Source organism: Phyllobates terribilis, unplaced genomic scaffold (genome assembly GCF_046119375.1).
Source record: "Phyllobates terribilis strain yellow unplaced genomic scaffold, ASM4611937v1 Scaffold_10__3_contigs__length_209671492, whole genome shotgun sequence".
Taxonomy (NCBI): domain Eukaryota; kingdom Metazoa; phylum Chordata; class Amphibia; order Anura; family Dendrobatidae; genus Phyllobates; species Phyllobates terribilis.
The window spans coordinates 133,714,985-133,859,163 of NW_027362770.1; the positions used below are offsets into that span (position 1 = coordinate 133,714,985).

The window sequence follows — 144,179 nt, forward strand, 5'->3', positions numbered from 1 at the left end:
CCTCTTGGTTTGGTCACCCGATACAATAACTCCCCCTGAATTGCGAAGTGTGGGTACCTGGTGTCTGCCCCCGGCTCTTTAGTAACCCCTTTACAGACAGAAACATTGTCCCATGCCCCCTTCAAGGTCAAGTCCCAAACTTGAGCAGACCCAAAGTTTTCTCCTGTCACCTCTAACTCATGGAGGTCGGCCTCCTCTGTCACAGTCTCGTCCTCGTCTCCGGCAAGGACACACAATGGGAAATCATCTATTTCAGATGTCGACTGGGGTATTTCCCTAGGGACCTGGATTTTGTCCACGCGTCTCAGTCCGGCTCCTTTCTCCCATGAGTCCCAGAACAACGGGAAATTGCGCCCCAATATGACAGGATGTATCAGGTCCTTAACCAACCGACCTCATGGGATTGGGCACCACAGTCTGTTCCCACTGTCACTCTGACCACAGGGTAGTCCTTGGCGTCCCCATGCATGCAGCGAACGCCCACAGTCTTGGCAGAGATCAGCTGGTGGGGAAGGTTGGCACTGATTAGGGTCACTAGACTCCCTGAATCCAACAGTCCAAACACCATCACCCCATTAACGGACACGGAACAAGTCTGCGACCCCTCACCAGGTTGACCATCCATGCTACAGGCCAGATAGGCATAATAGGAACAACGCCATCCTAGGCTGCAGTCCATTGGTTCAGGAGACATAGGACACCGGGTGGCTATGTGTTCAGGATTATGACACCGCCAACATACCACATCCCTCACAGCAGTCTGTGCAGGGTCCTCCGTGACCCCATTTGTGACTCTAAACCCCTTATGTGGTGAACCCACCCCTCTTTGGGTACTCCAGTACGGGAAATTGACTATGTCCAGTTTCTTAAGAGATTTTTCGACCACTTGGTAGCTCTCTACCAGGCCCACGAGGTCATCCGCGTTCTGAGAGTCGCCCTGGGCAACAAAGGTCTGCACTGGCCTAAGTAGGGAATGGATGAACCTGTCCATCACTACTCATTCAACCATCTGGGCAGGAAAGGAAGACTGTGGCTGCAGCCATTTCTGGACTAGATGTAACAAGTCAAACATCAGCGAGCGAGGGGGTTTGTAGCTAGCATACCCCCAGTGGTGGACCCTTTGTGCTATGACAGACATAGTCACTCCCGAGCATGCCAGTATCTCTGTTTTTGACTTGGCATACTCCTGTGCATCCTGTAGGGTCAGGTCATAGTAGACCTTTTGGGGTTAACTCGTTAAATGGGGGGCCAGCACCTCCACCCACAGCTCCAGCGACCGTTTTTCCCGCTCTGCTACCCTTTCGAACACAGTCAGAAATGCCTCAACATCATCCCCTGGAGTCATCTTTGCAACACATGCCTTACCGCCTACCGAACGAATGAGGCATCACCTGGAGTTGGGGGAGGGGCGGCCTCTCTGCTGCGAACTTCCCCCGCTTGAAGTTCCATCTGCCTTTGTTGCTGCTGAACCTGCTGCATCAGGAGTTTATTGGTCTCTTGCTGTGCTTGCTGGCTCTGCAACTGCAGCTCTCATTGCTGCTGTAGAAGCTCCCGGTGCTGCTGTTGTAGGCTCTGCTGGCTCTGCAAGTGCAGTTGATGTTGCTGTTGTTTGCTCTGAAGCAAGTGCTTGGGGAGCTCCTCCATGCTGCCAGACCCCACTGGCTGGCTGGCGGCCTTTACCCAGGACATCCACCGATCTCTGTTGCAGGTACAAGTGTTCCTGGAATCGTGCTCGCACTCTCACACCAACTTGGTAAGATGACTCACTCGGCCGCTTCCGGAAGTAGACTCGGGTTTTCTCTGCAGGTTTTATTATATGGCATAAAGCCCTGCAATTCTAGCAAAAATAAACTGGCAAAAACGACAAAACAAAATGTAAACTGTAGCACAGTCCATTTGAGTGTGGAATTCGCCCACACAGGTTGTAGTCCCAGCCCTCAGCTCCGTCCTGAGCTGAAGCTTTCCCTGTCAGGAGACCTTGCCTCTCTTGACCACAACACAGAAAAAAAACAGGACTGAACATTTAAACCATGCTCAGCCACACCCTGAGGGGAGGTATGGTGAATGACGTCCCTCCCGTCTCTATGTCATTCACATAAAACCACACCCTTTACAAGAGGTAACCCCCAGCATATAACATGCTGGCAGAAATTCAGTAGGTCTCAGTTCACACAGGAGAGCAACCTGTGTGACACATACCTCCCCTCGTATATCACACCAGTGACTCTGTCACAATATACAGTACAGACCAAAAGTTTGGACACACCTTCTCATTTAAAGATTTTTCTGTATTTTCATGACTATGAAAATTGTACATTCACACTGAAGGCAGCAAAACTATGAATTAACACATGTGGAATTATATAGTTAACAAAAAAATGTGAAACAACTGAAAATATGTCTTATAATCTAGGTTCTTCAAAGTAGCCACCTTTTGCTTTGATGACTGCTTTGCACACTCTTGGCATTCTCTTGATGAGCTTCAAGAGGTAGTCACCGGAAATGGTCTTCCAACAATCTTGAAGGAGTTCCCAGAGATGCTTCGCACTTGTTGGCCCTTTTGCCTTCACTCTGAGGTCCAGCTCACCCCAAACCATCTCAATTGGGTTCAGGTCTGGTGACTGTGGAGGCCAGGTCATTTGGCGTAGCACCCCATCACTCTCCTTCTTGGTCAAATAGCCCTTACACAGCCTGGAGGTGTGTTTGGGGTCATTGTCCTGTTGAAAAATAAATGATGGTCCAACTAAATGCAAACCGGATGGAATAGCATGCCTCTGCAAGATGCTGTGGTAGCCATGCTGGTTCAGTATGCCTTCAATTTTGAATAAATCCCCAACAGTGTCACCAGCAAAGCACCCCCACACCATCACACCTCCTCCTCCATGCTTCACGGTGGAAACCAGGCATGTAGAGTCCATCCGTTCACCTTTTCTGCGTCGCACAAAGACATGGTGGTTGAAACCAAAGATCTCAAATTTGGACTCATCAGACCAAAGCACAGATTTCCACTGGTCTAATGTCCATTCCTTGTGTTCTTTAGCCCAAACAAGTCTCTTCTGCTTGTTGCCTGTCCTTAGCAGTGGTTTCCTAGCAGCTATTTTACCATGAAGGCCTGCTGCACAAAGTCTCCTCTTGACAGTTGTTGAAGAGATGTGTCTGCTGCTAGAACTCAGTGTGACATTGACCTGGTCTCTAATCTGAGCTGCGCTTAACCTGTGATTTCTGAGGCTGGTGACTTGGATAATCTTATCCTCAGAAGCAGAGGTGACTCTTGGTCCTCTTTTCCTGGGGCGGTCCTCAAGTGAGCCAGTTTCTTTGTAGCGATTTATGGTTTTTGCAACTGCACTTGGGGACACTTTCAAAGTTTTTCCAATTTTTCGCATTGACTGACCATCATTTCTTAAAGTAATGATGGCCTCTCCTTTTTCTTTACTTAGCTGCTTTTATCTTGCCATAATACAAATTCTAACAGTCTATTCAGGAGGACTATCAGCTGTGTATCCACCAGACTTCTGCACAACACAACTGATGGTCCCAACCCCATTTATAAGGCAAGAAATCCTACTTATTAAACCTGACAGGGTACACCTGTGAAGTGAAGACCATTTCCGGTGACTACCTCTTGAAGCTCATCAAGAGAATGCAAAGAGTGTGCAAAGCAGTCATCAAAGAAAAAGGTGGCTACTTTGAAGAACCTAGAATATAAGACATATTTTCAGTTGTTTCACACTTTTTTGTTAAGTATATAATTCCACATGTGTTAATTCATAGTTTTGATGCATTCAGTGTGAATGTACAATTTTCAAAGTCATGAAAATACAGAAAAATCTTTAAATGAGAAGGTGTGTCCAAACTTTTGGTCTGTACTGTATATACTCTGTGTGCCGAATTATTAGGCAAATGAGTATTTTGATCACATGATACTTTTTATACATGTTGTCCTACTCCAAGCTGCATTGGCTCCCAATTAAGTTAATCTGGTGATGTGCATCTCTGTAATGAGGAGGGGTGTTGACTAATGACATCAAAACCCTAAATAAGGTGTGCTTAATTATTACGCAACTTCCTTTCCTTTGGCAAAATGGGTCAGAAGAGAGATTTGACGGGCTCTGAAAAGTCCAAAATTGTGAGATGTCTTGCAGAGGGATGCAGCAGTCTTGAAATGTCCAAACTTTTGAAGCGTGATCACCGAAGAATCAAGCGTTTCATGGCAAATAGTCAGCAGGGTCGCAAGAAGCGTGTTGGCCAAAAAAGGCGCAAAATAACAGCCCATGAATTGAGGAAAATCAGGCGTGAAGCTGCCAAGATGCCATTCGCCACCAGTTTTGCTATATTTCAGAGCTGCAACGCTACTGGAGTATCAAAAAGCACAAGGTGTGCGATACTCAGGGACATGGCCAAGGTAAGGAAGGTTGAAAAACGACCACCTTTGAACAAGAAACATAAGATAAAACGTCAAGAATGGGCCAAGAAATGTCTTAAGACTGATTTTTCAAAGGTTTTATGGACTGATGAAATGAGAGTGACTCTTGGTGGGCCAGATGGATGGGCCAGAGGCTGGATCAGTAAAGGGCAGAGAGCTCCACTCCGACTCAGACGCCAGCAAGGTGGAGGTGGGGTACTGGTATGGGCTGGTATCATCAAAGATAAACTTGTGGGACGTTTTCGGGTTGAGGATGGAGTGACGCTCAACTCCCAGACCTACTGCCAGTTTCTGGAAGACAACTTCTTCATGCAGTGGTACAGGAAAAAGTCGGTATCGTTCAAGAAAAACATGATTTTCATGCAGGACAATGCTCCATCACATGCATCCAACTACTCCACAGCATGGCTGGCCAGTAAAGGTCTAAAAGAAGAAAAAATAATGACATGGCCCCCTTGTTCACCTAATCTGAACCCCATAGAGAACCTGTGGTCCATCATAAAATGTGAGATCTACAGGGAGGGAAAACAGTACACCTCTCGGAACAGTGTCTGTGACGCTGTGGTGGCTGCTGCACGTAACGTTGATCGAAAACAGATCAAGCAACTGACAGAATCTATGGATGGAAGGCTGTTGAGTGTCATCATATAGAAAGGTGGCTATATTCATCACAAATTTTTTTGGTTTTGGTTTTTGCATGTCAGAAATGTTTATTTCTAAATTTTGTGCACTGATATTGGTTTACCTGGTGAAAATAAACAAGTGAGATGGGATTATATTTGGTTTTTTATTAAGTTGCCTAATAATTCGGCACAGTAATAGTTACCTGCACAAGCAGATATCCTCCTAAGATAGCCAAATCTAAAATACCCACTCCAACTTCCAAAAATATTAAGCTTGGATATTTATGAGTCTTTTGGGTTGATTGAGAACATAGTTGTTGATCAATAATAAAAATAATCCTCTAAAATACAACTTGCCTAATAATTCTGCACACAGTGTATATAGATATATATATATTTATATATTTACGTATACAGTTGAAACCAGAAGTTTAAATACACTATATAAAAAGACACATATGCATGTGTTTCTCAATATCTGACATGAAAGCAGAATAAACCTTTCCCATTTTAGGTCAATTACTATTACCATCATTTTTAATATTTGCCGAATGCCTGAATAATGAGAGAGAGAGAATGTTTTAAGGCATTTTTATTACTTACTGCAAAGTCAAAAGTTTACATACATTTCATGAGTATTTGGTACCATTGCCCTTTAACTGAATGAATTGGGTCAAACGTTTGAGATATCCTTCCACAAGCTTCTCACTTTAGTTCGTCGGAATTTGGGCCCATTCCGCCTGACAAAACTGGTGTAACTGATCCAGGTTTGTAGGTCGCCTTGATCGCACCGGCCTTTTCAGCTTTGTCCATAAATTTTCAATAGGATTGAGATCAGGGCTTTGTGATGGCCACTCCAAAACATGGACTTTTGTTATCCTTAAGCCACTTTGTTACCATTTTGGCAGACCCATTTCCGCCCAAGCTTTAACTTCCTGGCTGATGTCTTGAGATGTTGCTTCAGTATTGCCACATAATCTTCTTTTCTCATGATGCCATCTATTTTGTGAAGTGCACCAGTCTCTCCTGCAGTAAAACAACCCCACAACATGATTATGCCACCTCCATGTTTCACAGTTGGGATGGCGTTCTTAGGCTTCCAAGCTTCTCCCTTTTTCCTCCAAACATGCCGATGGTCATTATGTCCAAAAAGTTCTATTTTAGTTTCTTCAGACCAAAAATTAAGGTCTTTGTTCCTGTGTGCATTTGCAAACATTAATCTTTTTTTTTTTATGTTTCTTTTGGAGCAATGGTTTCTTCCTGGTTTCACTGTGAATATTGACACAATCTTACCAGCTTCCACCATTATCTTCACAAGGTCTTTTGCTTTTGTCCTTGGGTTGATATGCACATGTCGGACCAAAGCACGTTCATCTCTGGAACACAGAACCCATCTCCTTCCTGAGCGGTATGATGGCTGGACATTCCCATCTTGTTTGTACTTGCGTATAATTGTTTGTACAGATGAATGAGGCACTTTCAGGTATCTTGAAATTGTACCCAAGGATGAGCCAGACTTGTGCAAGTCCACAATTCTCTTCCTGATATCTTGGCTGATTTCTTTAGACTTTCCCATGATGTTACAAAAGAATCAGTGTGTTTCAGGCGTGCATTAAAATACATTCAGAGATGTGTCTCTAATTAACACAGATGTTTCCAAAAAACAGAAGCTTCCAAACACATGACATCATCATCAGGGGAGTCCAGAATTGTTTAAAGCGCACCTGTGAGCAGGATTGTGCTCAGTAAACTACATACACTGCCAGGTGGGCGACATTACACTGATTACAATGATTGGTTGATGAAATCCGTCCTATGGTTCTTGTGTAATCTTTACTTTTATATATATATATATATATATATATATATATATATATATATATATATATATATATATGCACTCTCACATACACACACTCATATGATGTGTGTGTGTATATAGATATGTGCGTGTGTGACTGAGTGCATATATAGACAAGCACACAGGCACTCATATATACATATATAAACATATCTATGTACACACTTGAGTCTATGCGTATATGAGTGTTTGTATGAGTGTGTATATGGGACTGTGTGTATATGTATGTATGTGTATATATATATAATGTGTGTGAGTTTTTATATGTGTATATGATACTGTGTATTTGTGTATATATATATATATATATGTGTGTATGTGTGAGTCGATGAATATGAGTGTGTGCATGCGTATATGAGTGTTTGTATATGTGTGTATGTATATATATATATATATATATGTGTTTTTGAGTCTATGCGTATATGAGTGTGTATATGGGACTGTGTGTATATGTATGTATGTGTATATATATATATGTGTGTGAGTTTTTATATGTGTATATGAGACTGTGTGTTTGTGTATGTGTGTGTATATATATATATATATATATATATATATATATATATATGTGTTTTTGAGTCTATGCGTATATGAATGTGTATATATGTGTATGGTATGTGTATTTGTGCACATCTGTAACGATCATTCATGTAGATGTAGAGTATTTCTGCCTGTGACATCGCAGGGTTAACAGGTTCTCCGTCCCTTCTTCCTGCCCTCCTATTGGCTGCCACTAGCTCAGCCTTGAGTGTTATATTGTGTGATCCCTGGAATGTGTCATTAGTCCTGAGTGCAGAGAAGAGCTCTGCTGCCAGCTGTGACCACAGACAAACACCTCTGCTGCTGGGGCCGCTGCGCTCCCCCAAGATGGGGGCGAAATTTGGCTTGTCGTGGCTTCTGCCATGCGTCCTGGCCGCTCTCGTCCAGGCACATAAGGACAGCGATCAGTCGGTAAGGATTTCCAATTCTCTTTATTTTATTATTGAACGACCATTGTATGTAATGATGTAGGAGAGCTGGGTTTGTCACTTAGTTTCATTAATTGTTTTACTGTTGTGCTGTTCTCACACATCTGACATTCCCGGTCCAATTACTGCTCGTGATTTTTGGACCGACCGAAACTCAACAGCCTCATACCCTGTGAATGTCGGCCTTGTATGTGGTTTACCATAGGACTTATGTCACGTTCACATGTTCAGTATTTGGTCAGTATTTTACATCAGTATTTGTAAGCCAAAACATGGAGTGGAACAATCAGAGGAAAAGTATAATAGAAACACATCACCATTTCTGTATTTATCACCCTCTCTACTGTTATTAGCTTACAAATACTGATGTAAAATACTGACCAAATACTGAACGTGTGAACGTGGCCTAATACATAATCTTACATCACGAGTATCAGGTAAATGGCATATTCATCTCTGCTATATCTGCAGTTGGTACCGTCTGAAGAAGGCAGCTCTCCTTTGTGCAGTAGTACATACATGATACTATAGACATTAGCTTTTAACGTTAATTTTGTTGCTATAGTTCACAAATATTATCAATAGAGATTTAAAGGGGTTGTCTAGTCAAACACCATCTCTTTAAGAATAGGCCCGATGGTGCAGCCAAAACTCCGCCTACCGCAATGGTCAAAATCCCCCCACAGGTTATTAACGGTTGTCTGAGGAATTTTCTGCCATGCTGAATGCACTTGGGCAAATCATCAAGATCCACTGCTGGCAGCGGCCTTTACAATTTCCATCCAATGACGTCCCATATGTGCTTGAGACCAATACGGAGACGTTGCAGACCTTGGTAGTACATTTAGGCCACTCATACTGTTCACTGTAGCACGAGCAATGAGTGACCTAGTGTTGTCGTGTTAAGAAATGGCTCCTGGTGGCCATTGGAATGTATGACTGTCCATGGATGGACGAGGTCTGCGACGATCAGAGGGGGTTCCAAATGGGACTACATGGTATCTACATGCCCGAATGGGACATAAGTAAAGGAACTGTCGAAATGTGACATCTCACAGAGGTTGCGTATAGTCAGCCATCATGGAGAAGATACACGTGGCACCGCCAGAGAGATCCACAAATCGTTCCAATCTACCGATCCTTCTATTTACACCCCCCCCCCCACTTCGTACACCATGTAATAAGTTTGATAAAGTTATGAATCACTGTTGTGCGGAAACTGATGACAGAGCCATTCTGAGGAAACGACAGAGACTGGACGATCTTACTGTAATTTGTAGATGAGTAAAGTATCAATGGAAAATGCTAGTGACATCACATTCCATCACTCAATGATGACTCTCGGGTCTCATCTCGGGTTTGAAACATGCAAAATGCATTCAACAAAGACATTAAAGGGGATCTGTCACCAGATTTCACAATGCAGAGAGTACACATTATTAAACATATAGTTTAGACCTGATGAGGTTGGTGTACTTACTTCAATAAAAAAAAAAAACACAATTTAGAATAGTTGAATATTAACATTTATCTCCCTGATATTAAAACGAGAGCTAGGACTCGGCGCGCAAAAATGCTCATTTTAACATCAGGATTATGAAGCAATTCTGTCAAGGGATTTTCAAAGTAAGTACATAGGCCTCATCAGGTCTAAGATCTATTTAATAAGGTATATGGTTTGGTGACGATACGCTTTAGATCTTTACCAACCCTTCATGTTGAAAAGGCTGGAATACAGAGCGTGAACAAGAGCTGGACCTTTACGCGCCAGGAATATGATGTGAACCAGGATTGCCATATTGCTAAAAACCGGCCTAGCAGTGTACCAAGGACTGTATGGCAGCTCATTGGAAATAGATGTCTGGTGGCTTAATCAGAGCAGGGTAATTTTTGCATGGGACTGCCCTCCTACATTAAAGGGGTTGTCCAGGACTTTAACATTGAAGGCCTATGTGGCACCCCAGGGGTCTGGTTTCCACAGTAATGCAATGTTATGTCTGAGAGCAGGTGGGAGGTCTCTTGGTCAGGAATCCTATGCATGCCACACCTCCTGCCCAGTCCTGGGAGGGGAAGGACTTCCCCTATATAAACCTGGGGCTGAGGCAGGGTTAGGGAGTTAAGAGGGAGAGTTCAGCCAGGAGGGCTGACAGGGAGCTGTGGCTCCGGCTGGGCCCAGCTCCTGGGCCATGCCAGAAGTAGAGACAGAGAAGAGAAGCAGTTATGGGAAAAGAACAACAGGAGCTCTGTGGGAGCAGTGTTACAAGGAGTCAGGGGCTGGCAGCTGCAGAGCTCGCCCTGACTGAGAAGTTATCACCGGACCCGGCGTCCGAGGCTGTGGGGACTAAATCTTACCCAGCAGCAGAAACCGACCGGCAGGGGATTTCAGGTCCTCTGGCCCAGAAACCCGAAGGCACGGTCACACGCGTGGGACCAGCACCGCCGTCGTGGAGCGGAAGCTACTAGAAGGCCCCGAGTCACCGGCCATACGGGTGAGCACCACACGGTACACTCAGGGACGTGGGCTACTTTTACCCGCCTCTAGCAAGGTAGCCAGAAGAGTACAGTTAGTTGGGGAGGCCTACAACTCCGCCTGGCCAGGGGAGATCCCATCTGCTCAAGGACTGACCAGGCCCCGATTGCTAGCAAGTACTCCGGGAGGGTCTATCTTTGTCACCAGTAAAGACCCTGAACTACACCGCATCGTCTGAGTGGTTCCTGCTACCCCCATCATCCACGTCGGCTGCCCTGAGGCCATACCCCTCCCGTTGGGGGTTATACCATCCACGCTGCACCATCCTTCCACCGGCCTCAGCGGTCTGCCCTGCAGCGGCAGCTCCATAGCTGCATTCAACGGGTGGCGTAGTCATCCACCATCCACTGCTAATAGACTGCCACTTAGTCTGACTCCCTGGGCACGGACCGGGTCACCGCCACGAGACTACTACCCCCCATCTGATCCGGCTCCGGGTAGGCTCCCGCGTGCGCAACGCTGCGCGACTCAGGCCCAGGGGCGCGTCACCTATCCTTAGGAAAGGTCATCACTGTCTGATCAGTGGGGGAGCGACACTGGACACCTCGCCGATCAGCTGTTCCTGGTGTCGGCAGCGGCTGGAAATGCACAGCTCCATCAACGGAATGGTGGCCGCGGCCAGGTAGTGCACATCCACCCCCTAATGTCACCCAATTAATTCATATTCAACACACATGCGGCTTTTTCCATGCGCCCTGAATGTTTGGTAATATGTTCTTCTGTGCGCAAAGGCTGTTAGATTTCTCGGCAGCACATGTGCTATTGATGTGCTGCCGAGGATCATGATTTTTTTTTCAACCAAGCTTCACCTGACAAAGGAGCATTTTGCTCGTTCACTGGGTGAGTGGCCGCCTGTTTACATTGCACAATTATTTGGAAATGAGCGTCCAGATGATTAACCGCAGAGAGTTGGCATGTGCTTGACATGAGGCGCTGTATTATTTGCACATTGTGCATCAACACTGAGACCAGAAAAACATGGCCTCGCTGTCTCTGTCTATTTTTATGCTTAAAAAAAAAATCACCCTCTGTAACTGGTTAAATCTGGAAAAACAGGACGACCCGATGACCACAGGCCACTTGTCTTGACACAGCGGTCTCTGGAGCTTTCTGCTAGGATCAGCACGTCGTTCTCTGTAGCATTTGTCTCCTCCGCACAAGGCCGGGGGTGGCTCTTTCTGTTCACAAATCCCTCAATACATTTTTTCCAGTTAATTGCTTTTTCCCGGGTGTTCTAATCATTATTATTATCGTTCTCTGAAAGGGTGCTGCCTCAATTCTTCACGCCGTCGCTAGTTATAATTTACTGTTGGCAGTCAGCATTCATTTTCCACGCTGCTTAAAAGGAACCAGCCCTTGTTTTGGTCCCACCTATCCGATGATATTCCTGCACCCAGGGCCGAGTGTACAGTGTCGGATAAGACATAGTTTAAGGATAGAGTTAATGTTTGGGACTAGCCCATAGTGGGAGGGGATTAGTGTTAGGGCAAGTGACTCCTTTCTGTAGATCAGGGGTGGGGAAACCTTTTTCTGTCAGGGGTAATTTGGATATTTATTCCATCATTTGGGGGCAGCATGAAATTATCAACTTGATATTTACCCTGCTATATTTGGTCAAACAATTAGCTCGCTGCTAATGTGATGACTGGAGCTGCTTTTCTTTGGTGCAGCTGTGATGTTAGATGGTAAATACTATTCAAAACTGATTTTCCAGATTTGGGTCGGTCTGGAGCGCAGGCGACTCTTTGGCGATAAATTTTGAAAAGAACTTGCAGCATTACATGTACATCACAGGAGGGGCTGGTGGCATATACATCACAGGAGGAGATGGTGGCATATATACATCATAGGAGGGGCTGGTGGCATATACATCACAGGAGGGGCTGGTGGCATATACATCACAGGAGGAGCTGGTGGCATATATACATCATAGGAGGGGCTGGTGGCATATACATCACAGGAGGGGCTGGTGGCATATACATCACAGGAGGGGCTGGTGGCATATATACATCATAGGAGGGGCTGGTGGCATATACATCACAGGAGGGGCTGGTGGCATATACATCACAGGAGGAGCTGGTGGCATATATAGATCATAGGAGGGGCTGGTGGCATATACATCACAGGAGGGGCTGGTGGCATATACATCACAGGAGGGGCTGGTGGCATATACATCACAGGAGGAGCTGGTGGCATATACATCACAGGAGGGGCTGGTGGCATATACATCACAGGAGGAGCTGGTGGCATATATACATCATAGGAGGGGCTGGTGGCATATATACATCACAGGAGGGGCTGGTGGCATATACATCACAGGAGGAGCTGGTGGCATATACATCACAGGAGGGGCTGGTGGCATATACATCACAGGAGGAGCTGGTGGCATATACATCACAGGAGGGGCTGGTGGCATATACATCACAGGAGGAGCTGGTGGCATATATATGTAGCACCCTGAGGATTCGGCTGCTACAGGGGTATTACACCTCAAGCCAGAGGTGTGGTATTCCACTCCCGGGTAAGGATGGAGTGTGGAACTGAGCTTAGTAGGCTGCATGCACTACATACATCCCATTTCCGGGGGACAGAACTACGGTACTCCCACCAGTATATGTGCAGGTACGACAGCGTCTGTCCCTGGCTGGAGTGGGAGGGGGGTGGAACATCCCAGTAGTGTAGGGGCAGATAGGGGGAGTAGTCTGGGTAAAGCTAGGAGCCCATTGGGTGCTGGTCACCTGGGTTCACACATAGAGGGAGTATATAAGGTGGGCACCATCTTAGAATAGGGTCTTTGGTAGAGTTCAGCCTGAGGAGGAGCAGAGCAGAGGAGCTCAGCCAGGAGGGCTGACAGGGAGCTGTGGCTCCGGCTGGGCCCAGCTCCAGGGCCAGGCCTGAAGTGAAGAGAGAGGAGGAAGAAAGGCCCAGAGAAGCAGAGACAGAGGGAACCCTAAGATCCCAGAATTAAGCCAAAAGGGTGAAGGGTTGGCAGAAAAGGGCACCGGATCCCAAGCTGGCAGAGGCAGAAGTAACCCTTAACCAGGAACCGGAGGTCGTGGTCAAGTTTTGCCACGACCCTCACCATATCCACCAGGAAGGCACACCACGAGTAGGGCCAGGGAAGCCAGAGAAGGTTCAACCACTAAGAGGCCCGAGGGAGCCGGACAAAGGTGGATCCCTGGTGGGGACGGCCAGGAGAAAGAGAGTGAGAGGGAAGCTCAGGACCACGCTCCGGACTGCTTGGGGGTTGGCCGAGTCCAGGACCTGGTGGACGCAGCACGGCTCGGGTGGTCACTCAAGGCCAGAGTGACTAAAGCAACATCAGTGAGTAAAAACCCCGAAACTGCATCTCACGTCTCTGACTCTCCTTCCTGCATCATCACAACCCCCATCATCCACACCTGCTGCCCTGAGGCCATACCCCTCCCGTTGGGGGTTATACCATCACTGCTGCACATATACCACCGGCCTCAGCGGACTGCTCTGCAGCGGCGGCTTCAAAGCCGCACTCAACGGGTGGCGTAGTCGACACTTAACAACATCTACAAAGACTGCCACACACCTAGTTTGACACCCTGGGCACGGACCGGGTCACCGCCACAAGGACTACTACCCCCATCGAGATCCGGCTCCGGGTATCCCTTGAACATGGCCCAGGGGGTGCGTCAACTTTTGGCGTAGTCGGCAGGATAACGTGCCCGCAACCACCGGGTACTGCGTGCCTGAAGAAAAGTTCGCATTTACCTCAAAAAGAAGTCTCCCGCCAATTCCGGAGGGTCCCCGCAATCGGACGCCATCTCGGATCGGTTCCCGCCATTTGCCCGTCATCTGCAGTCTTTTCCCGCCATCTGCAGTGTTTCCCGCCACTGGGAAGCGATTCCCGCCATCTAAGAAGATTTCCCGCCCTGGCAGAGCGGACGCCATTATGGGCGTGCCAGAGGGTGACAAGAGACCACCTCCCATCGTGGGCCAGGACCAAGAATGGCGCCAAAAACGAAGACCGCCCCCACCTGCAGAGACTGCAATGATTGAGATGTCCGTCAGCGTGGGGGTCTGCCCCTGGAACTGACGATCACCAAGTTACCCCAGGACCGCCCTCAGTATGGGCGTATACAGAACAAAAGAGAGAAGATGGGAGCAGCTTGGAGGAGTCTAGAGAGAACACACCCGGAGATGGAGGGAGAGTCAGGCAGCACCGACCCTGTGGTCAGGAGCCTGTTGCAGGCCGCCACTCCAGAAGGCCTGCTGGAGATCCTGGCGCAGCTCCCCGGAGATCGGGAGCGTGCACAGACCGCGCTGGAGGGCCTCGCACGGAAGATGGCCCGGGTACAGCAGGAAGCGCTGGCGGAGTGGAGCAAGGAGATGGCCCAGCAAGCTGGAACCCGCCAGCGAAGCACGCCACCCACGACAAGGAGCATGTCCGCCTCTGAGGAAGGTGCAGGAGGGACGACGGCCGGAGACGACGCCGCGGAGGGAGTTGAAGAAAAGGGAGCAGGTAATGGGGACGACAACACCCCGTGCCCGATGGTCGCAAGCCTGCCCCAGCTCCCCGTCGCAGAGCCCGAGACCCCACTCACCACTCACGTTGCACCGTCACCGCTCCCGACTAGGCCTCAAACAGAAGCCGCGGCCACGCCCCCTGTGACGTCACGCGCCTCAACCCTGAGCGCGGCCAAGCAGGAGACGCCACCGGCCTGGTCGCAAGGCCGAGTGCCCCCGGGCGCCGCAGTACCAACAGCGCCCTCTACCTCCACTGAGCCACCGGCCTGGTCGCAAGGCCAAGTACCCCCGGGCGCCGCCGTCTTCACAGCGCCCTCTACCTCCATCATGCCACCGGCCTGGTCGCAAGGCCTGGTAGACCCGGGCGCCGCAGCCTTTAAAGCGCCCTTTGTATTCAGACTACCTTCGGCCTGGACGCAAGGCCAGGAGCCCCTGGGCGCCGCAAACACCACAGCGCCCTCTGCCTCCACAGCACCCCGTCTGGGCGAAGACCGCTCCGCACAAAACACCACCCAGGACGGGCTGCTCTTCGTGTGGCCACCTGAATATATTCACCCTCGATTCCGGAGGGAACGGCCTCTGGATGAGCCTCTAATTCCGGCTCCTGCGCCCGCCAAACTCGATCCGCTTCCGTTGGAGGACGCCCAATTTGAGTGGGACCCTACCGGTGAGGACCTGATGGGATTCACCGAGGAGACCCGGGCAGCCGCAGCCCAGCGTACAGAGTGCTGCCGGCAACAATTGGAGGTTTTTGCTAAGGAGCGACGAGAGAGGCGGGTCCGCGAGGAGCAGCTCCAAGTCCAGAGCGCCGAGCAAAAGCGCCGGGCCCGCAGAAACCCCCGTACTGCCCACGGTCCCCGTGCCAGCGGGACTGTAATAAAATTCCAAATGGAGCACGGGTGGGGTTTTATACGGGACCACAGAACCCCCGGCGACGTCTTTGTCACCCGCAGAGACGTAGAAAGCCATCTGCCGGAGGGACACAGAGGTCGTGACCTTTACCTGGGAGATGAGGTCACCTTCACCCGGCACCAGTGTGCCAAAGGACCCTATGCCCTTCATGTACATCGCCTGACTGAGGAGGAGCTGCGGTGTGAGGAGGAACAAGAGGACCCGGACGGGTCTGAAGATTACCCTCAGGCAGGAGCAGGAGGACGTCGCCACTGATGTACAGTAGGATCACTGTAAATAGTTACCCGTGAAGGTACAATAACTGTTGCCAGTAAGATATAGTCCCTGTTGGGACCAGTGAACTGTTCCAGTGTGTCCCATCTCCCCACAGGCTGAGGACTGTGAGCAGCCATCCCTTTTCCCCACTGGCCGAGGACTGAGAGCGGCCATATCCCTTGTAAATAGTTGCGCTTTCTAAGGCGCCCCCTACTGGTTTTATAGGAAACTGTTTTTTCCAGAAGAGACTGTTGCACTTTACCCGGTCACAAGTTGCACCATGGCCGGAGGAACAAGAATGTTTATAATGAAAAGTTTTATATGAAGAGTTTATTGCTGCTGATAATATATATAGTGTTTTATATGTTTATGATGTTTTAAAAAAAATTGTATGTTTTTGGAATGTTTATTCTTTTACAGCCCGAGGACGTGCTGTGATTTACCAGGGGGGAATGTAGCACCCTGAGGATTCGGCTGCTACAGGGGTATTACACCTCAAGCCAGAGGTGTGGTATTCCACTCCCGGGTAAGGATGGAGTGTGGAACTGAGCTTAGTAGGCTGCATGCACTACATACATCCCATTTCCGGGGGACAGAACTACGGTACTCCCACCAGTATATGTGCAGGTACGACAGCGTCTGTCCCTGGCTGGAGTGGGAGGGGGGTGGAACATCCCAGTAGTGTAGGGGCAGATAGGGGGAGTAGTCTGGGTAAAGCTAGGAGCCCATTGGGTGCTGGTCACCTGGGTTCACACATAGAGGGAGTATATAAGGTGGGCACCATCTTAGAATAGGGTCTTTGGTAGAGTTCAGCCTGAGGAGGAGCAGAGCAGAGGAGCTCAGCCAGGAGGGCTGACAGGGAGCTGTGGCTCCGGCTGGGCCCAGCTCCAGGGCCAGGCCTGAAGTGAAGAGAGAGGAGGAAGAAAGGCCCAGAGAAGCAGAGACAGAGGGAACCCTAAGATCCCAGAATTAAGCCAAAAGGGTGAAGGGTTGGCAGAAAAGGGCACCGGATCCCAAGCTGGCAGAGGCAAAAGTAACCCTTAACCAGGAACCGGAGGTCGTGGTCAAGTTTTGCCACGACCCTCACCATATCCACCAGGAAGGCACACCACGAGTAGGGCCAGGGAAGCCAGAGAAGGTTCAACCACTAAGAGGCCCGAGGGAGCCGGACAAAGGTGGATCCCTGGTGGGGACGGCCAGGAGAAAGAGAGTGAGAGGGAAGCTCAGGACCACGCTCCGGACTGCTTGGGGGTTGGCCGAGTCCAGGACCTGGTGGACGCAGCACGGCTCGGGTGGTCACTCAAGGCCAGAGTGACTAAAGCAACATCAGTGAGTAAAAACCCCGAAACTGCATCTCACGTCTCTGACTCTCCTTCCTGCATCATCCCAACCCCCATCATCCACACCTGCTGCCCTGAGGCCATACCCCTCCCGTTGGGGGTTATACCATCACTGCTGCACATATACCACCGGCCTCAGCGGACTGCTCTGCAGCGGCGGCTTCAAAGCCGCACTCAACGGGTGGCGTAGTCGACACTTAACAACATCTACAAAGACTGCCACACACCTAGTTTGACACCCTGGGCACGGACCAGGTCACCGCCACAAGGACTACTACCCCCATCGAGATCCGGCTCCGGGTATCCCTTGAACATGGCCCAGGGGGTGCGTCATATACATCATAGGAGGGGCTGGTGGCATATACATCACAGGAGGGGCTGGTGGCATATATACATCATAGGAGGGGCTGGTGGCATATACATCACAGGAGGGGCTGGTGGCATATATACATCACAGGAGGAGCTGGTGGCATATACATCACAGGAGGGGCTGGGGGCATACATACATCACAGGAGGGGCTGGTGGCATATACATCACAGGACGGGCTGGTGGCATATACATCACAGGAGGGGCTGGTGGCATATACATTACAGGAGGGGCTGGTGGCATATATACATCACAGGAGGGGCTGGTGGCATATACATCACAGGAGGGGCTGGTGGCATATATACATCACAGGAGGAGCTGGTGGCATATATACATCACTGGAGGGGCTGGTGGCATATATACATCACAGGAGGGGCTCGGGCATATATACATCACAGGAGGGGCTGGTGGCATATATACATCATAGGAGGGGCTGGTGGCATATATACATCACAGGAGGAGCTGGTGGCATATATACATCACTGGAGGGGCTGGGGCATATATACATCACAGGAGGGGCTAGTGGCATTTATACATCACAGGAGGAGCTGGGGCATATATATATCACAGGAGGAGCTGGTGGCATATATACATCACTGGAGGGGCTGGGGCATACAGTGCCTACAAGTAGTATTCAACCCCCTGCAGATTTAGCTGGTTGACACATGCGGAATTAACTTGGCATTGTGACATTTGTACTGTAGATCAGCCTGGAAGTGGGAAATGCACTGCAGCAAATTTTTTTTTTAAATTTTTTAATTTTTTTTTTAAAAACGTTAAAAGTTAATTCAGAGTGTCATTTATTATTCAACCCCTCAAACCACAAGAATTCTGTTTGGTCCCCCTAAAGTATTAAGAAGTAGTTCAGGCACCAAGAATAATGAGCTTCACATGTGTGGATTAAAGATCTCTTTTGCCAGCCTTTTCTGACTATTTAAGACCCTCCCCAAACTTGTGAACAGCACTCAGACATGGTCAACATGGGAAAGACAAAGGAGCATTCCAAGGCCATCAGAGACAAGATCGTGGAGGGTCACAAGGCTGGCAAGGGGTACAAAACCCTTTCCAAGGAGTTGGGCCTACCTGTCTCCACTGTTGGGAGCATCATCCGTAAGTGGAAGGCTTATGGAACTACTGTTAGCCTTCCATGGCCTGGACAGCCTTTGAAAGTGTCCTCCCGTGCCAAGGCCAGGCTTGTCCGAAGAGTCAAGGGTAACCCAAGGACAACAAGGAAGGAGCTCCGGGAAGATCTCATGGCAGTGGGGACATTGGTTTCAGTCAATACCATAAGTAACGTACTCCACCGCAATGGTCTCCGTTCCAGACGAGCCTGTATGGTACCTTTACTTTCAAAGCGTAATGTCAAGGCTCGTCTACAGTTTGCTCATGATCACTTGGAGGACTCTGAGACAGACTGGTTCAAGGTTCTATGGTCTGATGAGACCAAGATCGAGATCTTTGGTGCCAACCAGACACGTGACGTTTGGAGACTGGATGGCACTGCATACGACCCCAAGAATACCATCCCTACAGTCAAGCATGGTGGTGGCAGCATCATGCTGTGGGGCTGTTTCTCAGCCAAGGGGCCTGGCCATCTGGTCCGCATCCATGGGAAGATGGATAGCACGGCCTACCTGGAGATTTTGGCCAAGAACCTCCGCTCCTCCATCAAGGATCTTAAGATGGGTCGTAATTTCATCTTCCAACAAGACAACGACCCAAAGCACACAGCCAAGAAAACCAAGGCCTGGTTCAAGAGGGAAAAAGTCAAGGTGTTGGAGTGGCCTAGTCAGTCTCCTGACCTTAACCCAATTGAAAACTTGTGGAAGGAGCTCAAGAATAAAGTCCACATGAGACACCCAAAGAACCTAGATAACTTGGAGAAGATCTGCATGGAGGAGTGGGCCAAGATAACTCCACAGACCTGTGCCGGCCTGATCAGGTCTTATAAAAGACGATTATTAGCTGTAATTGAAAACAAGGGTTATTCCACAAAATATTAAACATAGGGGTTGAATAATAATTGACCCACACTTTTATGTTTAAAATTTAATAAAATTCAACTGAGCAACATAACTTTTTGGTTTGTAAGATTTATGCTTCTGTTCATAAAACCTACTCTCGAATGCAGTTTGAAGGCTCTAACTTATTTGCATCTTATCAAACCAGCTAAATCTGCAGGGGGTTGAATACTACTTGTAGGCACTGTATATATATATATATATATATATATATATATATATATATATATATATATATATATATATATATATATATATATATATATATATATATATATATATATATATATACATACACACAGTACAGACCAAAAGTTTGGACACACCTCATTTAAAGATTTTTCTGTATTTTCATGACTATGAAAATTGTACATTCACACTGAAGGCATCAAAACTATGAATTATCACATGTGGAATTATATACTTAACAAAAAAGTGTGAAACAACTGAAAATATGTCTTATATTCTAGGTTCTTCAAAGTAGCCACCTTTTGCTTTGATGACTGCTTTGCACACTCTTGGCATTCTCTTGATGAGCTTCAAGAGGTAGTCACCGGAAATAGTCTTCCAACAATCTTGAAGGAGTTCCCAGAGATGCTTAGCACTTGTTGGCCCTTTTGCCTTCACTCTGCGGTCCAGCTCACCACAAACCATCTCGATTGGGTTCAGGTCTGGTGACTGTGGAGGCCAGGTCATCTGGCATAGCACCCCATCACTCTCCTTCTTGGTCAAATAGTCCTTACACAGCCTGGAGGTGTGTTTGGGCTCATTGTCCTGTTGAAAAATAAATGATGGTCCAACTAAACGCAAACATGATGGAATAGCATGCTGCTGCAAGATGCTGTGGTAGCCATGCTGGTTCAGTATGCCTTCAATTTTGAATAAATCCCCAACAGTGTCACCAGCAAAGCACCCCCACACCATCACACCTCCTCCTCCATGCTTCACGGTGGGAACCAGGCATGTAGAGTCCATCCGTTCACCTTTTCTGCATCGCACAAAGACACGGTGGTTGGAACCAAAGATCTCAAATTTGGACTCATCAGACCAAAGCACAGATTTCCACTGGTCTAATGTCCATTCCTTGTGTTCTTTAGCCCAAACAAGTCTCTTCTGCTTGTTGCCTGTCCTTAGCAGTGGTTTCCTAGCAGCTATTTTACCATGAAGGCCAGATGCACAAAGTCTCCTCTTAACAGTTGTTGAAGAGATGTGTCTGTAAGTAGAACTCTGTGTGGCATTGACCTGGTCTCTAATCTGAGCTGCTGTTAACCTGCGATTTCTGAGGCTGGTGACTCTGATAAACTTATCCTCAGAAGCAGAGGTGACTCTTGGTCTTCCTTTCCTGGGGCGGTCTTCATGTGAGCCAGTTTCTTTGTAGCGCTTGATGGTTTTTGCAACTGCACTTGGGGACACTTTCAAAGTTTTCCCAATTTTTCGGACTAACTGACCTTCATTTCTTAAAGTAATGATGGCCACTCGGTTTTCTTTACTTAGCTGCTTTTTTCTTGCCATAATACAAATTCTAACAGTCTATTCAGTAGGACTATCAGCTGTGTATCCACCAGACTTCTGCACAACACAACTGATGGTTCCATCCCCATTTATAAGGCAAGAAATCCCACTTATTAAACCAGACAGGGCACACCTGTGAAGTGAAAACCATTTCCGGTGACTACCTCTTGAAGCTCATCAAGAGAATGCCAAGAGTGTGCAAAGCAGTCATCAAAGCAAAAGGTGGCTACTTTGAAGTGTAACACGGGTACTTTAGATGCAGCGACACAGAAACACAGAGCAGCCAATGCAGGGTTAATAAACAGGGGAAGTTTATGATAACAGGGTCAATGTCCACGCAGGGAGTAACAGGGGAAAATATGGGGGAAAACAAGGGAAGTAGCAAGTAAAAGTCTTTAACTGACAGTTCACAGTTTAACTAGGTATAGCAGAGTCGAACCGGTTGTAAACGACAGTTTTTACACTTAGATGACTCTCTTCCTCCACAAGGCAGTTGCCAGCTGATGCCGGTGTTGATTTCTTCGGGCTTCCCCGCCCAAACAATGCTCCGTCTTCTGGGGGCAGCGGGCGGTCTCCGGTTTTACCCACTGAGCCCCTAGTCCATGACCTCACGTTATCGGGTTCCACAGACCCTGCGTCTCTTCTCTCTCTAGTCGGCTTGACTCTTCCGGTCCACTGCACTCGGCTCTTGCTTCCAGTACTGGAGCCAGGAGCCTGGACCCTCTCACACTGCTCTCCTGAGTGGGACTCTGCTCTCCCCTTCCCGCGCAAAAGTCCTCATCTCACCCTCTCTCTAGCCACGCCACCAGTTTTCCGGTCACCTGACCTCCCAGCTCTCCCTCTGGACACGACCCCAGCTTCCAGTCACCTGACTCCTGTGCTGGAAGTCTGTCTTCCCCCTGCAACCAGAAGTATGGCCCCAGCAGTTCCGGATCCCTTGTTCTGAAAGTACTTACACCCCGGTCTTCCCTCTTACACCCCTGCTCTCCTTTAACTCGCCATTCCACGGGCGAGAGTTCCTTCACCAAACGTTCACATTCTTGGACTTCCTCGACAATACGGTACCATATGAATTGATCTTGTTCGTAACGGTGAGGAGGCACTCCTGCTGCTGTTCGTTCTGACCGGCGTAACTCAGTTTGACCGATGGGGGGTGCAGACTCACTCGGATTCTCAATCTCCGCCTGCCCGGTGGCTTCAACCGAGATTGTTCCCTCGCCGCCTGCACTGGGGACTGCAGGTAATCGAGTGCTGGGGCTCGGAGGTAGAAACAACAATTCTTCTTCGTCCACATCGTGGCTTGGGGCAACTGTGACAGGACCCTCTCTAGAAGCAGGTGATTCTTCTCCATCCTCGTCATCTTTAGACAGACAGGGTCACAGCATACTATGATGAACCATTCTGGTAGGGGCTCCTTCCGCCCCCTCAGGTTGAACTTCATACACTTCACTCGGTGCGGGGTCCGTTCCCACCGCCTACTCAATTTGCCCCGGGGCCACCTGTCCCGAACCAACACCCGCTCCCCGGGCCTCAGAGCTGTCCCTCGAAGAGACAATGTCTCATGATGTTTGAGCTCCTGAAACTTTTGTTGTACCAACCGTCGGAGGGTCTGCAGTCGATGCCGATGTTCCCAGAGCCAGGAAGACATCCCCGTCCATGTGTAGTCCCCCTCGGGGTCCAGCTCTAACTCGGTAATCTCTCGCTCCTTTCGCCCGAACAGCAAGGTATAAGGAGTGAACCCCGTCGTACTATTCACTCGGTTGTTGTAGACCCACACCAGCTCAGCCACAAACTCAGGCCATCGTACCTTCCGATCTTCCTCCAACGTGCGGAGCATTTGGATATATACATCAGAGGAGGGGCTGGGGACATATATACATCACTGGAGGGGCTGGGGAAAATACAGCACAGGAGACATGTTACGGGTCCGGGTGGTGGAACCTCTGTGCTGCGGTGCCAGGAGGGACCAGAGGGGCGTGACTAAGTACTTACTTGGCCTGACCAAGGTCGCACGGCGGCTCAGTCGACTCCGTGAACCAGGGAGGGACCGAGCAGGGGGACCAAGTGCCACTCTGGGACCGACCTTGTATGAGAGCAGGTGACTCCCACGGGTCAGATGGCAGGAACAGACCGGTAAAGCGGATAAGCAGGCTAATTCGGCAGATAGGCAGACCTGTGCTCCGGGTAGACAGGCTGGCGGGCACAACGGGTAACTGGCAGGTGCTTCCAGGTAAGCAGGCTGTAGACAGACTGTCGGGCTGAATTGTAGTCAGACTGGTGGGCTGGACTGAATAACAGACTGGCGGACAGGACTGTCTTACAGAGGGACCTGAGGGCTGAAGCAAGTAAGAATACAGAGCAACAACCTTGCACGGGCATCTCCATATTGGAGGAGGTGCTTTAAATAGGGAAAGTCCTCCGGCCATTGGCCGGGGACTTTTAGGATGGCGCGCGTAACCCCTTTCGGAGGGAGGGAGGGAGCGCGTGCACGCGCGCACCCTGAGCACAGTGCCCGGGCAAAGCTGCGTGCACCAGCAGCAGCAGTAGCAGAGAGGCCGGAAGACGCCGGACCAGGACCGCGGCGGTAAGGGGGATGGCGTCTCTGCCTGGCAGGGGGCAGAGACGCCGATGCTACAACATGAGAGCTCCCGTTGCTGTTGTAGTTGTCGGCCAGTGTCAGGATGTAATCCTTCATGACATGTGTGTCAGCGTTCTGTAATGAACACTACATGCACGCGCGCGTTCGTTCACTGTGACTGGAGGAATTCAAGGGACAGCAAAATGCGGCTGGGTTCCGCAGAAATGACTATCACGGGCCGCAAACAGCTTGTGCGCCGGAGGTTCCCCACCGCTGCTGTAGATAGTTAGGGCAAGTTTGAGTTCAAGTAGGAAGTGTCTGTGAGCAGTGCAGCCATTGTGGGTAAACTACAGAAAAGCAGACTAAGGGATAAGGGAGTAGCGTGACATTGGAGTGACCAAAGAGAGAGTGTCCTTGCACACTAAAAGGAGTTCTTGGATAGGACCACGTGTCACGAGAAACCCTGAGTTTGCAAAACGCAGAAGGTAATAGACCTAAACAAGACTGAGCTCGTGGGACTAATCGGGGACCCCAGCAGTAGATCCAGGGCGCCAGTAGTGGAAGAAATAGGATGCAAAACCGCTGAGCAGGTAGAGATTTGCTGATCAGGACTGTGGTGACAAGCTAGCCTGTGATGAAGTAGGGCGAAACAGTGTGCTTCACCGGTCCTGGAGTAGACTACAGTGGAAGGAAACGATTTGTGAGAAAATGCTTTACACTGTGAAGGAAACGTCCAGAAGACTTTGTACCTGCTACCCCTTGTATATAACCTTTAGCAAGTTACCATTCAGTAAAGACTGTGTTATAGAACGGGAGTCTCCTTCATTGAACTGCAAAACCTATGGTCCTAACCGGCCAACACCATCGGCTACAGGCGGCCTGCACAGGCGCAAGGCCCTCAAAGCATCAACACCCAGCCAAGACCCACTCTTTCATGTATACATATACACCAAGCAGTCCAGTTAGTGACACATTGCTGGAATCAGTTCCTCTGCCCTTTCATCATGCTGCTCTTGTGACGCCTCTTCTCGGAAGCCCTTTTCTTTACCCTGGGAGATGGGGGACTCGGAGTCGGGTCCTATGATGTAGAGATGGGGTGCAGCCGTGGCCCGGACCTGACCCGTGCTCAGGGCCGTCACATTAAAAAGGATGGTGTGGGCTTATCCGGGCTGAGTGGCTGATTTACGACTACGCCACCTGTGGCACCTGGTGAGGGCCACCAGCGCCGCTGCAGTCCGCTGAGGCATGGTGGTACGGCGGCCATAGTTATTACTACTCCCTACAGGCGGAGCAAGGCCTCAGGGCAGAGGGACAGGATGGAGAGGGGTAGTAGTAGAGGAGAACGGATGCCGCGTCACGCGGTGTGGCGCAGAATAAACAGTCCGGAGGCCATAGGGGTGAACTTCCAAGGCTTTACTCACTTTAGAGATGGCAGAAGGAAGGCGACTCCCTGCTCCCCGCGGAGTCCTGCGGTCACCAGGGATGGGGGTCCGACAACCTCCGAGTAAGTCCAGCGTTCAGTCGGGACCCTACACCAGAGTGTTCCTGAACTACAGACCGAATCCTTCCCTGTCCGTGTGTGTGCGAATAGGCCGGGTCTCCCTCTGAGCTCCTCTCAGAACAAGGGCACGGGTGGCAGCTCTGCTCCGTCCGATACCCGGTGGGATCCTCAGGGCCTACCGGGCTTTCCCGACCAGGACTTAGAGTAGCAAGGTCGGGTGTCGGGGGCTGGTACCCCTCTTGCAGCCGGACTCCCTCTGAATATATCAGCATGGCGAGGACAGGTGGCGTACGCCGCTCCGTCTGCATCCTCCCCAGGATCCATTTGCTGTGGAGCTACACTCCTAAGCTCCGGGCCTTCTTGGTCGTAGTCCTTGACCGGGTCGAGACATTCCTCGTCTGCAACCTGCCCCTCGCCCCAAGGTCAGGGTACGAGGGCTGTGTCCCCATCCGCTGCAGGCCCACACAAGATCCACGCTCAGGGTGGGAGATCACAGTAGAACAGTCAAAAGAACTGACTAACAAGGACCAAGAACTAAGATGGCATTTTATTAAATATGAAATTTAAAGTGTAACTAAATTGTAAGTCCTTCACCCTCACCCACTAACTGGTTCCCCTCACTCTTGGTTCCCCAGTCTCCCTGTAACCAGGGGGGCAGCACCTAGTGCGTTCTAGCCCCCTCTGGTGGAGAAATGTGGTGTTGGATGCAAAGGTTGGGTCACGACTATCACACTGTTCTTACCTCAGAGGAGGAACACTACACTCCATTAGAGAAATGCAGCATCCCTGTGGCGGTCGAACCCTCTGGGGCGCCACACTCTCATAGTAAAAAACCTGGATAAAAAAATGCAAAAGCACAATAGGGTCTTATCCAAGTAGAAAAGAGAAATCAAAGGGTAAATATGCTAACCTCATGGGGATGTGCAAGACAAAACCACTAGAAATGCATAAATTCCAGCTGCTGCAGTTTCCAAAGAAATGTTAGACGATATATGCCGAGAGCGATGGAAGTACCCTGTCCTGCTGAATAAAAGACAAGCCATGATGGGATGAAGAAATGCTGGTTAATATCAACGCGTTTCAGAGTCACTCCGACTCCTTCTTTCAGACAACCACAGATATCTTTAGACTTTTTACCTCTGGTTGTCCTGAAGAAGGAGTAGGAGTGACTATGAGGCTAAGTGCCCACGATGCAGAAATGCTGCATATTTTTTCCGCATCTCCCTGGCAGGAAAAACGCATGCGGATTTTACATGTGGATTTTACATGCGTTTTTCCTGCCAGATAGAAGTGTTTGTCAAGCGTTTTTGCATGCATTTCTGCATGCGGGTTATCAAGCGCTTTTCCAAGTGATTTTAGCATCACTTGGAAAAGTGCTTGACAACTTGGTCACACTATATAAATCCATGCAATCGGCATGGATTTATATAGTGTGACCAAGTAATAGTTAAAAAAAAAAAAAGAAGAATGGTGAAAAATAAAAAAGAAAGATTATACGTACCTTCCGATGGCCGCGGTCTCCTTCTCCGGTGAGTCCGGTCTCCCTGGTGTCTCGCGGTGGTGTGAAGGACCTGCGATGATGTCATTGAGTCATGTGACAGGTCACACGACCACCGTCGTCAGCGGTCTCGCGGCCTCCGACGTCAGCATACGCGTGACCTGTCACATGACTCAATGACGTCATGTCAGGTCCTCACACCACCGCGAGCCGCCCAACACACCGCACGCATCGCTGAGGAGGCCGGGGGACATCGGAAGGTAAATATAATCTTCATTTTTTATTTTAAAATCTTTTTTTTTTTACAGGTACGATGGTACCCAGGTCTGGATGAGAGTCTCCTCTTCTCCAGACCCGGGTACCATCCGCACATTGAATCGCTTCATATCCGCGAGTGCACATGTGGTGATGCGGATATCAAGCGTTTCAATGCAAGTCGATGGCGGCAATTACGCTGCATGTCCGCAAAATTAATGGACATGCTGCGTATTTTTCCGCAATGATAATCCGCAGCAGAAATTTCCGCAGCATGTGCAGAGCACATGCGGATTATCATTGGGCACCATGGGGCACGTATTACCAAAAACGCTTGAAAAACGCATAGTGGGCACACAGCCTGAAACGCGTTGACATTAACCCAGCATTTCTTCATCCCATCGTGGCTTGCCTTTTATTCAGCAGCACAGGATACTATCATCGCCCTTGGCATATATCGTAAAAATCTGCTGTCAGATTCCCTTTAACTAACTTAATAGTGGGGCAACAGCCCAGCGTGAAGGTCCAGCTCTATAGTGGGGGGACTCATAGTGACATGCCACTTACTATAGGAAACATGAGAAGAGATCTGACTATACGCTATATACAATGTACAATATACACACTGTAGTAATATTGTCTTACATACTTACACCTCCCCCATCGCCGCTCCTGTCATTGACATTCATCAGCAGACACTTGTCAGTAATTCCTGGTAACACGCATTCATGATAAATCCTTAGAGCATACCCTAATTATAACGACACCATTGGACATCATTGTGCTGGGATTAGATCTGCCTGAAAGTCACATTTCATCTAATGGAAAACTACTATGTGCATGTGATTAGACTCTTCCAGAAGACATTAATATGCAACCCTAGCTTCACATGAATAGCAAAAGTCCAGCATCACCGGCCTCCTTAGCTCAGTACGAATCATGCAACTGTGCTGCCTAAAGGGAATCTGTCGCCAGGGTTTAACTATCTGAGAGCAGCATAATGTAGAGACAGAGACCCTGATTCCAGCGAAGTATCGCTTACTGGGCTGCTTACTGAAGTTTTGATAAAATCACTCTTTTATCAACATTATCACTAGTGGACTAGTAATTCTTCTACCATGTAGTCCTGAATATTCACGAACTCTGTATAACCCTGTGTAAACTGTGCTGATTGGTAGCTTTCTGCCTACGCAAAGTGCACACAGAAAGCGGTCAATCAGTGGTGTGGACAGGGCTAAACAGAGCTCAGCAATCGGAGAACTGCTAGATCTGCAGCAGATAAAACACTGATTTGATCAAAACTGCAGCAAGCGGTCCAGTCAGTGACACATTGCTGGAATTAAAGTATCCTAAGGTGTATGCGCGGAGAAAGGCCAAAGAGCGCTGGCACATGTGCAGTACAATGTGAAGTACGCCGCTGCGGGAGTGCGATGGAGGACACTGTAGATGACATAGGTGTTGGTCCTACATTATATGGGAAACCTCAGCTTTCACCAGAATTATCATCATTCAGACACTATGGGAGAATGAACCGTGTGACCTGGGAAGTACAGCAAACCATTATCTGCATCATTACAACATGAAGAACAAAGCATACAAGGGAGGTCATAAAATATGTCCTAGTAGACCACGCCATACGCTGTCTGCTAAAGAGAGTCCTCATATTGCTGCACGCTATATGCGTCGCAGGGCAATATTCACTTTACACTAAGCCACTTCTGTAACCTTGCCCAGTCCTTTATATGAGCTCACACAGAAACATTACTCCTAGTGAAGCCCTTTAATGTTTCCACAAAGTAACATAGAACTTTCACATTCTACACACCGTATGATGCCCCCCACACCGTATGATGCCCCCCACACAGTATGATGTCCCCCACACAGTATGATGCCCCTCACACAGTATGATGCCCCCCACACAGTGTGATGCCCCCCACACAGTATGATACCCCTCATACAGTATAATGCCCCCCACACAATATGATGTCCCCCACACAGTATTAGGCTATGTGCCCACGATGCAGAAATGCTGCATATTTTTTGGGAGGCTCGCGGTGGTGTGAAGGACCTGCGGTGACGTCATTGAGTCATGTGACAGGTCACATGACTCAATGACGTCATGGCAGGTCCTTCACAACACAGCGACCCATACAGCAGACCAGACGGAGGGGAGAAAACACCGGGAGGACATCGGAAGGTGAGTATAATCTTTATTTTTTATTTTAAATTCTTTTTTTTTTAACAGGTTCTATGGTACCCGGGTCTGGAGGAGAGTCTCCTCTCCTCCAGACCCGGGTACCATTCGCACATTGAACCGTGTGATATCCGCTTGTGCAGATGCAGTGATGCGGATGTCACGCAGTCCAATGCAAGTCAATGGCGGCGATAACTCTGTGTGTCCGCAAAATTAATGGACATGCTGTGTATTTTTCCGCAATGATAATCCGCAGCAGAAATTTCCGCAGCATGTGCAGATCATTGGGGACCATGGGGCACGTATTACCAAGCGTTTTTTAAGCATTTTCGCTGCGGAAATTCCGCGGCAAAAATGCTTGAAAAATGCATAGTGGGCACATAGCTTAAGGCTCTCCCAAACAGTATGATGTGTCAAAAATACTGCTTCACACACAGTATGATGCCGTCTAACTGCCCACCACACATAGTATAATATCCCCAAACAGTAAGATGTGCCCTAAGTACTGCCCAGCACACAGTATGATGTCCCCACACAGTAAGATGTGTCCTCAGTACTGCCCAGCACACAGTATGTCCCCACACAGTAAGATGTGTCCTCAGTACTGCCCAGCACACAGTATGATGTCCCCACACAGTAAGATGTGTCCTCAGTACTGCCCAGCACACAGTATGATGTCCCCACACAGTAAGATGTGTCCTCAGTACTGCCCAGCACACAGTATGATGTCCCCACACAGTAAGATGTGTCCTCAGTACTGCCCAGCACACAGTATGATGACCTCACACAGTAAGATGTGTCCTCAGTACTGCCCAGCACACAGTATGATGTCCCCACACAGTAAGATGTGTCCTCAGTACTGTCCAGCACACAGTATGATGTCCCCACACAGTAAGATGTGTCCTCAGTACTGCCCAGCACACAGTATGATGACCTCACACAGTAAGATGTGTCCTCAGTACTGCCCAGCACACAGTATGATGTCCCCACACAGTAAGATGTGTCCTCAGTACTGTCCAGCACACAGTATGATGTCCCCACACAGTAAGATGTGTCCTCAGTACTGCCCAGCACACAGTATGATGACCTCACACAGTAAGATGTGTCCTCAGTACTGCCCAGCACACAGTATGATGTCCCCACACAGTAAGATGTGTCCTCAGTACTGCCCAGCACACAGTATGATGTCCCCACACAGTAAGATGTGTCCTCAGTACTGCCCAGCACACAGTATGATGTCCCCACACAGTAAGATGTGTCCTCAGTACTGCCCAGCACACAGTATGATGTCCCCACACAGTAAGATGTGTCCTCAGTACTGCCCAGCACACAGTATGATGTCCCCACACAGTAAGATGTGTCCTCAGTACTGCCCAGCACACAGTATGATGTCCCCACACAGTAAGATGTGTCCTTAGTACTGCCCAGCACACAGTATGATGTCCCCACACAGTAAGATGTGTCCTCAGTACTGCCCAGCACACAGTATGATGTCCCCACACAGTAAGATGTGTCCTCAGTACTGCCCAGCACACAGTATGATGTCCCCACACAGTAAGATGTGTCCTCAGTACTGCCCAGCACACAGTATGATGTCCCCACACAGTAAGATGTGTCCTCAGTACTGCCCAGCACACAGTATGATGTCCCCACACAGTAAGATGTGTCCTCAGTACTGCCCAGCACACAGTATGATGACCTCACACAGTAAGATGTGTCCTCAGTACTGCCCAGCACACAGTATGATGTCCCCACACAGTAAGATGTGTCCTCAGTACTGCCCAGCACACAGTATGATGTCCCCACACAGTAAGATGTGTCCTCAGTACTGCCCAGCACACAGTATGATGACCTCACACAGTAAGATGTGTCCTCAGTACTGCCCAGCACACAGTATGATGTCCCCACACAGTAAGATGTGTCCTCAGTACTGTCCAGCACACAGTATGATGTCCCCACACAGTAAGATGTGTCCTCAGTACTGCCCAGCACACAGTATGATGACCTCACACAGTAAGATGTGTCCTCAGTACTGCCCAGCACACAGTATGATGTCCCCACACAGTAAGATGTGTCCTCAGTACTGTCCAGCACACAGTATGATGTCCCCACACAGTAAGATGTGTCCTCAGTACTGCCCAGCACACAGTATGATGACCTCACACAGTAAGATGTGTCCTCAGTACTGCCCAGCACACAGTATGATGTCCCCACACAGTAAGATGTGTCCTCAGTACTGCCCAGCACACAGTATGATGTCCCCACACAGTAAGATGTGTCCTCAGTACTGCCCAGCACACAGTATGATGTCCCCACACAGTAAGATGTGTCCTCAGTACTGCCCAGCACACAGTATGATGTCCCCACACAGTAAGATGTGTCCTCAGTACTGCCCAGCACACAGTATGATGTCCCCACACAGTAAGATGTGTCCTCAGTACTGCCCAGCACACAGTATGATGTCCCCACACAGTAAGATGTGTCCTTAGTACTGCCCAGCACACAGTATGATGTCCCCACACAGTAAGATGTGTCCTCAGTACTGCCCAGCACACAGTATGATGTCCCCACACAGTAAGATGTGTCCTCAGTACTGCCCAGCACACAGTATGATGTCCCCACACAGTAAGATGTGTCCTCAGTACTGCCCAGCACACAGTATGATGTCCCCACACAGTAAGATGTGTCCTCAGTACTGTCCAGCACACAGTATGATGTCCCCACACAGTAAGATGTGTCCTCAGTACTGCCCAGCACACAGTATGATGTCCCCACACAGTAAGATGTGTCCTCAGTACTGCCCAGCACACAGTATGATGTCCCCACACAGCAAGATGTGTCCTCAGTACTGCCCAGCACACAGTATGATGTCCCCACACAGTAAGATGTGTCCTCAGTACTGCCCAGCACACAGTATGATGTTCCCACACAGTAAGATGTGTCCTCAGTACTGCCCAGCACACAGTATGATGTCCCCACACAGTAAGATGTGTCCTCAGTACTGCCCAGCACACAGTATGTCCCCACACAGTAAGATGTGTCCTCAGTACTGCCCAGCACACAGTATGATGTCCCCACACAGTAAGATGTGTCCTCAGTACTGCCCAGCACACAGTATGATGTCCCCACACAGTAAGATGTGTCCTCAGTACTGCCCAGCACACAGTATGATGTCCCCACACAGTAAGATGTGTCCTCAGTACTGCCCAGCACACAGTATGATGACCTCACACAGTAAGATGTGTCCTCAGTACTGCCCAGCACACAGTATGATGTCCCCACACAGTAAGATGTGTCCTCAGTACTGCCCAGCACACAGTATGATGTCCCCACACAGTAAGATGTGTCCTCAGTACTGCCCAGCACACAGTATGATGTCCCCACACAGTAAGATGTGTCCTCAGTACTGCCCAGCACACAGTATGATGTCCCCACACAGTAAGATGTGTCCTCAGTACTGCCCAGCACACAGTATGATGTCCCTGTAGCACCCTGAGGATTCGGCTGCTACAGGGGTATTGCACCTCAGCCAGAGGTGTGATATTCCACTCCCGGGTAAGGATGGAGTATGGGACTGAGCTCAGAAAGCTGCATGCACTACACACATCCCATTTCCGAGGAACAGACCAACGGTACTCCCACTTAGAAATGTGCAGGTACGACCGAGTCTGTTCCTGGCTGGAGTGGGAGGGGGGTGGTACATCCCAGTAGTGTAGGGGCAGATAGGGGGAGCAGCCTGGGTAAAGATAGGAGCTCATTGGGTGCTGGTCACCTGAGCTCACACATAGAGGGAGTATTTAAGGTGGGCACCATCTAAGATCAGGGTCAGTCAGTCAGCCAGTCTTTGCAGAGAAGCCAGAGGAAGAGAGCAGAGGAGCAGAGCAGCCCCAGGCCAGAGTGAGAGAGGAGAGAACGAAAGACCCAGAGGGGGAGAAAGAAGGAACTCTGAGAGCCCAAATATAATCACAGGGTGAAGAGTTGGCAACAGGGTACCGGATCCCAAACTGGTGGGGGCTACAGCATACCTCAGCCAGAGACCGGAGGCCGTGGGCAGCATCTGCCACGGCCACCCACCATATCCACCCAGAAGGCAGACCACGCATAGGGTCAGGGAACCCAGAGGCAAGGGTTCGCCAACAAGAGGCCCGAGGGAGCCGGACATAGGTGGATCCCTGGTGGGGAAGGCCAGAGACGAGGACAGGACAGAAAGGGAGCTCAGAACCACGCTCCAGAACTACTTGGGGGTTGGCCGAGTCCAGGACCTGGTGGACGCAGCACGGCTCGGGTGGTCACTCAAGGCCGGAGTGACCGGAACATCTGCAGTAAGTAAAAACCCTGAACTGCACAACCCGACTCTGACTCTCATTACCATCCTCCCTGCACCTCCACAACCACCATCCTCTGCACCTGACCCCCCTGAGGCTATACCCCTCTCGTTGGGGGTTATACTACCTAAGCTGCACAAACACCATCAGCCTCAGCGGACCCTGCTGCAGCGGCGGCCGTAGTGACCGCAATTCAACGGGTGGCGTAGTCGACATAAAGAACTTTAGTAACATCAGTAAGGACTGCCACACACTGAGCTTGACACCCTGGGCACGGACCGGGTCACAGCCACTCGGAGACTACAACCCCCATCTGATCCGGCTCCGGGTATTCCCCTAAAGAATATGGCCCAGGGGGCGCGTCATCCCCACACAGTAAGATGTGTCCTCAGTACTGCCCAGCACACAGTATGATGTCCCCACACAGTAAGATGTGTCCTCAGTACTGCCCAGCACACAGTATGATGTCCCCACACAGTAAGATGTGTCCTCAGTACTGCCCAGCACACAGTATGATGTCCCCACACACATGCATCCCACTTGCCTGTGAATTACCTCCCTGCTCTTCTCCAGAGCTGCTCTAGAATGAGAATGTCATGTGACCTGAAGGTCCTAGTAAGTCTTCATATAGGCGGAATGATGTAGAAGGAATCTGATGATTACCTGATTCACCATTCTGTTTACCTGTCCTTAAGACACAGATATAGTTGAAGCCAGGACATATTTTCCGACCTTCCAATTCGGGACTGTCTTGCTGGATTCGGGACAGTTGGGAGGTTTGTCCAACACCCCTTCTCAACAGCTAAGGTTTAGAGAATTAAGCCGTCTGCAATGTCCCTCTCTACAGTCAGTGACTGTAAAATATATCCATAAAAGTTTTTTAAGTGCTTCAATCTTTACCTTCAGAGCATTGTTTCCGATGATCGTCAACATGTCTATTTCCTTCTCTTTTTCTTCTGTAGCCTGAACAAGTCGCGACACTTTTTTATTCTTCTTTGTGCATGTTGCTGTTGATCTACCAAGCTTTGTCTCAGCTGTTTAATCTGCTCCCTCAGAAGGTTCCTCTGTCTTTCCATGTTGTACAGTCCTTCAAAGTAGTTGTCCACTACTCGGACATCCTCTTCTTAAATATTATATTCTCCATTGTGAAATAAATGAAAAAAGATACTCATCTCCTGCTCCATTCCAGTAATTTTGGCGCTGGGTCTACTGAGGCTTGTGTGACATTGTTATGCCACCTAAGAGCTGCTGCAAATCAGCGACCACAAATGGGCTGCTTCAATCACACCTTCTTCAGACGAACCTTGGATCTCCGAAGGAAGTGTGATTACTGCAGCCCATCAGTGACCAGTGATAGGCTGCAGCAAGACCCAGCGCTGACATCCCTGGAATGGCACTGGTGCGGAGGTGAGTATCTGTTATCTGTAATATTTAAGAAGGGGTCGTAAGGATAGTGTCCTTTTTGTGGCATCTAATATATGCTCTACTTCCTTTATTGTGTGACCTTCTATGTGCTACTTTGGATTGCCCTGTCAATTTCTGACCTTCTGTGGACTCCTACTCAATTTCTTTTCTTCTTTGGTGTTCATCTATTAGCCTGTTTTTCCAAATTTCAGTGTATTGTATCTGTCACGTAAACTGTATAACAATATGGTTGGAACATTGCTGTCTTCTATAACCTCACCCACTGATCTCAGTTGTGCAATTACTTTTAAAATGGCATTTATGTGCTCCTGCGTAGTTGTTCTTTGTCTCAATTTGTGCACTTTCCTAAACAGCAAATAACTTTCTGTTTAAACTGGGGTTTTTTTCTTGCAGTTTTTGCAAATCATCCCACATGCCCCAATAATTTATCTGTATGAGCTGGTCAGCCTCAACTAATAACTTTCTAATGGCTCCTGTCTATCTGTTTTTCTTGTCCTGATTATTAATCTGTGGTCTCTCTGTAGTAATAAATCAATCTACAGTAATATGGTTAAATAGCAGACAGACAGGAGGGGGATGCAGCTGCAGTTTCTTTGTCTGTAAGCATTTTAGTATAATAATATGAAAGGAGGCCGTAAAGCTGGTGAGTTTTTATGTGTGGCCTTATGACCTCTGGTGTGAATTCCAGCACAAGGATGATACAGCACTGCCATAAAACTAGTCTACTCAAAGTGAGACAGGAAAGCGTAATGGTAAGGGGTATATGCTTTAGGCTTCACAGCTACATGGTATACTTATAAAACTGGATAAAATAATACCTTGATATCTGTGATCCGATGTCTTATTCCAGAGAAATCCATGTTTTTCTTAATATGTAAATGAGCAGTTAAGATCTATGGGCCAGACACAGATCTCCCTGAGAATCTGCCTCCAGAGCTTATTGTAAATGAAAGGGGGAGTTACCGGTGTGAGACATGTAGAGCAGACTGTTAGTCATTACATGTCTCACACTGGTAACTCCTCCTTTCATTTAAAATAAGCGCTGGATTCAGAGTCTAATTTATATGGGGGCTTAAGATTGTTTTATTACAATGGACACCTTACTATTTGTATTTATTGGCCCACTATGGTAGGTTGGATGATAATATCGGGAAATTACAAGTTACAATGGACCAATCATTTCTCCTGACATATAATACTTGCATTTGCCATAAGAACTCTTCGTTGTGCCATTCCTTTAGTATTTCTCCTGGAAATGTATGAATAAATTGACATCTTGGTGTAAATATTCCCCATTACAAGTAGGTGTGTTCCTACATCCTCTGACACTTTTCAATCAGGGTACAGGCACACCCCTTGACAAGAAGATTGGACCAACCCTTTGAATGGTCATATTTCAATATGATATTTTGATAGTATCAAAGGGGATCAAATATTCAGAGACTACAACTGGGGTGAGGATATAAAAGACGGCTTTCTGAATTCTGCTTATCTATCATGGCTTTGTAATCTAGCTGGCATTTCAGTTCTTTACCATACCATGTGGATGTTTCCAGGAGGAATAACAGAAGTATAGATCAGTGCAGAGTTCTAATGTAAGATACTGCAGAATTTACTAAAACAGACATTTTAGAAGAATGAATAATCTTTAAAGGAACAGTAAACCTAGAAGTGAATGATAAAAGTGAACACAACTTGCCTTTAGCATTTGTCAGTCTGCAACTCCCAAAACAATCAATCAGGTAGAAATATTGGTCCGATAACAGCTATGACTGTAATAAAACAGTGGCTCATGGTGAGCAGGTCTCCTATTACAAAAATGTGATGGGGCAGAGCTCCAGCTGCAGGTGGAGACAGGTCTGATCTGGGGTTGGGAGAAATGGATAATCTTTTCTTTCACAACTTCTCTATATATTTCTCACAGGTCATATTTCAATATGATCAAAGTGGATCAAATCTTCCGGGGTGAGGATATAGAAGACGGCATTCTCATTTATGCTTAATGATTATCCATCATGGGTTACCTAAAACCCCAAAGCTTGTAATCTAGATTGTATTTAAATTCTTTACCACTTACAATACCTTTGTTGGGACATTCATTTTTAGATCCAGAGGCTGAAAGTTGTGGATTTAGTATCACAGCTGAGAACCACGTAGCAAATTGCCAGAAGCAGCTTTATACTGCACATGAAAGTTACCTGCTCTATCTTTACTTATTACAGAACCACAGCAATTCAAGAGTTGTGCATTGCCAGAACACAGCCTAAGGCCACGTTCACACGATCAGTATTTGGTCAGCATTTTACATCAGTATTTGTAAGCCAAAACCAGGAGCGGGTGATAAATACAGAAATGGTGATGTGTTTCTATTATACTTTTCCTCTGATTGTTCCACTCCTGGTTTTGGCTTATCAATACTGATGTAAAACACTAACCAAATACTGAACGTGTGAACATGGCCTTAGGCTGTGTTCCCATAATGAATTTTTCATGAGTTTTTGACATTGCTTAAAGAACACAGTGTCTTACAGTTCCAGCAAAGTGGATGGGATTTGTAGAAATCTCATGCCCACTGGTTTTTTTTTGTTTTTTTTTATATTTATTTACGCAGCATAAACTGACCTATAGGCTTAAATGTGATGCGGAAAATCCACAAGTAAAAAATACTAAGTAATTTTATCAATAAAGTTTTATCAAAGCCAAGTAACAAAAGCACTAAAACATGACATAAAAAAAGAGATAAAAATGCATGGATAAAAAACGCAATGAAAAAAAGTGACCAAATTTAGCTAATTGGTGCAGATCTCCGCAACATCAAAAACGCATAGAGAGAATGTAGCGTTAGGGTATGTTCACACAGAGTTTTATTTTTGTTTTTTTTGGAGAAGGATTCTGGTCTGAAATTCACATAACTCTTAGAAGAAGCTTCTCATTGATTTCAAAATGAATACTCGCCTCTAATGGACATGGTTTAGTTTTTGGTGTTTCTGCTTAAAAAAAAAGCTCTAAATTTGACTGAATTTATTTATGCAGGAAAAAATGTCCCATACACAAAAACACAAAAACACTGTATATAAAAAAAATTTTTTTCCTTTTTAAGAGGTTTTCTTATGTCGCATTTTCAGCCAGAGAAATCCAACATTGGCTTCATGGGAAAACGCCATTAGAACAGAAAAAGGAGACATACAGTCATGGCCGAAAGTGTTGTCACCCTTGAAATTGTTCCAGAAAATGATGTTTTCCTACCAGAAAATTATTGCAATTACACATGTTTTGTTATAAACACATTTATTTACTTTGCGTATTGGAACAACACAAAAAAAAACCTGAGAAAAAAGGCAAATTGGACATTTCACACAGAACCCCAAAAAATGGGCCGGACAATATTGTTGACACCTTTTCAAAATTCCGGGTAAACAACTTTGTTTCAAGCATGTGATGCTCGTTCAAACTCACCTGTGGGAAACCAGATAAAAAGGGGAGACTTTGACTCAATCTTCGCATTGTGTGTCACACTAAGCATGGAGAACAAAAAGAGGAGAAGAGAACTGTCTGAGGACTTGAGAACCAAAATTGTTGAAAAATATCAACAATCTCAAGGTTACAAGTCCATCTCCAGAGATCTTGATGTTCCTTTGTCCACAGAGTGCAACATGACTGTATATAAATTTTTAGGCATTTATGCATGGAGAAAATTTTTGACTAATGAACCTATTGAGCGAGAAAAAATCACATCATGCACAAAAAAAAACATTTTTTATGTAAATTTTTCAGCCTCAAAAATTTACATCAAAGTATTGATTGTGAACGCACCCTGTAGGCCTGCAGGATGATACATTTTTCCTGCACTGATACATTGTAGCAAAATATCTGGGTAGAGTTTTGTGGTTGCTAATGCTATTGATTTCTGTTTGTCTTAGGTTAACTGCTACGATTCTGTCGCTGGAACGGTCTACGACTACGCGGCCCTCACTCTGGAAGGGAGTCAGCTCATCCCCTTTAAACAGTACAAAGGGAAGACACTCCTGTTTGTGAATGTGGCCACGTACTGAGGGCTCACCATGCAGTACCTAGGTATGTTGTGAGTAAGGCCGAATCATAGACTTGATTATGTTGGATATTCGTAATAATCATTACATAATGCTTTATCTAGTTTTTAGACCTGTGGCTGATATTGATCATTATCTAACCATCTTGATGTTAGTATCTTAAAAGGAATCTCTCAGCAGGCTTTTGCTATTTAATCTGAAACCAACATCTGTCACAAAATGAATATAGTCACTCCAAACAATTAATATACTAACACACATAACCCCTTAAGGCCAGAAAACAGGGATTAATTGGAGACACAACACAATTGAAAGGTAAAAAAACATATTTTATTAATCAATTCATTAAAATTAGTGTACTTACACACATATATTTAAAAATTAAGCAGGAAAATGAATTTATCAGCAAAGCAGGGACAAATATGTGGGTCTCAAACCAAAGGCTAGCTATATAGGCTAGGCAGACTAAAGACATATATTAAAAGATATTAAAGGTATCCTTCTACAGCCCAAATGATGGACCAAAATACACAAAGTGCTAGCACTCAATATATATATATATAGATCTCCAGGCAAGGGCTAGTAATATTAAACAGGCAAACTAGAGATATATATTCAAAAATAGGATATTATTCTATAGCCCAAAATAATGGACTAGTATATATAAAGTGCTAGTGCCCAGTGTATGTTCATCAGAGTTTATAGTATTGCACATAAAGTTACCACATATGCTTATTGATCGGTCAGTATGAATAAAACTACCTATTGATATAGTCCACCCTCTTAATGAATATATTGCCAACATTAAGGTACTAGTTAATGGAAAGTTATTGGAAAGCCCACAATCATATCAATATGAATAGAAATGATATAGTCCACCCTTTTGACAGATATATTGCCAACATGAAGGTCCTAGTTAATAGAAAGCCCACAATCATGTGGATTCAAAACCGGCAAAACACCGGGACCATAGTAAGGCATAAAAAGCAAGGAGACATTACCTATCGCCAAATGGAGAGAGAACCTATGACCCACAGTTCCTGCTGCTGCACCCCGACGACGCCGTTTCGCCACGCTTCTTCCAGGGGGCGTTCACTACTCAGGTAAAACTGCTCCTTTAAATAGTGCCTGTGACCAATGGAATCCCCGTTCGCCCATGTCAAAGGGTGATGCGGGCGCATGGGGCGCCGTTCAGCTCTACGTAATGAAAAGTGACTTCCGGTTCCGGCGCTTGGAACGCAAGCGTGGAACGCATTGCCTTCCACCATGCGCCGATCCGGAAGTCAACGAGGGCTGACAGCTGCGCATGCGCACCCACCCCGCCGGGCTACATGGGGACAGACCAAATATATACGGCATATACCGACCCGGTAATGATAAAAAAGGGGAATATAGAAGATATCCCGGGTTCCATCCACCATCCGAAATGGGAAGAAATGAAAGAGATTATATATGTATACATACATGCATACAGATTAGTATATACATATGCATGTTGTGCACAAACATAGAGGACGCCCTTATATCCATAGGACCCATATAAACAAGGGGTAAATTGCCATTCTAAGGGAAAGGAAGACAAAAGAACGAGGAAAAGGGGGAAAAAAGAGAAAAAAGGAGAAGAAAAAAAGGGAGAAAAAGGAGAAAAAGGAGAAAAAAGAAAAAGAAACCATGTAGACATGAACCCCCCCCTTCCCCCCCCCCCCCCAAACACAAACACAAAGAGGTACATTTATGTTTTTTACAGGATTGGGATATAATTCAACATGTATAGATATCAATGCACATCAAAACATATATAGATGTACTTCGTCCATTCTGTAGCACATAGGTCTCATCCAGAGTTGACGTCCTTTTCTATTCAACTTTTGTGTGGTCCCAGGGAAAATAGAAATCCCCTTTTGTACTGTAAAATCACAACCTCGGAACCCGTCCATGGATCATAGATCATCCAAAGGCATCCGGCCACGTCAGTATACTAAGGAGCAATAAAAACACTATCAATATACAAAATATACCCATTAAAACCCGGAGTTAAAAACATATACAGCTATCCAGAAGGTACCCTACAAAAAGGCGGCAAAGCCCAAATTTTCATTTAAACCCTGTGGAGAGATTGGTTTGAGACCCACATATTTGTCCCTGCTTTGCTGATAAATTCATTTTCCTGCTTAATTTTTAAATATATGTGTGTAAGTACACTAATTTTAATGAATTGATTAATAAAATATGTTTTTTTACCTTTCAATTGTGTTGTGTCTCCAATTAATCCCTGTTTTCTGGCCTTAAGGGGTTATGTGTGTTAATCTGAAACCAGCCTAATGCAGGGAGAGAGCTTGTGTAGTTTCACTATAATCAGTGTTTTATCAGGAGATTATCACTGCAGAACTAGGTGTCATGTGCCAGACAATCCAGTAATCTGTGTAACTCTGCCCCCACCACTGATTGGCAGCTTGCAGTGTCCACAGAAAGCTGCCAATCAGTGGTGTGGGTGGGGTTATACACAGCTCAGCATTCAGAGAACTGCTAGAGCTATAGCAGATAAAACAGGGATTTTATCAAAACTGCACCAAGCGACCCATTAAGTGACACATCACTGGAATCAAGGTCTCTGCCCCTACATCATGCTGCTCTCAGATTACATAGCAAAAAAAACCTGCTGTCAGATTCCCTTTAAGAGTATATATACAGTGGTGTGAAAAAGTGTTTGCCCCTTCCTGATTTCTTATTCTTTTTCATGTTTGTCACACTTAAATGTTTCAGATAAATTTAAATATTAGACAAAGATAACACAAGTAAACACAAAATGCAGTTTTTAAATTAAGGTCTTTATTATTAAGGGAAAAAGAAATCCAAACCTACAGGGTCCTGTGTGAAAAAGTCATTGCCCCCATGTGATGATACAGCATAAAATCTTAATTAGCCTATACGATTAGATTTGTTTATCTAAGAGAAATACCTTATTGTGTTTAATTAGACATTGCTGGCTGTATTTTATTAATGTTCTGCTTGCTCGTCAGTTTATGTACACTAATTTAACTTGTAAAGTGTCCAGCATTCCACTAATCTCATTAGTATCTCAGGAGCCTCTAACCATTGTTAAAAAAATGTCTAGGCCCATTGTGTAAGTTTTCAAAGAAGATCCAGTGGAGCCTTCACCACAGGGAGTCTCACATATAGACCCAGGTGATGAGGTCACCTGAGAAAGATACCTCCATTAATGCACACTTAGCTTTGGGGGAGGAGGGTGAGACCAGTTCTGCCATTCAGGGGGCTGAACCCAGAGAAGCAGAAGGGACATGTGTTTTTGTAGCAGTCAGACTTGAAACAGAGATTGGAGAAAGACTCTACAAGGAGAATGTGAGACATCCCTCAGGACAGAATATGGATTGCATGGCATTACCCAAAGATACATAGATTTGAATTCTATAGGATTCTAGCCTAAGGGTACGGCCCTGACTGGAAAGATACGGATCTGCTCCATTAACCATCAGAGAGACATGGATACATTTTGGGGAGACCAGGGTGGAATGAGGAAGTCACCTGGCCCCATGGATATGTTGTTTGGGGTTGTCAGGAGGGACCCACCGGTCGCCTGCAACCCATGGAAACTCTCGGAGAGGCCAGGTTGGGACCCTCAGGTCTCCTGGTCTTGTACCTCAATGGACTGCTAGCTTCCTAAGCTTGCCTCTACCTCCTCTTTGTGGGGGCCCGCCAGAAGTGGGGGGCAACTGGTTGAGGTAGTCGGCCCTGGAAGTCTCCAAAGTCACAGCTGTTCTATCCCAGTCGGGTGGAGAAGGGTGAGACTGTGTAATGTTGTACCATCTTGAGTATTTGCTGGAACTGTTCTGTGTGTTTATTGTCCGCTTTGTGGTTCAATAAAGTATTGCCACGCTGTATTACCCTCACCCTGTGTTGTCTGAGTAGCATTACGCCCACGGAAGACCCTGGGTCTTCACACCCCCTAAACCTAATATCTGGTTGGGCCACCCTTAGCAGCAACAACTGCAATCAAAAGTTTGTGATAACTGGCAATGAGTCTTTACAATGCTCTGGAGGAATTTTAGCCACTCATATTTGCAAAATTGTTGTAATTCAGCCACATTGGAGGGTTTTCGAGCATAAAAAGCCTTTTTAAGGTCATACCACAGCATCTCAATCTGATTAAGGTCAGGACTTTGACTAGGCCACTGCAAAGTATTTTGTTTTTCTTAAGCCATCCAGAGGTGGACTTGCTGGTGTGTTTTGAATCATTGCCCTTCAACATAACTCAAGTGCGCTCCAGCTTGAGGTCACGAGAATTCATGGTTCCATTTACCACAGCAAGTCTTACAGGTCCTGGAGCAGCAGAACAGCCCCAGACCATCACACTACCACCACCATATTTTACTGTTGGTATGATGTTCCTTTTCTGAAATGCTGTGTTACTTCTATGCCAGATGTAATGGGACATACACCTTCCAAAAAGTTAAACTTTTGTCTCGTCAGTCCACAGAGTATTCTCCCAAAAGTCTTGGCGAACATAAAGAGGTTTTCTGGTAAAACTGGGGGGAGGCATTATGTTCTTTTTGCTCAGCAGTGGTTTTCGTCTTGGAACTCTGCCATGCATGCCATTTTTGCCCAGTCTCTTATAGTGAAGTCATGAACACTGACCTTAACTGAGGCAAATGAGGCCTGCAGTTTTTTGGATGTTGTTGTGGGGTGTTTTGTGACCTCCTGGATGAGTTGTCGCTATGCTCTTGGAGTAATTTTGGTTGGCCAGCCACTCCTGGAAAAGTTCACCACTGTTCCATGTTTTTGCCATTTGTGGATAATGGCTTTCACTATGGTTCGCTGGAATCCCAAAGCTTTAGATATGGCTTTATAATCTTTTCTAGACTGATAGATCTCAATTACTTTCTCATTTGTTCCTGAATTTCTTTGGATCACAGCATGATGTCTAGCTTTTGGGGATCTTTTGGTCTACTTCACTGTGTCAGGCAGGTACTATTTAAGTGATTTATTTGAAGACAGATGTAGCAGTAATCAGGCCTGTGTGTGGCTAGGGAAATTGAACTCAGCTTCCCAAAGATGTGAAAAACCACAGTTTATTTATGTTTTAAGGAAGGAGGGGCAATCACTTACTCACGCAGGGCCCAGTAGGTTTGGATTTCTTTTTCCCTTAATAATAAAGACTTTCATTTAAAAACTGCATTTTGTGATTACTTGTGTTATCTTTATCTAATATTTAAATTTGTTTTGTGATCTGAAACATTTAAGTGCTAAACATGCAAAAGAATAAGAAATCAGGAAGGGGGCAAACACTTTTTCACACCACTGTAGAAGTTGAAACTGGACCTGTTTCCTTAGGGTATGTTCACACAGAGTTTCTTTATGTGCATTTTGAAACCAATCTACTTCAAAATCTACAACAAAATCCACACCATGGAGTATTTGAAGCTGTCCTTGAAGCGGATCTGTTACAAATAGGAATTGTCCAAAGTGGACGATTTTCCATCACGACACCCGTTTTCTCACTGTGGCCTTTTCGGATCGGTTGTGTTGTTCGTGCAATTAGCATTCATTGTAAAGAATAAAAAGTGTTTAACAAGCTAATATTGGACAGTGTTATGTCAATAGGATCTTTGTAGCTAATGTGCGGACGCAATGAAGTCCTTTTGTATTTTCTCTCAATTATCTTGGAGTTAACATAAGGGCTATGATGTATTTGCAAAAAAAAACAGAGGCTTGAATATAAGCAACAATCCTTTCTGGAATACTGAGTTTGCAGAGGTGGCCACTGATTCAGGACCATCATTTTTCGCTATTGAGGAGAACTGCTCTCATTTTGGTGGACCTAGCACATTTTTCATGTGTTACACAGACAGCCTACTGCTTTAAAGAGGACATGTTATTTGTCCAAAAAATGTAGTTAAATACCTTGTAAAAATCCCTGCGCTCCCCTGATTCTGTCGCTTTTTTCCATTTCATGCTGTGTCGCTGCATTGCAGAGATATCCACATTTTATTCTTCTGGAGCACAGAATGTGAAATCTCTGCTTTGCGTCCAATTGAGCGTTTCTTCAGTCTTCTCTGGGGGCTGAAGCACTGCTATGTACAGCGCAGGCAATCGGACGATCGCAGCTTCAAGTCCCCTAAGGGGACTATTAATTAAAGAAAAAAATGTAAAAAAAAAACAAAAAAACCACAAGTTCAAATAGCCCCCTTTTGCCCCGTTGAAAATACAACAATTTAAAAAAAAAATTAAATAATCTGCGTAAAGGCGTAATGAGAAAATTATATTTCTTTATTTTGGTGATCAGTGTTTTTGCATACATATTTTTCCCTTTTTTGTAGAGAAAAAAACCAAACAAACCACCAGAATTACGTTTTTTTGGCAGCCGCAACATTGCAATAACAGGAGATCAAAACATCGGATCTACCCCAAAATGATATCAATAAAAACGTCATCTCAGGGTGCAAAAAATAAGACCTCATCCCGAAAAACTGAGATGCTCTGGGTCTCGGGAAAGGGCAACAAACACAAAAACCTTTTTTCATATAAATTTCAGATTTTTTTTTATATTGACAGAAATATAAAAACTTATGGCTTTTGGAAGGAGAGGAAAGAACGAAAGCGAAAAATGGAAATTGGCCATGACGTCCAGGTTAAAGGGTCAATTTCTCCATGGGCGGTGCTGCAGGAGAATAAGCCAATCAGTAGTAATTGTTCCAGAGTGTACAGATGATCAATGATTACACAGTTTGGTGGTATCTGGGACTTGGCTTCTTCATTCCCAGTGGAATTCTAGTTGACATAGAATAGCCTGGGCTGTATATATAAGGACAGATGTTTTAAATATGAAATAAAGTATTTATGCAAATTTCCTCTTCAGAGAGGAAGAGGACCTGAACTATAGTGCTACCTATTGGAAGTAGCAATCCTAAAAGTTAATATCGACCCTTTAACTAGCCTTACCACACGACTTCGAGATTAGGATAAAAGCCAAACCAGAATTTCTATTTGCAGACACAGGTTTCGGGGTATTTGCCCTTCCTCTGTGCAAAGCAAGAGATCTGATTTAGCTGTATGACAGGCCTCGAATTGGGGTCTAAGGACTCATCTCTCCTTGTGGAGAGTGACATGCCAGTGTAAGGAGACTTATAGGTCTTGTAGTGCTTCTCTATGAAAGTAAATATGCAAATTAGGAAAGGCATTACACCCTTAGACAACAAATAATGTATTTTATACTGCTATCATTTCAGAACTGAATGCACTACAAGAAGAACTAGAACCCAATGGGTTGGTCATCTTGGGGTTTCCTTGCAACCAATTTGGTCTACAAGAACCGGGAAGTAATGAAGAAATTGCCTTAGGATTGAAGTAAGTACTAAACCATTCAGCTGGTGGTACAGAAGCCATGTTAGAAGTCTGGAATATTAAAAGTATAAGGATTAGGCTATATTCACATGTCCGCATGTTTCCAAACCCAAACTCAGCAGTCAGACCCAAGCCCAGTCTGGAAATCATGGACCATAAAACATCTAAAACATGGACATGTGAATGCAGCTTTAGCCAGTGGTCATCAACCTGCGGCTTTCCAAGTGTCGACATATAACTCTCCAGTCATGCTGTGACATTGTAATATTTCATAATGTAACACGCACGCCAATCTTCTTTGTTTTCTACAGATATATTCGTCCTGGTAATGGCTTCACTCCAAATTTCCAGATCTTTGAAAAAGGAGATGTTAATGGGAAGAAAGAGCAGAAAGTATTTACCTTCTTGAAGGTATCTATAACTTTCCAGGTTCAAAACACATATGGCCAATGTCAAGGTGTCCATGAATTACTTTTCGAGCTTCCATATTGAAATCCTCCACTGATACGTGGGTGCAGATTTTCGAGTTGGGCATGATAGTTACTGGCCAATTAACCATTATCAGTCACCTTACAACTAGAGCCACCTTTAAAGACATAGGCCACAATTCATGAAGACCAGAAATAACCACGCCAGTCTTGATGAAGGGGCATGCTGGAGTCAGACGATCCTGATTCATTCAGAGGCATCTGAACTCCGTGCTCCTTATCACAAATCTCAGGGACTGGAGTAAGGTTTCTGGCTTAAGTCATGAATTTGACGAGAGTGCGTCACACCCTCGGCAAGCAGCCCACTTTGACAGAGCTGGGCAAAGCTGGCATGAAAACGGCAAAAGGTTGAAAAATGTTTCATTAACTTTGCATTGCGCAAAAATTTAGCGACTTTTCAAAGCGATATATGTTGTAATAATTTTTGATAAATTGGAGCCAATATACCGATGTAGCAATCCATGAACAAATACAGTTGTGCTAATAAGTTTACATACCCTGGCAGAATTTTTCCTTTCTTGGACTTGTTTCAGAGAATATGAATGATAACAAAAAACTTTTTCTCCACTCATGGTTATTGGTTGGGTGAAGCCATTTATTGTCAAACTACTGTGTTTTCTCTTTTTAAATCTTAATGACAACCAAAAACATCCAAATGACACCGATCAAAAGTTCACATACCCCAGTTCTTAATACCATGTATTGCCCCCTCTAACATCAATGAAGTCTTTAGTGGTAGTTGTGGATGAGGTTCTTTATTTTCTCAGATGGTAAAGCTGCCCATTCTTCTTGGCAAAAAGCCTCCAGTTCCTGTAAATTCCTGGGCTGTCTAGCATGAACTGTGCGCATGAGATCTCCCCAGAGTGGCTCAATGATATTGAGGTCAGGAGACTGAGATGGCCTCTCCAGAACCTTCACTTTGTTCTGCTGTAGCCAATGACAGGTCAACTTGCCCTTGTGTGTTGGATTGTTGTCATGTTGGAACATCCAAGTACATCCCATGCGCAGCTTCCGGGCTTGATGAGTGCAAATTTTCCTCCAGTATTTGCTGAAAATATGCTACATTCATCTTTCCTTCAACTGTTACCAAGTTTCTTGTGCATTTGCAGCTCACACATCCCCAAAACATCAGCGATCCACCTCCGTGCTTTACTGTAGGAATGGTGTTCCTTTCATCATAGGCCTTGTTGACCTCTCTCCAAATGTAACATTTATGGTTGTGGCCAAAAAGTTAAATTTTGATCTCATCACATCAAATTACCTTGTTCCAGAAGTTTTGAGGCTTGTCTATGTGCTGTTTGGCGTATTGTAGGGAAGATACTTTGTGGCATTTGCGCAGTAATAGCTTTCTTCTGGCGACTCGACCATGCAGCCCATTTTTCTTCAAGGGCCTCCTTATTGTGCATCTTGAAACAGCCACACTGCTAGTTTTCAGAGAGCCCTGAATTTCGGCTGATGTTATTTGTGGGTTTTTCTTTGCATCCCAAACAATTTTCCTTGCAGTTTTTTGTTGGTCTACCTGACCGTGCTTTGGTTTTTACAGAGCCCCTGATTTTCCATTTGTTAAATCACAGTTTGAACGCTGCTGAATGGCATTATCAATTCCTTGAATATTTTTTTGGTATCCCTTTCCTGTGTTCTACAATTCAACTACCTTTTCCCGTAGAGCCGTTGACAATTCTTTTGCTTTCCCCATGACTCACAATCCAGAAACGTCAGTGGCCGGATGAAAGATGTGAGAGCCTGTCTGGATCCCAGAAACTCACTCAGCTTTTATGCACACACACTGATTACAAGCAAACAGGTCACAGATGAGGATGTTACCTTTAGTAGCCATTCAACCGCATTTGTGTCAAATTCTGTGCATGTTATCAGGCCAAAATCACCAAGGTATGTGAACTTTTGATCAGGGTCATTTGGATGTTTTTGGTTGTCATTAAGATTTAAAAAGAGAACACACAGTAGTTTGACAATAAATGGCTTCACCCAACCAATAACCATGAGTGGAGAAAAAGGTTTTTTAGCATTCATTTTCTCTGAAACAAGGCCAAGAAAGGAAAAATTCTGCTGGGTATGTAAACTTTTGAGCACAACTGTATTTACTGTGTGAAAATTGCTATTGCGCAACATGGAAGCGCCAATACGAATTATAGGAGTAGCAATGTTGCATCAATTTTGTAGCAGTTCAAGACAACATTAGCTACATCAGTATATCTTTTAGATGTATGTCATGTATGTAATGCTCCACAAAGAAAACCGTTACCCCTTAGACCTCAAGTATGGACCGTGATGCAAGGACTGGCTGCGGGGCTCCTGACCTGGACTTGGCCTCATCGGAATACATAAGGCTATCGTTAAGCTTGGATCGGAAGACCTGGAGCCTGTCCATGCACTATGGTCCGTACGCGGACGTCTGAATGAGGATCTAGTGAGTGTGTTTGAGAGTATAACCCAGGAACTTATCTAAGTAAAATGTAATAACATGCTCCCCATCTGTTCTTCTCAGAACTCCTGTCCCCCTGTCGGCGAGGTCTTAGGCCAACCATTAAATCGTCTCTTTTGGGATGATCTCAAAATCAATGATATCAAGTGGAACTTTGAGAAATTCCTCGTTGGGCCAGATGGACATCCCGTGAAACGATGGCATCCCCGAACAACGGTCAACCAAGTCAGGAAAGATGTGATCACTTATATGAAATCCCAGTCGGAACTTCAAAGGATTATGAGGATGGAAAGAGAGGAGAAGTAGACACCTTCAGGCTTAATATTCTGGAGCTGGTGTATACATAGATATATATTTGTGCTCTTTTGTGCCAGATCTTTGAGCAGTTGGCAAGAGACGGAAGGGATTCTGGAGATGCCATCATTATGAAGGATAGGTCAGAAAGCACACATGTGTGGGATCTATCTAGAAACCAGAATTTTGGTAGATTGCCGTTTAGTGCATTCCGGCAACTCTACCAATCTGGGATGGGCGCTCTGCGAGAACCGGAGGTCTTGTGCTTGCTGCTCAATGGTGAAGCTTTATTTGTGCTGGTACTCAATAAACATTGTTTGTTCATACACAACTTTTTGCAGTCTTACTAGCCTACTTGGTGGAAAACAATATTTTGAGAATTTGCTGTGCAAATTTAAAGGGGAATCTATCAGCAGGTTTCTGCTATGTAATCTGAGAGCACTATGATGTAGTGACAGAGACCCTGATTCTAGTGATGTGCCACTTACTAGGTTGTGTTTTGAAGTTTCGATACAATCAGTGTTTTATCAGCAGGAGATTATCACTGCAGGACTAGGTGTCTCGTGCTTCCTGGTCCAACTACACACTTCCTGGTCCCTACTAGTTAGCACCTTTGTCTTTATACAGTGTAGTCAGAAATATGCCCATCAGTGGTGTGGGCGAGGTTATACAGGGCTCCGCATTCAGAGCTCTGCAAGATCTGCAGAAGAGAAAACTGGATTTTAATCACAACTTCTGCACCCAGTAAACTAAGTGACATAGCGAAGGAATCAGGATCTCTGCCCCTACATTATGTTGCTGTCAGATTAAATATCAAAAACGTGCTCACATATTCCCTTTAAGACTACTGTCCAAAAATTATGATGGAACATACAGTGCTGTTCACCATTATTGGCACCCCTTCATTTTTTTCATAGACTGTACAATATCTTAAGAAATAAATAGAAATGTACCAAAGTTATAACCTCAGGATTTTTTATTTAGTGGTCCAAAGTAATACAACAATAAAACATTGAAATTGCAACATGGAAATTGAAAAACAAAGAAGAAACAGAATAAACAGCATGTGCAGGAATAAAAGGCACCCCAAATTAATACTTGGTTGCACACCCTTTGGCATTGCTGACAGCCTCCAAACGTTTCTTGTAGCCATCTATAAGCTTCTTGTACTTCTCAGCTGGAATTTTCTCCCTCTCTTCCTTTGCAGTTTGTTCAAGCTCTTGAATGTTCGCAGGGTTCTTTTCTCCCAATGGCAGATTTCAGCTCACCCCAAAGATTTTCAATGGGATTGAGTTCAGGACTCATTGCTGGCCATTTTAAAACAGTCGATTTTTCTTTTTCAACCATTCCTGTGTACTTTTGGATGTGTGCTTTGGGTCATTGTCTTGCTGGAGAACCCATGATTTTAGACTCAAACCAAGTTTTCTTACGCTGGGTAGGCCATTTGGCTCTAAAATCTCTTGATAATTCTCTGATTTCATGATTCCGGTGATATGGTCAAGGCCTCCAGTACCAGAAGCAGCAAAGCAACTCCACAGCATTATGGATCCTCCACCATGCTTAACTCTTGGTAAGGTGTTCTTTTCCTTATAAGATTCATTGCGCCGTCTGTAAACAAACTTTTGCTTTGCATTGCCAAAAAGCTCCATTTTTGTTTCATCTGTCCACAGAACATTTTCCCAGAAGAAAAGGTACTCTTTGGCAAAGATCAGTTGTTCTTTTTTATGTTTTTTTCTTCAGCAATAGTTTCTTCCTTGGCCTTCTCCCATAAAACTCTGCTTGGCTTAGTGTACAGAGTGTGGTACTTTTTGAAACCATGACCCCAGACTGTTCCAGGTTGGCCTTCAGATGTTTGACGTGGTGTTTTTTCCACCATTCACACAAACCTTCGAAGACATCTGTTGTCAATGTTCCGCTTTCCCCCACGTCTAGGGAGGTCCTTGACGGTTACATGCTTGACAAACTTTTTAATAACATTGCGCACTGATGAAACTGGGATACCAAGCTCTGTGGAGATGGCCTTATACCCTTTGGAAGTCTTGTGTTTGCTAATAGCAGTTCTGATTTCCTCAGACAGCTCCTTTGCCTTCACCATTGTGACAAAGCAACAGGGCCTACCATGTGGCTTTTTAAAACACTAAAGTCATCATTCATTGGCCAATTCATGTCACATGGTCACCGACGATTTACCACAGGCGAGCCAAAATGTGTTTCCATACTAAATTGATGTAAAGGGTCGCAATACCAGTGCACAGCAAGTTTTAGGTTTTTCCATTTTTCCCTTTCATTGTTTTTGATTTTAAATGATCATTTGCGCTTTTGTATTTAACACGACTGCTCCATACAAAAAACTCTTTCACTTGATTCATTTTTTTCAGGAGATATTCCACATTATGTACTTAAACTACATGGTGCCAATAATGATGAGCAGGACTGTTTACACCTCTTTTGGGTTCATTGACTTCACACCAGTTGTTTCGCTTATAAATTTTGGTGTAATTTTGCGCAATGTAAATCAAATTTTAGGCCAGGCGCATTCTTCTCTTTAAACCACACCCCTTTGTCAAATGAGCTGCATATAATAAATAGGTCTAAAATTCAATGCAGTATTTTCTGCTAAAGTCAAGGTGCATTCATGATCGTAAAAACTCATTCAGTTGAAAAAAAAAACTTTATTAACATACATGGAATGTGACACTAGGCTTATATTATAAAAACAAATATATTACATGAGGCTTTTACAGGCAATTATATGCATTGTTATATTTCCCTTATATTTCCCAATAGTGTACTGTACAGCCATTAAGTTAATAGTTTAATACATAGCACAAATATAAAGCCTATGGGTCCATAATCAAAAGTACATGCATCATCGGGCTATTAAAGGGAATCGGTCAAATTTGTACATCTACCAGCATGTTATAGAGCAGAGGGAGCTAAACAGATTGATATAGAATTTTGTGCAAAAAAATTCAGCATAACTTGTATTTTATTAATTTAAATCCCAGCTATATGCTTAGGAGTCCAGTGGGCGGTCCTATTAAGTGATTGACAGCTATCAATCTATGCATGTAAAATACAAGTTCTTCATGATCTTTTCCAAGAAAATTGTATATTAATCTGCTCAGTATCTCTTGCTCTATAACATGCCTGTAGTTTAAACACTATGACTGGTTCCCCTTAAAATAAAGCAGGTCATTTTTTTTAATCCTGGATAACCCCTTTAAATCTGAATTCTAAAAGACTATTTTTAAAGTTTCCATCAATTACTGTTGAAAGCCCCGTGCAGAGACATTTGTTACTTGTCACAGGCTTAAGGCAGACATAAGCCCGTGATCACTCAGGTCATGAGTTTATTGATCTCTTTTTTCTGAAGTCCGTTTTGCTTCTGTCAAGGGTTCAGATGAATGGCTACAAGATCTGCCTCTCTCAAGACTTATCTGCCACTGAAGAAAAGACAATCATAAGATGCTGAACGATGTCTCCTCTCCAGTCTTTAGGGACCCCCCCCCCCACCTACAACAAGTCATAGGGTCCAAAATCATCATACACTTTACCATCAGAAAACTGGAGCTAAAATGTCCCAAATGTTTGTGCAACAAAAGCCTTCACGACAACTTTTTAAAAAATAGATAGCTATAGACCTCGCCCCTTCTATTAAACCCCTCCTTTATGATTTATGCCAAAGTGGCATAAATTATAGCAGAGATGTACTCCAGCCCATTACCAAACTACATTTTCTGGTGCATGGGCAGCTGAAAGGTGCCAAATTCATTAAGAGGTGTATTAAATGAATGGCACATCTTAATAAAACACCAGCCTTGACGAATCCCTCCACTTCCTCCTTTTTAATTTTCCTAGATCAAGAGATTTAAAGGGGTTGCCCAGCTGGAGGAAAAAAAAAAAAGACACTTGACTGTTTTTTTTTTTTACATATATATTTTGCCTGCAAATTGATGGGTCCAGGTTCTAAGACCCTCAACGATAACTGAAAAGACTACTGAGAAGTGCGCTGCTCAGAAAAAACGCACAGTTCCTGAGTGAGCGCACAGAGCAAAATACAGATTCAATAGAAAATCTGACTTTCTACTGAATCAATATTCCATTCTGTGCGCTCACTTAGGCAGGAGCAGTGTGATCTCCTGTGCAGTCCACTTCTCAGGCACACTTCTCGGCCATCTTTTGAAAGATGGGTGTAGATCTTTAGACCAGGGCCCAATCATTTAAAGTGTCTACAAGATATTAAAAGATATATATAAATAAATAAAACCTGGCAGCTCCACTCCAGCTTTGTTTTGACACAGTGATCTGTATGGGGGGGGGGGGCTTGGTGACTGGTTCACTTCAAGAGCTGCGTAGCCTGGATGCGTAGCCTCTGGCAGAGTATGGGGCTGGCTTAGCTATTCAAATGAGCCGGTCATCCAGCCCCTTCACACAAGTGGCGACACAGTGAGCTTTCTTTTGTGTTGAAGTCAAAAGATGGATATCGCCACTAACAGGTAAGCGACCTATGGTTTATTAGGGTCTATGCTGACAGAATCTACCTAGTAGCTGACGACCACCAAGTCTGTCAAAAACTACTCATAAGAGCGATTGGAATCAGCCATTTTTTGCCTCCCACAAGTTCAGATCGGCCTGACTGTAAGGCAACTGGATGAAGCAGATGCCCTCCCCTTACGGTTTTTGTAGGAAACCAACCACAAGAGGTCTCATCTCCTAGATGAATAAGGAACAGGATCTCCTGTTCTACATTTTAATGCAATCCCGTGATTTTGCTACCTTTGGGTGATCAAATTTCAGATTTTTCGTACACTGAAAAGCATGCTAGGCAAGTCATCTGACTATTGTGATTTATAGGTTGGTGGACAGGACAGGTCAATCCACTAATCTCAAATTGGAAATAAGCAAATGATGACAGAATTGTCAAAAATTATGTATCTCAAACTCCTAGAGCCTCTGTATGTCTTCCTGCCCTCTCCTCACCGTACGGTATATACACAAGAGACCATCATAGGTGGTCAAAATTTTCCATTCCATATTATCAATTATCGATCTTTCCAACTTATATTTTCTACAAATTGGACTGTAACCAAAACATTAAATTCTTCACTGGTCGACATAAAAAAAAAAAATCTGACCATCCAAACCTTCAATAAGGTATAAGTAATAAACACAATGACCCACCAGGTCTACACCTTCTATAGGACCTATTTTCACAGTTTCTCACTTGACAAATCGATCTCTAAAAAGAACTCTTATTCTTAGAATGCAACACGTCCCTCCCAACATTCAAGTCTCTGCTTTAAGGATATCTTAAGACCTTCCTAGGAACCATCCTATAACAAAAAATGCCTCTTTTATGCAATTTTGCACAAACCCTACCCAAAAGTGTTGAATCTGTAATAGAGCTTCTTCTACTACGTGACATTGATACTACAGGTGTTAACTCGTGTAGAAAAAGGAAATAGCCTTAGACACCAGGTCCCTGCTCTGTACATCTCAGCACCTTCTATGGTTTTGGCCCTGGAGTCACCATCTCTGTGGTCCAGCTCAGAGGACAGGCTTATGGAGAATGTTGGATGGTCTGGATAGACAATGTCAACCAAGCTCAACCATACCATGAACCACTCTAAGCCTGGTTCCATCTGATCTCCAGGGTCTAGAAGACTACATTGTCCATGTAGATGAGACCAAAAGGGGCCAGACAAAATTTAGTTCCTCCTAATGAACTTGAACCTTCAAAATTTTTGATCATAATGTCCTCAAGACTTTGCGACCTCTATGCTTCCAAAATATCGGACAACCTTCATTTTTGGTTGGATTACCATCTGCTTACAGTGCACAGGCTACATACAAAATAATGAAAGATCCCAATATTCTTGGGAATAGGTTACACATGAGTCCTCTGCGTTTATTCTTTAAGGTTCCATTCACATTCATTTCAGTTCTGCTGACTTACTGCTGTTAATCTCATACAGAAGAAAATAACATTTGTAAAATATGACATTTCCAGCACTTGAATTATCTTTGACATAGAATGACATCAATGACCAGCACAGATGAGCACGTCTCCTACACCCCCTGCCTTGGTCACCACCTCCCTATAGGGGGCACCATTTCAGCAAGACGTAAGACTTTACTTATTTAGTTACATTAAGAACTCAAATATTTATTTTAATATAACATTAAACGGATTAGTCCATTGAGCCTGAGCTCACGGATCACGGGCAGAGTGGGATGGAGAAGTAGGTGGTACCAGCTCACAGCAATCTTCTCTGTGGTTCCATAGAAATAGCTGGTAATCAGCAGAAACTGAACAAGTATTGTATTTCTGCTTTTCCCTCCTGCAGGTAAGGTAGGAAGCACTTAGCAAAATGGGGTCCGGTCTGTTTGATTTACGTTGGTAAATGATTCACAATGAACCTGTACTATGTATTGCCCACGGATCGTCCATTGTATATTCTCGCTACTGTAGCAAGTGCAGGAATATACTCAGGTTTCTTTTCCCTCTCCTAAAATATCTGTGTACATTTTTGGCCTAAATCTTGGCCCAATCTTAAGGTGTCAATGAAAATCGAGGAAGATGAGGGTGGATAGAAAGGGGGAACAATAAGGAAAAGAAGGGAACATAAAAGAGAAAGATAGGGAAACAGGAAGGAACAGAGAAAGGGGGGGCGACAGGAAGGAACAGAGAAAGGGGGGGCGACAGGAAGGAACAGAGAAAGGGGGGGCGACAGGAAGGAACAGAGAAAGGGGGGGCGACAGGAAGGAACAGAGAAAGGGGGGGCGACAGGAAGGAACAGAGAAAGGGGGGGCGACAGGAAGGAACAGAGAAAGGGGGGGCGACAGGAAGGAACAGAGAAAGGGGGGGCGACAGGAAGGAACAGAGAAAGGGGGGGCGACAGGAAGGAACAGAGAAAGGGGGGGCGACAGGAAGGAACAGAGAAGGGGGGGGCGACAGGAAGGAACAGAGAAAGGGGGGGCGACAGGAAGGAACAGAGAAAGGGGGGGCGACAGGAAGGAACAGAGAAAGGGGGGGCGACAGGAAGGAACAGAGAAAGGGGGGGCGACAGGAAGGAACAGAGAAAGGGGGGGCGACAGGAAGGAACAGAGAAAGGGGGGGCGACAGGAAGGAACAGAGAAAGGGGGGGCGACAGGAAGGAACAGAGAAAGGGGGGGCGACAGGAAGGAACAGAGAAAGGGGGGGCGACAGGAAGGAACAGAGAAAGGGGGGGCGACAGGAAGGAACAGAGAAAGGGGGGGCGACAGGAAGGAACAGAGAAAGGGGGGGCGACAGGAAGGAACAGAGAAAGGGGGGGCGACAGGACGGAACAGAGAAAGGGGGGGCGACAGGACGGAAAAGAGAAAGGGGGCGACAGGACGGAAAAGAGAAAGGGGGCGACAGGACGGAAAAGAGAAAGGGGGCGACAGGACGGAAAAGAGAAAGGGGGCGACAGGACGGAAAAGAGAAAGGGGGCGACAGGACGGAAAAGAGAAAGGGGGCGACAGGACGGAAAAGAGAAAGGGGGCGACAGGACGGAAAAGAGAAAGGGGGCGACAGGACGGAAAAGAGAAAGGGGGCGACAGGACGGAAAAGAGAAAGGGGGCGACAGGACAGGAAGGAAAAAAAGGGGGGGACAGGAAGGAAAAAAAGGGGGGGACAGGAAGGAAAAAAAGGGGGGGACAGGAAGGAAAAAAAGGGGGGGACAGGAAGGAAAAAAAGGGGGGGACAGGAAGGAAAAAAAGGGGGGGACAGGAAGGAAAAAAAGGGGGGGACAGGAAGGAAAAGAGAAGGGGGGAACAGGAAGGAAAAAAGGGGAACAGAAAAGAAAGGGGGAGCAAGAAAAAGAAAGGGGGAACAGGAAGAAAACGAGTGAGGGCGGGAAAGAGGAGAAAAGAGGGGGTGGAGGAAAGGGGGGGATTTATGAAGCGAGAGAGGAAAAAGGGAAGAAAAGAGAGGGACAGGAAGGTAAAGACGGAAGAAAGGATGAAATATAAGGCAGGGTTTACATAAGATAGAGGAGCGAAAGGATGGACTGAAGGGAGTAGTAAAGGGAGAGAAAATAAAGGAGGAATTTTATTATATTGGTTACATTAATAAAATCTCTTGCATTGAGGTAAAGAGACTGTTAGCTAAACAGAATATTACAGTTTTCTACTTAATTAAAAATGCCACTCTCCTTCTACTGTACACAGGAAAGGCTAGTGGTATATATGTAGGTATACTCCATACAGATAATGCACTGATCTAAGTCATCCAGGTGCGCTCTGTCCTTTGCCTGGTCATGACCGACCTGTTCCTTCTCTTCATTCACATGGTTTAGGAATGGAAGGCTGTGTACACACCATGCCAAGAAGAAGTGTGAATATCAGTAAATACGCCGTCTTCCCTGCAGATCCTTAGGTTTGCCGCTGAGAGATCTGAGCTCCTTTCTTTGTGGCGTCTACAATGACAATGAACAGAATATGAAACATGTGGCTCCTAACAGCTCCCTATATATAAAACCCAATATCAACCCCGTATGCAGCTAAGCTCCTGTATTGGTGGCTGCAAGAAATATTTCTTAACAAAGGAGGTAAGGTATTAATAAGAATATATGAAGGAGGACATTCATTTTAAACAGGTTTTCCAGAATTTTAACATGAAATCGTTGGTGATCTAGCAGTTCAACCAACCTCTTCATTATTTAGCACTGTACATTTTTTTCAGCTGTGCCTGGTTCTGTAGCTGTGTGGAGGATGTAAAGAAAGTCATGTAGTCTCTATAGTTTTATATGGCAGATTCAGGGCCGGCACAAGATGAACCCGGGCAAATACTGGGGTAAATGGTGCCTGGCGGGCCCACTCGGCCCAGGTTTCAATTTGCGACAACCGCTGAACATGCACAGCTGATGTGCACACAGCATATATGCCGCAGGCTCCATACAGATGCCGTCTGTGTAATACAGCTGGCATCCAATTCAGACTGCTGCGATCGGACCAACCCTAGTTTAATTTTTATTCATGATAACGGTCATTTAAAAGGTTATAAATGGTGGAACAACATGACTGCAATGTGCTGATGGAACATGGTCATGGCAGCTGATGGGCAATCTGAAGGCCCTCCTTGGCTGACTTTCGGCGCTCCCATTAGCCTAAATAGAGCGCATGATCAATCACTGCTCTTTTTACACAAGGTTCTTCAGAGCCCTGGTTCTCAGGATTGTTGGTGGCCACGACTGTTGGGCCCTCAATAAATCGGAAAGTTATCCCTTATCCAAAAGATAGGGGATGACTTTCAAACTTGAGAACACGCCTTTAATAAATTCTTACTCCAAATTTGATATTTACTACTTACCAGTCTCCCTCTTTTTAGGGTTGGGGACCTCTTTTGCCTTGAAAGGTCTTGGAGGAGCGTTAGCTGCTCGCCACTGATATGCTGGCTGTAAATAAAGATCATTAGAACAGATACAGATAAAGAAAATCAATGAAGAGGAAACAAGCGGACCATTGGGGACTCACCGGTGGAACATTTGGCAGATCCTGAACCTGACTGTGCTCCGGACCAACAACAGGTGGTGGATAACAGATGGGCCAGTCCTCATATCCTGGGTACATCATGGCAGGCGGGCTGTAAGGATACCGGTGGTATGGCGGACAGGTAGGTCCCATATGATGATTTATTATAAATCGCTCTCCAACAGCCTGAAAAACATATAGGAAATGTATATAAATCAATCCTGGATACAACGACGTCACAGATGTGGCTACCTAATGTAATTCGCCATCCGTCACAACAATGCATATATATGTGGCACCCAGAGTTGGGTAATATTTAAAAAAACTGAAAGCACATAGTTGAGAAAAAAAAAAAGGCGTAGTAGCAGATTTTGTATTTTTTTTCCTAAAAGATTCTTCACTGGCTCCTGGGAATATTTACGTATCTCCATAGTAACAGACTACAAACAAATCATTTGTAGTCTGTTACCATGGAGACAGAAAAGGCAAATCTTTCTGAGGAAACTGTCCAGAGTCGCTACTATGTAATAAGAGAGAAATTCTGTAAAGGGAATTTTCCAAATTAGCGGATTCTCTGGCTAGAAGCTAAGCAAAAGTTCAGAAAGGATTGGGGATTTACCTGCTTAGTCACTAAATGCCATCCCAATGGCCTGGGTGAGGATACTAGAAGTGTTAATGCAATACTGATGCAGACAACAGGATAGGTGAAATATATTGATCAATGGGTATTATTATTACAGTACTGCCAGCGCATGCTTGAATAGTCAAACGAGTAGTCACTGGGGGCAGAGGTTGCGGTCACTGCCACAGTAAGGCTGCGGTCACTGTCGACAAGTGAGAGAGCACTGTCAGTGTGCATTGTAAGGAGAGGAAGAGCGAGCAGAGACCAGCTCGGCCCCCACAAGTGACGTCACTTGCGGATGCGGGGCTGGTCTCTGTTGGGCTTTTTCCTTGCAATGTGCACTGCTAGTGCGCGCTCTTGCCGGCTTAATTACTTTTGATCAGAGCTGGCGAGCGAGTGCACTGTCACTGAGCATATTGAATAGTGACAAGGTCAGAATTGACAACCAACACAAGCTCAGTAGAGCAGGGACTAGCCCAGCCCCTAAAATGGACATCACTGCTTACGCTTCGTTTCAGGGCAGTGACCGCAACCCCTATATCCCAGCATGCACTGGGGGCTCTCAAACGAAGCGCCATCAAACAGGAAGTCGTAAAAAAAGTAAAACAAAGCAGTTAGAAAGTGTAGTGAGGGAATGATGGGGAATTTTTAATTAAAGGATATTAGAAACTAAATTAGATGACATGAAATAGAGTTTCGGACCACCCCTTTAATGATCACAAAAATCGGTGACCTATTTCTCCAGTATGAATTCAATGGTTGTGTGCATGTACAATTTTCCATGGGAGACAGTGAATAAAGCGGTGGTCATGTATGAACAGAACTACAGAACTGATACTGGGGAAACCGATCCTTCGTGATCATTGAAGGTCCAGCTTAGCGATGAGAATCGGTCACGTATCCTGTGGTCCACACCAGCATTAATCATGTGGACTTGTTTTATTAAAATATTTAGATTTGCCCTGTGAAAGTTGCAGCAATCTCCTCTCCGTGCCTCGGTGTCAGAACCAAAATAATAAATCTCCAACAAGCGCTCAGGAACAGCAGATGCGGATGGGAGACTGGACGGCAATTAACATCCTGTCATTATAAACGTCATTGAGGCGGAACAGTACACCATTTCATTAATGCAGTGCGATGACGCAGGTCCGCTGACTCACTGATCAATCTGCTCTATAGCTTCTGCAGACTTCTGTTTGATAGTTTTTTGTTTCATTTTTTTCTTATTTTTTCTTATTTTTAGTATTCAATTTTTTTGTGTTACAAGTATTTTTTTTTTACAAAACTTGTAATTTTTTTTATTAAAAAAAATACATACTATTTTTGTAATCTCACAATGATTATTGCGGCTTTGTTTAAGACTCTTAGCTTTGTCGTTTTGCAGCAGGCTCATTATCATCAGAGGCAGGTTTACAAATGACAGGTCATCGTTTTACACAAAATCCACAATAGGCGATGTCACAACTGGTCCTGCTCCCCCTCCTCCCTTCAAGACTACTTTTGCACCCGCTCATTAGATGCTTTGATGCGAAAAAATAGGGCGGAGTTTGACCATTGCGGCTAATGTGCGAGTGTCAATTTTCCTCAAACAACAGGAAGTTAGAGTCTAAAAAAAAAGCCCCAGTGGCCAGTGTGAGAATTGCAATGATTCTAATTTTTAATAAAGATTGTGATATAAAAAAAAATAGATTTAAACAGAAAAAAACTTGATTTAAATAAGAGTAATTTTTCGATTTAAATTATTTATTCTGTCCCATTCTTAAAACTATTTGAAGAGTCAAAAAGGATAGCGGTGATAAAGCTCATCTCTCACTCTGTCCTGCATTACCCAGAAAGACAACTGGTTTGAATAAGCAGCGTGCAATACTGAATATCACCTGTGGTGGCGCTACAGGGAAATTGAACATTTACTGTCAAGATTACCCACCGATCTGTTTAATGAACCTTTCTAACAAGTAGGGATTGTCAGTAGTAAGGATTACCCAAGCAGCTAATCAACTGGTTAACGGTGGTTATGGTTCACAGCACAAACCAGGAAATATTAACGGACATGAGAAAAAAAAATCTGTGAGCTGTATAGTAATAAACATAAACTGGAACATCCCGTGTGTTTTCCAGAGGGCAAAAACGTACCAAATCAGCAAAACAAGGTGCAGATCTGAGAATGTGGATTTAGGGCTGTGTAATTCTATGTGTTGGGCCATGTTAACCATTGAAGCATTAAGGAACGCTTAAAAGAGTAACAGTCATTTTAATTATTTTATTTTTCATAAATCAATAAGAAAATGTGTAATCTCTCTTATCTGAGCAATCTACTTCTTTCTCCTCCTGGACCAAATTTTTCACTCTTCAGTGAAGACATATTTTCCCATTACAGAGATGGATGACAGTTAGTGCCTTTAAAAATCTATGGAGAGTGGAGAAGAAGAGAGGAGCTAGAGGAATACACAGACATTCTGCTGCAAGTTCAAATCAAAGATCAATTACAGTTCTCCATAGAACTTTATGAGCACCAACTGTCATCTCCAGTTACCATTCTCCATAGATCCTTATAAGCACTAACGGTTATCTCCTATCTCAGTAATGGGAAAATCTGCCTTTACTGAATACCAAGTTTACAAAGTGAATGATCAGTCAAGGAGGAGAAAGAAGCAAATGTCTTTGATAAGATATATTCTTGTTTCTTGTTGTCATGTGTACTACTGATTTATAGAAAAAAAAAAATAAAACTACGGTTAATCTTCAAAACAACCCAATAAAAGTAGCACCTTACCTCTTGCGGCCTAGATCGCTCACGTCCCTGTTCTTTCTCTCTTTGTAAGTCCTCCTGACAGGTGTGTAGCTGAAATGGAAATTAATATAGTACAGTAAACACCATACAAGGGAGTGTAAGTACAGCGTCTGACTACACAGGGTTTGTTTGTAGTCTGTTACCATGGAGACAAATCGGAATTATAGACACAAAGTGGTAAGAAATGTTTCATTGCAAAGTTGCTTCAGTTTTTTTTTTTTAACTATACATAGGCAGATCAAGAATAATATAAAAGGACACTTCAGTAAAGATAGTAACAGGGACAATTACTCTTTTTATTTCAAGATTAATTTAACTAGCAGTTGTGTGAAGTTAGAAAATCTCTTGAACATGCAACAGTTAAAAGAAACCCATCGTAAAATGGTGTAGAGCACCTATAGATCAATCGTCTCAGTTTTCTGGCCAAAGATTGAATATAACCTGCATTTTATTTATTTCTGATGATTTTTGGCTTAGGAGTCCAGTGGGCGGTCTTTTTGGGGATTCACAGCTGCCAATCATTGAGTAGGACCACCCACTGGACTGGTAAACTCAGAAATAACAGATTCAATTGACAACACCAGAATAGGAGAGACTCTGCACCTTAGTGTTGGCCTGGGCCAGCTGTGTTTGAAGCTGCTCCATCTCTCGTTTCAGGTCCTCCTTTTCCTCGTTCATACGTTCCCGATCACTGCGTTCCCTCTTAAAGTCTTCTTCAAAGATGGCCACCTAGAAATAAGGATTACATTTTCAGAGATGCCTACAAAATATGAGTCAGGGCTTTAAGAACGTATGAAAGAATACATGGCGTTCACCAATGTCTAAAGGTCACTGGGATCAGCCCCAAATGCTACATGTGACACTGATAGGCTAAGTGCCCACGTTGCGGACCTGAAGCATATTTTTTACGCTTCTCCCTGGCGGGAAAATCGCATGCGGATTTTACATGCGGTTTTCCCGCCAGGTAGAAGCGTTTGTGAGGCGTCTTTGCAGCGTCTTCACATGCATTTCCGCATGCGGGTTATCAAGCACTTCTCCAAGTGATTTAAGCATCACTTGGAAAAGTGCTTGACAACTTGTTCACACTATATAAATCCATGCAACCGGCATATATAGTGTGACCAAGTAATAGTTAAAAAAAAGAATCAGAATGGGAAAAAATTAAAAAATAAAGTTTATACTCACCTTCTGATGCATTCTCTGCCCCGTCCGGAGTCTTGAGCGGCTCACGCTGTTGTGTGCAGGACCTGCGGTGATGTCATTGAGTCATGTCATGGGTCACATGACTCAATGACGTGGCAGGTCCTTCAGACAACAGTGCGACGGAGGGAAAACATCAGAAGATAAGTATAAACTTTATTTTATTCTTTTTTTTACAGGTTCTTTGGTACCCAGGTCTGGATGAGAGTCTCCTCTCCTCCAGACTTTGGTACCATCCGCACATTGATTCCGCATGCGGAAACGCAAAATTAATGAACATGCTGCGGATTTTTGACCGCAGCATATACGCTGTGGAAAAATCCACAGCATGGGCATTGACATTGCGGAATGCCATTGGGGACCATGGGGTGCGGATATACATGCGTTTTACAAGCGTTTACGCTGCGGAAATTCCGCAGCATATACGCTTGTAATACGCAACGTGGGCACGCAGCCATAATGTGACTCTTTAAAGAACTGGATAATCTTTTGTTGCGTTTTGAAAATTTTGCTTTGCTGCAGTAGATCAATGTATAATATTTAGATTTGATGCCCACATTTTTTTTTTTAAAAAAAGGTAGAGAATACAGCTTGCATCGAAGTCAATAATAAATCTGATTACAGTAAACTCCCCTTTGCAATGGCTTCTGGTCTTCAAAATTTTGTCATCCAAAAATGTGGTACAAAAAACACCCCCATCACATATTTCAAGCTGCAACCAGTCCTCATCAGGCGTCAGGATGGGTTACAGCCCAAAGAAACATGTGCCTCTTGTCAGATCACCAGCATCATGAACAAATATAGATGATTTGCTGACGAAAACTGAGCACAAATGGCTTTTTTCTTTCCAGCTTTAGTTCTCCTCCATGCTCATTTGTACTCAGTCAGTCTGCGAGCTTTACAGAAGAGCACGAAGAATGACTGATCAAGAAGATGGAGGAAAAAAAAAAAAAGTCTGTAGTGCCCAGTAATCCGAAAAGGTTTTTTTTTCTCCAGCTACTACCCTGCTTCGTGGCAGTGAGCAGAACAGTTAGGTTTGTTCACAATGCTGCTCCTCTGACAGTCGAGACACATGTCAAGCAATGTTTTTTTTCAGGCTGCAAACCATCCTGACACATGACTAGGACAGGTTGCAGTTTGAAATATGTGATGGCGGCCATTTTTTTTTCCACATTCTTAGAGAACCCATTTAACAAGGGAACCTAATCAGTTGTCTCCACCCATCAAGCTGTCACTATTGACCTATTGTTCTGCTCCTGTATTTCTAAAGCGGTGTTGCTTGGCAGAAGCAGATTCCTTATTTTAATGCCAGAGTGCACCATATGCAAATTTTAAGTCTGTAGCAAGGTGGAATCTTTCCAGAGACAAGTTAGACTGGCCGTGCCCTGATCCTGCCCAACCTCTCATGACTGATGTCCCCACGGACAGGTTTTGGGCTACTCATCTCTACTTGATCCAGCGCCAGAGTCCCCCTCCTGCCACCTCTGGGGCAACCCAATGTGCTTCTGTGATGTCACATTCTTGAGCCACGTAGACCGACTGAGGCAGGAGGATGCCACCTGAGTAGTCAGTAGGTTGCCATCAACGCTTATACTAAGGATTTTAAGTACCACTATTGAACTCTGCTGCAAACTCAACCCTGCTATATCACTGTGCTGGCTTTGACATATTGAGTTCTCCAGCACACGAAGCTTGGCTGCAAAATCATCTCTGTTACATTGTCCAGTCAACTCGGCTATCTTGAGACCAACTCAACTACGCTTCCTGATTTAGTCATCTCTGAATTAACTCTGCTTCATAGCAGTGCCAGTCATGCTGCATCGAACCACCAAGTATTTCTTGTTCCTCTTCGCTGAATTAGCTCTGCTTTATCACTGTTCTTAGGGCCCCGTCACACTAAGCGATGCAGCAGCGATCCCGACAACGATACGACCTGTCAGGGATCGTTGCTGCGTCGCTATGTGGTCGCTGGTGAGCTGTCAAACAGGCAGGCTCACCAGCGATCAGGGGAGCAGCGATATCGTGGAAAGAATCGTTCCACGATGTCCTGCTCCCGTTACCAGCCTGATGCTTAAGCAGGAGCAGGCTGGTAACTATGGTAAACATCGGGTTACTAAGTGCGCGTGTGCCCCTAGTAACCCGCTGTTTACCATGGATACCACTCTGCTACGGTGCGCGGGAGCCTCCGCGCACCGTAGCAGAGTGGTATCCATGGTAAACAGCGGGTTACTAAGTGCGCGCGTGCCCCTAGTAACCCGATGTTTACCATAGTTACCAGCCAGATCGTTGGTCCCGCTGGTCACACACAGCGATGTGTGCTGACCAGCGGGAGGGCAAAGACCAAAAAATGGTCCAGGACATTCTGCAGCGATCAGCGACCTCACAGCAGGGGCCTGATCGTTGCAAAGTGTCACACACAGCGACATCGCTGGTGAGGTCGCTGGTGAGTCACCAAAACCGTGACACAGCAGCGATATCGCTATGTGAGACGGGGGCTTTACTCTGCTACAGCAGATCTGTGTAACCTCGCCCCCAACACTGATTGGCAGTTTTCTGTGTATACTGCCTGCAAGCTGCCAATCAGTGGTGTGGGCGGGGTTCTACAGGGCTCAGCATTCAGAGCTCTGCTACATCTACAGCACAGAAAACAGTGATTTTTACCAAAACTGCACCAAGCAGTCCAGTAAGTGACACATCGTTGGAATCAGGCTCTCAGCCCCTACATCATGCAGCTCTCAGATTAAATAAAAACTGCTGAAAGATTTACTTTATGCCTCCATACACATTATATAGTTTTCAGCCAATTGTTCAGCTGACATATCTAACCCGACTCCCCCACACATGGGAACGCTCGGCTTGGCCAAACGCTCCTGTGTTCTCTACGGGGGCCGATGCTGGACTTCTCATCTTCACGATGAGTCACAAGACATACAATGAATCAGACTAATATCACACAGGATGTATCCAGACAAAGAGCCACTGAGATCTACAAAACTCCAAGTCCACAGGATTAAGATTAGATAAACCAGAGGATTATACCCAACACGTCTGTTTTCAGACAAAGGATCATCGATGATGTGGATAAATTATGAAATTTCCTCTAAGGATTATAGACAAATACCGGCACAAGGAACACTCACTAGTTATTAAGGGGCTAAATAACAAAATTTAAGACTTTAGGCGAGAGATAAAGCCCTGGATTCACAAGACATTGAGATTATTAGGTCCATCAAGCATATGAGCATAATGCTGGGTCATCCGTGTCATGGTCCAAGCACAGACTGGCCGTGGGTCTCCTAATCCCAACTTGGCAGCCCCATATGTCTATGAGGCTGCCAAGATCGGGTAAGGAGACCATCAGACAATCCGTGCATCGCTATAAAGGTGGTCAAATTCAGGTCAGGAGACTCGCGGCCTGTCCGTGCATAACTATGAGGCTGCGTGCCCACTATGCGTTTTTCAAGCATTTTTGCCGCTTAACGCTTAAAAAACTTTTGGTAATACGTGCCCCATGGTGCCCAATGATAATCCGTATGTGCTGTGCACATGCTGCGGAAATTTCCGCTGCGGATTATCATTGCGGAAAAATACGCAGCATGTTCATTAATTTTACGGACACGCAGAATAATCGCTGCCATTGACTTGCATTGGACCGCGTGACATCCGCATCACTGCATCTGCACACACGGATATCACATGGTTCAATGTGCGGATGGTACCCGGGTGTGGAGAAGAGGAGACTCTCCTCCGGACCCGGGTACCACAGAAACTGTTAAAAGAATTTAAAATCAAAAATAAAGATTATACTTACCTTCTGATGGCCCCCGGTGTTTTCTCCGCTGCGTCCAGTCTGTTGTATGGGTCGCGGTGGTGTGAAAGGACCTGCCATGACGTCATTTAGTCATGTGACAGGTCACGTGACCGCTGACGTCGGCAGTCGCGTGACCTGTCACATGACTAAATGATGTCATGGCAGGTCCTTAAACACCACCGCGACAGATACAACAGACTGGACGCAGCGGAGAAAACATCGGGGGCCATCGGAAGGGGAGTATAATCTTTATTTTTGATTTTTTACCACTCTTATTCTTTTTTTTAACTATTACTTGGTCACACTATATAAATCCATGCCGGTTACATGGATTTATATAGTGTGACCAAGTTGTCAAGCACTTTTCGAAGTGATGCTAAAATTGCTTGGAAAAGCGCTTGATGACCCGAATGCAGAAATGCAAGTGAAGAACGCTTGACAAACGCTTCTACCTGGCAGGAAAAAAGCATGTAAAATCCGCATGTACAATCCGCATGCATTTTACCTGCCAGGGAGAAGCGGAAAAAATATGCAGCATTTCTGCATCGTGGGCACTTAGCCTGAGGCTGCCAGGTTCATATCAGGAAACCCTTGGACTATCCGTGTTTCACCATGGGGCAGCCAGTTCCAATCAGGAGACCCTTGGACAATTCAAGCATCACTATGAGGCTGCCAAATTCGGGTCAATAGACCCTCAGACAATCCATGCATCATCATGGAGCCGCCAAGTTTAGGTCAATAGACCCTTGGACAATCCGTGAATCACCATGGGACGGCCAGTTCAGGTTAAGAGACCCTCGGACAATTTGTGCATCACTAGGAGGCTGCCAAATTCCGGTCAACAGACCCTCGGCCAATCCATGCATCACTATGAGGCTGCCAAGTTCGGGTCAATAGACCCTCGGACAATCCATGCATCACTATGGAGGTGGGCAAGTTCAAGTAAGGAGACCTGCGGACAATCCGTGCATCACTATAAGGCTGCCAAGTTTGGGTCACAGTGGACAGTCAGTGCTCAGACCGTCATACAAAGATGTGTGAATGTGGCATTAGTGAAGTGAAGCCCCTTCAATGTTAATCCAGGCAGGATGGCTCGCCATGTGGCTGTGGCTGGTACTGCAGCAAAGTCCAATTTTGAAGAGCAACAAGTGTCTTAAGGGTCAGACTACCATCAATCTAACATTCGATATCCCGGAGAGTCCATCAGCCATATCCTCCTTCTCATCCCTCTTCCTAAAGCTCAATGTAAACAAGGCTGAACTCAAGTTTCTGGCCTCCCACTTAACTTCCTTCCACTACCTCAATCACAATAAATGCCATCAATCTTTCCCTTTTACCGGACGTCCGCTGCATCGGAGTAACCCTGGACTCTGCCATGTCCTTCAGACCACACATCCAAGCTCTCACTGCCTCCAATTTGAAAATATTTTCTGAATCCGTCCTTTTCTCAACCCTGAATCTACTCCAATGTTAGCGTCCTCATCATCTCCCGCCTCAACTACTGCAACATCCTCCTCTGTGGCCTCCCTGCTAACAATCTCTCACCTTTCCAGTCCAAACTTAACTCTGGTGTCCGACTAATCCACCTCTTTCCGCACTACTCCTCCGCTTCTACCTTCTGCAAATCCTTCATTGACTCCCAATTCCCCAACATATCCAGTTTAAACTGCTAACATGGACCTACAAAGCCGTCCGTAATTTGTCCCCTCTGTATATCTCCGAACTAATCTCCTGATACATTCCCACACGTAATCTCTCATCCTCACAAGATCTCCTTCTCGTCTCCACACTCGTATGTTCCTCACACAATCGTCTCCAAAATGTCTCCCCATCCTTTGGAATTCTGTGCCCCAACACTTCTGATTATCCGCCACACTCAGATCTTTCAGATGGAACTTAAGAACCCATGTCTTCAAGAAAGCTACAGCCTGCAATGACGCAGCTGCCACTTCACCACCACTAGAGCTGTCGCAACCCCCCAACCAACTGTCTCCTTCCCCATTACCCTGTATGCACGCAAGGGTAGGATTCTCTCCCCTCTGTACCATTGTCTGGAACCAATGGTGCTCTAAAAATAAATAGTAATCAAGGACCACCTCCATGGCACCTGTGCAGTAAAAAGAGGTCTACTGCCCACCGGTTCATCTGCGCATGTGCCAAGTGCCATAGAGGTGTCATGTGATGATGTACCCACCCTGTATCATCACGAGCCACCCATGTGGCAAATGTGCAAATTAATCGGTGGGTAGTAGACCCTTCTTCACTGCGCAAGCCCCAAAAGTACGTGAGGGAGCTTAGAAGCTAGGGTTGAAACGGAGACACTCAAAGGTGGCAAAGTAATCAGAGAAATGAAACCCAAGGATAAAACCAAGGTGGCCATTTCATCTGATCTCCAGGGCTGTCTGAAGCGATTAAATTTACATTATAGGACCCAATCCAAAAAGTTAAGTCTACCACATAGCATTTGGTCACTTGGTAAAAGCTAAATTTCTTGAGAGCATCAGTTGAGTAAAAAGAGGTCATTTACCTGCTGTTTGAGGAGGTCAATCTGAGTTATGAGTTCTTGGCGCTGAAGGAGCCCAGTGTCCTCAGTGGAGGCAGAGAAAGATGGAGAACGTGGACCTGATCCCTGCAGCTTCAGAGCCTCTTCCAAAGCCTGTGAAGACAACGACACAATACAGTAAGTCCCAAGTGGAGACATGTGAAGAAGTCCTTCTCTCAAGGTGGATCTAGTCCATACGCAACGGTGCCGTCCAGCAGAAGCTGAAATGTACCTTCTACAACAAATATTAAAAATTACTTTATTCAGTCGGCCGATCTCGCGCTCCTGATATTCCCGCTGTTTGCTGGTGGAACTCATCTGGTCATGAAGGAACCTGTTTTTTTGCCTTAAATCTCTTATCTCAGACTCCATCTTCTGTATTTGTGACTGTGAAGGAATAAAAGAAACATTATGACGTGGTCGCACAACGTGTCAATTAAGGGCAGATGTTATTCTGTAGTGCGTGGAGGTTTTTAAAAATTTAATTGACTTTCCTTCCACGGTAATCCGCTGCAGATTTGCAGTCTGCAGCATGTCTGACGCAGTTTATCTCTCATAGAGCAGAAGGATCTGCAGTCCAAAAGATATCTAAGAGAGAGTCGGCAGGCCCTACACACTAGGCAGTTGGCCAAGACCCCTGATGTCGGAGGGTTCGGCCGACATTAGTCCAAATCTATAACTTCAAAACCGTCAAACTTCCACAAAAAAAACACATTAGGGTTTTCACGAAAAGTGATGATATATTGCTATTATATGCATTTTTTGATCTGTGCAAATCCGACTGTCAGGACCCTCATCAATGCTGTAATTAAAAGGGGCCTATAGGCTGTGCACAAAAAAAGAAATGTAAAAAAAAAATTGCTTTACAAGTTAAAGAGGGCCTGTCAAAATGCTTAAAAAATGAAAATCAAATATCTTGTAAAAAAAAAAAAAAAAGTAAATCACGGAATTATTCAAATTGTAACGCTTTTTTCCGTTTTGTGCTGCGTCGCTCCATTGCAGAGATATTCACATTTGTTTCTTCTGGAGAGCTGTATGTGAAATCTCTGCTAAGCGTTTCTTCAGAGTCTTCTCTGGGGGCGTGCTCTTTCAAGCCTCCCTCAAAGATGCTGCCAATCACAGCTCAGCAGCTGATCTAGCAGCCCATCAGACTCCGAGTCTGCTGAGCTGTGATTGGAAGAATTTGGGAGGGAGGGATGAAAGTGCACACACCCAGAGAAGACTCTGAAGAAATGCCCAGAGATTTCACATAGTGCGCTCCAGAAGAAAAAAAATGGGAATATCTCTGCAATACAGCGACGCAGAACAAAACGGAAAAGAGCGGAAGAATCAGGGGAGTGCAGGGATTTTTACAAGGCATTTTGCTCCATTTTTAATAGGTCTTCTTCAAATACATGTATTTTTAACTAAAAATTATTTTTTCATTAGGGTGTCAATCACTTTGGACCACTTGGCTTTTACTGCCTCTATGTATTACTGCAAAATGAGAAAACAAAGGATCTGTTAGCAAGCTAGTTCTGAACTCTCTTGTCTCTGACTCTTATCTCAGTTCTCCTGAATAAACTTCACGATCACGTCACCCTTTCAACTTGTCATAAATCAATCTACAAAATCAATTAGCAGAGCATAGAAAAGGGTTACAGATCCTGTTGTCAGACAAACTCACTGACGTATTCATGGTTAACTCATTCTGCAGCCTGCTATGTACTGTGATAGAAAGACTGCAGAAACTAAACGGTTCAACGTTTTTAATAAAACCCAAAGAAAATAATTTTAACAACCCCAAAAATATGTGTATAAAAGGGTATGTCCACTACCGTGACGATCCCTTCCTAAATTAAATGGACCCTATTGTAAAATCCTCACCTCTCTAGCATCGCCACCACGTGAGCCGCTATTGGGCTTACTGTCTTCGGACAAATGTCGGACAAAGCCACACGAGCCCCTGGAGACTCGGCGGCGCTATCGATGAAACTCCTCCGATGCAGGAGGTGAGTGGCTGCTATTTTTATTTTACAACAGGGACTGCTAAATTTAAAAAGGGGTTGTCCAGGAAGTGGAAAGCCCCTTTAAGCAAGAAAAAAAAAATGCCCCCAAAGATTTCCTTGTCAATCAAATATTATTGGCATTTTTACAGTATTACCATATAACAAAGCCCAATGCGTCACCTCTTTTTCCTCTATTTTGTCTCTGGCCAGGAGAAGTTTGCGATCGAAGTCTCTCTGCTTCCGATCTCGCTCAGCCTCCTGCTCACTTTCAGATTTGTTGGCCTGTGAAATCTTCTGACGCAGAGATGTGATCTGTGGGGGGGGTTCGTTTTCAGACATTTTAATGCTTTGTCAATTGGGAGGAAAACTGAAATCTGTAAATATGAATATACAATACTGTACCTTCTCTTCATACTGATGTTTCATAGAGCGAAACTGCTGATCCCACTGCTTATTCACATCCAAGAGCTGTGAAAAAAAAACAGAATAAATCAGCAGGAGAACATCTCTAAAGCTGCATTCACACTGTGGCTTTTAAACTGCTTGTTCGTTGGGTGAAATGATTTTTAAGCTTGCTTGAAAAATCATTTTTCTTCTCGGCAGCACATCGTGCTTGTTCGTCGGGTGAAATGATTTTTAAGCTTGCTTGAAAAATCATTTTTCTTCTCGGCGGCACATCGGGCTTGTTCGTCGGGTGAAATGATTTTTAAGCTGGCTTAAAAATCATTTTTCTTCTCGTCAGCACATCGTGCTGTTTAAAGAGAACCTGTCACCAGGATTAGATATAAAACTAAATGTATGGGCATGAAGGCACTAATTTAATAGGTACCTTCAGTGTAGAAATCTGCAGTCTGGTTATTCTTTTATCATCGTTAGAAGTTTGGGCGCAATACTCTGTTTGTGCATGGGGGCAGGACTGTGGGTAGGGTCTTCGTCCCTGCCCCAGCTCCTCAGCTGCCTCTGGTTTTCTTATCTTAATACTGCCTAAAAAACTTTCACGCCAGTGCCATTTTATGTGCGGGCAGCGCTTGGGCAGATTGAGAACTCGGCTCATCATTAGTTTAACATGCCTGATCCTGATGACTGGTTCTCTTTCAGCCCTTTACCCCCCCCAAGCCTGTTTTTTCACCTTCCTGACCAGACCAAATTTTACATTTCGGACCACGGTCACTTTATGAGGTAATAACTCTGGAACGCTTCAACGGATCCCCCTGATTCTGAGATTGTTTGTTCGTGACACTTTGTACTTCTTTTTGCGTTTATTTGTGAAAACATTTGGAAAATTTCACAATTTTCAAACTCAGTTTTTATATCCTTAAACAAGTTAGTCATGCTGCACAAAATATTTTATAAATAACATTTCCCACATGTCTACTTTACATCTGCAGAATTTCTTAAACATTATTTTTTTTGTTAGGAAGTTAGAAGGGTTAAAAGTTGACCAACGACTTCTATTTTTTCCAGCAAAATTTACAAAACCAATTTTTTTTTTATCTATTTTTTTTTTTTTTAGGGACCACATCACATTTGAAGTGACTTTGAGGGGTCTTTATGACAGAAAATACCCAAAAGTGACACTATTCTAAAAACTGCACCCCTCAAGGTGCTCAAAACCACATTCAAGAAGTGTATTAACCCTTCAGGTGCTTCACAGGAATTAAAGCAATGTGGAAGGCAAAAAATGAACATTTTAAATTTTTCCCACAAAAATGTTCATTTAGCCCCAATTTTTTAATTTTCAAAAAGGGTAACAGGGGAAAATTAACTGTACAATTTGTTGTGCAATTTCTCCTGAGTACACCGATACCCCATATGTAGTGGAAAACTACTGTTTGGGCGCATGGCGGGGCTCGGAAAGCATTTTGGCTGGAAAAAATTGCGGACGCCATGTCATATTTGCAGAGCTTCTAACATGCCAAAAACAGCAGAAACCCCCACAAATGACCCGATTTTGGAAACTACACCTCTCAAGGAATTCATCTAGGGCGTGTCATGAGCATTTTCAACATTCAAGCAATTCACAGAATTGTATAATATTAGGCTGAGTAAATGAAAAATTACCATTTTTTCCACTAAAATGTTACATTGGCCTCAAGTTTTTAATTTTCAAAGGGCGAGAGCAAATGTGTGTTTTGTTTATTTTCTGCATTACTATATGTATTTATTGGTGTCATTTTTTTTTCTATTTTTACAATTTGTAAAAAAGTTGTTTTTTTGTTTTTTTTTTTACTTTTTTCCCCTTGTTCCAGGATGGGGCATCAACTTTCCCTGCCCTGATTGCTGATCTAATCCTCTGCAGTGTTTTTTGCATTGCAGGGCATGAGATCAGCGTCTCGCAGACAGGGAGGAGGCATGTCAGCTCTTGCTCTCAGCGGGGGCATGCAGGCCACCATCCCTGGGTGACACTGCAGCCATCTTTGGGGTCACCATCGCAATCTCGCTGTGCCAATCGAAGCAGAGAGGGAGCTCCCTCCCTCTGCTATGCCGATTGATGTCGCTGTCACTATTGACAGCATCATCAGAGGAGTTAAACACCGTGGGTGTTAACGCAGAGTGTCAGCTCTCTGCTCCTTCTCTCCTGTCTAAGGAAATGCATAACAGAGAGGCAAGCTGTTGGACAATGGCATGCTGGAAAGTGGTTGAAATTAAGTTCCAGCTCCTATAGTGCTGTTAGAATGCTAATGAAGAAGAAATGCCCACTTGGATGGCAAGTTACAGAACACGAATCAGGACACTATCTCAGCAGCTCCAATTTGTTTTGGGGGCACAAGCCCTATAGTAGAGGTTCAGTATTGGCTATGCTACACTACCATACTGTAATTTGCAATTTTAATTACCTCTGTCCTCTGATGTTCCAGAATTTTCACTTTCTTTAACAAGGACCCAACTTGGTCTTTATTTGAAGATTTTTCCAACAATTTGGCGGACTGGAATAAAAAGAGAAAAAGTCAAATATTAATAAAAAAAAATAGGAAATTTTCAGATTCAGTATTGGGACAAGCTGAAGGGAAGATGAGAAAGAAGTGTCAGGAATGTGAGGAACTGATGGATATTGTGTAGTTGTTGGGGGTTGGAGGTCATTCATTCATCTGAACAAATTTTACATTTCTGATCTCCAAGAAATCTGCATCAAAATCTGTGAATCGGCGTGACTTGCTGATTTTGATGCAGATTTTTCAGCCACTGCAAAGGGTGAAATTGATGGAGACATTTAGAATCTGCTTAATGGGTCAAATTCTATTGGAGATTTTTACTGGATGGGATTTGTCAATTTTTAAATTTTAAATCAACTTTGAGGCAGTTTTCAGTCCATGAATCCAGATGGAAAATCTCCAGCATATCCATTAAGTGCGCTAAAAGTGCACGGGACGCGATAATGATTTTTAAAGTGAATCTGCCAGCAGGTTTGTGCAATGTATTCTGAGAGCAACATGATGTAGGGACAGAGACCCTGATTCCAGTGATGTGTCACTTACTAGGCTGCTTGTTGTAGTTTCCATAAATGCTATGCTGAAGCCCTGCTATGTATAGCACAAGCGATCAGACAATCACAGCTTCAAGTCCCCTAAGGGGACTATTAAATACAGAAGAAAAAAAAATAGAAAATATGAAAAAAAATATAAAAAACAAAAGTTAAAATCGTCCTCCTTTTGCCCCATTAAAAATAAAAGTTATTTATTTTTTTTTTTTAAAAAGACACGTAAAAGTCCGACCTATGAAAATATAATGTAAATTAATCTGATCTGTAAACGGCGTAACGAGAAAAAAAAATGTAAATGCCAGAATTACTGGGTTTCAATAAAAGACCATCAAAACATTGTATATATCCCAAAAATGGTATCAATAAATATGTCAGCTCACAGTATAAAAAATAAGCCTTCACCCAGCACCAGATCCTGAAAATAGAAAGTGTTATGGGTCTCGAAAAATGGTGACAAAAACATTTTTTATTTTTTTTTTATTTTTTTACAAAAATACAAATTTTTTTGCACCACAGAAAGAAAATGACAGGTCCTATAGTAAGTGAAGGTTTCTAATACAGATCCAGTATAAGAGGACACAACTGTGCGGATAGAAGTTTATTCACCTGCTCATGTGTTGCATTCTCAACATGCGTGGTCTCCCCCGTAGCCGGAGTACTGCCATTTGAGGCTGCTGATACTTTCCCTCTATGTAAAAATAATTTCTTCAACTCTTGGTTTTCATACCTTTAGCCAAAAGACAAAAAAATAAAAATGAAGCCTTTTTAGATACAAAGATTAACCCCCAATCAACCAATATAAAAACTCCACCATAAGAACCCAGCACTAGAAAAGTTCACCTGTGCGTTAGGTTGCGTTATGTCTCCATCTACTGGTCATTCTAATGTAGTGCACAGAGTAGCAGTTACTAATACATTTTATTAAGGCTATATTTCCATGATGAATTTTTGGGGAGTTTTTTTTTTTTTTTTTTTTACACTGAGTATTTTCAAAAAAATGCAAGTAACCTATTTTACTTAATGGGTGCAGAAAATCTACAACATCAAAAACTCACCAGAAGCTTATTGTGGGTGCGTAGCCTAAAGGAGTTATCCAGGATTTAAAAAAAAAAAATAATAATAACATAGCCACTTTCTTTCAGAAACAGCGCCACCCCTGACCACGAGTTGTGTCAGATATTGCAACTAAGGCCCATTGAAGTAAATTGAGCTAAGCTGCAATACTGCACTCAACCTACAATCAGGGGTGGCGCTGTTTCTCCTAATTTTTTTTTTTTTTAAATCCTGAATAATCCCTTTAATGATTCATTTTAGAATGGCCCTTTTCAAGCTCACTTATGTGCATTCATTTTTTTAACACCTTTAAGTATATAAAGCAAAAATAATCAGTGCCAAAAAAAAAAAAAAAAAAGCATTCATCTGGAAAATATCCCCCTAAAATCCCCCGTCCCTTAAGCTGTGTGCCCACGTAGCGTTTTTCAAGCGTATATGCTGCGGAATTTCCGCAGCGTAAACACTTGTAAAACGCATGTATATCCGCACCCCATGGTCCCCAATGGCATTCCGCAATGTCAATGCCCATGCTGCGGATTTTTCCGCAGCGTATATGTTGCGGTCAAAAATCCGCAGCATGTTCATTAATTTTGCGGAAGCGCAGCGGAATCAATGTGCGGATGGTACCCAAGTCTGGAGGAGAGGAGACTCTCATCCAGACCTGGGTACCAAAGAACCTGTAAAAAAAAGAATAAAATAAAGTTTATACTTATCTTCTGATGTTTTCCCTCCGTCGCGCTGTTGTCTGAAGGACCTGCCACGTCATTGAGTCATGTGACCCACCACATGACTCAATGACGTCACCGCAGGTCCTGCACACAACAGCGTGAGCCGCTCAAGACTCCGGACGGGGCAGAGGATGCATCAGAAGGTGAGTATAAAGTTTATTTTTTAATTTTTTACCATTCTGAACAAGTTGTCAAGCACTTTTCCAAGTGATGCTTGGAGAAGTGCTTGATAACCCGCATGCGGAAATGCATGCAAAGACGCCTCACAAACGCTTCTACCTGGCGGGAAAACCGCATGTAATATCCGCATGCGATTTTCCCGCCAGGGAGAAGCGTAAAAAATATGCTTCAGGTCCGCAACGTGGGCACATAGCCTTACATGTGAGGTCTTCTCACCTCAGGTCTTGTTCTGTCTGGTGTCTCTGATTCCAATCCACCTCCAGTTTAGACCGCAGGTCCTCATTCTCCTTCCTTAGCTGCTCGCACAAAGTCTGCACGATATGGCATAGAAAAGGTTATCTTAGTACCCCACTTTCCCTTTAAAGCAGCAGGCATAGGACATGGTTACAGGGGCCATAAAATGAGACAGGCAGCCTTAACTGAGGTTTACCCATCAATCATTAAATGGTCGTTTCAACAAACTTTGCATAAATCAATACTACAAGCGAATATAAGAAACTTTGCATTATATCTTATCTTATTTCTCCACTGATGAGCCACTTCTAAATTCACCATCCACTCTGAAAAACTCCTCAAATCTGCCTTGGTCAAAGCAAGAAGGACTGCCAGTTCAGTGAGGTGTCAGGACTGAGGAGCACAGTACAAGAGAGATGGGAAGATGGAGCTGCAGCTTTAAGCAACTAATAAGGAGCTGGATTCACAGTTACACAGCTCAGTGAGGTGTCAGGACTGAGGAGCACAGTACAAGAGAGATGGGAAGATGGAGCTGCAGCTTTAAGCAACTAATCCAGAGCTGGATTCACAGTTACACAGCTCAGTGAGGTGTCAGGACTGAGGAGCACAGTACAAGAGAGATGGGAAGATGGAGCTGCAGCTTTAAGCAACTAATAAGGAGCTGGATTCACAGTTACACAAATCAGTGAGGTGTCAGGACTGAGGAGCACACAGCACGAGAGAGATAGGAAGATGGAGCTGCAGCTTTAAGCAACTAATCCAGAGCTGGATTCACAGTTACACAGCTCAGTTCTGCTGTATAAAGTCTTCTATGCCACTAATACTACTTCTGTCTCATCTACTACAGAATAAAAAAATAAGAGGAAGCCCTCGTGTTAGTGTGTGCCGTGTATGGGAAACATCTTTGCAGATATCTCTGAGCTAGTGGGTGAAAACTAAGAGAACATTAGAGATGGAGCCTGTGAAGTGTAAAACTGGTGAAAATGTAGTATACAAGTAGACAGCTCGGTGGCTCAATGGTTAGCACTGCAGACTTAGGGTCCTGGGTTCAAATCCCACAAAGGACAACATCTGCAAGGAGTTTGCAGGGATTTGCTTTTCTGCTCCTGCTCTCCTGTCTGTCAATGTCCCTGCAGGCATGAGAGAGAATCGGGTTTTCGGTTCAGGGCAGGGAAGCTATTGGACAATGGCAAAAGCAATAGATACTGGGAAGTTAAGGAGGGTCCTGCACCTATAGTGCTGGCAAAACACTTTAAGCCATCTTATTGCTAGCCACATTACACTGATTTATGTCAGGTAATAACTGATTTGTTCCAGTAATCTCCCAGTTTCTTCTTATACATCGTTCAGCTTCGTAGATGAAAACGGACACAGAAATAACAACTCCCAGTCTCCTGTACCTGTAACACCGATGTCCGCTGCTCATTCTTGTGCACTTTACTTGCCAGCCGGTTAAACTCCAGAGCCAAGCGGCTCATATGATGAATCAGTTTGTTCTGGTCAGATTCCTCAGCGAACATACTGAGGGAATTCTCCATACGTCGTAGGTGATGATGGAGATTGTCGTCGTCATTCTGTGTGCCGAAACCAGGCGTCTACGCAAAAAATAAAAAAGGGAGTCGGTTACAAGGATTATACAAAATTAAAAAAACAACTTTAATCCTTCCAAAACAACAGCGCCACACCTGTTTGCAGGTTGTCACTGGTATTGCAATTTATACCTATCATTTTACTGGAGATGAGCAGCAATAACAGAAACAAGCTGTCGTGGCCCATTGTTTAATCCTGTACAACCCCTTTAAATTTTAAAAAAGGCCATATTTAATTAATTTCACCCCCTCGTGTAAAAGCTCATGCTTAAATGCATTTTTTTTTATTATTATTATTATTTTTTTTTTAAGATATCAAAAAAAAAAAAAAAAAAAGTAGAAAAATTATTTTGTAGCGCAAACATTATGGAAAAATTAAGAAAGAAAAACACAAAACAACAAACTACACTTGATAGGTGTCTACACGGCTGTTATAACCCGCTGAATGCACCTAACAAGTTGTTCAGTAAAGTCTAAAAAAAAAAAAAAACAACTAATAATATATATATATAATTTTTTTTTTTTTTACCTGCCGCTGTTTAAAAAAATGATAAATCTAAAAAAAAAAATAATATGAAGCGAGAAATGAACCGTGAGAAAATAGGTAAAAAATACAGAAGAAAAATAATATTTCACTTGGCAAAAAGGAGTCACACATTTTCATTGCGAAATCGTGGAAAACCCCAGTTCCCCCAATAGAGAAGGTGCGGTGACACTAAACCATATGAAAAAACATGGCCGGATGATATCTCAAGAAATGTGAAACCATCTTCTGCATGATTAGGTCAGACAAATAAAGGGACATTTTGGATACTCCTGTGTGAATGTACAATTTTCATAGTCATGAAAATACAGAAATTTCTTTAAATGAGAAGGCGTGTCCAAACTTTTGGTCATTATATTATATATATATATATATATATATATATATATATATATATATATATATATATATATATATATATATATATATATATATATATGACCAAAAGTTTGGACACACCTTCTCATTTAAAGAAATTTCTGTATTTTCATGACTATGAAAATTGTACATTCACACTGAAGGCATCAAAACTATGAATTAACACATGTGGAATTATATACTTAACAAAAAAGTGTGAAACAACTGAAAATATGTCTTATATTCTAGGTTCTTCAAAGTAGCCACCTTTTGCTTTGATGACTGCTTTGCACACTCTTGGCATTCTCTTGATGAGCTTCAAGAGGTAGTCACTGGAAATGGTCTTCACTTCACAGGTGTGCCCTGTCAGGTTTAATAAGTGGGATTTCTTGCCTTATAAATGGGGTTGGGACCATCAGTTGTGTTGTGCAGAAGTCTGGTGGATACACAGCTGATAGTCCTACTGAATAGACTGTTAGAATTTGTATTATGGCAAGAAAAAAGCAGCTAAGTAAAGAAGAAACGAGTGGCCATCATTACTATAAGAAATGAAGGTCAGTCAGTGCGAAAAATTGGGAAAACTTTGAAAGTGTCCCCAAGTGCAGTTGCAAAAACCATCAAGCGCTACAAAGAAACTGGATGACATGAGGACCGCCCCAGGAAAGGAAGACCAAGAGTCACCTCTGCTTCTGAGGATAAGTTTATCCGAGTCACCAGCCTCAGAAATCGCAGGTTAACAGCAGCTCAGATTAGAGACCAGGTCAATGCCACACAGAGTTCTAGCAGCAGATATATCTCTACAACAACTGTTAAGAGGAGACTTTGTGCAGCAGGCCTTCATGGTAAAATAGCTGATAAGAAACCACTGCTAAGGACAGGGAACAAGCAGAAGAGACTTGTTTGGGCTACAGAACACAAGGAATGGACATTAGACCAGTGGAAATCTGTGCTTTGGTCTGATGAGTCCAAATTTGAGATCTTTGGTTCCAACCACCGTGTCTTTGTGCGACGCAGAAAAGGTGAACGGATGGACTCTACATGCCTGGTTCCCACCGTGAAGCATGGAAGAGAAGGTGTGATGGTGTGGGGGTGCTTTGCTGGTGACACTGTTGGGGATTTATTCAAAATTGAAGGCATACTGAACCAGCATGGCTACCACAGCATCTTGCAGCGGCATGCTATTCCATCCGGCTTGCGTTTAATTAGACCATCATTTATTTTTCAACAGGACAATGACCCCAAACACACCTCCAGGCTGTGTAAGGGCTATTTGACCAAGAAGGAGAGTGATGGGGTGCTACGCCAGATGACCTGGCCTCCACAGTCACCAGACCTGAACCCAATCGAGATGGTTTGGGGTGAGCTGGACCGCAGAGTGACGGCAAAAGGGCCAACAAGTGCTAAGCATCTCTGGGAACTCCTTCAAGATTGTTGGAAGACCATTTCTGGTGACTACCTCTTGAAGCTCATCAAGAGAATGCCAAGAGTGTGCAAAGCAGTCATCAAGGCAAAAGGTGGCTACTTTGAAGAACCTAGAATATAAGACATATTTTCAGTTGTTTCACACTTTTTTGTTAAGTATATAATTCCACATGTGTTAATTCATAGTTTTGATGCCTTCAGTGTGAATGTACAATCTTCATAGTCATGGAAATACAGAAAAATCTTTAAATGAGAAGGTGTGTCCAAACTTTTGGTCTGTACTGTATGTATGTATGTATGTATGTATGTATGTATGTATGTATATATATATATATATATATATATATATATATATATTATATATATATGCACACACACACATACATACACATAAAAGGTAGAGCCATCATAGTGTCAGGTCATTTTTTTCACACAATGGACAAAGAATTTAAAAAAAATAAATAAATTCTGCCTAATCTGACAGCAGCATAATGTAGAGAGAGACCCTGATTCCAGTGATGTGTCATTTACCGGGCTGCTTGCTGTAGTTTTTATAAAACTGTGCAATCAGCAGGAGATTATTATCGCTAGAGGACTAGTAAACCTGCTGCTAACTAGTCCAGCCCCACCCCCAGCACTGATTGGCAGCTTTCTACCTAAGCACAGTGCACACAGATACCGGCCAATCAGTGGTGTGGGCGTGGTTATATACAGCTCAGCATTTAGAGAACTGCTAGATCTGTGACTAGCCCAGGGGGATGGGGATGACTCGGTACCCGGGCCTTTGCCTTGGGGATGTCGCGGTGGTCGGCTTCCGGGCCCGTACCCTGGGGTCAGCTTTTAAAAGGGGATTGTTTGTTAACTCTTTGAAAGTTCGTGACGCCACCTGTGGTTTCTGGTGAGAATCACCAGCGCTGCGGCAGTCCACTGAGGCCGGTGATCAGGCAGCTCGATGGTATAGCTCCCCACAGGTGGAGCTGGGCCTCAGGGCAGCGTACGGAGAGGGGGATGCAGGACAAGCGAGACCCAGCCGGGTCTGAGCAAGAACAGGGGCAGACACGATAGTCACTTCAGTACCTTTTACTGATGGAAATTCAGGCACGTCCCGGAGCGCTGTAGGGTGAAGGGTGCATATCAGGATCCTCCCCAATGAGCGGGTGTAGGGCCTCCTGTTACTTGCCTCTGCGTAGTAAGTTTCTGACCTGCCTGGAGCTAGACCTAACTTTATCTGTGTCCTGCACCGGCTGACGTAGTGGTAGGGCCTTCTCTTGGAGTGCACGCTCCCAGCTTACGGGGCCTATGTGTCTCCTGGCTCTGTTACGTATCGGCTCTCTGGTGAACCTGGGACCTGTAGTTCTCCAGGGATTCCGGTTATGCCTTACTGGGTCGTAGAGATCCCGGTAAGCTCGGACCCGGTGTCCGGTATATGTCCGGGGTGAGCTGGGTAAGCTCCTCTGACCCCACTGCTACTCACTTTCCACTCGCCTTCGGCCACGCTTGGGCTCTCACTAGGCTACTCACACTAACGGCAGCTTGCCGCTCTTCACCGATCTTATGGCGCCGGCACACCTTAAGCTCTAACTGAGCTACAACTGAGTTCTCTAAACTAGACTGAGCTCCACTGCAGACTAACCTCTCTCAAGCTTCTCTACTGCAGGAACTCCTGAATTCTGAGCTTCCTAGCTCCACCTTCCCTTTTTAGATCCCTAACGGGCTCCCTCTGCTGGTCTGAGGTGGAAGGTGGAGATGTGTGAATGTTTATGGGGGCCTCTTGTGGAGGATTCCATTAATGCACACTTCTAGGATCTGTGGTACCAAGCGAAGCTGGGCGCCACATCTGCAGCAGAGAAAACTGAGATTTTATCAAAACTACAGCAAGCAGCCCAGTAAGTGATATATTGCTGGAATTGGGGCCTCTGCCCTAACATCATGCTGCTCTAAAATAGGGTAGAAAAAACTTGCTGACAAATTCTTTTTAATTTTAGGACACTGAAAAAAAATGTGACTTGATATACAATAGCTAAGGAACAGTGTGATTAATCCGCACTACACTAAGCTCAGCTGTACAGAAGCGCAGGACTTATTCCTCGACGACCAGTGCAGCCTAATATTACAAAGCCTACAACTTCCAGCTTCTAAACCCATCATCATGAGTCACAGACACAGATCATAGGAAACGCAAGCACAAAAAAACTACAAGATTGCACAACAAGGAAATGTGTCCTGGATGGCGGCTTACACAATGCAATGCCGGCCGACAAAAAGGAAACAATAACCAGAACAGAATGTTCCTGCAAGTGCTGCAGCGTGGGCATCACATTGTGAGAAAAAGCATCACTAAAAGAAAAAAAAAGATAGACACATTTATATTCTTCTTTTGTAACCACTTAAAAAAAAAAAATTAAATAAATTAATTAAATTAAATCAGCAGAGCTGTGTTTAAATGTGGCGCCAATAATGCTGATTATTCGTGACCGGTAACCGCAACCAATCAGCAGAGCAGTGTTTAAATTTGGCGCCAATATCGCTGATTTTTCGCGGCTGGTGGCCGCGACCAATCAGCAGAGCGGGGTTTACATTTGCCGCTCATATCGCTGATTGGTCGCGGTGGGCGGCTGCGACCAATCAGTAGAGCGACGTTTAAATTTTCCTTCCATATCGCTGATTGGTCGCGGGTGTCGACCGCGATTAATCAGCGTCGTATTAGTGAGGACCGGGGAGCGGCGCTGCTTGTGCGGCTACTTCCGCTGCGAGAAGCCGGGAGATGCGCGGCTGCTCGCAGCAGAAGCATCCCGACCGGAGGCGCCGCTCCCCGGTCTTCCGTTCAGCTAGCGGCCGGGAGATGAGCGCCTCACGCCGGTCATCTCACGGCTGCATCGCCGCTGACCTCCGTCCTGCAGATGAGCCGCTAACGGCTGCCATCTTTTTCTCAAATCCCGCGTCGCTGATTGGAGTTTAATTCGCATTATTTTATTGTTCTATGTTGCTGAATGAGGGTTTTGTTTTTGCAATGGGAAAGCTGTAAATTTTTACTGGTTCCATTTTGGGGTGCAGATGACTTTCACATTTTATTCTATAAATTTTTTTTATTATTATTTATTTATTTTTTTTTTTAGAGGTGATGTGGCCAAACACATTTTGTTTTTTTATTATAATTTTTATTTTAGGTTTATTTTCTTTTAATTAGTCCCCTTAGGGGACTTTGAACCTCTGATCAGTTGATTGCTTATACAATAATATTGTAAATATTGCTTTCTAATATACAATTACAGACACACAGGTCTTCTGCCAGGACAACCCAGCAAAAACCTGCTGACAGATTCCCTTTAAAGTTTTTTTTGCAAAGCGAATTCATGTTAGAAAATAAATATATAAAAATAGATCCATCGAGACAGAACTAGCCTGTAAAGGTTGGGTGTTAGGAGCTTCAGACTTGTAAAAGAAAAGGACTGCTGCTACACTCACCGACTGCCGGGATTCAGGAGTTCTTCTCTTCACACTAGGGTCCAAGATGTCAAATTCTGCTGAAGATCCCTAAAAGAATATACATTAACTGGGGTCAGTTACAGTTTGGGGGCCATGGGCTAATCAGAGACCAGTCTAAAGGCTAAGGGGAATTACACACTTTCTGCACTAAGTCACCTTCCAGAGAAGGTGCAACCATAGTGACCTGGGTAAGGTGGGTGCGCGGTCCTGTAGACAAGCAGGATCACCCGTGCCACCTGTGAGCCTGACCATGTACAGGAATATTAGAGATGCCATTTAACCCCTTAAAAGACTAAGCCCATTTGCACATGAAGGCATGCAAGCACTTCTTAAATTTTCCCTCCCGGTAATCCAGCCGCCATAGTTTTTTGTATCTATGAATATGAACAATTTTATTTTTTTTTTGAGGCATTGGAACATATTTGCTTTTGTCCAAAATCGCAAAATATTCCTAATCTATATGATGAGGGATAAATTGCTAATCGCTGGGATTTTCAGGGTTCAGAGCCCCATCTTGAATGAAGCAGAGATGTGCCGGCCTAACCTCTGCTCCATTCATTGTCTATTGGACAGCTGAAGAAAGCCGAGTGCTTACTCTACAGACCAATAGACAATGAATGAAGCGGGGGTGAATCATGAGACAGACAATGAATGAATGGAGCAGGGAGAGAGAGACACACAGACAATGAATGAATGGAGCAGGGAGAGAGAGACACACAGACAATGAATGAATGGAGCAGGGAGAGAGAGACACACAGACAATGAATGAATGGAGCAGGGAGAGAGAGACACACACAGACAATGAATGAATGGAGCAGGGAGAGAGACACACACACAGACAATGAATGAATGGAGCAGGGAGAGAGACACACAGACAATGAATCAATGGAGCAGGGAGAGAGAGACGCTATGAATGAATGGAGCAGGGAGAGAGAGACACAGACAATGAATGAATGGAGCAGGGAGAGAGACACACAGACAATGAATGAATGGAGCAGGGAGAGAGAGACACAGACAATGAATGAATGGAGCAGGGAGAGAGACACACATACAGACAATGAATGAATGGAGCAGGGAGAGAGAGACGCTATGAATGAATGGAGCAGGGAGAGAGAGACACAGACAATGAATGAATGGAGCAGGGAGAGAGACACACATACAGACAATGAATGAATGGAGCAGGGAGAGAGACACACACACAGACAATGAATCAATGGAGCAGGGAGAGACACACAGACAATGAATCAATGGAGCAGGGAGAGAGACACAGACAATGAATCAATGGAGCAGGGAGAGAGACAGACAATGAATGAATGGAGCAGGGAGAGAGAGAGACACAGACAATGAATGAATGGAGCAGGGAGAGAGAGACACACACAGACAATGAATGAATGGAGCAGGGAGAGAGAGACACAGACAATGAATGAATGGAGCAGGGAGAGAGAGACGCTATGAATGAATGGAGCAGGGAGAGAGAGACACAGACAATGAATGAATGGAGCAGGGAGAGAGACACACAGACAATGAATGAATGGAGCAGGGAGAGAGAGACACACAGACAATGAATGAATGGAGCAGGGAGAGAGAGACACACAGACAATGAATGAATGGAGCAGGGAGAGAGACACACACAGACAATGAATGAATGGAGCAGGGAGAGAGACACACAGACAATGAATGAATGGAGCAGGGAGAGAGAGACACACACAGACAATGAATGAATGGAGCAGGGAGAGAGAGACACACACAGACAATGAATGAATGGAGCAGGGAGAGAGACACACACACAGACAATGAATGAATGGAGCAGGGAGAGAGACACACAGACAATGAATCAATGGAGCAGGGAGAGAGACACACACACAGACAATGAATGAATGGAGCAGGGAGAGAGACACACACACAGACAATGAATGAATGGAGCAGGGAGAGAGACACACAGACAATGAATGAATGGAGCAGGGAGAGAGAGACACACAGACAATGAATCAATGGAGCAGGGAGAGAGAGACACAGACAATGAATCAATGGAGCAGGGAGAGAGAGACACAGACAATGAATGAATGGAGCAGGGAGAGAGAGACGCTATGAATGAATGGAGCAGGGAGAGAGAGACACAGACAATGAATGAATGGAGCAGGGAGAGAGACACACACAGACAATGAATGAATGGAGCAGGGAGAGAGACACACACACACAGACAATGAATGAATGGAGCAGGGAGAGAGACACACACAGACAATGAATGAATGGAGCAGGGAGAGAGAGACACACACAGACAATGAATGAATGGAGCAGGGAGAGAGAGACACACACAGACAATGAATGAATGGAGCAGGGAGAGAGAGACACACACAGACAATGAATGAATGGAGCAGGGAGAGAGACACACACACACAGACAATGAATGAATGGAGCAGGGAGAGAGAGACACACAGACAATGAATGAATGGAGCAGGGAGAGAGAGACACACACAGACAATGAATGAATGGAGCAGGGAGAGAGAGACACACACAGACAATGAATGAATGGAGCAGGGAGAGAGAGACACACACAGACAATGAATGAATGGAGCAGGGAGAGAGAGACACACACAGACAATGAATGAATGGAGCAGGGAGAGAGAGACACACACAGACAATGAATGAATGGAGCAGGGAGAGAGACACACACACAGACAATGAATGAATGGAGCAGGGAGAGAGAGACACACAGACAATGAATGAATGGAGCAGGGAGAGAGACACACACAGACAATGAATCAATGGAGCAGGGAGAGAGAGACACACAGACAATGAATGAATGGAGCAGGGAGAGAGAGACACACAGACAATGAATGAATGGAGCAGGGAGAGAGAGACACACAGACAATGAATCAATGGAGCAGGGAGAGAGAGACACACAGACAATGAATCAATGGAGCAGGGAGAGAGAGACACACACAGACAATGAATGAATGGAGCAGGGAGAGAGAGACACACACAGACAATGAATGAATGGAGCAGGGAGAGAGAGACGCTATGAATGAATGGAGCAGGGAGAGAGAGAGAGAGAGAGAGAGAGAGAGAGAGAGAGAGAGAGAGAGAGAGAGAGAGAGAGAGACACTATGAATGAATGGAGCAGGGAGGGAGAGACACACACAATGAATGAATGGAGCAGGGAGAGAGAGAGCGACACAATGAATGAATGGAGCAGGGAGAGAGAGAGACCAGCAATTTATTCATTATCGCTGGGATTTTCAGGGCTCAGAGCCCCATCTTGAACGAAGCAGAGATGTGCCGGCCTAACCTCTGCTCCATTCATTGTCTATTGGACAGCTGAAGAAAGCTGAGTGCTTACTCTACAGACCAATAGACAATGAATGAAGCGGAGGTGAATCATGAGACAGACAATGAATGAATGGAGCAGGGAGAGAGAGAGACACAGACAATGAATGAATGGAGCAGGGAGAGAGAGAGACACAGACAATGAATGAATGGAGCAGGGAGAGACACTATGAATGAATGGAGCAGGGAGAGAGAGAGAGAGAGACACTATGAATGAATGGAGCAGGGAGAGAGAGAGACGCTATGAATGAATGGTGCAGGAGAGAGAGAGACGCTATGAATGAATGGAGCAGGGAGAGAGAGAGACACTATGAATGAATGGGGCAGGGAGAGAGACACTATGAATGAATGGAGAAGGGAGAGAGAGAGACACTATGAATGAATGGAGAAGGGAGAGAGAGAGAGAGACACTATGAATGAATGGAGCAGGGAGAGAGAGACGCTATGAATAAATGGAGCAGAGAGAGAGACAATATGAATGAATGGAGCAGGGAGAGAGAGAGACAATATGAATGAATGGAGCAGGGAGAGAGAGAGACAATATGAATGAATGGAGCAGGGAGAGAGAGAGAGAGAGAGACACTATGAATGAATGGAGCAGGGAGAGAGAGACGCTATGAATAAATGGAGCAGAGAGAGAGACAATATGAATGAATGGAGCAGGGAGAGAGAGAGACAATATGAATGAATGGAGCAGGGAGAGAGAGAGACAATATGAATAAATGGAGCAGGGAGAGAGACACTATGAATGAATGGAGCAGGGAGAGAGAGAGACACTATGAATGAATGGAGCAGGAGAGAGAGAGACGCTATGAATGAATGGAGCAGAGAGAGAGAGACAATATGAATGAATGGAGCAGAGAGAGAGAGAGAATATGAATGAATGGAGCAGAGAGAGAGAGAGAATATGAATGAATGGAGCAGGGAGAGAGAGACAATATGAATGAATGGAGCAGGGAGAGAGAGAGACAATGAATAAATTGCTGATCGCTGGGATTTTCAGGGCTCAGAGCCCTATCATGAATGAAGCAGAGATGTGCCGGCCTAACCTCTGCTCCATTCATTGTCTATTGGACAGCTGAAGAAAGCTGAGTGCTTACTCTACAGACCAATAGACAATGAATGAAGCGGAGGTGAATTATGACACAGACAATGAATGAAGCGGAGGTGAATTATGACACAGACAATGAATGAAGCGGAGGTGAATTATGACACAGACAATGAATGAAGCGGAGGTGAATTATGACACAGACAATGAATGAAGCGGAGGTGAATTATGACACAGACAATGAATGAAGCAGAGGTGAATTATGACACAGACAATGAATGAAGCGGAGGAGAGAGCGACAGAGAGAGCGACAGAGACACAGAGAGAGAGACAGAGACACAGAGAGAGAGAGACAGAGAGAGAGACAGACAAAGACACAGACAAAGACACAGAGAGAGAGAGAGAGAGAGAGAGACAGAGACACAGAGAGAGAGACAGACAGAGAGAGACAGACAGACAGAGAGAGACAGACACAGAGAGAGAGACAGACACAGAGAGAGAGACAGACACAGAGAGAGAGACAGACACAGAGAGAGAGACAGACACAGAGAGAGAGACAGACACAGAGAGAGAGACAGACACAGAGAGAGAGACAGACACAGAGAGAGAGACAGACAGAGAGAGAGACAGACAGAGAGAGAGAGACACAGAGACACAGAGAGAGAGAGACACAGAGACACAGAGAGAGAGAGACACAGAGACACAGAGAGAGAGAGACACAGAGACACAGAGAGAGAGAGACACAGAGACACAGAGAGAGAGACACAGAGACACAGAGAGAGAGAGACAGAGACACAGAGAGAGAGAGACAGAGACACAGAGAGAGAGAGACAAAGACACAGAGAGAGAGAGAGAGACAGAGACAGAGAGAGTGTGTGTGTGTTCGGGTCCCCATTGATTTCTATGGGGTTCAGGTTTACCTTGAGTCCCCCATCTACTGTATGTTGGAATTTAATTGTTTAGTTGCTAATTTTAATGTCAAAATGCAAAAAAAAAAAAGCTATTCCACCAGCCTGTCTGCCAAAGGCAGTGTGCTCCAAAAAACTGACAGTGTGGAGCAGAAGCCTGAACTGTGCGCTCTCTAATACTGCAGGCAGCATAAGGACCCTAAATCTGTCCGGACTGTGCACTTCAGCAATTTGGTCAGCGCTTACAAGCTCCATGGAAAGAGCCTGTCAGCACTGTGCATGCTCGACAACACTGCTAGACTGCAGAGGTGGCAAATAATCTAGACAACAAGCATTAAATAACAACATTTGAAACAAGAAAAAGAGAAGAGGATTTTTCATATTAAAAAGAAAATGGCAATTTTAACCATTATTGATGCTGAGATAAATGTACATGAATGTGATAAATGCAAGAGGAATTAAAAGGGCAAAATCTTACACTACAAAAAACACTTACACTTGCTGGGGTTTTGGGTACGACAGTGATCTGAACCTCAGACTCTGTGTCCTTTACGTCTGACAAGTCAACATGCAAAAAATCTTCGGCTTTTTCCTGAACTGGAATGTAAAACAAAAGCTTCAAGTAAGTACACCCGCAATACATAAAGTCTAGAAAAGTTAGAATTCCGCCTAGATCTTCTCAAACGTATACAGCGGGGAAATAAGTATTTGATCCCTTGATGTTTTTGTAAGTAAGCCCACTGACATAGACATGCAAGGGATCAAATACTTATTTCCCCCACTGTATATGACATATAAAAAGATGGTACAGACCGGATGATCTGCCCCATCATCAGCATAAATAAATACTCCCATCTGCTGAACTATATATTTAGGAAACAGTATGTATAAGGCATACATGGTAAACTATGGCCTGCAGGATGGTTTTATTTGGCCCGCAACACCAGAACAGCCACCCCTATTTGGGGCCATTATTCTGTATGGAGAACTATGTGGGTCCCATTATTCTGTATGGAGGACTATGTGGGGCCATTATACTGTATGGAGGACTATGTGGAGCCATTATTCTGCATGGAGGACTACGTGTGGCCCATTATACTGCATGGAGGACTATGTGGGGCCCATTTTTCTGTATGGAGGACTATGTGGGGCCCATTATTCTGTATGGAGGACTACGTGTGGCCCATTATACTGCATGGAGGACTATGTGGGGCCCATTATTCTGTATGGAGGACTACGTGTGGCCCATTATACTGCATGGAGGACTACGTGTGGCCCATTATACTGCATGGAGGACTACGTGTGGCCCATTATACTGCATGGAGGACTATGTGGGGCCCATTATACTGCATGGAGGACTACGTGTGGCCCATTATACTGCATGGAGGACTATGTGGGGCCCATTATTCTGTATGGAGGACTACGTGGGGCCCATTATTCTGTGTGGAGGACTACGTGGGGCCCATTATTCTGTGTGGAGGACTATGTGGGGCCCATTATACTGCATGGAGGACTATGTGGGGCCCATTTTTCTGTATGGAGGACTACGTGGGGCCATTATACTGTATGGAGGACTATGTGGAGCCATTATACTGCATGGAGGACTATGTGGGGCCATTATACTGTATGGAGGACTATGTGGAGCCATTATTCTGCATGGAGGACTACGTGGGGCCATTATTCTGTATGGAGGACTACGTGGGGCCATTATACTGTATGGAGGACTATGTGGGGCCATTATTCTGTATGGAGGACTACGTGGGGCCCATTATACTGTATGGAGGACTATGTGGGGCCCATTATACTGCATGGAGGACTACGTGGGGCCCATTATACTGCATGGAGGACTATGTGGGGCCCATTATTGTGTATGGAGGACTATGTGGGGCCCATTATTGTGTATGGAGGACTATGTGGGGCCCATTATTGTGTATGGAGGACTATGTGGGGCCCATTATTGTGTATGGAGGACTATGTGGGGCCCATTATTGTGTATGGAGGACTATGTGGGGCCCATTATTGTGTATGGAGGACTATGTGGGGCCCATTATTGTGTATGGAGGACTATGTGGGGCCCATTATTGTGTATGGAGGACTATGTGGGGCCCATTATTGTGTATGGAGGACTATGTGGGGCCCATTATTGTGTATGGAGGACTATGTGGGGCCCATTATTGTGTATGGAGGACTATGTGGGGCCATTATTCTGTATGGAGGACCATTTGGGGCCATTATTCTGTATGGAGGACTATGTGGGTCCATCATTCTTCTGTATGGAGGACTATGTGGAGCCCATTATACTGCATGGAGGACTATGTGGGGCCCATTATTATATATGGAGGACTATGTGGGGCCATTATTCTGTATGGAGGACTATGTGGGGTCCATTATTCTGTATGGAGGACTATTTGGGGCCATTATTCTGTATGGAAGACTATGTGGATCCCATTATTCAGTATGGAGGACTATGTGGGGCCCATTATTCAGTATGGAGGACTATGTGGGGCCCATTATTCAGTATGGAGGACTATGTGGGGCCCATTATTCAGTATGGAGGACTATGTGGGACCCATTATTCAGTATGGAGGACTATGTGGGGCCTATTATACTGTATACTGGTTGGCCCTCGACTTTGTCCAAGTTTTCATTTTGGCCCTCTGTGTGTTTGAGTTCGACATCCCTGGTTTAAGGGCAACTATCAGCCATCGGAGTCTATAGCCTGAGGGAACCTAATGACGAGACATGTAAAAATCCCCTTATAATAGCCCAATTTTTCCTTTGTGCACTTTTGCTTTTCCTCCCCCTCTTCCAAGATTCATAACATTTTTACATTTTTATTTTTCCATTGATGAAGTTGTATCAGGGCTTTTTTTGTGTGTGGGGAACCGACGTTTTAGATTTATATACTTTCTTTTTAATTATTTATTTTTAAAGGAGATAAAAAGTGTGCATGTTGAACTTTGATATTATGTATATGTCTGCGTATATATATTTATATATACACACAGTGTGAGTGTGTGTGTGTTATAATATAAACATACACACACGAAAAAAATACAATATTGCTGGTCCTATAGGATAATTTGGCTAAAATCATGGTCTCTTATAAAGGGCTATGAACATGGCAACAATGAGTTAATGACAAATCACCACCATCCAAAATTGCGTTGCATAAGGAGCCAATGGTTACCCAAAACTGTGTAGCCCCTTGATCACATGCCCTAAATGCCGCTGTCAGGTATTTAAGGGTATAACACCGCCAAAATCTGCTCAGTATGTAGCAGGCTCAGCTCCTGAGCCCACTGCTTACACCTACACATATATGACAGTTGTCAGTAAGAAGTTAAAGGAACGTCCATGGGCACCTTATTAAACACACATCGCCCCTCAAAACAAATGTAAAAAAAAATTTAATTATGAATGAGCCCATCTGCTGAAAAATTTTACCCACCAGTTATTAGTGTCCTCTACTAGTTGACACCCAGCTTTCCCAGTCTCCTGATTGCCATAGCAGGAAACACATGCTCTGTTATTAGAATTTTTGGATTACTGGGGGCTGAATTAAAGAGGTCTCCCCATTTTATAAAGCAATGGCTAGCATATGCCATCGCTGTATGACTGGAGGACTTCCCACCTCTAGGACCCCTCAACCCTGAACATAAAGGCGATAGATACAGTGAAGATTTGTGAAGTGGTGCACGGTCGGTTCCATCCATATTCAGCCCTGGAAAATCAGAGAAGTTCTCACCTTGGGTCATGATTCCAGTGAAAGGATCATTAGGGTTTCCTGAAGACGACAACTGCAGATCCCGGGTGTCCTGTATTAGGGCTTCAGCCTTCTGCCGCAGATTGTGGGCCACGTTCTGGGACTCCTGCAGCAGTTCACCTGAGATAAGAGGACGAGAGTGTCAGAATGAGGGCGAGAGGACTGAAATAGAGGGAGGAGAGAGGTGGGCGATACATAGAAGAAAGGAAAGAGAAAGTGCAAGAGGAGAAAAGAAACCAATGTGAGTGACGATTGTGGAACAGATAAGGACTGGACAGCTGCTCTCCAGGGGGTCCCAGGCTGGAGACAACAGGGCTGTACCTATAGAGCGAGGTCAGGATTCCAGCCCCTCTGTCCACTGCTGGTGCTACACAGCAGCTTAACCCCACAGATGCCACAGTAGGAAACTGAAAGGGTGTCATGCCCATCCCCAATCCCTTTATTCCCTATAGAGGGATCACAAGGTGGAGATAGTATTGTAATGACAGCACTTGTCATGTATGCACACTTATGAAGCGCAGCCTATGACTGGCCTTCATGGGAGACCGTCAAGTCTACAATAAACAGTACAATATTGTATATTTGCAGGTTTAAAGTCTCAAGAGATTATAATATATATACATACATACACACATATACATATATATATATATATACACACACACACACACACACACATATATATATTACAATAAATCAATATTGTATATTTGCAGGTTCTAATCTGAATAATATTGAAAGAAAATATAATTATAATTTATTTTAATATTTATATATAGAATATAAAAAAGTACATATTTAAAAAAGTAAATGCATGTGATTACATTTGTCATATTATTTACAAATATCTATATATACAGTGGGGGAAATAAGTATTTGATCCCTTGCTGTTTTTCTTAGTTTGCCCACTGACAAAGACATGAACAGTCTATAATTTTAAGGGTAGGTTAATTTTAACATTGAGAGATAGAATATACCAAAAATAAATCAAGAAAATCACATTGTATAAATTAGATAATTCTTTTTGCATTTTGCAGCGAGAAATAAGTATTTTATCCCCTACAAACCAACTGTTGGTGCAATAGTAAGAAAATGGAAGAAATACAAAATGACTGTCAATCGACATCGATCTGGGGCACCATGCAAAATCTCACCTCGTGGGGTATCCTTGATCACGAGGAAGGTGAGAGATCAGCCTAAAACTACATGGAGGGAACTTGTTAATGATCTCAAGGCAGCTGAGACCACAATCATCAAGAAAACCATTGGTAACACATTAAGCCTTAAAGGTTTAAAATCCTGCAGTGCCCGCAAAGTCCCCCTGCACAAGAAGGCCCATGTGCAGGCCCGTCTGAAGTTCGCCAATGAACACCTGGATGATTCTGTGAGTTATTGGGAGAAGGTGCTGTGGTCAGATGAGACAAAAGTTGAGCTCTTGGGCAGCAACTCAACTCGCCATGTTTGGAGGAAGAAGAAGGATGAGTACAATCCTAAAAACATCGTCCCAACCGTGAAGCATGCTGGGGGAAACATTATACTTTGAGGGTGCTTTTCTGCAAAGGGGACATGACGACTCCACCGTACTGAAGGGAAGATGGATGGGGTCATGTATCGCGAGATTTTGTCCAACAACCTCCTTCCCTCAGTAAGAGCATTGAAGATGGGTCATGTCTAGGTCTTCCAGCAAGACAATGACCCCAAAAGTCCAGCTAAGGCAACAAAGGAGTGGCTCAAAAAGAAGCACAATAAGGTCATGGAATGGCCTAGCCAGTTTCCAACCCTTAATCCCATAGAAAACTTATGGAGGGAGTTGCCAAGCGACAGCCTCAAAATCTGAATGATTTAGAGATGATCTGCAAAGAGGAGTGGACCAAAACTCCTCCTGACATGTGCACAAACCTCATCATCAACTACAAAAAAAAGTCTGAATGCTGTGCTAGTCAACAAGGGTTGGGCTAACAAGTATTAAATGTTGTTTGCCAGAGGGATAAAATGTTTAATTTCTCACTGTAAAAAAATGTATCTAATTTATACAATGTAATTTTCTTTTTTTGGATATTCTATCTCTTAATGTTAAAATTAACCTACCCTTAAAATTATAGACTGTTCATGTCTTTGTCAGTGGGCATACGTACAAAAACAGCAAGGGATCTAATACATACATACAGTGGGGGAAATAAGTGTGTGTGTGTGTGTGTGTGTGTGTGTGTGTGTGTGTGTGTGTGTGTGTGTGTGTGTGTGTGTGTGTGTACACATACTGCTCAAAAAAATAAAGGGAACACTCAAATAACCCATCCTAGATCTGAATGAATGAAATATTCTCATTGAATACTTTGTTCTGTACAAAGTTGAATGTGGTGACAACAAAATCACACAAAAACCATCAATGGAAGTCACATTTATTAACCAATGGAGACCTGGATTTGGAGTCACCCCCAAAATTAAAGTGGAAAAACACACTACAGGCTGATCCAACTTTGATGTAATGTCATTAAAACAAGTCAAAATGAGGTTCAGTATTGTGTGTGGCCTCCACGTGCCTGTATGACCTCCCTACAATGCCTGGGCATGCTCCTGATGAGGTTGCGGATGATCTCCTGTGGGATCTCCTCCCAGACCTGGACTAAAGCATCCGCCAACTCCTGGACAGTCTGTGGTGCAACGTGACGTTGGTGGATGGAGCGAGACATGATGTCCCAGATGTGGTCAATCGGATTCAGGTCTGGGGAACGGGCGGGCCAGTCCATAGCTTCAATGCCTTCATCTTGCAGGAACTGCTGACACACTCCAGCCACATGAGGTCTGGCATTGTCCTGCATTAGGAGGAACACAGGACCAACCGCACCAGCATATGGTCTAACAAGGGGTCTGAGGATCTCATCTCTGTACCTAATGACAGTCAGGCTACCTCTGGCGAGCACATGGAGGGCTGTGCGGCCTTCCAAAGAAATGTCACCCCACATTATTACTGACCCACTGCCAAACCGGTCATGCTGAAGGATGTTGCAGGCAGCAGATCGCTCTCCATGGCGTCTCCAGACTCTGCCAATCCTGTTGTTCTGTGGCAAATGCCAAGCGTCCTGCACGGTGTTGGGCTGTGAGCACAACCCCCATCTGTGGACGTTGGGCCCTCATACCACCCTCATGGAGTCGGTTTCTAACCGTTTGTGCAGACACATGCACATTTGTGGCCTGCTGGAGGTCCTTTTGCAGGGCTCTGGCAGTGCTCCTCCTGTTCCTCCTTGCACAAAGGCAGAGGTAGTGGTCTTGCTGCTGGGTTGTTGCCCTCCTACGGCCCCCTCCACATCTCCTGGTGTAATGGCCTGTCTCCTGGTAGCGCCTCCAGCCTCTGGACACTACGCTGACAGACACAGCAAACCTTCTTGCCACAGCTCGCATTGATGTGCCATCCTGGATGAGCTGCACTACCTGAGCAACTTCTGTGGGTTGCAGAGTCTGTCTCATGCTACCACGAGTGTGAAAGCACAAACAACATTCAAAAAGTGACCAAAACATCAGCCAGAAAGCATTGGTACTGAGATGTGGTCTGTGGTCCCCACCTGCAGAACCACTCCTTTATTGAGGGTGTCTTGATAACTGGCAATAATTTCCAACTATTGTCTATTCCATTTGCACAACAGCATGTGAAATTGATTGTCAATCAGTGTTGCTTCCTAAGTGGACAGTTTGATTTCACAGAAGTTTGATTTACTTGGAGTTATATTCTGTTGTTTAAGTGTTCCCTTTATTTTTTTGAGATGTATGTATGTATGTATGTATGTATGTATGTATGTATGTATGTATGTATGTATGTATGTATGTATACATACATACCAAAAGTTTGGACACACCTTCTCATTTAAAGATTTTTCTGTATTTTCATGACTCTGAAAATTGTACATTCACATTGAAGGCATCAAAACTATGAATTAACACATGTGGAATTATATACTTAACAAAAAAAGTGTGAAACAACTGAAAATATGTCTTATATTCTAGGTTCTTCAAAGTAGCCACCTTTTGCTTTGATGACTGCTTTGCACACTCTTGGCATTCTCTTGATGAGCTTCAAGAGGTAGTCACCGGAAATGGTCTTCCAACAATCTTGAAGGAGTTCCCAGAGATGCTTAGCACTTGTTGGCCCTTTTGCCTTCACTCTGCGGTCCAACTCACCCCAAACCATCTCGATTGGGTTCAGGTCTGGTGACTGTGGAGGCCAGGTCATCTGGCGTAGCACCCCATCACTCTCCCTCTTGGTCAAATAGCCCTTACACAGCCTGGAGGTGTGTTTGGGGTCATTGTCCTGTTGAAAAATAAATGATGGTCCAACTAAACGCAAACCGGATGGAATAGCATGCCGCTGCAAGATGCTGTGGTAGCCATGCTGGTTCAGTATGCCTTCAATTTTGAATAAATCCCCAACAGTGTCACCAGCAAAGCACCCCCACACCTCCTCCTCCATGCTTCACGGTGGGAACCAGGTATGTAGAGTCCATCCGTTCACCTTTTCTGCGTCGCACAAAGACACGGTGGTTGGAACCAAAGATCTCAAATTTGGACTCATCAGACCAAAGCACAGATTTCCACTGGTCTAATGTCCATTCCTTGTGTTCTTTAGCCCAAACAAGTCTCTTCTGCTTGTTGCCTGTCCTTAGCAGTGGTTTCCTAGCAGCTATTTTACCATGAAGGCCTGCTGCACAAAGTCTCCTCTTAACAGTTGTTGTAGAGATATATCTGCTGCTAGAACTCTGTGTGGCATTGACCTGGTCTCTAATCTGAGCTGCTGTTAACCTGCGATTTCTGAGGCTGGTGACTCGGATAAACTTATCCTCAGAAGCAGAGGTGACTCTTGGTCTTCCTTTCCTGGGGCGGTCCTCATGTGAGACAGTTTCTTTGTAGCGCTTGATGGTTTTTGCAACTGCATTTGGGGACACTTTCAAAGTTTTCCCAATTTTTCGGACTGACTGACCTTCATTTCTTAAAGTAATGATGGCCACTCGTTTTTCTTTACTTAGAATTTGTATTATGGCAAGAAAAAAGCAGCTAACAGTCTATTCAGTAGGACTATCAGCTGTGTATCCACCAGACTTCGGCACAACACAACTGATGGCCCCAACCCCATTTATAAGGCAAGAAATCCCACTTATTAAACATGACAGGGCACACCTGTGAAGTAAAAACCATTTCCGGTGACTACCTCTTGAAGCTCATCAAGAGAATGCCAAGAGTGTTCAAAGCAGTCATCAAAGCAAAAGGTGGCTACTTTGAAGAACCTAGAATATAAGACATATTTTCAGTTGTTTCACACTTTTTTGTTAAGTATATAATTGCACATGTGTTAATTCATAGTTTTGATGCCTTCAGTGTGAATGTACAATTTTCATAGTCATGAAAATACAGAAATTTCTTTAAATGAGAAGGTGTGTCCAAACTTTTGGTCTGTACTGTACACATATACACACACACACACACACACACACACACACACACACACGAGTGCCGCGTCTTCCGTTTGCATAACTGATGCACCGGATGGCTTATTCCGTTATGTCTGGAATATCAGAACAGACACAAGAGCAGAGCCCAAGCCGTCTACTTTATATATACGATGGGAGAGGCTCCCGGGATGGAGGGGTTAGATGCAATTAGAGTCGGCATTAATCACCAGGTAACCTTAGGTAGATGCGAAATCTTTAGGGGGTGCCATTGTGTACAAGGCCCCACGTACACGTGTATCCAGCATCATTTAGTTGTCATGAGTCTATATGGGGAGAATAAAGGGGGTCTCCGCAGTGAGGAGTAGTTTGAACGAACAAGCGGACACAGGCAACCATTGTATCTGCATCTCCATCTCCATAGGGGACACACCAGACCACCTTTCCATTCTAACGCAAGCCCTCGAGATGCCTAGTAATATTATTAGTGGGGATCCCAGCACCTAGAAAATAATGCAACCTGTGGAACAATCCCTTTAAAGCTGGATGAAATTCATATACAGGGTTAATACACGTGACATTTACCAAGACTTGGGATTCCTGCCATGCGTTCCAGCTGATCATCAAACACTTTGGGGTCAGTGCCACCAGGATCATATATTCTGTATGGACTTCTGCCTTCCATTAATCAGCTCCGCATCCGACAGTTCTGGTGATCAATACAAATAGGTTTATTGCTTATTTGTTAATCGTTATCAATAATCTAAATCCCTCTGCTTCCCTTTTCTCAGGTCATTTTATAAAATGCAAGTTATGTGAAGCCACCACTAGGTGGAGCTCACTGCATACATAGTTATACAGATTCCATTTCTAGCATGCTCCCCCTAGTGGTATCCGCCAGCTGCCTTGGTCAGACATTTTCCCGGCCAGTCTGGGGTTTGAGAGCACAAACATGTAAAACATATCCAAATCAGGCTGAAAGTGCACTGGAGGTATGTCGCTGCACTTAGACTTGCTTCTTCCAAAAGCAGTGACACGCCCCCAGTGCACTTTCAGCCTTATTTGCATATTTCTTCTACACTAGATTTCTCATAACTGGCCCATTGGATCTCTACAAAAATAGCATCATTTTTATCAAGGGACAGCCGTACCACCGACAGCTCCCTTTTAAATCCAAGTGGGACGCAGTGTCAGTGAACCCACCATTAGGGCAGAAGATGGTTGATATCACGGTGTACCTCCATCCCAAAGGATATAAAGTGACATTTAAAGGGGTTGCCCAATTTCAATGATTATTTGACCATAGGTTTAGTACTGTAAAAAAAATATACAATACACTGATCTTTTACTCACCCTCCACAGGTCCAGTGCTGGACCTCCATTTGCTAGTTCGTCGCCCCCCCCCCCAAGAAAAACAGCAGCGGCATTATGGGTCCATAACCAAAGGTCCACATGATCTTGTACAGTCATGGCCAAAAGTATTGAGAATGAGACAAATAGTAATTTTTCCAAAGTTTACTGCTTCATTTTTTGTAATGGCAATTTGCATATACTCCTGAATGTCAAAGAGTGATCAGCTTAACAGCAATTACTGTACTTGCAAAGTCAATATTTGCCCAGAAAATGAACTTTAACCCCCAAAACACATTTCAACATCATTGCAGTCCTGCCTTAAAAGGAGCAGCTAACATTGTTTTAGTGATTGATCCATTAACACAGGCGTGGGTGTTGATGAGGACAGGGCTGGCGATCAATCAGTCATGATTAAGTAAGAATGACATCACTGGACACTTTAAAAGGAGGCTGGTTCTTGGTATCATTGTTTCTCTTCAGTTAACCATGGTTATCTCTAAAGAAACACGTGCAGCCATCATTGCACTGCACAAAAATGGCCTAACAGGGAAGAGTATCGCAGCTACAAAGATTGCACCTCAGTCAACAATCTATTGCATCATCAAGAACTTCAAGGAGAGAGCTTCCATTGTTGTCAAAAAGGCTCCAGGGCGCCCAAGAAAGACCAGCAAGCGCCAGGACCGTATCTTAAAACGGTTTCAGCTGCAGGATCGGACTACCAGCAGTGCCAAGCTTGCTCAGGAATGGCAGCAGGCTGGTGTGAGTGCTTCTGCACGTACTGTGAGGCGGAGACTCTTTGAGCAAGGGCTGGTTTCAAGGAGGGCAGCAAAGAAGCCACTTCTCTCCAGAAAAAACATCAGGGACCGACTGATATTCTGCAAAAGGTACAGGGAGTGGACTGCTGAGGACTGGGGCAAAGTCATTTTCTCTGATGAATCCCCTTTTCGATTGTTTGGGACATCTGGAAAACAGCTTATTCGGAGAAGAAGAGGTGAGCGCTACCACCAGTCTTGTCTCATGCCAACTGTAAAGCATCCTGAAACCATTCATGTGTGGGGTTGCTTCTCAGCCAAGGGAATCGGCTCACTCACAGTCTTGCCTAAAAACACAGCCATGAATAAAGAATGGTACCAGAATGTCCTCCAAGAGCAACTTCTCCCAACCGTCCAAGAGCAGTTTGGCGCCCAACAATGCCTTTTACAGCATAATGGAGCACCTTGCCATAAAGCGAAGGTGATAACTAAATGGCTCATGGAACAAAACAGAGATTTTGGGTCCATGGCCTGGAAACTCCCCAGATCTTAATCCCATTGAGAACTTGTGGTCAATCATCAAAAGACGGGTGGACAAACAAAAACCAACAAATTCTGGCAAAATGCAAGCATTGATTATGCAAGAATGGACTGCTATCAGTCAGGATTTGGTCCAAAAGTTGATTGAGAGCATGCCAGGGAGAATTACAGAGGTCTTGAAGAAGAAGGGGCAACACTGCAAATATTGACTTGCTGCATTAACTCATTCTAACTGTCAATATAACCTATTGGTACTCATAATATGATTGCAATTATATTTCTGTATGTGATATAAACATCAGACAAACACTAATAAAAACCAGAGGCCAGCAGATCATGTGAAAATATAATTTTGGTGTCATTCTCAAAACTTTTGGCCATGACTGTAGAATAACAGCCATAAAAACGACACGTTTTGAAATTAACAATGGAATCTCACAATAAAAGGAGAAGTAAAAGCACAAAACAATTTGCTTATCTAATAGTACATGTTATCACGGAATTTCCCAGCTTCTTATCTGCAGAGCCAATGAATTTAAGCTGGTACATAAAATTGCAGCCTGGATTATAGAATAAAGGAGGCCATAAATATAAAGGTAACTAAAGCCTCTCACTCCTCTACATACATGCATGCTCAACTCAGCCGAGCGTCCATGTGTTCTGAAATAGGGATAGAAGATAAAGTGCTTTCAGCCCCCTCTGCTAATCGGTTATCTCCCCTTAAAACAAAAGGATCGATCATAAAAGGATGTTCTCATTATAGATCTTCAGGAGGATCGCTCCCCCGCCTCCTGCTTGCCATGCAGAGGCGGCTCTCCCTCTACTACATTGGAGGAGTGTAGAGGCACTGAAGTCACTCTGATCCAGCCAGCTTCAGGGCAGCTCTTGCAACCTCTATAGCAAAGAGCTTGCAAGAGATGTATTCCTTGCCTTGGAGACTGACCACTAGTGATAGACAGGGCAATGAGCAGTAAACTACGAAACTAAAAATCCTCTCCGTTCCTGAGAAGTAAATTGCAAAGTTGTGCATACGCTCCGTTTTCAATTTATTACGTTGGGAATGACCCTTTAAAAATCTATCGCTTTTGATGTGTACGGGATCCTTTATAGGTATTAAGCATATCCTTGGAGGAGACTGGTATGGCGTATGTCAAGGCTCATTAAAGGGATGGGCACTGGCTTATAAAAGGTAGCTGGCTCCAAAAGATGGCTTGATAGAGAAGGCTCTCTTCTACCTGGAGGAGAGCTCATTTGCATAAATTTTTCCCATTGCCTGGCCTATAAGTCTTCTTACACTAGATCTAAATCGTACTTTTAATGATCAGTGGAGGTCTGAGGATCCAGATTAAAAGATGTACAAAAGCTTTTTTCCACTTTATCATTTTGGAGAACAAGAGGATTGGGTGTAAAACTTCAACCTTTTCTCACCCCCATACTCATCTGTCAGGAGACCCCCATACTTCTTTAGATGGCATGTAGCTACAGTATCTCAGCTCAGGGATTGGAAAGATGTAGACGATGAACTAATGGACAACTCTGAGCTAGACCTTCACAGACTGCCGAAAATGTAAATTCCCCTCTGGGACTTTTCCAGACTGATGAGTCTTGAGAACGTCCTTCAAGAATCATGGAGATGACTCCTCAGCTATCCAGCATGTGACGCATGAGCGAGTGTCACCCCTGTCCATACAGTGCAATGATGGCTCATCCTGGCCTTTCTTACTGCCTGTCTGGAAATGCAAAGCTGAATCTGGACATGGATTTTACATCTTTTTAATACGCCGAATCTGGACTGTGGCATAGTTAAAGGGATTGTCTGACTTTAAAAATTTTTTTCCAAAAATCATGGATTGGTAAAAAATAAAAAAATAAAAAGTTTTCAACCTGCTCTAACCCCCTTGGCTTCAGCAGTCATTTGATTTTCAGTGACCTGACCACTGCAGCCAATCACAGACTCAAGACTAAAGAATGTGATGTCATCAGTTCCTGTCCTAGCAGAGACCAAACGGCAGTGTGCCGCTCCACACATTGTTTGCTTTTGGCCATTAGGCTGCTGATTCCTTTGCGGTGCTGAATGTAGGACCCTCGCCGATACTAAAGATAGGTCATCAATAAAAGTAGTGCACAGCCCCTTTAACCACTGTGTTTAAAACGGTATAGATGCAAAACAACAAAAATATAATACTTGTTCTTCAAAAAATAAAAAAGACCGAAATGTTATTTTACCTTGGACTTATTAAAAAAAAAAAATCCTCTTTCTCGAAATTTTGAAAAAATTATATTTCTTAACTGAAAGGAGACAATCTCGCTGCAGGTTGAATGAGCAGGCTTCTGTAGTAAACCTTAGGTCTTCCCCTTCCTATCACCCCCCACCACACAGGTCACTTTCACGCATCTAACACAATTAATATATTAAGTACTTGTACAATACGTGAACAGTTTGGCAATCAGATCAGAACTTTAACATTTCCTAAACTACGACGCAGAAGCCGAGATTTAAAAAAAAAAAAAAAAAAATGCAGCCGAAGTATGAAAACCATTGTATTAGTAGGATTTTAGCTGTAGCCATGGCTTAAAAAGGACTTCTCAAATGTGGACAGTTTTTGCTTTTCTTTTATTCCCGTTACTCCCCTGAGTACTCCACTTTTTGTTTTTTTAAAATCCACCACACGGTTCGGGAGATATGGGCCTTTTTTTATTTAAGGTCTTTTCAAGGGGGCGTGGCTCTCTGCCTAAAAGACACGCCCACATAGAATCCCGTGAGCCACGCCCATAAAAGTGGCACTGAATAAAAAGGCTCATATCTCTGGAACCATATGGCGGATTTTAAAAATACAAAAAGCATTATACTCAGTAGAGCAGAGGGAATAAAATAATTGAGTCTTCTGACCAGGTGATAGGTCCTCTTTAAGGGGTTTTCCGGGGGACTTTCCTTAGGAAAGATCAATATTGACTTCAGCTTCCCCCACCTATCAGCTGATGGAAAGCTGTGGTTCAACAGAACTGGCGCAGCGCCGTATATAATGTTGTAGCCATGAATAGTATTGTTGGTATCTGCTATTCAATTCAATGGAATGGAATAAAAGCACTGCAGCACCACTCACAGCCATTAAACCATGATTGAAGCTAGGCGAGTTCAGAAGCACCGCAGCCCCTAAAGTAATCTGATTAGTGCTTGGGAGTCAGACCCCCACCAAACTGATATTTATAAGTTATCCCAAGGACAAGTCATTACTACTAAAAGTGATGGAAAACTATGGGATCGCAGTCAGGTATGCCAAACAACCTGCATCGATTAATGAGTAGTGCCATAGTAGGTCACCATCCCATCAAGACAATTTCATCACAGGCTGCCAACGTAAAGAAGAGACATCTTGGAATATCATAAAACCCATATGTGTATGGCGCCCGGGTTTTGTTACCTGCCCCCCATGCTTTTGCATGTCCTGGTGTCAAGTGAAATGGTGAAATCGGCTGCATCGAGATTTCTTTCCAGGAACAAGCAGTCCTGCTAATGTGCTCTTCACCACAAGAAACCTAGTACTACAGTGATAATCTCCTACTGATAAATGATTATAGTGACACAACTACACACAGCCTAGTAAGTGACACATCCCTGGAATCCGGGTATCTACATCATCATGCTCTCAGATTACATAGCAAAAACCTGCTGACACATTTCCTTTAAAGGGGCATTAGTGGTAAGATATTTGCTATCCTCTAAAGCCGGTTTCCTACCTCCAACATTCACCGTGAGTGTGGACCACGATGTCCTCAATGACCGGTCGAGGGTCTCTTTACCAAAACTCAAAGGCCTCATTGAGTTCGGGTCAGGAGACCCGCTTGAGATCCATACATGGACTGGAAATATCTGAAGTGTGAAGCAAGCCTAAAGGCAGTGTTAGGAGTTTGAAGGCTACTTGTCTCATGAGAACTTCAGCTGGATGACTAATTACTTTAGGTAATCCTAAAGTAGTCATTAATCCTAATTAGGCTCTTGTGGATACCAGTGTAGTGCTGCCCAACACATCATTCCTGGTGGGTTAAGGATATCCCCAACGTTGTGTAATTTTACCTGCTCTTGATGTTTGTTTGGTGCCACTGAAGATCCACTTTTCTGTTTGTTGTTTGTGCTTTATTTTGTGATGGACGGGTCTGACCCGGTGACAGGTTCTTCAAATATTTTTTTTTTTTACATTTGTAAAAGTTTCCAAAATTTTTTCTCCGATGACACTTCCTGGCAGCTTTTCATAGAGAAACCTAATTTTTGTTTTATTTTTCCTTTAAAGGCAGGTTTGTTTAACCATGGTAGATCCCCTAGTCTAGAGTAAAGTTAAGAGAATTGGCATTTTCTAAGAAGACGACGAAGAGTTTCACTTCTACGTAGAAGGTCTTTTTTTAGGTGGGATAATCCCCTGTAATCACACAAGTTGACAGGCTGGTGAAAGCCAAGAAGAGTGGTAAAAAAAGGTAAAAAACAAACAAAAAAAAAACACAGTAAATCATGTGACAAAATTATTAATGTCTGTCTCCTGCCATTGGAATATGAGACAAATTGGCGAGAAGACGTCATGGGTCACAGAAAGGAGGTGCTCAGGCAAGAGGAAGCTGGGAATTCCCAATTTTACTGCTTTTTCTATTTTTAAAAGGGCTGACTTGTAAACCATTTGAGATGACAAAAGGATTGGGATTACAAGGGGGAAAAAAAAATTAACATGTCGTCAATATAAAGGCGACGGAAAAAAAAACAAAAACCAGAAGGATGTACAAGTCATCCTTAGGAAACCAAGCAAGGATATAAAAAGGGGACAATCCATCTAAGCTCAATGATGTTTGATCAGAAGCACTGAAAATCCAAATTTTGCATATATCCTAGTAGCAGAAAGGGGTTCAATGCCCTGTAGAGTGTTAGCGCTTAGGGCCCGTATCTGCTAACCAGACTGGAGAGCGATCAGAGCGTGTCTCTTGCCCTGGGAGGTCCCTACCCAACCGTGTATTAAATGGACAACTCATGGATGTTAATGTGAACCGTGTAATACTTTATTTGTCCCTGTGGTGGCACTGTAGAGAACCGTCACACCTGCTGCTGGGCTCTTCTAGGGATTGATGCTGATCGTTGCGATCATAGCAGCTTTTCAGCACGGCCTTCTCACAAAAAAGGCAATGCTGACGCAGAAAAAAGTTAAAGGGGTTGTTCACATATGGAAAGCCCATTTTCATGTATCCTATTGTCGAATTTTAAGTTAAGATCCTTTAGTTTGGGGTCCTCATTATTGTGGAGTGGTGAGTATTTGCAAAGAATGCTCTTGTTCTGGAGAACCCGTCCTGCCCTGCATTTCACAGGCAGCCTGCTGATTTAAAAGGACATTGTAATAATTATTTCCCCCTGGGGTGGCGCTACAGGGAAATTAAACACTTACTGCCTGGTTTTCACACAGATAAAAACTTATTGTTGGAAGTTCCCAGTATGATTTATTTATTGTCAAACAAGGATTGAAGGGCCATGTAACAGGAGAGTTTAGGGTCTTTTGTACGCCATATCATTCCCTCCCTCTGGCAATCATTTTTAGGATCTTGGAAAACCCCTCTAAGTACTAGTCAGTTCTCATGAGAATAAATGGGTTGTCTGTATACTTCATGGATGTTCTGGATCTCACAGAGCAAGAGAAGCTTTTGATTATAACTGCTCTATGCACTAACTAGTGGACGATGGCCTTAAATAAAGGGACCACCTTCTATAAAAGTACAAGTCATCACTTAAAGGGGTTCTCTGGGAATAGAAATAAAAACTAAATAACTAAAAAGGAAATATTGTTCTAAATAAATTCCTAAATACATTTAATTAGCAAGTCGCAATCGTTTTTGTTTAGGGAGGCAATCACTACAGAATAAAAAATGGCCGCCGCCTTGTTACACTGACAGAAACCTGTCCTAGAATGTTAGGATAGAAGCCGGAGAGCATTTTTATTATCAGTAAGGAACCCATCAATCATTAAGTGATGTTAGTCCCTATGAATAGTTAATCATGAAAATATCCCTTTAAGTGAAGACAACCTTAAAAGGTCATTTACAATGAAGATACCTTATCGAAAGTGTGATAAATCTCCAATCTAGAAATTTTTATTTTATGGTTGACAAAAGAAAAAAAAAAAATTTAAAAAAGGGATAAGAAATTGGAATGCACCACCAAATATTTCATCAATGATACTGATACAGGGACTTTCATGGGTCATAATGATGCCAAACATGTGGTCCTTCCCTTGTTTTTCTGCGAACACGAGCTGCCGTCAGACATAGTATTCCAAAAATTCTGGGGATTTCACAGCCTCCATTCTCTTAGAAATTATTTTACTTTCCCAAGCGCTGTGACAACATACAACCACTAATTAGTTAAAGCAAAAGAACTTAAAAGGAGTAACCGTCATTTTAATTTCTATTGTTTTGTAATAGATCTTATCAGGGAAATTTGCTTCTTTCTCCTCCTGGACTGATATTTCATTCTCAATTCATGGGTAAAATCTGTCTTCGGATTACACAGACTTTCCCAATACTGAAAGATGACAGTTGGTGCTCATAATGTTCTATGTAAAAAGGAAGGAGTGAGGAGCTGCAGGCAGATATGCTCCTGAAACAGTTACAGTTTTTCATAGAACCTTATGAGCACCAACTGTCATCGCCTACCTCAGTAATAGGAACGTCTGTGTTCACCGAAAACAGATTTTACTCGTGAATTGAGAATGACCAGAAGGAGAAAGAAGCTAATTTCTCTGATAAAATATGTTACAAAGTTTCCCAATTTTTTACACGTACTATTGATTTATGATGGTTATTCTTTAAGATCAACTGGAGAACTGAAGAGGTTATTGACACCACTGTGTAGACATAAGGTGGTCCTCAAAACTCTAACCAATGAAAGATACTTCTTTAACATCCCTGGAGGACCATGTTCATCATGAACGATCAGGTCAACAATTCTAGAAATGTCAACATCTTCTACTTTAGTCCTATATAAGATTCATAGAGAATCATCTCATACCCAAAGCACTAACGAGAACAGATGGTGGATCTAAGAAATCTGGTCTCCATTCCAAAAAGAGAAGAAGGTGCAAGCTGCCTCCTAGCCTCACCCAAAGGAGTCTAATTCCACCCACTGTCTGAAAACCGTACCAGTGATTAAGGCTTATTCTCACATGCAATATGGAGGTATCATGGAAACCTTATTTTTATTTTAGTTTTTTTTTAACCAAGGATAGGTTATAGCTTTCAGATTGTTGGGACCTTCATTGATCCCAAGAATGTTTCTCTGAAATGGTCTGTCAAATGGAACATTGGCCACACACGTAAGCCACTTGGGATTGCCAAAGATAACCGAGTATTGAACTCAACTTTCTCAAACAGTCCTATATAAATGGAGTGGTGGCTACAGTGTCATTCTGATAAGGCATTACAGAGCCCCAATCATGGGTCCTGGAAAGTTGCCCCCTATCCTGTGGCTAGGGGACAACTTCCATTGTTGGAAATTCCTATTATTTTTAAAGGTTTTTTTTATTTTAACATCTTAAATGCTACGGTCACTAGAACTGTGGCATGTAAGAGGTCTTCCTCAGGCGGCCCATCAAGGCTTCTGAGAAGCAATCTCAAGGCAGAAATGGGATACCATGGAAAGCAGATGTTACACGCACGCCACCTAAGTTCAGATAGGGATGAGACAGGTTACATGAATTTGTTGAAATCCTGGGGAAACCATTATTCCGGGTGACCAAAGGCTGCAGCTTCTCTCAGGCACACGATACATCCAGTTGCTGACCAGACACATCTGACAAGAGTCCTCATAAATGGTAAAACGGTAACATTAATGAGGCACGGCCAGTGCAATGCAAATGTCTCTTTGAGCAACAGGCTCCAGTAATAACAGCACAGTCTCCTTTACAGCACAGCAGTACATAGTCTATTATCAGGTAGCACAGTACAGCACAGTTTTAATGCATATACAACCACAGGCTTTTCCTTCACAAGGACTCAACAGTACACAGCATTCTTTATCCTGCATGGAGATGGAGGGTGGGAGATGATCCCCATGACAGGATTCTTTCCAGTCCTCATCTTCCTGGCCAACAATACTCCACACTGTTAGCTCAGGGAGTTTAACTGACCTTTGTTTAGCTTCCCTACTGACCTGAATTCTGTTCCCTTGCCTTCTGTGAGATGCAGATCATAAGCCACCTTTCTCTTTGGCTCCAGCCAGACAGTAAACAACTTCCCCACAATCCCCCTGGGGCTCTACTAAAACACTCCCCTTCTCCTGTGACTATGTTAATCCCTCTAGTTGCTGGATGCATTTGAATCACAACACTTCCTGTCTCTTGTGACTATGTTAACAGTTGTAGTTGCTGGATGCTTTTGAAGCAACAGCACTACTTCTGCTACATAAAAAGTTAATATACCATAAAAAAAAAAAAGTACTTGGACCTTAACACCTTAAAAGTGAAAAAGCCAGGCTATGAGAGTCCTCCGATCCTGGCCGTAATCAGGAGACTGCGGTAAGAACAGGATTTGTTAGGAAGTTGGAGCAGTCAGAAGGGCTCAGTACCTTCTGCTACATTGACACCAAAAGACGTAGCTGTAGGCCTAGCACCTGTTCTCAAAAGACAACATGGTGGTTGTCTTTTTTTTGCCACCAAACTACCATTAGTTACTTTATAAATTCAATATGAGGTGTAATTTTGCAGAAAATGAAGCTTATTGTCCACTATGGTCATATGATAATTAGTTGTGTCCAGTCAAGGGGATGAAGAGCCTATAGGATAAAGTCAAGCTGTTCAAGCCTAATTGTCTCTTTCCCATATGGTTGGGTGGATGTTTCTGTGGACATGTGATGACAATCCCTGTCTTCACCTTTGGAGACCGCAGGAACAGGATGATCAGTTATTTGGGAACAAAAAAGACCTGACAGGTTCCTTTTAAAGTATTAGGGCTCCAGTGCTTAAATGGTGACCGTCGTCTCAACAAATTTTGGAGAAATCAAAAAGTACATGAGAATATCGGAAACTTTGCACAATATCTTATTGGAGAAATATGCTTCCTTCTCCGCTTATGAGCCACTTCTCTAACCTACTTCCCCTTCCTATTTATGAGCCAATTCTCTCGCCTACCTCTCCCTCCCGTTTATGAGCCACCTCTCTCAACCTTCTCACCTTCCAACCCTGACTCTTGAACTCATCATTCACTCTGAAAAAAACAAAATCGAATTTGACTGCTAGCTCACTGAGGGATCAGATTACAGAAGTTTATTAAAGTTTCTACAGAGAGGAGGAGAGAAGAACAGAGTGAAAAAAAGCAGAAAGATTGCTGCTGCTTTCTAGTTAGTGTGTTATCTACTCCAGTGCTGGTTTCACAGCTACACTGCACAGTACTGCAGAATAATATCCTCCATGCAGCTACTTCTTATTCAGAGTATGTGCTACATACAGCCAGGAATCATCTCTGTGTGTGTGCTGCAAGTACATCATAGCAGATAGTCTACACCCACCAGCTCAGAGACAACTGAAAACTAGAGATAAAGCCTAAAGAGGGGGAAACTTGGTGAAAAAAACCCTGAGCTAAATATTTATAACCTTGTCACATAGAAAGATGACATAAATAAATAGTAATAAGATCTGCAGAAAAGAAGGGAACAGATAAGGAAATCTGGAAGAAGTCACCCTGAAAAGTTCAGTTCACCCTTAAGGTGATTATGTGCAGTTTTTAGGGGTTTCCCCTCTTCACAATACACCCAAGAGGTGTAAACTGAGCATCTATGAGCATTTTATAGCATAGGACACATTTTATTACACTGGAATAGGCACCAAATAAAAACAATCGTAAAAGCAAAAAAATAAATACGTAATAAGATTACCGTATAATGACCAACAGCTCATAGTCACCATTATATGGACCCAACAGACTATTATATAGACATAAACTGCTCCTGATGTGTCGGGCTCACTCCATAACGCCGCAGCCCCTTTGGATTCCGACCAGAGAAATTCCATCTCTTCTTAGATTACGCAATCATTAACGTAACTGGAAATTTGTACGTAGGGAAAAGCAAGTCCTCATCAATCACGATGATAAACCCGCGACGAATGTGAAGTGCACAAATAGGAAGGACAAATGTATCACAGTATAGAGACATTAGCAAAATCAGGATTCTGGGAATCATCCCCTGAGGGAAACATAACGGTAGCCACAATGCTTATCACCTTACTTTCCAAGAAAGTGATATAAACTATGGAGTATTTTAACAACCCTAAAAAGGGTTGATTTGAGAATAAGAAAAAGAGTATTTTTTTTTTTTTGCTAACAACGCCCCTCTTGTCTAAAGGCTATACCAGGTATTGCAGTTCAGGCTTATTTAATGTTATATAAAGGTATAGTGTAGTTTTTTGGAAAAGAAAGTAGATCCTTTTTCTAATCCTGGTCAACCCCTTCAAAACAAACCATAAACATAAAAGTTTCCAGGCAAGACCCATAAATCGGCCCCCAGTACTTCACTTATCGAGGTTAACAACAGATAGAGGTCTAGACAGTCATTGAGAATTGCTAGCTCGTGAAGCGAATTTGCACAAAGTCTTAAAACATAGGTACGCGCGTAACAAACTGCCTCCGGTTACCAGGTTTCACCCATGCCCCCATGCTTTCTTCCCTAAGGGTAGAGTCACACGGCCGTGTAAATTGGAGCAAGATCGGAGCGACGTGCACGGACTGGCTGGCGGCTCTCCTGATCCAAGAGTGATAATTGCATGTATTTCAGGAGAGCCGCCGGCCAGTCCGTACACTGCGCACTGATTACTCTGTCCTAAGGGTGTGTTCAGACTGAGCTTTTTTCAGACCAGAAACTCTCCAACCAAAACCTGTTTTTTTTTTAAACCCTCGTTGTTTTTGAAGAGTTTATGCTCCGAAAACTATAAAAAAAAACAACTTTCCAGTAGCCCAACTCTTCCGTGTGCGAATAGGCTTATAAAAGTCTGCTGGTGCTGTCCGGACTGTCTAACTCCACTCCTCATGGCCCCAACAGATTATGATTTCAAGGTTTCCTTAGTACTGCACAGGTGATGGAATTACCATCAAGGCATCAGAAATTGCCAGAGGTTCTCTCATCCTAGCAATACTAGGGAAATCATGATCTGTTGGGGTCCATGAGGACTGAATTTTGGGAAACACTGGTCTAAGCAGTCTGTGGATTCCACACTAAGCTAGTTCCATCTTCCTTGGATTGACTTGAATGATGCCCTCCTCGTCAACTAAAACCAGCTTGAAGTCTCATGCTTGAGCCATACAACACCGGACCGCTGCACATGCGCAGCTTGTCTGTTTTGAGCGGAGGAATCCACTTTCTTCCAGGTGATCATTTTAATTTCTTGCTTCTGTTCTGAACAAACTTTTCTTCTGCGCATGTGCTGGTCCGGATATCCAATAGATGTCCTGATATTCGCATGATAAAGCCAAGTTGGTTCATCTCTCCAAAGATGGCACGGCAAAGGGGATTTAATCCGTAATGATTAAATGTAGAGGTTTGAGCTTAGTATGGAGATTAGAGGAGGCACGGATGACCTGGACCCACGTATGGGGTGGTAGTGTTACATAATACTTTCCTGGCCTCTTGGATTGGGATGCACAGTCCGTCAGGTCTTCTGATCTGAGCGTGGTCCAAGTTTTGGGGACATGTGAAATCGGATGTACCTACCTTAGGCTGCTAATAAGTATCATTTTAGAAAGGTATTTTTAGGGCAGAATACACGGTGGACAGTTTCCCAAAACTTTCCCATAAGCTAAATCTGAAAACCATGCGAAAATATGGTAAAATTGGATACATCAAGATCCCTATTGTTTCACTACAGACTCATTGTGATGTTCCCGTTGAAGCAATGCCATAATATCCAGCCTTATCATTGTAGCTTCTCTCATCTGCCGATTGGGGAGTTCCCAGTAGTTTTTTTCCCCCATTTCAATATATGAAAATTTTATATGGAAAGTTTCCAGGAGCCCGTTGAGGAGTGTACCATAAAATAATATTAAATTCCTAGCAAGTGTGATTCATCAGAGGGCGGCTTCAGAGGTTCTGCAATGGCTGTTTAGCTGGAATAAGGCCCAATATAGTTTATGGCATATCCACAGGATATCCTATTGGACCCTTACCTATTAGATATTTTATGAAACTCAGCTTTTATCAAGATGCACACCTGCAGTGTAAAGCATGAGGGAGGATTCACAGTCATCCAAGGGGTAACAATTCTCCTTGTGGAGAGTGACAAGTCAAGCCTGGCATGTCAGAGTGAGAAGACTTAAGGCCTTGCAATGCTCCTCTGGGAAATTAAATATGCAAATTGCCTCTTCAGAGAGGACCAAGACTAGTACTCTAGTGCCACCTATTGGAAGTAGCAATCCTAAAAGTCAATATTGACCCTTGCTACATGACTTAGGATAAAAGCCAAACCAGAATCTCAATTTGCAGACACTGTTTCGGGGTGCTGCCCCTCATCAGTGCAAAGTATGAGATTTGGTTTGGCTGGGTGAGAGGCATCTGACCGGGATCCAATGGGTAACTTTTCTCCATGTGGAGAGTGACACAAGTCATGTACCAAGGCTTGTTAAAGGGTCGATATTGATTTCTAGGATTGCTACTTCCTATAGGTGGCGCTAGAGTTCTAGTCCTCTTCCTCTCTGAAGAGGCAATTTGCAGACATGGCAGTCAGAAATTCTCTTTCTACCATTGTTAGTTCTCTGCAATTAACAAAACATCTATAATAATTTTTTACAAATTTGTAAAAAATTTTTTTTTTAAGTAGTCTTATTTCCATAAAAACGATTGATTTTTTTTTTTCAGTCTAAAATTATATAGAAACTTAGTTATGCCACTCGGACATCCCCCTATGCTGCTGTGATCACAGGACCAGACTTGGACCATCATCCATTACTAATAGGAAAAGTTTATTTTTTGCACTTTAAAGCTTATTAAAACTTATTTACATATCATGGAAAATCCCTTTAAGGATAATGTGTTTATTGGCAATTCTATGTTAGGTAGACATCACAAATAAATGTACAATGGTCGTCATGGTTTCGTCAGTGCATTGCACGTTGCGCTGGCTCTGAAGAGCTGTTTGACGTCCGTCTCGCACACAATTACGTCGTTGTACTCACCGCCTCATGGGCCAAGATCCCTATCAGTGTTCTCACTGCAAACCACAGCGGAGAACAGATATAGGTATGTAAGAAAAGAAACCTCCGAGACCAAAGCCACAGCTCTGAACAACGCGGCGCTGTAAACAGTGTGAAAAACTGTGACTATCAATAAAACAAACCTTAAAGGGGGTTTCCATCGACATCCGCCGCCACCAACTGGATGTAAATAGTCAATGGAGCAGAACAGAACAGCTCTTTTCACAGTGTAGTGGCCATCTGTCACACAAGGTGAGAGAAGGAATAAGTGTACAACAACGGGAAGAGGGGGAAGGGAGCCTAACAACTAGGGAAGGGGGAGTGGAGACCCCTAGGCAGATCTAATATCACCCTGCCTACCCTATTGTCCCTAAATAGGTTCCGCACCTATCTTCGAGCAGGAAACCTAATCCCTGAATGTCCCTAGAACTAGGCCCTAGGTAGGGAGGGGATGGGATGAACACTAGTCAGGCCCCACTGTAACTAAAGACAACAAGGTAAACAAAGGGGATACACTTCGCTTGAGAAGACACCAGAAAGATAACGCCAACCGTCTTCCAAGGAAAGTCCAAGAAGAAACTAGCCCACTACTAGTACTCCAGGCAAGGACAGAGGAACATAGAACTATCACCGGTGACTCTCTGGAGACACAGAGTTTTTAACTACCAAGTAAGGGTGTGTCAATTAGCAGCAGTAGAAGATTGAGGTTGCTGCTGGGTCCTAAAGGAAGAAGGATATCACTACACTACAGAGATGAGAGGATCAAGAAGGCATCTGCAATGCAAAGCACAGTGACCTTCTACAGCCAGATCCAGAGCGACTGTCTGTCACACCCATGACACCATCTTTAGGTACTGCAGCACGGCTCCCAATGAAGTGAATAGGATCATCACTGCAGTACCTGGAAACGGCCACTACAAAATGAACGGAGCCATCGGAGATGAAAACAGCTGAATGGCGGGAGTGCCGGGTGTTGGACCTTGTCAATCTCATACTGATGTCAGTAACGACTAGGAAGCTGAGATATCAGGTGTTTGATAGGATCTTCACATTTCAGATCTGACATCATGGGAGCTCTGTGGTATTTGTGGTGGTCTTCAAGGTCGACATGTTTTAGACCTTCCCTTAATGAAAGCTGTTAAGCATCAGCAACTCCTGCTTTGGCGGGCACGGCCTGTCCATGAAAAGGATGACCTGTAATACTACATTTCCCCTGCATTGGCCGTTATAAGAGAGATGCATGGCTGACCACAGCTCCCCTAGGTTGCAAGTGTGATCAGCTGATCGCCAAGCCAGCTTTCTTTTTGGTAAGAGGATATCCAAATGAGATTGCTACCTTACACAAATCTTAAAGATGTTCTTCAAAAAAATTTTTCCCCAAAGAAAATTAGTTAAAAAAAAAATAGAACAGAAGAAAGGTTCCTTCATATGGGCACATCGGCTGTATGGCAGTGCACAGGGGCTCATATTGCTCCTTAGTATGGAGCCACCAATATATATGGGGTCATACGGAGTCTGAAGGAGCGTGCCATATTTTATTTTTTTTCTTGTATCAAATTTGTCAGGAAAAAAAAACTCCATTGGTAAATAAGTTCATAGCACTCTTAAAGGGGAGCTGCCACCCGGATAAAAGTGGCCTATTTTTGCTCTTAATTTCTTCCCTCTGCTCCTCTGAGTACAACGTTTTTCGTGTTTTTAAAATCCGCCATACAGTTCATGAGATATGGGGCTTTTTATTTTGTGCGATCTTTACAAGGAGGCGGTGCTAACAGGGTAATTATGCAGAGCATTCTAAAGACACGCCCCCGAGGATCCTGTGAGCCACGCCTCCTCAATAAAGACCATAAAAATGAGCACAAAATGAAAAACCTCATATCTCTGGAACCGTATGACTGAATTTGAAAAAATAAAAACTAAATACTCCGGGGGAATAGTGGGAACAACATAAAAGCCAAAACTGGACATTTCCAACCTGGTCTCAGGTCCTCTTTAAAGGATACCCGATTACTGCTCCATACAAATGAACATGTGTAGGAACCCTAAATTCGTTTTGGGGCACAAAGACAAAAAAAATTAGTAAACCACAACAAATATACCTAAAATCCAAACAATTTAGGTAAATTTTGAAAAGGTTTATACAGCTAAAAATATTCAGGATTTACCAAAAGCAATTGTAAAGGAAACAGCGCCACACCTGTCTACAGGTTGTGTATGGTATTGCAGCTCAGACTCATTTATTGAAACTTGACATGATTCATGGAGCCGTTACTGGATGACAGCCGCCATGTTTGTCTAAACCTGTACAGCCCCTCAGGACATGCCGCTGCGGTGTCCATCCCACGGCAGTGAAGAAGCAGCGGAGGCTTGGGTACCACAGCGCTGCCTTCCTAGGGCTCTATGGTGGCTATTTTGGAGTGCAACACTTCCAAGTTCTTTGCTATAGAGTTGGTAAGCGATGCTCTGAAGCTGACTAGATTGCTGGATCCATTCTCCCCACGCTCCTCTGACGCCTTAGCTTGCAGCATGGTGGAGCGAACACAGTTTGGACCAGTGGGTCATCCATGCTGCAGGCATGAAACGTCAATCAAAAAGCCGGGAGGTGCTCTCCTGAGCTGAAATCATGAGAATAACCCTTTAATTAAAGGGGATGTAAATGATCCCCTACTCATAGGACAGAGGATAACTGACTGATTTCTGGGAGTCCGACCACGGAGATACCCACAATCCAAAATAATGGAGTGGAGGTCAAGCAGAACTTCAGGAATCACTGCCTAATATATAATTAACGGGGTCGTACAAAGATTTGACACTTGGTAACTGATGAGACCCCTAACCAACCAAAAGAACGGAATCCCAAAATCCCCTAATTATTGGAGTGGCGCTTAAAGGGCGTCCGTCAGGAGATTCATGGTGCCTACAATCAGGTTCCTGTTAATCACGAGCTCTGCCGCTCCATTCAGACTCTATGGGACCGACAGCGATGTATTCTGACCTCCAAATTCGGAGCTCAATCAGTCCTAAAGGGTTTAAATGGATCGGCAGTACGCTTCACCATCACTCCACTGAAATGGGACCAAAATGTCATGATCGGGGGGTGTCCCTGCAACATCATATCCGATTTATAGGTAACAAGTTTTGCTCTTGAGCCAACCCCTTTAAGAGGCAGAAAAGCCCCAAAATGGCAACAAAATGGGAATAAAATTACAAAATTGGCCAATAAAAAAAAAAATAAAAAAATCAATAGACTGTAGGCTTACATTATACAAAAATAACAGTTTCAGTGCATCTCTCCTTCTCCTCTAAGATACTGGCTAATGGGGGGGTCCCACATCCACGGACATTCGTGATCACTATAAAGAAGAAAAAACGCTTTATCCCTCCAGAGCAGCGCTCCTGATCTGGGGCTAATTAGTTGGTTATAATAGTTCTGGGCTGGATATGCCCGCTATGGTTTAACGTCTTGTGGACCACCCAACGTCAGGTCGGTCCACATGTGACGTTTTAGGACAGAGATCCACCCATCCCAGGGATCGTGTGATTGTCACAGGGAGCAGGAGCAGCCAGGAGGCTGAATTTGCAATTAAATAACATTTTTATTTTAAAAAGGTGTGTGAAATAAATGAAAGCATAAATAAAATGTAAAAAAAAATACAAAATAATAAATCACAGAAAAAAAAAGCCAAAATTTGAAAAAAAATAAAATAAATTTTTTTTGAATATATATATATATATATATATATATATATACACATATACATACATACACATTTTTTTTATTTTGTGATATATGTGAAATTGCAGAATAAAAAAATATATATTTTTTTAATTCTGTGATATATTTATTTTAGTCATGAACGAAGTGATCACAAAATAAAAAAATATATATTATTTTTGTATATATTCTAACAAATATATATATTTTTTCAGATTTTGCCTTTTTTTCCTGTGATTTATTATTTTTATATACGATCATAAACTAAGTAAAATAACATTAAAAAAATAATAATAAAATACCTGCCCCTGTCTTGATCAGTGAGGGTGTCAGGGGTCTGCTAGTAAGCGATTGCACAAGACAGGAGAGTGAGCTGCGATTCTTCACGTCGGTGGTGCAGATTCCGCTACACCTACACAGGACGAGGCGAAACGCGATGGTCCCTGATAGAATGGGGTCTGGCGGTCGCAGTTGGCATCTGTCGTGTGACGGGCCAATAATGGGTTAACCGCGCTGCTGATGCCCAATTGAAGATTCGAGGAGGCAGAAGACTTTCTTATCGACGCGTTTCGAAGTCATCAGGACGAAGCACAAACACCGTGTGACGGATACGGATTTTCGGAACGGAATCTGACCTTACAGCGCACATATATACGTCATGCATGCTGGGACTTGTGGTTCTTCATTCTAATTGAGGTCATTAATGATCACTGATCAAAACAATTATTTTGGATTTTTGCAAATCACTAAAAAGGAGTTTGCATTATGAAAAGCGATGGTTTCGCCAAGATTGCGTTTCGCCTGCGTAAAGCTATGGAAGCATAAGCTATATCTGCTGCCAACACTGGTAATAGATCAACTTTACAGATGAAGCAGAATGAATTGCAGCCATAAACCCAGATACAGGCAGTAAACAAACCTGGAGAGCAGCAGCTCCGTCCACCGTGTGCGCTCAGCAGCTCCCCACAGCCATGAATAGACACAACGCGACCACCGCTGCACTCACCACTTCCTACAACACAACTGGAATTTCCCAACCTGAGTTCAGCCAATCAGCGAGCAGGACTTGGGAACCACACGAAGTCCCGCCCTTTCCTGTATACGCCACTAATGCTCCGAGGACACGCCCCCTCCGCTGAGTGTTCTTGGCATTAGCGGTGAAACGCAGTCCGACACTTTAATTTCCGGCAGCAGCAGGCGCATGCGCATGCGCATGCGCATGCGCAGAGTGTGCATATAAGAGGCTTGTAATACTAGCGAGGTGTAATGCAAGGCAGGCTTGTTAAGGCAGATAAGTTCTGCAGAGTGAAACTGAAATGAAAAATACATGTTTTCTCCAAAAATAAAAATGACAGGTTATACGCCCTACATATATAAGGGAAGACATGGAGCGCGCATCCGAAAATCATACATTGCTCTAGTGCAGCTGAGCAAAAATTGACAAAACTGAACACAGCTCTTAGAACAGACTAATGCGCCCCTCAAAGGGTCCCTGACCTTAACCCCTTCACGACATCCGCTGTTCAGACTAGTGCGCCCCTCAGGAGGTCCCTGACCTTAACCTCTTCACACATCCGCTGTTCAGACTAGTGCGCCCTTCATGGGGTCCCTGACCTTAACCCCTTCACGACATCCGCTGTTCAGACTAGTGCGCCCCTCAGGGGGTCCCTGACCTTAATCCCTTCACGACATCTGCTGTTCAGACTAGTGCGCCCCTCAGGGGGTCCCTGACCTTAACCCCTTCACGACATCCGCTGTTGAGACTAGTGAGCCCCTCAGGGGGTCCCTGACCTTAACCCCTTTACGACATCCGCTGTTGAGACTAGTGCGCCCCTCAGGGGGTACCTGACCTTAACCCCTTTACGACATCCGCTGTTGAGACTAGTGCGCCCCTCAGGGAGTACCTGACCCTAACCTTTTCACGACATCCGCTGTTCATGTACGGTGGAAGTTAGAAGCTGGCAGATGATGGCTGTGCATTACAGCCAGGATCTGCCTCCTAATAACCACAAGAAGCGCCAACCGCTATTGTTAACCTCGATAGCGGCATTAACAACGTGCCTGTAGGGGTGAGCGTCATTCTATGCACCCATCGGAACGCCCTTAATGTTATCGCATGGGTTGCTATGACAGCGGGGGGCTGCTGAAGTCCCCCGTGCTCGTCATTACGGAGCTCCTTAGAAACCCTTCCTGTGGTCGGACTTCAAAGGAGGCCGTGATTTTTGCTATATCGCAGCCTTCAAGTCCCCTATGGGGACAATTAAGAAGAGTGAAAAATAAAAAAAAATGTTTTAAAAAATAAAAAAAGTTCAAATCTAAGTAAATAATAAAAAAGACTAAAAAAAAAAGACACATTTATCACCGTGTTCAGAAAAGTCCAATCAAAATATAAAAATAATTAACCCAATCGGTAAACTGAAAAAAAAAAAATACAAAACACGAAAATTACTTTTTTTTTTTGTGGGGGTCACCGCAATTCCACAAAAAATGCTGTAACAAACAAAACGTCGTATCTATCCCAAAATGGTATCAATAAAGTCATCTTGCCCCGCAAAAAAATAAGCCACAAAGTCACACAGCTCCATGGACCCAAAAATTAAAGTATTACGGGTCTCGGAAAATAGCGCCAATCAAAAAAAATTTTTTTTTCAAACTTCTCATTTTTTTTCACCACTAAAATAGTTAAAAAAAATGGACATGTTTGGTTTCGCCCTAATCGTACTGATGAGGAGAATCATATTGCAATGTTATTTTTTGGACATCAATTTCCAAAAAAACAATGTCAGAATTGACCGACAGTGAGACAGAAAGTTATATTTTTCATTAACTCCTCCGTCCAAACAGTAATACAAAGCCAGGCAGACAGATGGACAAGAGGAAACACTGAGCCCAATGCAATCAATATAAATATAGATAATAATAGCTCCAGGATTTGATGTCCCCTAGGTGCCCCCTTCACTCCAGATCTTTTATCGATCTTGGCATTGTGCCAGTACTGGACTCCGTGAAACGCAACGTGGAGTCCTGATGGAGTGGCTGGACCGTGTGCAGGATGGCAAGGCTGGATGATGGAGAAGAAGATGGTGCAGCACAAAGGACGAAGTCCAGGTGAGAGGGAGGCGCTGGGATGTGGGACATTGCTTTTGACACCTTAGGGGGACTCTGTTATGATCAGTAACTCAAGGCATTGTGGTGGTTATCACCTGGGGAATTACACTGAAAGGGTTCTTCCCATCTTCATAGATGACTTTGTAGGATAGTGCTTGTAAAAACGAGCACTTCTGCAATTTACTGCTTATTCAAATTTGCAGCCATTCCTGAGATATTAACACTTTTGTTTACAGCTAGTTGCCTAGGAGACCGACCACCGCTATATCTACTTATATCTACTGTGCTGAAGCAGGTCAGGGAGGGAACCATGGCTAATGCGTTAAGGGGCACAGTGACCTGCACTTTTTTTTGGCACTGTGGCTGACAATTAGGAGGGAATGCACTGTGGATGACAATTAGGGGAGGCAGCATGGATGACAATTGGGAGGAGGGCACTGTGGATGACTATTGGGGGGCACTGTGGATGACTATTAGGGGGGCACTGTGGATGACAATTAGGGGGGTACTGTGGATGACAATTAGGGAGTCCATCCTGAGTCATCTGCGGAATGTCAACTCTCGCCTGGACACTCTGACTGCTCCACCAGCAACCACCGCTAGTGTCATGACTCGCAGCCCGGCAGCGCCGCTGCCCACCAATACCATGGCATCCTGCCCCGGACCCCGGCTTTCTGCACCTCCTCGCTTCGGAGGCGACCCCGCTCAAGCTCGGGGCTTCATAAACCAGTGCACTCTGCACTTTGAACTCCTGTCCCACCAGTTTATCTCCGACCGGGCCAAAGTAGCCTTCATCATGTCCCATCTCACGGGGGAGGCACTGGCTTGGCTAAATTCTCTATGGAAGAGAGGAGACCCCCTGGTGTCCAACCTGCCAGCCTTTCTCACGGCTTTCCGGAAAGTCTTCGACGAACCCGGACGTAAGACCTCATCCGCATCATCTCTGCTACGCTTCCATCAAGGAAATCTCACCGTGGGCCAATATGCCATACGGTTCCGTACCCTTGCTTCGGAGCTGGCCTGGGATAACGACGCCCTGGTGTCTGTCTTTTGGGAGGGTCTGTCCGGCCGTATTAAAGATGAACTCGCCGGTCGGGATATACCTACCACTCTCGACGACTTAATAACTCTTGCCACCCGGATTGACATCCGGTTCCAGGAACGCGCCAAAGAGGTCACCCGTGAGAGGAGGTTTCCACGTCTAGCCCCTACCTTTTAGAAACCTGTCACTTCTCCCGCTACTCCCCAGGCGCACTCACCCGAGCCTATGCAGGTCGACCAGACCAAGATGGTCAAGACCCGTCAAGAGTTACGCCGAGCCGAGGGGAGCTGCTTCTACTGTGGCAGTAAGGAGCACCGGATCCGTTCCTGCCCGGAGAGGTCGGGAAACGGTTGTGTCTAGGATCGCTCAGAGAGGTCGTCCTAGACAAGAGTAAACCCTCTCCATCTCTGTTGCTGTCGGTCTCTATCATCTGCGGGGAGAACCGTTATTTTGAACTAGCCCAACTTGACTCTGGAGCTGCCGGAAATCTCATTTCTCAGTCCCTGGTAGAGAAATACCGCATTCCCACCAAACCTCTAGCTGTACCCTTGTCTGTCGCTGCCATAGATGGGGGCCTCTTACCACATCCCATCCAACTCATCACCGAATCCATAACCCTGCAGGTGGGAATGCTGCACTCTGAGAGCATCTTCTTTCATGTTCAGCCTGGACTCTCTCACGCCCTCTTGCTAGGCCTACTTTGGCTTCAGAAACATGCACCCGTGCTTGATTGGCAGACCAGAGAAGTCCTTCGCTGGGGACAGGACTGCCATAAGACTTGTTTAGTTCCCGTCCATCCTGTCCGTCTTTCTCCTACCCCAGCCAATCTACCTGGTCTTCCGGTTCCCTATTGGTCTTATGCGGACGTCTTTAATAAAAAGGAGGCAGAGACATTACCCCCTCATAGACCATACAACTGCCCAATCGACCTGATGCCCGCCGCTACTCCTCCCCGTGGGCGTATTTACCCTTTATCCGCTGCTGAGACCCGGTCCATGTCTGAATATATTGAGGAGAATCTGGCCCGGGGATTTATCCGGAAATCGACCTCCCCGGCGGGAGCAGGCTTCTTCGTCAAAAAGAAGGACGGCTGACTCCGTCCCTGTATAGACTATAGAGGCCTTAACCAGATCACGGTGAAGAATAAATACCCCCTTCCGCTCATTCCGGAATTATTTGACCGTCTGAGGGGGGCTAGAATCTTCACCAAGCTGGACCTCCGTGGGGCGTATAACCTGGTCCGTATCCATCAGGGGGATGAATAGAAGACAGCATTCAACACCCGGGACGGCCACTATGAATATCTGGTAATGCCCTTCGGTCTCTGTAACGCTCCCGCCGTCTTTCAAGAGTTGGTCAATGACATCTTCCGGGACCTTCTCTACTCCTGCGTAGTGGTGTACCTGGACGACATCTTGGTCTTCTCTCCGGATCTTCTCACTCACCGGAGGGATGTTCGTCAGGTCCTGCTCAGGCTCAGGCAGAACCACCTCTACGCTAAATATGTGAAGTGCTTCTTTGAGCAGACCTCGCTTCCGTTCTTGGGCTACATAATCTCTCAGACCGGCCTACGAATGGATCCTGAGAAACTGTCTGCCATCCAGAAGTGGCCCCGACCAGAGGGGTTGAAGGCTATTTAGCGGTTCTTGGGCTTCGCCAACTACTACCGCCTCTTCATACGGACTGCCCCAATCTCTGCGCTCACCCGTAAGGGCACTAATCCCAGAGAATGGCCGCCCGAAGCAGAGGAAGCCTTTCTTTCCTTAAAACAGGCTTTCTCTTCCGCCCCGGTGCTGCATCGTCCGGACGGCAACAAACAATTCTTCCTGGAAGTGGACGCCTCCCCCTCTGGAGCCGGAGCGGTACTTACCCAAAAGTCGTCTTCCGGAAGAATGGTAACTTGCGGCTTCTTCTCCAAACTCTTCTCCCCTTCTGAGCGCAATTATTCTATAGGAGACCGAGAGTTATTGGCCATTAAGCTGGCACTGGAGGAGTGGCGTTACCTGCTCGAGGGGGCTCTTCACCCGGTAATTATTTACACGGACCACAAGAACTTGGCTTACCTCCAGAGCGCCCAGAGACTTAACCCGCGCCAAGCCCGGTGGTCCTTGTTTTTTGCCCGCTTTGATTTCGTTCTTCATTTTCGCCCGGCAGACAAAAACATCAAAGCTGACGCCTTGTCCCGATCCTTCCTGGTGTCTGATCTAGAGGAGGAGCCTAAGCACATCATTGATCCCGCCAGAGTAATGCAGGTGGCCCCCGTGAATCTAAATCGTCTCCCTCCCGGTAAGACGTTCGTAACAGTACCTGATCGGAAGAAGATCCTACACTGAGGTCACTCGTCTAAGCTAGCTGGCCACGCCGGTCAGAAAAAGACCCTCCAGCTTATTACCCGGCATTACTGGTGGCCTACCCTGCACAAGGACGTAATAAACTTTGTTTCAGCCTGTGTGTCCTGCGCCCGCAACAAGGTTCCGAGACATCTGCCAGCCGGTCGCCTCCTTCCTCTTCCAGTACCTGCTGCCCCGTGGCAGCATATAGCTATGGACTTTATAACGGATCTCCCTGTCTCTGCCGGTTGTACGGTCATTTGGGTGGTCGCTGACCGCTTTTCCAAGATGGCTCACTTCATTCCCCTGCCGGGCCTCCCGTCTGCACCCGAGCTGGCTAAAGACTTTATCCGCCACATCTTCCGTCTCCATGGCCTGCCCCTCCACATCGTGTCGGATCGTGGGGTTCAGTTCACCTCACGCTTCTGGAGAGCCACATGTAAGCTGCTGGACGTCACCCTGGACTTCTCCGCTTACCACCCACAGTCCAATGGTCAAGTGGAGCGGATCAATCAGATCCTGACCAGTTACCTCCGGCACTTCGTTAATGCCCACCATTCGGACTGGGTGGATCTCCTACCATGGGCCGAGTTCTCTTACAATAATCACGAGAGCGAATCTTCCTCCAAATCCACGTTTTTTGTAGTCTTCGGTCAGCATCCTCAGATCCCATTTCCCGTCTCCACCTCGGTGGACAATCCGGCTGCGGAATCTCTCGTTAGCGAATTCTCCTCCATTTGGGAGAGTACCCGATCCGCACTCCTTCAGTCGTCCGAGCGGATGAAAAAACACGCTGACAAAAAACGCCTGGATCCTCCACAATTCCGTCCTGGAGATAAAGTCTGGCTCTCGTCCAAGTATGTCCGGCTCAAGATTCCTTCCTACAAGTTAGGGCCTCGGTTCATCGGCCCACTGGAAGTTATCAAACAAATCAACCCAGTGGCCTATAAATTGAAACTCCTGGCCAACTTGCGGATCCCTAACTCCTTCCATGTATCTCTCCTCAAACCCGTGGTACTTAACTATTTTTCCAAGTCTACAGGTACGCCTCCTGCTCCGGTTTCCGCTGAAAACGAGTTTGAGGTAGAGAACATTCTGGCCACCAAAAGGGTAAGAGGAAAGACCTTTTTTCTAGTGGATTGGAAGGGGTTTGGTCCTGAGGAGAGAACTTGGGAGCGCCGGGAGAACATCCATGCCCCTCTCATCCTTGATAAATTTCTGTCTGGCCTAAAAAAGGGGGGGCCTAAAGGGGGGGGGTACTGTAGCGTTGGCGTCCTTGCCTCCTGCTAGGCAGGGACGCTGTTCCCCTCACCTCTCCGCTCCGTGCCCGGTGTCCTCCTCCTGCTCTGCTGGCAGCGCGCGCTGCTTCCCGGCCACTGTGCTTAGGGCGCGCGCGCGCGCGCGCTCCCCCTCTCTTAAAGGGGCCGCGCGCGCCGTCCTAAGGAGTCCCCGGCCAATGGCCGGAGGACCTCACCATATATAAGGTACCTCCTCCAAAATGGAGGTGCCCGAGCAATGTTGTTGCATAGTCTATCACTCTGCTTCAGCCCTCAGGTCCCGTTACCAGTTACCTGCCAGTTACCTGCCAGATTCCTGCTTGATACCTGCCTGATACTTGTCTATCTACTTGCATTCCTGCGGTCCGACAGTCTGCCTACCAGCCCTGCCAGTCTGTCTATGGATCTGATTGCCCGCTCACCTGGGAGCGCTCATCTGCTACCTGCCTGCTAGCCTACCTGGAGGCTCTGCCGTCACGTGCTGTGACCACCTGCCTGCCCAGAGACTCTTACCCGCTCACCTGGGAGCGTCCGCCTGCTACCTGCCTGCTAGCCTACCTGGAGGCTCTGCCGTCACGTGCTGTGACCACCTGCCTGCCCAGAGACTCTTACCCGCTCACCTGGGAGCGTCCGCCTGCTACCTGCCTGCTAGCCTACCTGGAGGCTCTGCCGTCACGTGCTGTGACCACCTGCCTGTCCAGAGACTCTTACCCGCTCACCTGGGAGCATCCGCCTGCTACCTGCCTGCTAGCCTACCTGGAGGCTCTGCCGTCACCTGCTGTGACCGCCTGCCTGTCCAGAGACTCTTGCCCGCTCACCTGGGAGCGTCCGCCTGCTACCTGCCTGCTAGCCTACCTGGAGGCTCTGCCGTCACTTGCTGTGACCACCTGCCTGTCCAGAGACTCTTGCCCGCTCACCTGGGAGCGTCCACCTGCTACCCGCCTGCTAGCCTATCTGGAGGCTTCGCCGTCACTTGCCGTGACCACCCGCCTGTCAAGAGACTGTTCCCGTCACTTGCCGTGACCTCCTGCCCCCCTACCTAGAGACTGTCCCCGTCACTTGCCGTGACCTCCTGCCCTTCTACCCAGAGACTGTCCCCGTCATTTGCCGTGACCTCCTGCCCTTCTACCCAGAGACTGTCCCCGTCACTTGCCGTGACTACCTGCCCGCCTACCCGGGGAGCCACCCGCTTCCTTACAAGGACTGCCCCTTTGTATCGTAGCTCAGAGGTTCCACCTCCCAGACCCGTTACAGCAACGTTGGGCTTTTTTCAGGCTTTTTATTTCCTTGCAGAACGACTTAACTGAGGATCTTTTATCTTTCTTTTTTTAGCTGATTTATGACCTCATTAAAGTTCAGTTCAACATTGATGTGGTCTTCGGTCTAAGTTATAACCACTGATAGACTATCAGTTAACTCATTTTGCAGCCAGAAATGTCCAGGGGACACAAAGAGCCTGTAAAAGCCAAACGGCGCAATTTTTTTTTAATGAAATTCAATTGCATAAATTATTTTGAGCCCAAAATACATCCATTAAAATTGGATACAACTAGTGTTGAGCGAGCATGCTCGACACTGCTCGGTACTCGCCCGAGTATCACGCTACTCGGGATGTTCGGCGAGCACCGAGCATTTCCGGGTTACTCGGGCGGGAGCTCGGGTCTCCGCCCTGCATGTTTGGCGCTCTTTACAGAGCCAATGAACATGCAGGGATTGCCAGCCAGTCACTGTAATGTCGCAGCCATGTTGTTTGTGGGCATTACAGTGATTGGCGGGCCGCACAGCGTTACCTCGAGTATTTAAAACCGGGCGCCGCCATCTTGGACACAGTCGCTCTGGATTAGACAGTGTAGGGACAGCGCTGCTAAGCTAGGGAGAGATTTATCCTGCGAAATAGTTAGTGTAGGGTCTGTAAAGGCTGCCAGATCAAACAAACAGTCCTTCTCAGGATTAATATCCATCCCAGATATCAGGCAGACAGGCAGGCTGTATAGGAGACGCAGTGGGGTTATACCAGCAAACGCTGCATTACAGTCCTGTGAGCTCCTGTTTCTGAAATTGCTGGACTTAGCACCAGGTCTCGGGGGCCAGGAAAAATCCTTTTTTTTCATCTAAATCCTCTTTTTTTTTCCCTCCTTCACACTGTACAAATACCCGTCTTATTAACCTATTGGTGCCCCCCCCACCCCCCAAAAAAAGTGTGTCTCTGATTTTTCAGACACAGATATATCTGTTGAAAAGAGTCTGGTATAGGCCACAGAAGTGTGGTTTTGCAGTTCCACGGGTGAAATCTCTGTATTATCCAGTTTTGTGCCTTTTGTATCTAAAAAAAACCAGTTTGAGTGTGTTGCTCACTGTTCAGCCGCATATATATATTTAAAAAAGTCTGGTATACACCAGTAAATTATAACTGTGGTTTTGCTGTTCCACGGTAAAAAATCTCTATTATCCTGCTTTTGGCATTTTTTTCCGTAAAAAACAAATAATAGTGTCTCCTGATTGTTCAGACACAAATATATCTGTTGAAAATAGTCTGGTATACACCAGTAAATTATAACTGTGGTTTTGCTGTTCCACGGTAAAAAATCTCTATTATCCTGCTTTTGGCATTTTTTGCCGTAAAAAATAAATAATAGTGTCTCCTGATTGTTGAGACACAAATATATCTGTTGAAAATAGTCTGGTATACACCAGTAAATTATAACTGTGGTTTTGCTGTTCCACGGTAAAAAAATCTCTATTATCCTGCTTTTGGCATTTTTTGCCGTAAAAAATAAATAATAGTGTCTCCTGATTGTTCAGACACAAATATATCTGTTGAAAATAGTCTGGTATACACCAGTAAATTATAACTGTGGTTTTGCTGTTCCACGGTAAAAAATCTCTATTATCCTGCTTTTGGCATTTTTTGCCGTAAAAAACAAATAATAGTGTCTCCTGATTGTTCAGACACAAATATATCTGTTGAAAATAGTCTGGTATACACCAGTAAATTAAAACTGTGGTTTTGCTGTTCCACGATAAAAAATCTCTATTATCCTGCTTTTGGCATTTTTTGCCGTAAATAATAAATAATAGTGTCTCCTGATTGTTCAGACACAAATATATCTGTTGAAAATAGTCTGGTATACACCAGTAAATTATAACTGTGGTTTTGCTGTTCCACGGTAAAAAATCTCTATTATCCTGCTTTTGGCATTTTTTGCCGTAAATAATAAATAATAGTGTCTCCTGATTGTTCAGACACAAATATATCTGTTGAAAATAGTCTGGTATACACCAGTAAATTATAACTGTGGTTTTGCTGTTCCATGGTAAAAAATCTCTATTATTCAGCTTTTGGTATTTTTTCCGTAAAGAAAAACAGTAATATTTTCTCCCTGATTGTTCAGATTGTTTAAAAGAGTCGGGTGTAGGCCAGAGAACCCTTTTTCCATTGATAGTGCGAGTGTAAGCTATTTTACTTCCTTTACAATGGGCAAGGCGCGTGGCAAGGCACGTGGAAGTGGACATTCTGGTGATGGTGCGTGCAGAGGACGGGACCGTGGCCAAGGTGAAAATGTGCCACAACCAACAGCCACATCTTCTCGCTCCCACTTCTTGACCAAATTACTAGGGAAGCACAGAACAACACCAGTATTGCGAACTGTTCTGTGTGAACAGGTTATTAATTGGATAGCAGATAATACTTCCAGTTACCTGGGCACCACCACCTCCGGTCTGTCTTCCACACGGTCAACTCTTTGTAGCCGTGAGTCTCGACCGCATACTCCTCCTCACCCTGATGCTCCTTCCTCCTACCATGCCGGGTTTCGTCAGACAGCAACTGATCCCACACTTGGACACTCTGAAGAGCTGTTCACTGGTCCATTTCCAGATTTGTGCCCCTCGCCTGCTCCGCTTGAAGTGGTGGAAGAGGAGATCTCATGTAGTGATGCACAAATATTTGAACAGCCACGGCCACAGGAAGTCGACGCTGGCAATTTGTCACAAGAGGTGGACGATGATGAGACACAATTGCCAGGAAGTGAGGAGGAGGATCGTGGTGCGCAAATGGAAGAGGAGGAGGTGGTGGATGATCTAGTAACTGACGCAACGTGGCAGGAGGATATGCAGAGTGAGGCCAGCAGCACACAGGGGGAAGGAGGCAGATTACCCCAACAGGCAGGAAGAAGCAGTGTGGTGGCCGCAGACAGAAGGTGGGCAACCGTTCCCCGTAACACCAACACGAGGGACGTTGCCAGTACAAGCGGTAGGTCTTCCAGAGTCTGGAATTTTTTTAAAGACTCTGCTGATAACCCCAAAAAGGCCATTTGTACCACCTGCCATGCCAGCATCAGCAGGGGTGACAAAACTACCAGCCTGACCACCACCAGCACGATCAGGCAAATGGCAGCAAAGCACCCGACTTTGTGGGGCGAACCCCAGGGTCCGCAACCAGTGTCAGCGGGTGTCACCACTGCTTCTTCCGCTGTTGTGCGTGCAATAGAACCCCCTGTTGTGTGTGCAAGGCAATCCCCTGTCCATACTGCATGCAAAGATGCCCCCTCCTCTCAGTCTTCACTTGTTATGGCAGTTTCTCAAGAAACAGCATCAACGTCCACGTCCACGTCCCACCGCAGCGTTCAATTGTCCATATCACAGACCTTTGAACGAAAGCAGAAATTCGCAGCTAACGCCCCACAGGCCACAGTCCTAAATTCGCACATTTCACGACTGCTTGCATTGGAAATGCTGCCTTTTAGGCTGGTGGAGAAGGAATCCTTCCGCAACCTTATGGCGGTGGCCGTCCCTCGGTACTCAGTCCCCAGCCGACACTATTTTGCCCGGTGTGCCATCCCCGCACTACACAAGCACGTGTCCTAAAACATCTGCCGTGCCCTCAACAACGCAGTTACTGGGAGAGTCCACCTGACAACGGACATGTGGACAAGTGCTTGTGGCCAGGGACGGTACATCTCCCTGACGGCACACTGGGTAAACATAGTGGAAGCCGGGACCCAGTCGGACCTTGGGACGGAACTCATCCTCCCCACACCGAGGATTGCGGGCCCTATGTCAGTCAGAGTTGCCCCCACAGTTTACAGCTCCTGCGCATCATCCTCCTCCTCCTCCTCATGTTCAGCCTCCATCTCAGATATCAACACATCAGTTACAAGCTGGAAGCATTGCAGTACTGCCTCCGCCAAGCGGCAACAGGCTGTGCTGAAACTCATAAGCTTAGGTGATAAACCTCACACTGCTTGTAAGTTGTGGACAGCTGTGAAAGAGCAGGCAGATCTGTGGCTGAGACCGCTGAACCTACATCCCGGCATGGTCGTGTGTGACAATGGCCGTAACCTGGTGGCGGCTCTGAAGCGAGGCGAGATCACACACGTACCATGCCTGGCTCATGTGCTTAACCTCGTGGTTCAGCGGTTTCTAAAATCGTACCCCGAGTTGCCAGATCTGCTCGTCAAAGTACGCCTCCTGTCAGCTCATTTTCGCAAGTCGGCTACAGCTTCCGCCGCCCTTGCTGTGTTGCAGCAGAGTTTGCAGCTTCCGTCACACCGACTGGTGTGTGATGTCCCCACACGTTGGAACTCTACCCTCCACATGTTGCAAAAGATTTGTGAGCAGAAGAGAGCAGTTGTGGAGTACCAGCTGCAACAAGGCCGTCGATATTCAGGTCAGACTCCACACATAAGACCTCAGGAATGGACCTGGATGTCTGACATCTGTGCCATCTTGACAAACTTTGAGGAGTCCACCCAGATGGTGAGTGGCGATATTGCCATCATTAGCGTCAGCATTCCACTTGTCTGTCTTTTGCAACGCTCTCTGCAGAGAATTAAAGAGGAGGCATTGCAGCCAGAGTATGATGAGATGGATCAAGAAGCTGTAGTGGTCGATTACACACAGCCCAGCCTCATCTCATCCCAACATGCATTGGGGGACAATGAGGGAGAGGAGGAAGAAGAACAGGAGCTTGTGTCATACGCTGTAGATGGTAGTACCTGTACAAATGTCATACCGTTGGTTCAGCGTGGGTGGCCTGAGGACAGGGGGGGAGGAGGAGGAGGAGGAGAGCATGGTCAGTCGTCATCTTGGTGAGGACACGGAAGTCTTGCCCGTTACCAGTCTGGCACGCATGGCTGACTTTATGTTACGCTGCCTTAACCGTGACCCTCGCGTTGTCAAAATGTTGGGTGACAGTCATTACTGGTTGGTGACACTTTTAGACCCCCGCTACAAGGAGAACTTTCACTCTCTTATTCCTGAGGTGGAGAGGTCTACAAAAATGGGGCAGTACCAGAAGGCCCTTGCTGCAGAACTGTTAAAAAAGTTCCCATCTGAACACGCTAGCGGCAGAGGTCACAGTTTGTTGACCAACCAAGGCGTACAAGCGAGAGAGAGGCAACTCCAATCCAGCAGAGGCAGGGGAACACTGTCAACGATCTGGGACAGTTTTCTGAGACCCGCCCAGCTTACAGGCCCTGAGGCGTGGGGTACTCTCACAAGGAGTGGAAAGTTTCAAAAGATGGTGAGGGAGTACCTTGCCGACCGTACCAGCGTCCTCCGTGATTCCTCTGTGCCTTTTAATTATTGGGTATCCAAGCTGGACACTTGGAATGAACTCGCTCTGTACGCCTTGGAGGTCCTGGCCTGCTCTGCCGCTAGCGTGTTATCGGAGCGTGTTTTTAGTGCCGCTGGGGGAATTATAACTGATAAGCGCACTCACCTGTCAACTGATAATGCTGACAAGCTGACCCTTATCAAAATGAACAAGGGCTGGATTGGGCCAGACTTCTCATCACCACCAAATGACAGCAGAGTAACATTAAGTCAAATCCACTGTGTTTTTTCGGGAGGTGTATTCACATGCACCGCTTCACACCCACACATGGGTATACGCTTCCTCATTTCGGCTGTTTTATGTTCTTCTCCTTATCCTCAGCCTCCACCACCACTATACCACCAGGGTGACCGTGGTCCATGTTGCCATTATTGAAAGTTCCTCCGTCCTTATTTTTGTCAGCTTTTGCTTGGAAGGCATAAGCAAAGACTGTCGGAGACCCACTCCCAAATCATGGGAATAATGTTTGTAATATGCTGTACTGCATGGCTCTTGTAAGGGGCATTGCAAGTTCCTCTGTCCTAATTTTTGGCAGCTTTTGCTTGGAAGGCATAAGCGAAGACTATGGGAGACCCACAATAATGGGAATAATGTTTTTAAGATGCTGTACTGTATGGCTCTTGTAAGGGGCATTAGAAGCGTCTTGTTAAGCTACTGCGACCGCCACGTCTCTTCTGAGGGGCATTAAAAGTGTCTTGTTAAGCTACTGGGACCTCCACCACTTTTCCGAGGGGCATTAAAAGCGTCTTGTTAAGCTACTGGGACCTCCACGTCTCTTCTGAGTGGCATTAAAAGCATGTTGTTATACCACTCTGACCTCCACGTCTCTTCCAAGGGGCATTAAAACCGTCTTGTTATACCACTCTTACCTCCACATCTCTTCTGAGGGGCATTAAAAGCGTCTTGTTAAGCTACTGCGACCTCCACGTCTCTTCTGAGGGGCATTAAAAGCGTGGTGTTATACCACTATGACCTCCACGTCTCTTCTGAGGGGCATTAAAAGCATCTTGTTATACCACTCTGACCTCCACGTCTCTTCTGAGGGGCATTAAAAGCGTCTTGTTATACCACTCTAACCTCCACGTCTCTTCTGAGGGGCATTAAAAGAGTCTTGTTAAGCTACTGCGACCTCCACATCTCTTCTGAGGGGCAATAAAACCGTCTTGTTATACCACTCTGACCTCCACGTCTCTTCTGAGGGGCATTAAAAGCGTCTTGTTAAGCTACTGCGACCTCCACATCTCTTCTGAGGGGCATTAAAACCATCTTGTTATACCACTCTGACGTACACGTCTCTTCTGAGGGGCATTAAAAGCGTGTTGTTATACCACTCTGACCTCCACGTCTCTTCTGAGGGGCATTAAAAGCGTGTTGTTATACCACTCTGACCTCCACGTCTCTTCTGAGGGGCATTAAAAGCATCTTGTTAAGCTACTGCGACCTTCACGTCTCTTCTGAGGGACATTAAAACCGTCTTGTTATACCACTCTGACCTCCACGTCTCTTCTGAGGGGCATTAAAAGCATCTTGTTAAGCTACTGCGACCTCCATGTCTCTTCCGAGGGGCATTAAAACCGTCTTGTTAAACTACTGCGACTTCCACCACTTTTCCAAGGGGCATTAAACGCATCTTGTTATACCACTCTGACCTCCACGTCTCTTCTGAGGGGCATTAAAACGGTCTTGTTAAGCTACTGGGACCTCCACGACTCTTCGAACGGGCATTGCATTTCCTCATAATTTTTGGCAGCTTTTGCTTGGAAGGCATAAGCAAATACTATGGGAGACCCACTCCCCAATCATGGGAATAATGTTTGTAATATGCTGTACTGCATGGCTCTTGTAAGGGGCATTGCAATTTCCTCCATCCTAATTTTTGGCAGCTTTTGCTTGGAAGGCATAAGCAAATACTATTGGCGACCCACTCCCCAATAATGGGAATAATGTTTGTAATATGCTGTACTGCATGGTTCTTGTATGGGGCATTGCAAGTTCCTCCGTCCTAATTTTTGGCAGCTTTTGCTTGGAAGGCATAAGCAAAGACTATGGGAGACACACTCCCCAATAATGGGAATAATGTTTTTAAGATGCTGTACTGTATGGCTCCTGTAAGGGGCATTAAAAGCGTCTTGTTAAGCTACTGCGACCTCCACCACTTTTCCGAGGTGCATTAAAAGCGTCTTGTTAAGCTACTGTGACCTCCACGTCTCTTCTGAGGGGCATTAAAACCATCTTGTTATACCACTCTGACCTTCACGTCTCTTCTGAGGGGCATTAAAAGCATGTTGTTATACCACTCTGACGTCCACGTCTCTTCTGAGGGGCATTAAAACGGTCTTGTTAAGCTACTGGGACCTCCACGACTCTTCGAACGGGCATTGCATTTCCTCATAATTTTTGGCGGCTTTTGCTTGGAAGGCATAAGCAAATACTATGGGAGACCCACTCCCCAATCATGGGAATAATGTTTGTAATATGCTGCACTGCATGGCTCTTCTAAGGGGCATTGCAAGTTCCTCCATCCTAATTTTTGGCAGCTTTTGCTTGGAAGGCATAAGCAAATACTATCGGAGACCCACTCCCCAATAATGGGAATAATGTTTGTAATATGCTGTACCGCATGGCTCTTGTAAGGGGCATTGCAAGTTCCTACGTCCTAATTTTTGGCAGCTTTTGCTTGGAAGGCATAAGCAAAGACTATGGGAGACCCACTCCCCAATAATGGGAATAATGTTTGTAATATGTTGTACTGCATGGCTCTTGTATGGGGCATTGCAAGTTCCTACGTCCTAATTTTTGGCAGCTTTTGCTTGGAAGGCATAAGCAAAGACTATGGGAGACACACTTCCCAATAATGGGAATAATGTTTTTAAGATGCTGTACTGAATGGCTCTTGTAAGGGGCATTAAAAGCGTCTTGTTAAGCTACTGCGACCTCCACCACTTTTCTGAGGGGCATTAAAAGCGTCTTGTTAAGCTACTGTGACCTCCACGTCTCTTCTGAGGGGCATTAAAACCGTCTTATTATACCACTCTGACCTCCACGTCTCTTCTGAGGGGCATTAAAAGCATGTTGTTATACCACTCTGACCTCCTCGTCTCTTCTGAGGGGCATTAAAACGGTCTTGTTAAGCTACTGGGACCTCCACGACTCTTCGAACGGGCATTGCATTTCCTCATAATTTTTGGCAGCTTTTGCTTGGAAGGCATAAGCAAATACTATTGGCGACCCACTCCCCAATAATGGGAATAATGTTTGTAATATGCTGTACTGCATGGTTCTTGTATGGGGCATTGCAAGTTCCTCCGTCCTAATTTTTGGCAGCTTTTGCTTGGAAGGCATAAGCAAAGACTATGGGAGACACACTCCCCAATAATGGGAATAATGTTTTTAAGATGCTGTACTGTATGGCTCCTGTAAGGGGCATTAAAAGCGTCTTGTTAAGCTACTGCGACCTCCACCACTTTTCCGAGGTGCATTAAAAGCGTCTTGTTAAGCTACTGTGACCTCCACGTCTCTTCTGAGGGGCATTAAAACCATCTTGTTATACCACTCTGACCTTCACGTCTCTTCTGAGGGGCATTAAAAGCATGTTGTTATACCACTCTGACGTCCACGTCTCTTCTGAGGGGCATTAAAACGGTCTTGTTAAGCTACTGGGACCTCCACGACTCTTTGAACGGGCATTGCATTTCCTCATAATTTTTGGCAGCTTTTGCTTGGAAGGCATAAGCAAATACTATGGGAGACCCACTCCCCAATCATGGGACTAATGTTTGTAATATGCTGCACTGCATGGCTCTTCTAAGGGGCATTGCAAGTTCCTCCATCCTAATTTTTGGCAGCTTTTGCTTGGAAGGCATAAGCAAATACTATCGGAGACCCACTCCCCAATAATGGGAATAATGTTTGTAATATGCTGTACCGCATGGCTCTTGTAAGGGGCATTGCAAGTTCCTACGTCCTAATTTTTGGCAGCTTTTGCTTGGAAGGCATAAGCAAAGACTATGGGAGACCCACTTCCCAATAATGGGAATAATGTTTGTAATATGCTGTACTGCATGGCTCTTGTAAGGGTATTGCAAGTTCCTACTTCCTAATTTTTGGCACCTTTTGCTTGGAAGGCATAAGCAAAGACTATGGGAGACCCACTCCCCAATAATGGGAATAATGTTTGTAATATGCTGTACTGTATGGCTCTTGTAAGGGGCATTAAAACCATCTTGTTAAGCTACTGCGACCTCCACGTCTCTTCTGAGGGGCATTAAAAGCGTCTTGTTAAGCTACTGGGACCTCCACGTCTCTTCTGAGGGGCATTAAAACCGTCTTGTTATACCACTCTGACCTCCACGTCTCTTCTGAGGGGCATTAAAGCCGTCTTGTTAAGCTACTGCGACCTCCACCACTTTTCCAAGGGGCATTAAAAGCGTCTTGTTATGCTACTGCGACATCCACGTCTCTTCCGAGGGGCATTAAAACCGTCTTGTTAAGCTACTGTGACCTCTACGTCTCTTCCGAGGGGCATTGAATGTTGTTTTTAATTACCTCTAACCTCCACGACTCTTACAACGGGCATTGCATTTCCTCCTAATTTTAGTCAGCTTTTGCTTTTCAATGCAAAGGCGAAAACTAACGGAGACCCACTCCCCAATAGTGGGTAGAAGGTTTTTAGTACGCTGTAATCCACGTCTGTTTCAAGGGGCATTGCAGTTCCTCATAATTTTTGGAAAGCCTTCCATTCACTGCTTAGGCCAACAGTGTACAGGAGACCCAGTTGCTATAAATGGAAAAAACAGTTTAGTTAAGGCACTCTGACCTCCATGTCACTTCCAAGGGGCATTGGAGTGCCTCGAAATGTTTGGTAGGCATTGCACTCACTGTATGCCCTATAACTGTGTAGCAGAACCGCTCCTTTTGTTACAGAAACATATCCTACAAGACATGTGTGGTTGACTGGCCTGATATTGATGTGAATGGTCCCTGTTCCTCCTGCTCTTTCTCCTTTGCCACCACCTCATCCATCATTTATCACCTGAAGCTTTGTTTTAACAGGAGTCATAGAACTGGGATAGTAGCAGGAAAACATCCAGCAATCCTCGTAGGAGGTAGGATATGCGCCAAAACGCTGACCACCTAAGGCCTAGCCGCTACTACATACATGTGCTTGCATTCCAAGAAAACAAAGCAGATGCTAACTTCTATCATCATCATGCTCCTCCCCTTGGGCACTCTCAACTCCCCTGATGGAGAAGCCAGGGCCCACCGGAGGAGTCTGGTTCTCTGGTGGGCTCGTCCAATGCTGCCCTAAAGCAGGCCAGTCTAAGAAAAGTGTGTGGGTCGGTAACAGGAGAAATCGGGGCGGCTGGGGACAGTTTATGGACACCCGGCCGCCCCCCAGGTGGCTGGGGACCGTGTGTGGACACCCGGCCGCGGGGCGGCTGGGGACCGAGTGTGGACACCCGGCCGCCCCCTGGTGGCTGGGGACCGAGCGTAGACACCCGGCCGCCGGGCGGCTGGGGACTGAGTATGGATAAAAGGGCCGCCAACGCAGCCATGACATGGTGGCCGGAGTCTGCCTCCACATGCCTAAAAGGCCCAATTTCAAGTGCAAGCAAGCTAGCAGTATGGTATTGCAGCCAGGGGGTGGGTGGGTGGCAGGTTGCACACTTACGATTGCATTTTAACAAAACAAAGCCGATGCTAACTTCTATCATCATCATCATGCTCCTCACCTTGGCACTCTCAACTGCCCTGATGGAGAAGCCAGGGCCCATCGGAGGAGTCTGGTTCTCTGGTGGGCTCGTCCAATGCTGCCCTAAAGTAGGCCGGGCTAAGAAAAGTCTGTGGGGATGTTCCGCGGAGAAATCGGGGCGGCTGGGGACCGTTTATGGACACCCGGCCGCTCCCATGCGGCTGGGGACCGTGTGTGGACACCCGGCCGCGGGGCAGCTGGGGACCGAGTGTGGACACCCGGCCGCCCCCTGGCGGCTGGGGACCGAGTGTGGACACCCGGCCGCCCCCTGGCGGCTGGGGACCGAGCATGGACACCCGGCCGCCGGGCGGCTGGGGACTGAGTATGAATAAAAGGGCCGCCAACGCAGCCATGACATGGTGGCCGGCGTCTGCCTCCACATGCCTAAAAGGCCCAATTTCAAGTGCAAGCAAGCTAGCAGTATGGTATTGCAGCCTGGGGGTGGGTGGGTGGCAGGTTGCACACTTACGCTTGCATTCCAACAAAACAAATCAGATGCTAACTTCTATCATCATCATCATGCTCCTCACCTTGGCACTCTCAACTGCCCTGATGGAGAAGCCAGGGCCCACCGGAGGAGTCTGGTTCTCTGGTGGGCTCGTCCAATGCTGCCCTAAAGTAGGCCGGGCTAAGAAAAGTCTGTGGGGATGTTCCGCGGAGAAATCGGGGCGGCTGGGGACCGTTTATGGACACCCGGCCGCGGGGTGGCTGGGGACCGAGCGTGGACACCCGGCCACCGGGCGGCTGGGGACTGAGTATGGATACCTCGCTGCCGAAGCAGCCATGAGGTAGTGGCCAGCTTTGGCCTCCTCAAAACTAAAAGGCCCCATTTCAAGTGCAAGCTAGCAGTATGGTATCGCAGCCTGGGGGTGGGTGGGTGGTTGGCTGCATATTTGCGCTTGCATTGCAAGGAATGGGGAGGTACAATTGAACACTGCCCTGGGACAAGGACTTGCACGGGGATAGTTGCAAGTCTGCATCTTCTGATGCGGCAAGGATCACTTCTGATGGGCACACTTTTAGGCGGTGACCTGGGAGTCAGAGATGCTTCCAGGGGTCTTCCCCATGCTGTCCCCATGTCTTTTCAGCACTGTATGCATGTGTCACACAGCACATGGCCAGATAAGGTTGTAAAATGTTAAAATGACATTTCCCGGTGAATGCATTTGTCACAGTTGAAAGCAATACAAAAGTGCAAAAACGCATAAAAAATGCTACTTGTGAAAATAGCCCAAGGTGTGGAGGAGTATTTTTGTTTTTGGTTATTTATTTTACCTTATACACAAGTCTTTACCCTGGAAAAGAAATTCCTTAACATATTTCACAGGAAAAAAGTTTCACTTTCGTTTTTGAACGTTTTATTATGAGCGCGTAAAAGTGGCTTAATACCTCTGACCACATTGTTGACAGCAGTGACCTGGGGGTCAGAAATGCTTCCTGGGGTGATCCCCATGCTGTCCCCATGTCATTTGAGCACTGTCACTATCGTTTTGGGCACTTGTTAGGCTTTTAAAAGACTGCCGGGGGAGCCGCCGCAAAAATGCTCGGGTCTCCCATAGACTAACATTGGGCTCGTTGCTCGGGTCGAGCACCTGAGTATCACGGCGAGCTCGGCCCGAGCTTCGAGCACCCGAGCATTTTACTGCTCGCTCAACACTAGATACAACCCATTATGGTTTACGTAGGATGACAGGTAAGCCTACAGAGTTATGTTACGAAGGTTACGCATAGCAGCGACTATCAGATTGACAGCATTATATAATCTTAGACATTACCAAATAACAATTCACTGACCGGTCTGCGCTGAACTTAGCCCGGACCAACCAGTCTTACAAGACATGACAAAGTGCCATCATGTGTGCAAAGAATAAAAAAAACAAAAAAAAACAACAAAGACTGAAATTTGGGATTTTCCTGGGAAACACTTCTCACCCTTAAAGAATGTCAATAAACTGCTGTGATTCTGAAGTTATACACTTTTAAGAGCTGAATTCCTCAAGACCGGCATATGCACTTGTGTTCTAAATGGGGAGAGGGGACAAAGTCGCTGGTAGACAAACTGGCAGCTGGTTATCTACCTTCAGAACACAGGATTGCGCATGTTGAAATTTAACATGCCCCATCCTTTTTTTTTCTCTCTGATATCTGCAGAATGAATATCTAGTACAGATTTGATGTTTCATTTTTCAGTGGACGTAGCCATAGAAGGGCTTATTTTTATGGAAGACGAGGCTATTTTTTTTAGCAATGTGTATTTGCCACTCATCAGTGGCTCAATTGGGGTTTCCGTCTGAAGCCCTGAAAAATGGGATTCAGGTGATACTCCTAATAGAGCCGTTGACTTTCATGAGTGAGACAATGTCTATTTAAGCCCTATCCAGCCTACATTTTTTGGCAGTGTCTGCCTTTCTGAGGCGGGCACAAAAGCATGGTAACTGTCTGCCTCATTAAAGTCAATGATCCCATTGGGGTTTGACCTGAATCCCGAATTTTCAGGGCTTCACAAGGAAGCCCCAGTGGATCTACAGACATATAGCTCAAATGCAATGTGAACCCGACCTTATGAAACATATGATGTGTTAAAACTTAATTTTTTGGGGGTGGGAAGATGGCATGGAAAAAAACAGCGATTTTGGGGAGTGTCTTTTTTTTTTTTTTTTTTTTTTACAGAGTTCACCATATTAATTTTGTGATTTTATTTTTATCGCTTTTTATTACTGTTTGTGGTAGGCAGATGAATATTAAAAAAAAAAAAAAACAGGCAACATTTCTATTTTTGAGCGTTAACTAATGTGACATTTCTACAGCCGAGGTTGTTATAAATCTGACGATACCAATTATGCACAGGTTTTTTTTTTTATACATTAACTTTTTTTTGCATAATAAAGCAACAAGTTATGGGAAAACTTTATGGCAGTTATGCACACGACCCTCATAAAAATTGTGTTGTGATCTGTTGTCCACAAGGCTGAGAAATTCCCCAAGATATAGAATTTAAAGGGGGTTTCCGTGAACTCGGTATTGATGACCTGTCCTCGGCGATGTATATTTCCAACTGCAAATAATGGAAGGCGGAACCCACCTGAGAAAAAAAGCTAGAAGAAAGACAAAATGGCATATTATTAGGAATGTAACAAACGTAAATGTTGGACTGAGGCCAAAGCCTGTATATAGGTATATAACACTAGACATACAAAGCTTTTTGGTTTGTGGATTTTCGTTGGTTTTTCTGGGTCAGTTTTTTTTCAGTACCCTCTAAGTATACTGTTTTTTGTTTTATTTTTTGCTTTTTTTTTTTTCAACCACTTTAGGAAACCCTCCTATTTTGGGGAGCTTTTGGAGGAGTTTTTCCAATTGTTTTTCATGGTTTTTTTTTGTTTAAAGTTTTTGGATTTTGCAGCCCTTTGATTCGACTTTTTTCCAAGTTATTTATTTTGACCCTCGCTGTATTTGAGTTTGACGTCTCCGCTCTAGACGTTTTTGAAAAAATTTTCAGGAAAAAAAAACAACTTTTCATATCAAGACTTCCCATCGAAATGAATAAGAAATGTTTTGCAAACCTTTTTGTAGTAGTTTTTGTTTAGGATTTTTGGAGTGGATTTGCTAAAAAAAAACACATAGGCTTGGGGAGGGGATTTTTTTGAGGAGGATTGTGAGAGTTTTCATTCAGTTTCTGCTCCCAAAAAATCCTCAAAAAAAACCCTCAGTGTGAACATACCTTTAGGGCTCTTTCACACATTGGGGTTTTTTGGTACGTGTCCTATTATTTTGACTTATTGGCTTTTTGCCAACCCTCATTTTTTTGCCTATATTAGAGGCTTGTTGTCGTAGAACATATAATCTATGTGTATAACACACATTACAGCACTGAACGTACCTAGCGGAGATGTTTTGTCATCTGTGATGGCTCCTTTGTCTTCTCTTCACCCTGAGGCAATGGGGAAATCCGTGTTCAACCTGCTCGAAAAAGAGTTTCCTCATTGTTATGTCGTTCAAGTCCTTCCATAAAAAGCCGCATATGGAGAGAAGATTCGCAATGTATTATTAGCAATCTATTAATATCATGTCATTATCCAGAGCTCCTTTAACAAACAAGGGTGATTCCAATATTATTCCTGCAAGCAAATGCAATGATTGTTGCTTCCCTGCAGGCACCACACCCAAAGGTATATGATACTGCTTCCATGCAGGCAGAGATCCAAAATTCTGTATTAAATGAGTTGTCCAGGTCTTTAACATCGATGGCGTATCCTTAGGATAGGTTATCAAAGTCTGATCGGCACCTAACCCGATCAGCTGTTCCCGATGTCGGCTGGAACTGCTCAGTTACAGAACTGCACAGCTCCATAGACTGTATAGTGCCCCGGGCTTGCGCCAATCAGTGACCGCTAATGGGCCAGTTCACTCTCACGTCTGACATCCGGAAAAAGTGAGAACTGCTGCTGCTCTCTGAATTTCTCCTGCAAGGTTTGGCGTACACCAAAATGGGCGAAGCTAGAGTGTGACACCACAACTCGTCTAATTCATGACAAGAAGTGGCATACTTTACGCCACAAGTCCAAGTCCACATACTTTACGCCATTACTCTACTCCCTGACTGGAGTAAGATTGGTGGCGAGGTGCACACCAGTTTTCAGACTTTCTTCATTCATTGAGAGGTATGCGCCCCTTAATGAATAAGGAGACCCACGTAATCAAGACCCACGTGAACAATGTCGGTCTTGATGAATTAGGGCCTATGTCTTTTATAATTACTTCCCTACTCT

The 144,179-nt window shown here is 45.0% G+C and overlaps 2 protein-coding genes across 2 annotated transcripts; one reads left to right on the forward strand and one right to left on the reverse strand.

Moving 5' to 3' along the window:
- Window positions 1-7,659: 7,659 nt before the first annotated feature.
- On the forward strand, window positions 7,660-50,678 carry GPX3 (glutathione peroxidase 3). Its single transcript, XM_073649813.1, has 5 exons — window positions 7,660-7,858; window positions 39,009-39,162; window positions 46,382-46,499; window positions 46,808-46,907; window positions 49,491-50,678. The coding sequence occupies exons 1-5, from the start codon at window positions 7,775-7,777 to the stop codon at window positions 49,731-49,733; spliced, it is 699 nt and encodes a 232-aa protein (XP_073505914.1). The 5' UTR covers window positions 7,660-7,774; the 3' UTR covers window positions 49,734-50,678.
- Window positions 50,679-57,468: 6,790 nt separating this feature from the next.
- TNIP1 (TNFAIP3 interacting protein 1) lies at window positions 57,469-120,361 on the reverse strand. Its single transcript, XM_073649814.1, has 18 exons — window positions 120,208-120,361; window positions 100,317-100,440; window positions 94,279-94,416; window positions 91,027-91,127; window positions 85,227-85,295; window positions 79,250-79,444; window positions 77,832-77,926; window positions 76,261-76,381; window positions 75,011-75,100; window positions 72,576-72,641; window positions 72,354-72,485; window positions 70,444-70,572; window positions 70,171-70,299; window positions 63,236-63,361; window positions 62,615-62,683; window positions 59,223-59,405; window positions 59,059-59,143; window positions 57,469-58,165 (listed from the first exon to the last, which is right to left on the reverse strand). The coding sequence occupies exons 2-18, from the start codon at window positions 100,414-100,416 to the stop codon at window positions 58,122-58,124; spliced, it is 1,872 nt and encodes a 623-aa protein (XP_073505915.1). The 5' UTR covers window positions 100,417-100,440; window positions 120,208-120,361; the 3' UTR covers window positions 57,469-58,121.
- Window positions 120,362-144,179: the final 23,818 nt, after the last annotated feature.

Excerpts from the sequence above, each read along its gene's own strand:
- TNIP1 (XM_073649814.1), bottom strand. The coding sequence starts at position 100,416 with ATGGAAGGCAGAAGTCCATACAGAATATATGATCCTGGTGGCACTGAC. Across the intron at positions 85,296-91,026 it reads TACCCAAAACCCCAGCAAGT|GGATCTTCAGCAGAATTTGA; the intron begins GTAAGTGTTTTT and ends ATATTCTTTTAG. Across the intron at positions 62,684-63,235 it reads TGGCCCAGGCCAACACTAAG|CTACACACCTGTCAGGAGGA; the intron begins GTGCAGAGTCTC and ends TTTCCATTTCAG.